Source organism: Pelmatolapia mariae, linkage group LG2, assembly GCF_036321145.2.
Source record: "Pelmatolapia mariae isolate MD_Pm_ZW linkage group LG2, Pm_UMD_F_2, whole genome shotgun sequence".
Taxonomy (NCBI): Eukaryota; Metazoa; Chordata; class Actinopteri; order Cichliformes; family Cichlidae; genus Pelmatolapia; species Pelmatolapia mariae.
In genome coordinates, this window is record NC_086228.1 from 17,731,992 (window position 1) to 17,875,727 (window position 143,736).

The 143,736-nt window shown below is 39.9% G+C and overlaps 9 protein-coding genes across 11 annotated transcripts; 4 read left to right on the forward strand and 5 right to left on the reverse strand.

The window, feature by feature from the left end:
* Positions 1–1,214: 1,214 nt before the first annotated feature.
* klhl3 (kelch-like family member 3) lies at positions 1,215–19,710 on the reverse strand. 2 transcript variants are annotated; one of them, XR_010095559.1, is made up of 16 exons: positions 19,625–19,710; positions 17,839–17,973; positions 16,862–16,968; positions 16,653–16,774; positions 13,381–13,543; positions 13,039–13,148; positions 8,909–9,025; positions 7,914–8,063; positions 7,702–7,819; positions 6,695–6,892; positions 6,135–6,236; positions 5,901–6,029; positions 5,360–5,500; positions 3,829–3,972; positions 3,121–3,705; positions 1,215–2,922 (listed from the first exon to the last, which is right to left on the reverse strand). XR_010095559.1 is itself a non-coding variant. In XM_063494197.1 (15 exons), the coding sequence occupies exons 1-15, from the start codon at positions 19,672–19,674 to the stop codon at positions 3,677–3,679; spliced, it is 1,815 nt and encodes a 604-aa protein (XP_063350267.1). In that variant the 5' UTR covers positions 19,675–19,710; the 3' UTR covers positions 1,215–3,676. The 2 variants fall into 2 exon arrangements, 1 of the variants encoding a protein (XP_063350267.1); XM_063494197.1 differs by having other exon boundaries at positions 1,215–3,705.
* A 3,210-nt stretch (positions 19,711–22,920) lies between these two features.
* LOC134641730 (heterogeneous nuclear ribonucleoprotein A0-like) lies at positions 22,921–24,678 on the reverse strand. Its single transcript, XM_063494256.1, has one exon. The coding sequence runs from the start codon at positions 24,527–24,529 to the stop codon at positions 23,576–23,578; it is 954 nt and encodes a 317-aa protein (XP_063350326.1). The 5' UTR covers positions 24,530–24,678; the 3' UTR covers positions 22,921–23,575.
* Positions 24,679–25,830: 1,152 nt separating this feature from the next.
* On the reverse strand, positions 25,831–30,020 carry LOC134641738 (heterogeneous nuclear ribonucleoprotein A0-like). Its single transcript, XM_063494268.1, has 3 exons — positions 27,793–30,020; positions 27,390–27,501; positions 25,831–25,935 (listed from the first exon to the last, which is right to left on the reverse strand). The coding sequence occupies exon 1, from the start codon at positions 29,949–29,951 to the stop codon at positions 29,052–29,054; it is 900 nt and encodes a 299-aa protein (XP_063350338.1). The 5' UTR covers positions 29,952–30,020; the 3' UTR covers positions 25,831–25,935; positions 27,390–27,501; positions 27,793–29,051.
* Positions 30,021–31,094: 1,074 nt separating this feature from the next.
* maea (macrophage erythroblast attacher, E3 ubiquitin ligase) lies at positions 31,095–45,804 on the reverse strand. Its single transcript, XM_063494210.1, has 9 exons — positions 45,712–45,804; positions 41,883–42,065; positions 40,104–40,307; positions 37,403–37,525; positions 36,665–36,741; positions 36,445–36,553; positions 33,433–33,566; positions 33,088–33,283; positions 31,095–32,951 (listed from the first exon to the last, which is right to left on the reverse strand). Exons 1-9 carry the CDS (start codon positions 45,778–45,780, stop codon positions 32,856–32,858), a joined length of 1,191 nt encoding a protein of 396 aa, XP_063350280.1. The 5' UTR covers positions 45,781–45,804; the 3' UTR covers positions 31,095–32,855.
* A 4,245-nt stretch (positions 45,805–50,049) lies between these two features.
* LOC134641702 (C-terminal-binding protein 1) lies at positions 50,050–78,213 on the forward strand. 2 transcript variants are annotated; one of them, XM_063494228.1, is made up of 11 exons: positions 50,050–50,108; positions 65,578–65,732; positions 67,443–67,587; positions 68,673–68,776; positions 69,151–69,253; positions 69,807–69,931; positions 71,372–71,461; positions 71,938–72,068; positions 74,062–74,189; positions 74,353–74,467; positions 75,557–78,213. In XM_063494228.1, the coding sequence occupies exons 1-11, from the start codon at positions 50,102–50,104 to the stop codon at positions 75,750–75,752; spliced, it is 1,299 nt and encodes a 432-aa protein (XP_063350298.1). In that variant the 5' UTR covers positions 50,050–50,101; the 3' UTR covers positions 75,753–78,213. The 2 variants fall into 2 exon arrangements, with proteins under 2 accessions (XP_063350298.1, XP_063350293.1); XM_063494223.1 differs by lacking the exon at positions 50,050–50,108 and adding an exon at positions 56,893–57,084.
* A 23,193-nt stretch (positions 78,214–101,406) lies between these two features.
* On the reverse strand, positions 101,407–102,844 carry LOC134633668 (E3 SUMO-protein ligase ZBED1-like). The gene is made up of 2 exons (XM_063482608.1): positions 101,889–102,844; positions 101,407–101,799 (listed from the first exon to the last, which is right to left on the reverse strand). Exons 1-2 carry the CDS (start codon positions 102,594–102,596, stop codon positions 101,407–101,409), a joined length of 1,101 nt encoding a protein of 366 aa, XP_063338678.1. The 5' UTR covers positions 102,597–102,844.
* A 15,923-nt stretch (positions 102,845–118,767) lies between these two features.
* Positions 118,768–126,509, forward strand: spon2b (spondin 2b, extracellular matrix protein). The gene is made up of 6 exons (XM_063485521.1): positions 118,768–118,874; positions 119,854–120,114; positions 120,474–120,697; positions 121,879–122,070; positions 123,032–123,218; positions 125,474–126,509. Exons 2-6 carry the CDS (start codon positions 119,880–119,882, stop codon positions 125,650–125,652), a joined length of 1,017 nt encoding a protein of 338 aa, XP_063341591.1. The 5' UTR covers positions 118,768–118,874; positions 119,854–119,879; the 3' UTR covers positions 125,653–126,509.
* Positions 126,510–128,035: 1,526 nt separating this feature from the next.
* On the forward strand, positions 128,036–129,991 carry si:ch211-255i20.3 (transmembrane emp24 domain-containing protein 11). The gene is made up of 5 exons (XM_063482620.1): positions 128,036–128,165; positions 128,942–129,033; positions 129,191–129,316; positions 129,441–129,587; positions 129,842–129,991. Exons 1-5 carry the CDS (start codon positions 128,036–128,038, stop codon positions 129,989–129,991), a joined length of 645 nt encoding a protein of 214 aa, XP_063338690.1.
* Positions 129,992–132,331: 2,340 nt separating this feature from the next.
* On the forward strand, positions 132,332–139,452 carry LOC134633681 (probable E3 SUMO-protein ligase RNF212). The gene is made up of 12 exons (XM_063482636.1): positions 132,332–132,462; positions 133,077–133,138; positions 133,271–133,345; positions 133,505–133,561; positions 133,747–133,805; positions 133,885–133,944; positions 134,527–134,591; positions 136,276–136,336; positions 137,391–137,433; positions 137,603–137,648; positions 138,339–138,408; positions 139,323–139,452. Exons 1-12 carry the CDS (start codon positions 132,354–132,356, stop codon positions 139,450–139,452), a joined length of 837 nt encoding a protein of 278 aa, XP_063338706.1. The 5' UTR covers positions 132,332–132,353.
* Positions 139,453–143,736: the final 4,284 nt, after the last annotated feature.

Genomic DNA, 143,736 nt, shown 5'->3' on the forward strand with positions numbered 1-143,736 from the left:
TCCCAGAAGACCCGGCATTAGCGCTAGCTTAGCAGGTTTGGCTTACAAACGTACTAAAACGAGTACTTAACAAGTCTGTTAATTTATTCCAGTATGCAACAATGCGGCCTCTCTCTGTATTCCACCTGGTGTGGTCATTTAAAGTTAAAAGCATGGTAGAGAGGGAAACAAATGACGGTAACGAAAATTAATCCAAACTCACCTCCCGCTAGGCTCCTCTTGCGGCACACACGTTTCCTGATAAATCCTTTTTCTTAATTATATTATTATTAAAATAGTTCAATGGCTAACTGTTAATAGCAACTGCTACATTCGGCACCGTAGCTAATTAGGCTAGTTGCACCTGTCAACAAAACCAAGACCACGCCCACATGGAGTATTTTTTAAGTATTTGGACCCTTTTCTTTTTCATCCGAACTCATTCAACTGCTTTTAAAACACACACCTTTAAAAGAAATTAAGGCATTAAGAATGTCTTTTCTTCCAAACATTCTCCTTAAAGGTTTGCTTCTTTATAAAAGGAAATAATTTCCCTTAAAATAGATCATGGTTTTGTTTTATATGCTGCTTTGTCAAGAGGAAGCAGCAGCATGGCATCATGCAAAGAGCACAAAGAGATGTAATGATGGAGACATATAGAGAAGGCCAGAAGGAGCTGCACAGTGTCTTTGTGGATCTAGACAAAAGCATATAATAGGTTGCAAATAGAGGATTGTAGAAAGCCCGGAGTGGCAGACAATATGAGAGCATGATGCAGGTGATTTAAGAAGACAATGAGATAGTGGTGAGTCGTGCGGGAGTAGTGACAGACGGGTTCAAGGTTGGGGTGGGATCATGGAGTCTCCCTGGCCTATGAGTTTTGTAGATGGCAACTGCAACCTGTTGTGAGTAGAGAGCCTGGAGAGGTGGGGGGAGCCAGCAGAAGAAGGTTGAGCGATTTGGAGACAAACTTAGTGATGCAAGGCTGGAATGTTTGGACACGTGCAGAGGAGGGAAAGTGGATATATTGGACTAAGGATGTTAAACATGGAGCTGCCAGGAAGGAGGAAGTTCCCAGAAAAGATTCATAGCTGTTAGTGAAGGAGGTGTGCAGAGGGTTGGTGTGACAGACAGGACATGATCTACTGTGGCAATAAATGTTATGTATTTGGGCTGATTAGAAACCACCACTGTGCACTTGCTCACTCAATACCAGCTGCTTACTACATTCCATAGAAGGCAAACTAAAACTGGACACAGGTGCCGTGAGTCAAACTCTCTGCTGAAGGAGATTTCCTGTTTTATGTTATTCACTCCTTTCAGCTCTGAAAAAAAGGAAGTCCACTTCATACAAAACATGCTTAAATTTCCACACAGTTTTAAGCTCCTCTTGCACATTAGCTCAGCTTCATTTCATGAACACATTGAACAGTTAACAAACTCACAACAGCAGCCGTTTCAGTCACAACATCCACAGTTTATATTAAAAAATATAACATCTGCTGTAAGAACATCATTATAACCTGAAGCTTCGATAAAATTCACCATAATCATGACCAAATGGGTTTAATTTGCCAACTGCATATTGTTATCATAGCTTTGTTTTTTTTTTTAGAAAAAAAAAAATCCCGCTAATAAACACTTAAATTTGCTCGGGACAGATGCAGGTAAGTGTGAGTAGGTTTTATTTTTTAGGTGAAGAAAAGATCTAAGAAAGCAAAAATACTTGGTGATGCGTTCAAGTGCTGATGGGAGGCTCTGAAATCACCTCTTATTGCTGCCAAGTGCTTCTCTCTAAAGTTTCAACCATTTTAGTTAAGTGTCTAAAACTCAGAGTGCGATCTGTGCTTTAAGTAGTGCGCTGAAAAAAAAATAATAAGAAATTTACACACATTTCACCTAATCAGCTTTGAGGATCTATAACATAGGAAGTGGTGAATGCTTTCAAACATGGCAGAGGACATGAAGGAATAAAGAGCCTCTAACCTCACTGAGGAGACATGGACTCCTAAATGCACCACGTGGCTCGAGCCACTTGCGATACTACACAGTGTAGAGGTTAAAGTGGGCTCTTGGGTGCTTTAGTTTCAGTATAAAGGCTGTCCTGATGCTGAACTCTAGCTCTTCAGATCACTAACCCAAACTGGAATATTCACAGTGATCCATTCATATATCTCGAGCAAATTCAAGTCACTCCAAGTCTGAAATTTTAAGAACTATGTAGTATTTATAGTTCTCTGTGAGACTGCTTTGAAAGGTTAACCATTATGTCATGATTTTAGGGAAATCAAAAACAGAAATTACAAAAGTCGACGTTACATAAAACTTTTTTTTTTTTTATATAAAACTCTCTTCAGATCAAAAGCCATGGCACCAGTCAGTCATCTACATCTAAAAGACACCCACCATCATCCAGATGGGGGCACAAAGTGACATTATGAGGCTAAGACTTGGATCCGGATAAATGCTGTCTGATAAAATTCAACCAAATAATAATAATAATAATAATTATAATAATAATAATAATAATAATAAATAAAATGTTAAATCTGCATGTTTTACACATTACAGCTGAATTACTACAGTGCATTTTTGACACGCTCGATTCTTAATTTACTTAAGCGGTAAAAACATCTCCAGCATTTTTTGATTATGATTCAAACTGGCAACGTTTTGAATCATTCCATATTTGTTGTTTTTTTACAATTATTGGCGTTTAAGAAGTGAATGTAAAAGCGCCTGTGAGTGCGATCAGAAACAGAAACAGCTGAGCGGCCATCTGTCTGACAGCAGGTCAGCGATCAAGTTCGTTGGTCAGTCAGAGAGAGGTCGGTCGGTGTGTCCGCTCCGCCGCTCTGCGTCAAGTCAGTGCAAGTGATCAGTGCTTCAGTAGTGTGTCGACAACAGCATCAAAGTCCCATCAACCGGCCTAGGTCAGAGCCCCTAAAAATATTAAATATCACTCTTAATTTGCATATTTTATACATTCTTTACACTATCTGTGCAGCTCTCCAGGTCCAGGATTCTTGGAGGCGAACCAGCTCAACTCCTCAGAATAAAGTTGAGCAGAGTTGCTGGGTGAGTCCTATAATTTAAAAACAAAAAAAAAAAAAAAGAAGAAGAAAGGTCTCAACTGCTCACCCAGATTACAATAATCTTGTGAATGATGTTCCTGCAGCAGCCAATCACAGGCCAGCATTGGAGTGTCGAGATTATTGCCTCAACGATGTTGTGAGCAGTCTGAAACCTTTGTGCAGTCCATCGAGTCAAGTTTTTTTTTTCCTTCCTCAGCTGATGTTTCAAAGCTTTAATTCTCCAGGAAATTCTCCAAAAAAGAAAACCGTACGTCTCCATTTGGTCCACTAGGCTCACTTCCTTCCTTTGAGTCTTATTACAGCTGATACAGCTGCTGGTTGTGTGCTTAGCATTTGAAAAAGCCCACTCTCCTGTGGCTGCTGCTTCTTATCCAGTGCAACACTGCCCTCAAACAGGATCTGACACAGCTTGAATTGAAATGACAAGAAAAAAAACAACAAAAAAAACCAGATGTACCCCCCTAAAAAGAAAAAAAGAAAAGAAAAAAAAAAGATTGAGATCATTTCCGATCGTGTTAGCTGAAGACTGAGGGCGTCTCGTGTTTGTTCCGCTTTCCCGATTGCTTGCTGAGCTTCAGTTCGCTGATGTGGAGCCGATGCCGTCATAACAGCTTGTCAATCACTGCGACTCCTGAAACAACGAGAACGGGACGACCAATCAGAGAAAGCAGATTTACAAACAGGTAATACGTGTTCAGCCTGTCATGTTCATTTCTCCCGGTACTGTAGAAACACTGCCTGCAAGGAGACCTACCAGCATAACTTCGTCCATTGCTCATGTTGGTGGGAATGAGGCTCCACTTGTCTGTGGCTGGGTTGTAAAACTCTACAGAGGACAGGTTGCAGGACCCGTCATCTCCACCGATCACATACAGCAGCCCGTTAATGGCACAAACACCTGGGGGGCGGCAATGTAACATGTTTATTTTAAAGATCAGCACAGGAATTTTGCCCCATTTATCATTAAATGACCCAATTTACAAAATAATCAGCATACACCACGTTTACGTATGTTTTATTAGCAATACAGGAGAATAAAGATTTTTAGTCATCTCTTACAGATCTAATATCTTTAAAGCATGGGCCAGTAGATTAAATTAACATCTCCTTAAAGCCAATCTGAACATCATGCAAGCAAATATTGTAAATATTTGTACATGTAAATCTAATAAATGGCTCTCTTACCCACTACAATAACCTCACCCTAAACACCAAGAAAACAAAGGAAGTGGTCATGGACTTCCGCAAAACAAGAACTGATCCCCCTCCCCTATCCCTAAAAGGTGACTATGTGGAGAGAGTGTCCTCCTTTAAGTTCCTCGGCACCCACATATCCGAGGACCTATCCTGGTCCACAAACACATCAGCCCTAGTAAAGAAAGCCCAGCAGCGCCTCCATTTCTTGAGGGTTCTGAGATGGAACAGGCTGCAGACTGAACTCCTAGTGTCCTTCTACTGTGCCACTATCGAGAGTGTGCTGGTGCACGCCATCCCTGTGTGGTACGCTGGTTGCACAACAGCTGACAAGAAGAGACTACAGAGGGTCATCAGAACTGCAGAGAAGGTGATCGGCTGTCCACTCCCCTCCCTGGACTTAATTCCCAGCTCAAGATGTCTCTTCAGAGCCAGGGCAATTATAAAGGACCACCTCCATCCTAACCACCACCTCTTCAACATCCTGCCCTCTGGAAAAAGGCTCAGATCCATCAGGTGCAAAACCAACAGACTAAAGAACAGCTTCTTCCCGTGGGCTGTCAGAACTCTTAATGCAAACTAAGAGTGTGTAAAGACTTCCCCAACACATCCACTCTGACACTGCTGTTGATCATCTATGTGCAATATCTCAGTCTTTCCATGTTCTGTGCAATATTTTTGGCTCATGTGCAATTATTTTGGTCCCAGTCTGTTTCAATGTTTCCTACACATACACCATGTATATAGTTCCACTCACATATGTATACATATACACTGCTTTTTATTTTATTCTATTTATTTATTTATTTTTTTCCAGCCTTATTCTATATTGGTTTCTCTTCTTCTTACTTTAGCACCTTTGTGGTCCAGCTACCCAATTTCGCTGTGCAAGAAACTGCACAATGACAATAAAAAGCTCTAAGTCTCTAAACGGCAGCTGAATAGTTATTTATTAGTAACAATTTAAATAACTCAAGGATCAAAAAGAAAGGCAGTCATCAGCTTTTCAGAGGGAGAAATAAAGCTTTAATCAGCCAGAGTGTACGATAAATAGATCGATAGATGCTGTGGATGTGTGACCGCAGTCTGACCTGCGTTTCGTCGACACATGTTCATGTCGCAGACCAGCCTCCAGGTGTTGGTCTGTGGCTCGTACACCTCCACACTCTTTCTCACCAGAGGACCATCATGGCCTCCTGCTGCATACAGCTGACCACCCAACACACCCACACCTGGACAAAAATAAATAAATAAAATAACATAAATAAATAAATATCAGGAGACTGTGACAGTGAAATCCTCCAAAACCCAAATATAGTGCAAATTCACCACAAATGAAGAGCTTTAACAAAAAAAGTTCTGATTTTGTTCAGATTGTTTTTACAAAGCAGTTAGAGTCCACCAGGGGGTGCTGTTTCTACCAGTTAAATGGTTAGAAAAAGGCCAATTCACCATCATAGATCGGGATGATTAGACGCTTCTAATACTGATATTACACAGCACATTATGATCAGAGTATGTGAGCATTCACTTGGATCCCACTGATGGAAATTTCTATTTTTCCATCAGTTGAGCTGTGGTGCTGCTCCCTGTGTGGATGTACAGTAGGCAGGATACAGTGTGTGGATGTACCTGCTCCACTTCGCCGTGTGCTCATCTCAGCTACATAGCACCACTGATTAGAGACTGGGTCATATTCTTCCACTGTACTGAGACACTGGCGTGATGCACCATCATAACCCCCTACTGCGTACAGTTTACCTACAGATAAACACAAACAGGTTAAAAACACCGCATATACATATTTAAAGCTTGGATTTTCATTCTGATGGCATGCAAGGTAGCTGACACACAAGTCATTCTTACCATCAACCACCCCTACACCCACGCTGCTGCGTCTGGTGTTCATGGAGGCGACGTACGTCCACTCGTTGGTTTTATAGTTGTAAACCTCGACTGTTGACAAACCTGAGACATAGATGCAAAGAAAGAAGGGAGAGATGTAGAAATGGGAACGACTGGAAGCGAAGGTTTGCGGTAAAGGGTTACCGAGTGTGTTATCACATCAGTCTGTGAGCGTTCTACACCCAGCTGGTAGATGTGTTGTGAGAAGAAAATGGATCTCCTGCCTCCCGTGTTTTAAAATGAAAATATTTTTCTTGACTTGCATAGAAATTTACCTTAATTTACCTTCAGTATAAACAGTTCATAATCAGTATTTTTATATTAATTGAAGGCAGTGCAATGAGATCCCTCTGTGAGCAGCAACTGGATGTATGATAGTTCTCAAACTGCAATAATGTGACAAATGTTAGTATCTATTCCGACTGAAATTAACTAAACTTAAAAATGTGTTTATTTGTGTTGCCAACAGGCACATTATGCATAAACCCACTGCTATTAATAGCTATATGCATCATGTGTACCTATGCTTCCATTAAAGCCTCCCACAGCATACAGTAAATCGCCCAGCACAGCGGCTCCCAGCGTGCTGCGTCTCTCCTGCATGCTCGACACCGCACTCCACTGGTCTCTTGTGCCATCATACACGTCCACCGTACGCTCCCGCAGCGAACTGTTGAAACCTCCAACCGCAAACACTCGGCCCGCCATGGAAACCACACCTGGGAAACAAGACAAAGAATTTGGGGATGAGATCATAGTTTGTTAAATTTAAACGCAGGTTTCCAAAAGTCATTGCTTCTATGAGGAAACCACGAGAATGTGCATTTCTGACATGTTGGTTTCTAAACAAAGTCTGTCTTGAATCCTTATATCTTTAACAGTCTTTGTTACACCCTTGCTGAACCTCGTTCATACCCTATACAGGACTCTACTAGACCATAGCTGGTCTGCTGCATTGTTCTACTGATTGTTGGAGGTTGTTCCTCCTTTTTTCAATGCTTTTGGAGTGCAGGAACCAAAACCATAATAAGTTTACAGAGCTTTTTGGGGCTCCTACTACAGAGTCAGTAGTTTTGGTCCATACATATATGTAGGCTTGAGTAATCTGGATAAAGCAAGACCAGTACAGGCATACATGTATATAGATTAGTCATTGAACATAAATGCAGCACAAGCCACCAGCACTGCAAAAATATACATGTAAACCTTAAAAAGTGGATAACTAAGGAAATATTAATGCACCGTAAATTCCTTATTGAGCCTATATAATATACATTTTAAACTTGTATATAAGACCATATATTCCTGTCAACATACTACAGGGCATCCAACACACCACAAAGAAATGTAGAAATAAGAGGTGAGAAATAAGGTTTGGACGGTTCCCTGGGAACAGTGCAGGCAGTCCCCAAAACTGATTCAAATGCAGCCATTATTTGTATTTTTCCATCATAAGTGCATTATGCAGCAGTATTATCCAACCCACTGTTTTTGAGATGTCACTAGACACACCAAGTAATGAACTAACCTGCCCGGCAGCGTCTAGAAGGCAGGTCGGCCACTTGGTACCAACGATCTTCCTGGAAGTCGTAACACTCCACGCTGCGGATGGCTTTGGGAGCCTGACCACCCACTACAATCATCACCTGCACGTCCACACAGACCCACAGTAAGAAAATACAAGCGCACACGTGTATTTTATGTTAAAAACCTTCAGCTTTGGCACATTTCTGCGTGTACCTTTGGGATGCTGATCGGAGTTCGTGGTCGCGTCCTATCAGTCTTTATGAGGTGACGCTGGTCAGCAGGCAACAGGTGATACTTCATTGCTTCTATGAGGAAATCTTTACAAGTGTTGTTGTTCTTTATCAAAGCTTCTTCCTCTACAATCTGAAACAGGGATCAGATTTCATTCAAGATGAAGATACAGTAGATTTTTGTTGAGTACTCAGGCCTTTCAGTCTCTGGAGGCATTTCTAAATGTAATAACTCCTTTCATCAATCCCCTCTGTTGTTGCAATACCTGTTTAAAATGTATTGCACAACAGTGGCAGAGACATCAACACTACAGGTAGGAGGAGAGGGAAAAAAATTACGTGGGAAACTGGTTTCTTGTGTGTGACTTAAGCAAAAAAATCAGTGCTGCTGAAATATTTGCATGTAGGCACACTAATTGTGGCAGCTTGCCCACAAACATGATGACTAATGTACTGCACAAAGATGAACAAACAGTGATTTATTTCAACATCAACTCTTCTTAACATACTGTGATGAAAAGCACTTGTAGGTGTGGGAGTGACTTTGTTATCCAACCTAAAGGCCAGAAACTAGTCAAATATCTTAGTAGAGCAGTGATTCCCAACTGGGACAAGCCATCAAGGAACGGCAAACAAAGCTATGAGCTGAATTTATTGTATATCACATCAACAGTGGGGCTCTCAAATCCCCAATGTAAAGCGGATTGAGAAACTAAACAAGCAAATCATTAAAAGTCAAATATAACAATATAACATAATGAAGGAAATGCTTGATAGACTAGTGTGATGGTCAAAGTTGTGGGTTGGCCAGAGGAGATTTTTAGATCACATAATGAGCGATAGCAGTCTTAGGTTTGAAAAAGCAGAGTTCTTTTGAATATTCAATTATATCTGATGGCACAGGTGACTGAAAGCCATGATTAACCCCTGTCACCTGTTGGTCAAAGGCCGATAATGTTTAAACAGAATTCGTTTTACCTGTACCAGGTAATCTCTGGAAAGCAGTGGAAGTCTCACATGCTCCATTAGTTTGGGCATGTATTCCAGACGAGCTGGTTTATCATGTTTGATCCACGATATCATTGCCTCGAACACCTAAGAACAAGGAAAAATATGAAGGATATGGTGAAACTGCTCCGAGGTAGAAGAGACCACAGCAGTTTATTACAGAGACTCTCAGTTACTTTGTTTGGCCCCACTTTGTCTTTACAAGTGCTTATCTACATCAGTACTCCACATTTTTTGGGGTGTGAAAGTTTGAAAACTTTTGGGATCAAAAACTTAAAAACTGGGAACAAAACCTGTTGACACAAGCCCAATTTTATCCCATCCCCTCGTTGAATGGCGTTAAGAGGGCGTGACGGATTTTTCTTGGAAGCTGCTGGATGTCAGAAATGTGCAGGCTGAGACTGAAACAGTGAGACTACCAGTGTATAAATACACGACACACCTCATAATCCCAACGACTTTCCTCTTTTGTAGACGCCATGAAGTTTCAAGACTGATCGCTCCCAGGAGCAATCAACAGAACAGAGGCTGCAGACACTAGTTTCATGCCACACCACATTCATATTCATTGTGCCACTTCAGTCCCATTTATCTCTTGATTGCCTGTAGGGCAGCTCCACAAGAGCAAAGGGGGGGCTGCGTGCCCCTCACATTTTGCACAAAGGACACCAGCGATGGTAGTTGAGATTAAGAGGACATTGTTCAAAACCTCTCCAGACTCCTATCTTCCAGGGTTAAAAAGATCTTGTTTCAGAAATGAAAGTGGCAACGTTTTACAAGGCAGATGCTAAAAGCACGTCGAATGTCCTCAGACAGGCACTGTGAGTAAAAATGCAGAGACTCCTGCTGCCATTTATTTAAACTAGAACACAACCAGTACCAGTACTGTACAAAAGTTTTTTAGCCGATCATTTTCATTGTTTTTAATTTAACAGTGCCTATGAATCATTCAAGCATAAAAAGGCTCACCCAACTCAAGGGATGCACCAGTTTTTGTCTAAACATACAGTGGCTTGCAAAAGTATTCCGCCCCCTTGAACTTTCCCACATTTTGTCACATTACAGCCACAAACATGAATCAATTTTATTGGAATTCCACGTGAAAGACCAATACAAAGTGGTGTACACGTGAGAAGTGGAACAAAAATCATACATGATTCCAAACATTTTTTACAAATAAATAACTGCAAAGTGGGGTGTGCGTAATTATTCAGCCCCTTTTGGTCTGAGTGCAGTCAGTTGCCCATAGACATTCCCTGATGAGTGCTAATGACTAAATAGAGTGCACCTGTGTGTAATCTAATGTCAGTACAAATACAGCAGCTCTGTGACGGCCTCAAAGGTTGTCTAAGAGAATATTGGGAGCAACAACACCATGAAGTCCAAAGAACACACCAGACAGGTCAGGGATAAAGTTATTGAGAAATTTAAAGCAGGCTTAGGCTACAAAAAGATTTCCCAAGCCTTGAACATCCCACGGAGCACTGTTCATGTGATCATTCAGTAATGGAAGGAGTATGGCACAACTGTAAACCTACCAAGACAAGGCCGTCTACCTAAACTCACAGGCCGAAAAGGAGAGCGCTGATCAGAAATGCAGCCAAGAGGCCCATGGTGACTCTGGACGAGCTGCAGAGATCTACAGCTCAGGTGGGGGAATCTGTCCATAGGACAACTATTAGTCGTGCACTGCACAACATTGGCCTTTATGGAAGAGTGGCAAGAAGAAAGCCATTATTAACAGAAAATCATAAGAAGTCCCGTTTGCAGTTTGCCACAAGCCATGTGGGGGACACAGCAAACATGTGGAAGAAGGTGCTCTGGTCAGATGAGACCAAAATGAAAGTTTTTGGCCAAAATGCAAAACGCTACGTGTGGTGGAAAACTAACACTGCACATCACTCTGAACACACCATCCCCACTGTCAAATATGGTGGTGGCAGCATCATGCTCTGGGGGTGCTTCTCTTCAGCAGGGACAGGGAAGCTGGTCAGAGTTGATGGGAAGATGGATGGAGCCAAATACAGGGCAATCTTGGAAGAAAACCTCTTGGAATCTGCAAAAGACTTGAGACTGGGGTGGAGGTTCACCTTCCAGCAGGACAACGACCCTAAACATAAAGCCAGGGTAACAATGGAATGGTTTAAAACAAAACATATCCATGTGTTAGACTGGCCCAGTCAAAGTCCACATCTAAATCCAATCGAGAATCTGTGGCAAGATCTGAAAACTACTGTTCACAAACGCTGTCCATCTAATCTGACTGAGCTGGAGCTGTTTTGCAAAGAAGAACGGGCAAGGATTTCAGTCTCTAGATGTGCAAAGCTGGTAGAGACATACCCTAAAAGACTGGCAGCTGTAATTGCAGCAAAAGGTGGTTCTACAAAGTATTGACTCAGGGGGCTGAATAATTACGCACACCCCACTTTTCAGTTATTTATTTGTAAAAAATGTTTGGAATCATGTATGATTTTCGTTCCACTTCTCACGTGTAGACCACTTTGTATTGGTCTTTCACGTGGAATTCCAATAAAACTGATTCATGTTTGTGGCTGTAATGTGACAAAATGTGGAAAAGTTCAAGGGGGCCGAATACTTTTGCAAGCCACTGTAACAGACAACCTAGCAAAAAAACAAAAAACTGTTTTAAATCGCATCTTTACACAATTCATTACTAGAAAGCCTGTCAGAAATGCAAACACAACTTTTTCCCATTTCTTTAGCTGAATCTATGAAAAAACACCAAAGATAACAGTTTGACGTGCATAGAAATTGTGTTTTTCCACCAGTAGGGCAAATACCAAAGTGCTATTAGGTGAAAACTTAACTTATTGTGGCAGTATGCACTTCCAAGATTAGAGGAAACTAGTCAAATAGCAGAAATGGGCAACTGGAAGCTAAAAACTACCAGCAAATAAATCACTATCTAAAAGTCACGTCCTTAAGAAATGGGACAAAATCCAGCAAAAACCCAACTGGCCCTTTTGTTGAGCCATTCGTTTGTTAAAGCCTCGTCAGAAATGGTGTGAGGGGAAGGGTGGCTGTTAAGAAGCCATTCTTAAGGAAGAGAAGTGGACTGAAGACCAGTGGCAACGGTTTTGATGAAGTGATGAATCCAAATTTGAATTTGGACTGGATTGGGTTTAACCAGAGCCCAAACCTCAACATTACTGAAGCAGTGTGGGATCATCTTGACAGAACAGAACAAAAGGCAGCCACCAACATCCAAAGCCTGGAGAACTATTCCTGAAGACTACTCAGACAAGCTTTCTAGTAATTTCTTTAAGAGTTCGGGCTGTGTTGAAGAATAAAGGTGATCATAGCAAATACAGACTGTCAAGCTCCTTTGTGTTTATACCAATTCTGTTTTTGCCTTATATACTGTATTTTTATATAGGGTTGCACATTTCAATCCATCACTGCACCCATTTCCAATTTTCCTTGCAAAATATAAAGAAATGAGGGGTGATGCTCGACTTTTGCACAATGGAGTATGTAAAGCAATAAAAACTATGTAATTTGGGTTCTCCTCCTGTCAACTAAGAGATTAATGGAGGGGGAATCCTGTTTCAATGATGCATGAACACTCACATGATGGAAGAACAAAGTCAAATTGAGACAATACACAAAAATGACCTCAAGAAGTTAATCCACTCACTTCATTTAATCCACTCACAAAACAGCTGTAGCAGGTAAATCAGAGCTAAATGACTGTGTCTGCTGATGCAGTTTGTTTGGCGCTTCATGGTTAGCGTGACAGCGTCCAACTCCCCGTGTTTATGTTTGAATCAACCTTTGCTGTCAGTGCTCTGACAGCAGCATGTCACACAGCTGCTACATCAAACTCTTGATGTTTGACAGGTTAACTGCAGACAGATGTGCCATCCCCAGGAATATACGTCCGCTGTCAGATTCAGCCCATCATACACAGCAAGTGTGGGATGACTCTTATTTTAATTGGCTTTACTGTCCCTTTTTCTGAAGTCTGCTTTACTTCAGAGATTTTGTGATCACTGAAGTGAAAATCTGTTATGTATTTCATTTTCACTCAAGCATCTTTAAAAAAATAAAAAATATCTATCTTTATGGTGACGCCTGACCTTTTCCTCTGTTGACACGGTGAGTTTGTCGCTGGAGATGAGGCTGCACACCTGCTGCAGAGAAAGGCTCAGAAACTCCTCGCCCTGCACCACATCAGTGAAATGCTGCTCTGAGAGACACAAACATCCACAGCACACATTAAACATTGTCCCAGCAAGCAAAGCTTAAATGAAAACATGTTTGTTTTCCCCCCAAAATAATCTCTCTGCTGTCCAAGACACCTAATATATTCCCTAGACTCGTATCAGATTTTAAACACCTCATAAATCAGCCAACTGACAAAGTGACAGATGATGTGAGATTTGTGGTGTGAATAGGGAAAGAAAAAACAAAAATCTTACCAGCGTAAGCATGGGCCTGGTTGAGAAGCTGTGTGCATGTATGCAGGTCAGCAAAGGCTCTGATGCCCAAGCAGTTGGTGGGATGAAGCTGAGATTGCAGGAATTCGCAACAAACCTGACGCACATCCATCAGCTGGAGGAGGCTGGCTGCAGGCAACAGCACCTAATATTTTTTTTTTAAAAAGTCACATAAAGTTGAGTTAGCAGTTTACCTGCACAGCCATTCCCTGTGTAAACAACTCAAGACTTCATCAGCACAGTAGGTCTGTTATTCAGTGAGCTAATCAAACAAACTCAATCAACTCATCATTCAGGTTAGGAAGCAAACTGATATCCAGTAAGTTTATCAGTAGGATTAACTTTAAGGATTGGACAGAACTGAAGAAGCTTCTCGGATGAGAGGTGAAACGTCTTCAAGCAACATAAAAAAAGTCCAGACGCTTTTCTTTCCAAGCTCCTTAAAGTAGAGAAACTCACATTTGGTTTTGATCTCTACTTTGAATGAGGAGCTACTAAACCATTTCCTGCAAGACTTTCAACTTGGCGCAAGAGCCTCTAAAACGAAAGGTACCAGCTCACAAACACGTCAGCTATGCTTGCCCCTTAAAGTTTGTAAACACAAACATCATGGATTTAACAATTTTCTGCAATTCTTCATACCTCTAATTTCTTTACCAGCAATGAAAAAAAAAAAAATTAAAAAAATCCAGTCCGGGACCATAATCAGCCAATAGCCATTGTCCTTGGTCCTGACCAGAGTCGACCTCATATATGATTACAAGCCAGTCCGATTCGTGCATGCACAACACATACACACTGACAGTCACGCGCTAACATGAAAGCTTCTCACTGGGCGTGAATACACAACACCGCATGGAGACGACCCCAAAAACACTTGAAACAACAAACCTAATCAGACACTTAAAATCACCTTCATCTTGCTGAACACGGACATTTAACTGAGGCTAACAAATGCTAAAAAAGCTAAAGCTATCCAGAGCTCAGAGCCAGGACTAAGACGGCAGCCTCGATATGAGCAAAGGCTCAAAGCAGTTACAACGAAAATTGCAGAGACAAGTGAAAAAGAGAAAGAGCTTGATGTTCTATTATCTGCTGAAGTTAGGAACACTGGAAAAATTATTCAAGTACCTGAAATTGATTTTGTTATATAAACCTGTTGAACCTGCTTCTGTTTGGTAGGTAAAAGTGGGTGTGCAGCAACTCATTTTCAGTTAGTTACGTGTACCTCTTTGCACTAAAGAAGATCCTGTAACTTACTGCAATTAGGGAGAAATAATAAAGCTTAGCCTTCATTTCCACTGTAAATCTGCCTCTCTTTTTTTTGTCGTGTTAAAAACAAAGCAAGTCCTTATCCTTTACAGCAGAGTGCTTTCACCCCTCCCTGGCACCCCAAACTGAGTCCCTGTTTATCGCAGCTCAAATAAAGGTAACTAGAAAAGAGCTTTTTATCAACAAGATATAAATAAAGTCCTAAATAAAGAGTTATCTGAAAAATCGGGCTCCAGTCCACCTTCTGCAGCTTTTGTTTGTATTGTGATTTTATTTCCCTCCCAACACACTGTTAGAACACTAGATATTATGCTAAACTCATCACTGTGACATAAATATAGCTGAAAAATATATACTAGCTCTCTCTAAAGTGTTACCACAAGCAGAAAAATGATTAATAAGCACACCAAATAAGAGTTTGCACACATTCGACTGGCAACTAACACTTACTGCTCGATCAGTACTGACCTTGGCCACTTGAAACTATTTTCTAGACCAGCCCTCATTTTTTTGGCTACGGCTATGTTTTTTTAAACGGGTGCCGCTTTTTGTCCATTTCAACATTTGTGACAAGCATCTAGCGTACTGCTGAGAAACTGATGCTAACAAAGCTACTCATTAGTTTAAGTAGGTCAGTGTCTGCCTGCCTCAACACCTCGCTGTTTCTTCAGACAAACACACACACTCATCCACTGAATGAGTATTGTCACTGTGTCCTCTGTTTCCTGTACACAGCTGCCCCGCAGCCTTGCATCTTCTAAAACACAGCATCAGGCCCAGTGAAACTCTGTTTACAGCAGCTGTGACACACCAACACACACACACACACACACACACACACGGCTGCGAGCAAAACAAAAACATTTTTAGTACAGAGAAACGCTGACCTTCAAGAAAAAAAAAAAAAAAAAAGGAGTCAAAATCCAACTTTTTACAGAATTTCTTTTGGTCAAAACACACACGCACACACAAACACAAAAATTGAGAGCCAATCAGCAAGGCACGCTGCTAACAGTTGGAGGATTTCCTGCCTCTCTCCATGCACACTTCCTGCACTAATAATCAGAGGAAGTATCTTGCCTGCAGCTGGATCAAGCTGAGCTGTGAGAGAAGTAATGCAGCTACCACAGGTTAATGCCACCGAGCTAACCAAAGCCTCAGTGCTGTGCTTTCACAGCAAAAAACACAGAAAGCTGTGTTTGTCCTCTGTAGTAAACATCTGCTCCTCAAACACAGCCAATCGGACCATCCTGATAAAAGGGAAAGACTTCAAATGATGACAATCTCCTTCAGGTATTATGCAGCTATGTGTCTGAAACACATTTATGATGATAAACAAAAACAATAATATCATTAAAATGCTTTTATAAGCAACGAACTTTCATTAAAATTAATTTAGGTCTCAAAACAGGTAAATGGAGGCACTTTCCCCAAGAAGAACATTTCAAAATATGTGTTTAGTTTATAGTTTAGCAACAGTGTTTAAAAAAAATTAAAAGCCTTTATCCACCCCAAACAGGATTAACGTGCAGTTATTCTTTCTTGTGCTTAAACTGGTGAACAAAAACAAAGGTCAGGATAAAGAAAAGGGCAGCAAGTTACAAGTTACAAATTTCCTTCTTAAAACAAAGGATGTTTTGTAAGAGCCAGACTTATGCTGTGATCGTTTTGCTTGGAGCAGCAGCAGCGCCACTTTGATATAATTATCTAACTTGTTAAACAAGTGTGAAAAACGAAAGTGTGACAACATGATGTTTTAATATGCAGCTCCCCAGGCAGCTCCATGTTTACTTCTCCACTGTTAACCATTAAACAGAGGAGACGACCAGCTTACAGGGCTAGGTGGATAGCCGTTATTAGCAAAGGTGATTATGTTATTGCTGCTGATATACAAGAGTCGTTTTAAAGCACAAGCAGTCTTCAAATGAAGACATAAGCCACCATAAGAGAGGAGAAATGGGAAGGAAATATAGTATTCTCACCTGGACGTTGTCCTCTGTGACCTCGATCTCTGCTGTGTAAATATAGTCGACCAGTTTTCTCAGAGTCTGACCGTCCACCTCTCTGATCTCCACCTGGTGAGCTTTACTCTCACTCATATCACCTGCGCACACACAGACACACACAGCTAAGCATACACACAACGGTGTGCAGCATCATACACAATGCACAAACAATAGTGCGCGTGTACCTGTGAACATGGCACAGAAGTAAGGGCTACAGGACGCCAAGACCACCCTGTGAGCTGGCACTTCAACGCTCCCGGCTACCAGCTGGACGTCGCACAGCATCTTTTTACTGGAGGAAGGACAAACAGACGGCGTTATGTACGAGAACCTTCAACTGACCATGTCCATAACTAGACATCTGATTTTATCATTTACAATTTTCAGATTCGTCATTATTTTTGTGCAGAAACACTCAATTTCCTAATGTTACACACCTACAAACAAGACGTTTATTAGAAAGTAAATCTAAACAGACATGTGGCAGTAACACTATGAGATTAAGGCATTGAAATAAAGAGAATTTAACTCATTTTTCGATAAAGACTAAAAAATTACTGACATTAGATCATAAATATGTCACAAACATATGATAAACACAAAATAGAGCAACAGATAAGCATTAATGCTTCTGGTCATTCCAGTTGCTTTGTCAATTGAGAATTCTGGAGGGATTATTTGAGTTGCGTCAAAAATATAGGACAGAATTATTAAAATGTTTTTGTACAAATGTGAAGTTATATCTGCACTCAAGAGCCAGGGAAGAGGGGCACCTTTGAAGTCAAAAAATCTGGTATTCATCACCAGTTGATGAAATATCACAGTAAAATACATGAATCTGGGCCAGTTGTGTGGAGGTTCACATTTCACAATTAACAAGCCCACAGTCGTTTTTGTCATGCATGTGCAGAATAAAACATCCCCACCCAACAGAAGAGGTTTACCAGTAGCTGTTTGACGGTGATTTGCAGTTGAAGTCTCTTCTTTAAAAATGCAACAGTTCAGTTCAGGCAGAAGTAATGTACTGCTGCACTGACATTTTCAGACAAGCCAGGTGAACAAGCGAAGACTTGCATGTCCTTTCTGGCTTACAAAACTCAATACGGCCTCTTCGTTCTCAAGTTAAAACGAAACGGTAGAAACCACAATTTGAGCAACGCACCTCCTCAGGTCGTTCATCAACTGAAACGCTTTCCTCATGTGCGTCTGGTTGAAGGTGTGCATCCCTCCATTCACCGTGTCCTCTTCTGAATCGGTGGTACAGGGTGGACGCGGTGAGGCCGGTGTGGCAACCAGACTGGTAAGACATAAGAGGCAGTGTCTGGATCAGCGGATATCGATGATGACAAAAGGCAACCACAAACCATAACAAAGCCTCCACCATGTTTTACAGATGCCTGTAGACACTCACTGTTGTACATACGGATGATCTGAACCAAAAATAATTTTATATGGCTTCATCACTCCATAAAATTTGTTGCTACAGTCCAGTTCTTATGTAATTTTGTATAGCTCAGCCTTGTCTCCTCATTTCCCTTCCTTAAGAACGGCTTTTGAACAGCCACCTATCCAATGAGCCCATTTCTGATGAGGCTTCAGCAAACAGTAGACAGATCAACTGAAGATTCATATGCATCTCTCAGATCCTGTGTCAGGTCTTTATGTAGATACAACACTGGCTCATCCTTGAGTTAGGTGCCTTTTTATCCTTGAATGGTTAACTGGTTAGTGTTAAGTAGAAAGTTTGGATTTCTCAAGACAATCAAAACAATAACAACAACAACAACAGAGTCTGGCTTCTTGGAAGCAAACTACAAAAAAATGAGTATGTGTATACTCAAAGCTGATCCATTAGACTGAAGGATGTCATCTTCATGTTCATCCAAAGGTACCAAATAACCATTCAAGCATGTCTATTTAACTGAGGATACCTGCTCTATTCAAGATGATTGGAGGAAAGGTGTTCTTTGACCCTATCCTTTATTAAGGATACATTTTATGGTCAGTGCATCCTTTGAAAAGACTAAAAACAGCCACAATATATAGGGTTTCATTTCTTTTAACGAGCTAAGCAATTAGTGCCTATTTGCTGTGGAAGATTAACAAACATCTGCCACACAGATGGCATGTGCATATTACTGGTAACTTCTTTTACACGGGGACTGCACAGAAAAAGAAGCCCTCACACATGTTTACAAAGAAATGGGGGGGAGAAAGAGCATACAGACCCGAAGCTTCAGCCCAAACCTTAGGGGTATTAATTTACAAGCAAATGTGACCTGCAGCTAGCTGAAAGCACATCTGATAGCGGTTTTTCTGTCCGACACTGTTTATTTAAACAGTGCTTGGCCGTCTCCACCGTGCATGTACTGTACGATGTGCTATCTTAACTCTCAAAACAAGCCGTCTCTTCACCCACAGATAATCAAGCATTTCGAAGAATTTATGATGCTGCACTGAAAAGTCACAGTAGCTGCCCGGTAACTCGTTTTTGTTTAACAGCTTACGGTAAGCTTGTCTTCATGCGTCCAGAAAAACCAAATCAACAGGAAGCTGTTCAATTCATTTTAAGTTTGCTGTGGGTTAAGTTAGCTAGCTCCTAGCATTGCTAACCAACATATAACCTGATGACAGCCATGAATATCAACTGAAATCGTATTCTGAGCTACTTTAAAAATAATTACAAACCAACCCACATTCAGTCAACTATCTACAGTCTGGTTTGGTTGGCTGCCATCAGCTGAGCAGCCAGTGATGCTAGCTGACTAACGGGCGCTAACTAGTCACACAGCTAGCCCCGAGTTCGCGTGCTGTGAGCGAGCTCTCGAGCTGTCCGTGTTGGATTTCTGGCCACTACATCGCGTAGGTTCAAATGTCATCCAACAGATGCAGAAGCAGCCTGAATCCCATCTTTAGAAAACATAATCCCCACCGATGAGCCAACTCACCCCAACGACACACCGTCCATCCTCCCGGAGTCAGAGAACACAGCGGGCATGAGCGCCGAGCGGCCGGCTGCACGCAGATCGTCTATTAAAAAGATGAGTCACTCCGCGAGAGTGGCATACACAGATGGTTTTATATGGTGACTCACTCCCTTCATTTTTATGCACATTTTTTTAAATAGTTATATTAAAACACAGTAAGCCAACCTTTGAAAAATAATAGGTAATGACAAAATTATCAACAAGACCACAATTTCATAAGAGTTATTATGAGTCGCTTTTGGTTCGTTTATTGTCATCGTTCTTTCTTTCTTTGTATCATTTGTTTTTTGTTTTCATTTCCAGTGAAAACAGGATCAGGGATCAACATTTCCCTGAAATTACTAAATCTTCCTCCCATTATAAACTTGAATTTCTCTTATCTTATAAACACAACTGATTTTAATTTAAATTAGCTGGACGATTATAATTCAGATATTCAGATTAACTAAAAAGAAAATGCGTTTAGATGCCTGTTGTGTCCATTTGCACTAGAAAGGCAGCACAGTCAATAAATGCTTTTGCATTTGCAGGACTGCATGAGTACAATTGATTTTCCATCATCTGGCTAATCAAATCACTGTTTCAGCTCTAACAAGAAATGTGAAATCCATCACCTGGTATAAAGGAGGGACGTTACCAGCTACTTAAGATAACAGGAAATGCAGCAACGTTGTAGACATAAAATAAAGCAATTTTTTTTGTTATTTTAGTTGTATTGCAAAAGCTGTTAGTCTTTAAATCTCTGCAATGGAAAGACTGCCAAAGTAAAAGAAATTAGATGACTTAAGATTGTACAATCCAAAATTGCTTACTGGAGGGTTGTTTACCAACTGGTGGTCTGCATTTCATCTATTAGCGTATCATAAAATGCTTACTAAGGAGTCAAATACAAATAGTCACATCTGGTCACCCTTCTGACCAGATGTACCACTGAAAGAGTCCCATTTTAAAATCTGTGGGAGCATTCAGTGATTGCAAATACCATGAAGCAAAATTCCTACCCATTATTGTGAGGTTTCAAACGTAAGTCAGCCACCTTTTAAATTCACTTTTATCTGAGCAAAAGGGGTATGCAGAACTATTTCTATAAGTTAATTGTTCCTATTTTAACAGCACAAACATGCATTTAGTTTACTTCAGCAATAACAAAAATTAACTTGAGGAACTTTCTTCTATCTGTTGAGGTTAAAATAAAATGCTTATAGGCTATGTATCAGCACTTTTATGCACTATTCACGAGGGATTCAGCAAATTATAAAAGTGGCTCAAAAAATAACTCTTTGGACTACAGTGAAAAAATTACATATCAAGTTCTGCATGTAGTGTAAATAATGGTCGTCTCTATAATAAATCTTTCTAGCTCCACCCACTGTTTGACTTAGTATTTTACATTCACAGCCAGTGGATCACATCTGTCCAGTGATCGGAGCTTTATTCTGGCTTCCTGTGAGTCAAAGATTTTACTGCTGTTGTAAAACACTGAACGGGTTGGTGTCAACAGCACTCCTCTCACAAACTCTATTTATGAGTTATACACCAGAACCTTCTCAGTTAGCCTCATTTAATATTGCTAATCTCACTCTATATGAATTGAAGTTGACTTAAAATCCTATATGTAACCTGTGAAAAACAAATAAAAACCCTGCAACCCTGTGCCTGAAGAACTGAACTCTGTGTGACCTTTGGGGAAGCTGTACCTAGATCCCTGTAGGGTGGCCTTGAAGGGAGGTTGTCATACAGTTTACAGGGAGTAAACACTGGGAAGCATGCTGAACATAGGCAGGCTGAAATACACTGGAAAAGCAAAGCTTGGCCTGGTATGTTTGGCATGTGAGAGGTGCTTCACATTAATATTCATTTAGAGTCTACACTTGTGCACAATACATGTGGTTAAATAACAAAGAGAGGTGTCAGCGGCACTTTGTCTTTCTCTGCTGCACGTTCTTAAGTCTCGACACCCCAGGGGATAATTTTTGCTCCTTTGTTTTTTATTTTACATTTTTTTTATTAGGATCTGTTAATCTGGTTTAAATAAAGCATTATATTTAGCAAGATTATGCTCAAAATACTTTGCAAAACAAGCATTACAAATTAATGCTCAAACCTTTTGTGAAGTGTAACTTTTCATTAAATATATTAAACAGGATACAAGGCAAGGCTGCACAGAAATGTGAAAATGATTTTTCCAGGTTTTCCAGGCCTGTTTTCTGCATTTATTTCTGATTTCCTCTTTCCTTCCTGGAAATGCACATTCTCATCTCCAGACCTCTTCGGTCAGATTTGTGATGAGTATGTGCATTTCCATGTACTAAACTGATAATAGAAGACCAGCATTCAGTTTTAAGTTCGCTCAAGGTCTCTTCCAACTCTCATTCCATTTAATCTAAAGCCAAAATAATTCAGTCAAACAATGAATGTATGCTACTAAACGTGCTTTATAAAAATCAGGCATGAAAGGAGTGATAAAATGCAGTGTACAGCTGTAACAACATCAGGTTATAACACTCAATGTTAAAAAGAAAAATACTTTCATATAAAAACACCCAGTATTTGGATATTTTCCAAACCAGAAACAGGTTCAGAGTGAGAGCTCTCACTTTATTCTTCCTTTGCCAGTGCACCTACTTTCCTCCATAAAATCTTGTAGGTCATGTAGGTGTAGCTGATGACATCCAGCCCTTACACAAGCGGATTTGGTACACATTTTAGCACCATGGCCGGTTACGTTCATTTATATCTGCCAATACCTAACACCTCTCCCCTTTGTTTAATGGACACCAAATACTGGTTGCTCCCAGGTGAAAATATTTATCAGCTGGCTGAATCTGTGAGGGTTTTAGGAGCCTGATATTGTGGAAAAACTTGTCATCGATGTGTTTCTGTAGATCAATATGGAGGAAAAATAAAAAGACACCCGGTAAGTCTTAAAAAAAAGAAAAAAAAAGAAGAAGAAGCAGCTAATCAAAATCAGGATGCTCGTTCTATATATATTTTTAAGTTGTATAGGAATAACAAATACTGCTTTGGTGATTCACCACCTCCAAACTGAGCCTCACAAGGATAAAATGGCCGATGTAGCAGAAATCCATGATTTCCAGGCAATACTACCTCCTAGTGGTCGCTTCCTGAATCCAATTTAAAGAAGAGAGTTTAAGTAATGATTTAAAAAGGAAATAAAAATCATTGTTCCCAAACTGACCAAAGTGGGGGGTTTAAAAGCACTTTCTGTTGATCTGAATTAAGACTGCGAGATTAGATAGATTTTTAAAACATTAAAAACTTTAATAAAAGCAGAATAAAACATAGGGGGTGAGCTGAACACATGAATTTCAAAAGATTTTAATCTAGGCAAAACAAAAAACAAAAATAGAAAACAAAAAGAAAACTGGGACGGGAAAGTGGGGCAAGAGTACAGTGAAAATAGTCCCTGACATTTCTCAAAACAATAAACAAAAGAGAGCAAAGAAAAATAAAGTTTTAGGGTCAAGAAGCTGAAGAAATCCAGTCCCATGCTGCCGGACACTGCCACAAACTTTACCTAAAACCCTGAGTTCATGATGTGAAAACAGGCAAAACTGACGGATCTGCAAACCAAACAATCGATTTTTTTCTCATTTGAAGCAGTGACTGACAAAAATTATACTTAAAGAATTCAACATAACAAAATACAGTTCAATAATTCACAATTCTTAGTATTAAAGTCCATAACGTGTGGAATAAGAGGACAAGAAGGGAGGTCCTGGTGGGGGGTGGATGGGATCCAGAAACAGGCTGTGTGGGTGATGGGCGCTGCTTCTTTTTAATTGAACTCGAAGGACCACCTCTCACCCCCTACCTGGACATGTGTAGCTCGTGTGTGTAAATCAAGTCCATTTCAATTAGAAATGAATCTCTCATCGTTTGAGGGCGCCATTAGTAGCCACCGCCAAATCCACCACCCCTGTTATAAGGAGCCCCGCTCCGGTAAGAAGAATAGTTGCCCCCCTTCATCGCTCCATAACTGGAGTGCTGCTGTCCATAGCCGTCCCCAAAGTCCCCATTGCTGTACCCACCACCCATCTGGCTGTCGTATTCGTCGTATCCCCCGTAGCCTCCGTAGCCATCCCCCCCGTTATAGCCCCCGCCGTAACCGTAGCCACCCCCGTAACTACCGCCGTAGCCTCCTCCGTAGCTGCCGCCGCCGCCTCCTCTTCCGCCGCCGTAACTCTGCATCCCTCTCCCTCGACCCCTTCCTCCCCGGCCGCTGGCGGACATTTCCTGCTTGGTTAGAGCCTTTTTCACCTCCACCTTGTTCCCGTTGATGGTGTGGTATTTGGTCAGGACGGCTTTGGTGGCGGAGTCGGTATCCTCGAAGAAGACAAAGCCGAAGCCTCTCTTCCTGCCGGTCTGCTTGTCGGAGATGATCTCGGCCTTCTCCACCGCGCCAAATTGCGAGAAGTACTCGGTCAGGTTCTCCTCAACGATGTGGTCTTTCACGCCGCCGACGAAGATTTTCTTGACATTGGCGAGTATGTCCGGGTTGTTGGCATCCTCTCGCGCTATGGCCCTTTTCACCTCCACGTTGTTGCCTTCGACGACATGTGGCTTAGCGGCCATTGCTGCGTCGGCCTCCTCCGGCGTGGAGTAGGTGATGAAACCGAAACAGCGGGAACGTCCGAGCTGCTGGTTCATGACCACCACGCAGTCGCTAAGGGTACCATACTGCTCGAAGTACTTGCGGAGGCCTTCATCGGTGGTCTCCACGTTCAATCCCCCAACAAAAAGCTTACAAAGTTTGGATGTCATGGTTCCTCCGGAGGATGGTGCGCAGCTCAGACCGTCCCTCTTCTTCAATGAACCGACGTAAGGGCGGGCCGTTTCACTCATGTCTTCGTAAGACGTTCCTCTCGCTGATTGGTCACCTTAAAACAAATCACCCCCTCACAATCGGCGCGCGATTGGCGTCACTGCCCTGTTCCCTTCAGGTCCCATCGGAAATCTTAATTTCCTGAAAAAGGACCGCGTGAATTTCGACCTTTGTTTTTCTTCGAATACAGTAATAAAGCTACACCCCCGATAAATTCATTTTACTTAAAACACATAAAACGTCAATCCGTGTTTTATTTTTGTGTCACACTTTAGACCCACTGGGACAAAATCTATTTTTTCCAAGTGTGTACGTGAACCACTTGAAACCCTAAAATAAACGAAACTCATAAGCCTGAATTTTATGTTTTATTTTTTTAAGTGTATATTAGCTCTGCACAACTGGCTGTTGCAGTCTTTTTCCAGCAATTACAGCTGTGAAATGCAGTCATTTCGCTGTTTAACTATTCTGATCAGAGAAAATCTGAAGTCGCCTACAGCCTTAATAATTTAGGTTAGCTGGAGGCAGGCGCTTCACAATAAATGCAACTTCTCTCAGCACCCCTCCCCCCTTGTTCCTGGAACATGATTTGAGCCCGACAGAAGCGAATAACTCCCATCAATCACATATTGTGACACACGAAAAGCATTTTTCCTGTGAAATTCAGCTTCTTAGTTTGATCCACCTAATTTCTGATTGAAAAAAAAAGACATTTTGATAGGGCACCTTGTGGAGATTGTTCTGCAAGCCATTTAAACTTCAGTGTTAGTGGTCATGCAGATCTGAAATGTAAATTATGTTAAATTCTATGTGAATTTTCACTAGTGGTAACTGAGATTGGATATAATTTATTCATTTAACACATACGTCTTTATCTTGTTTGGCAAACATGTTGCAAAACACCAACTGAAAATATATTTAGTTAAAAGGTACCACCAAGGTTTTATTATTATTGCCACTATTGAACTATTATTTCAGCCAGTTATTTAGCCAAAACATGCAGCAATGTGAAGGCAAAACCAAAGTGTAAGGAGACCAAATAGGAGTGGTGGTGATGGGCAGACCTCCACAAGGCACCTTCAAAACTGGCACAGTATGTGCTATGCATATGGAAAAACCATGAAATCCAAGCTGTATAATGGAACACATGGGATGGACAGTAAAGAACGGCACTCTGCATGTTTTATACAACTCCCCTAAAACAAAAAACACATACCAGCTTTACATCTCTGGGCTCCCACCTCTGCAAACCCTCCACCCAACAGATTGAAAACAAGCAATCAGACTGCCCCCAGTGTAAAAAAGCAACATAACAGACATCTTGATATACAAAAATATATTGATTTATTGTGAATTCATAAAAAGAAAAGCCAACATAAGTTTCCTTTTCCTACAGGGTGATCAGAATTCGCCAAGCACCATCATCCTATAAAAAAAAAGGTAAGAGAACAAAAGCATAATTTACACTCATGACCACATCAACCAGTTCCTTTTTAATCAGCAAAAAACCCTCAGATTGGTTTTCGTTTTTATTATTTAAACCCTAACAAAGACTTAAGATTACTGTGGGAGTTTTAGTCAACTCTTGTACTGATTTTCTAGTGCTCATTAAAGCCAAGACATCAAGTACTGTCTTGCATTTCATCATTGAAGCGCTCTGTTTAGAACGTTTTTAAATACGAACATCTTTCAATTAATCTGAGAAAACTGCTTCAAGAACCACAAAGACCAAGAGATTCACTTTTAGACAGTGGTCAGCAGACTTTAAGACTTAAAGCAGCGCTGGAAAAAACCAAATAGCTGAATAGAACAGTCCACTTTGTGTAGACGACTAGTTTGGTCTACAGTGTTTGTTTATGCAAATTCAGAGTGCATTATGGCTTTTACCTGATACAAAGTAGCATCATCTCCCCTCTGTTCAATTATATATGACTAATGTTCATTGTCAAATGTGGAGGCCGTTTTAACAGTTAGTCCACTTTGCAGCTGTTGAACACTTTAATAATTTAGGTAAGAAGCATCGAGCTGCAGTGGGGTCTGCCACCACCTCCCATATTTTTATTCCCCACCCCTCCCACTTACTGGCCTGTCATGTTTTAATTTTACAACCATCCATTACCACATTAAAAGCCGACAAGTGTGTTATTTTAATTACTTATTTGCAAGTTTAAAAAAATGAAATGTGAAGTCAAGTCTGTAGACAAATGTAGGGTCAACTGTGTTGTTTACCAAGATCAACTAGATTTGTACTGGTCTTGCAAAACAAGTAAAACCAGAACTACAAGAGCCATTTGAACAGTTTCCCTTTTGCCAAAACCCCACAAAGCATTTGACTGACTTGAAATGCATTTTAAAAAGCTTTACAATTATCAGCTTCAAGTGTTAAATACTTTCGAAACAGTGCAAAAACGCACGTTCCCTATGAACATGGTTTCCAACCAAGATGGGGAATCAAGTAGGAAAGTCTGACCTGACTTGACTTTTATTTGGGCACTGTTACTCAATGCCAAGTTCTCCTTTCATAGAAGGATTCATTCTGGTATTAAACACAAGTTAATAAGTTAACTAGATGAAAGTCAAAACTGTAAAAGCTCAAATACACCAAAAAGAACACACTAACGAGGACTAAGAAAACGCTTTATTTTAGAAGGTGTCCCAGACCAAAAAGGCTAGAAAACCCCAATTTGTGATTCAGTACTTTTCTTTTTTTACAAACACATCAAAAGTCTACACTGGTTAGTCAAGAGCACTGGGGTACCGTATAATCAAAATTCCCTGGAAACCCAGTAACAGTTCACATTTAAAATAAATAAATAAAAATAAATCACATTAACACTGCCTTTGACCACACCGGGGGAATCCTCTGAAAACTGACTTCACCTGTGGGGGAAGAAGGCACAACCACTCTTTGGTCCCCCCTGTCAGCATGGAGAGACACACACCCCCATCGTTTCGGGGGTTACCGTCCTCGTGCCCAGGTTACAGAAGCAACCTGGAGGAGATGAGAAAAAAAAAAAACAACAGGGTGAGATTCTGCACTGAGCAAAGCTTCTCTGGAGGAGACTCCAATTTACTTGTTCCATCATTTAATTATGGAACAATACTTGGACCCCCTTCCAACCCCCATCAAAAAATAAAAATTAACCCACCCACCCCTCCCTTTTTTATTTTAAGATTAGCTATATAAGACGCTGATAAATTAAATAATGGCACATGTGTGCACCATCTCAAAGATATGCCATACAATGACCAACACAGAGTGAAGACAGGTTGATTTACATACCTAGTTTGCTGGATGTGGATATCCTAAAGAGATATTTCAGACTCCTATCACAATCGACCCCAGGTAATCAACAGGGTCCTGATGTAGCCTACAAACAAACTGCTACGGCTATTTTGGCTGGGATAGCCTACTGGAATAAGAGTAAGAACACCTAAATGTAGGAATAATCAAAGATAAATATCAGAGCCCTCATGTCCACATAAATATATGTATTCAGAAGAAAAATAAAGAGTTATTAGCAATGTCTAAGAACCACATAATTTTAAAACAACGTCACACCCTACAAAGCCTACATGCATTGGCTGTGGGTAGACTACAACCATTAACCATTTCACCCACCTGAGTGTAAGGGAATAAACTGGGAATGATGCCATGTAACTAAAGAGCAACAAGGTGATGCCACTTATATACCTGTGGATGAACTTGAGGAAGCCTGGTTAAATAAGTAAAATAACTAAGCTAAGTGGTATAACGTTTTATTTAAAATGAACATACATGAGCATAGCAAATTGTTTTTTTTAACAGTAGGTTTTGTTCTCCAGACATGAAAGTATACAATATACATTAGATATTGCTACAGGTAAAGGAAACATGAACAATATTTAGACTGAGACTGGCTGAGAGGTTTGGTACAATAAGGGAGAAGGAAACAGTGGTCCTGCATCCCGTCCCGCCTTTGCTGAATGACCCAATAAGTAAATAATACATATGTCCGTTATCAATAATGACATAGCTATGAAAAACCATAAACATGCTTTCTCATCCTCATACATTGAAAAGTCACACTAAGTTTTCTGCAGAAAAAAACAAAATCGAAAACGAACTGCTTTAAAATGCAAATATTAAAAATAAATCAGAACTTGTCAGCAAAACAATCCTACATCGAAAAAAATCCAAAAACAACGAGTGAACGCAAATAAAAAATAAATTCAACTCTAGACGACAACTAGACGCCAGAGGCGTGAGTACATAATAAAAAGCGATGTTATTCTTCGTCTTAATATGTCCTAGTTGAACGGCAACAACCGCTTCTCGTTATAATCAGGTGTTCTGGGAAGTGACCTTCCTACCTGTTTGGGTTTGGAGGTCTTCGTAATGATTTTAGGGGGGGGGTCTTTGTGTCCGTATCTCTGCCATGGTTGGATTTCACGGCAGACGCCCCGTTACTGGCTTTGACTCTTGGCGTCCAATTCCGGGCTGAGGGGAGAGGGCAATTTGTGGGAAAATGGTGGGGGTTGCTTTCCATCGTGCAGTCTCATTTAATAGCCGCCGCCGTAGCCCCCCCTTGGGTAGCCGCCACCGCCGCCGCCTCTGGTGTAGGGAGCTGCGCTCCTCTGGCCGCCGAAAGGTGGTCCTTTCATGGGGCCATAGCCAGAAGGATGCTGGCCATAGCCGCTGCCAAACTCATTGTAGCCGTTGCCACCGCCATAGCCACTTCCCTGATCTCCATAGCCACCCCCATATGGCCCGCTGCCGTACCCTCCGTAGCCGCCACAGTTGTAGCCTCCGCCATTACCGTAGTTGTAGTTTCCGCCATAATCCCTGCTGCCGTAGCCATTTTGATTTCCTCTCATACCTCTACCGCCTCTACCTCTCGGTGTCATAGAGGTTCTGTTGGCTGCCTGCATCTCCTGTTTGGTCAGGGCTTTCTTTACCTCAACTTTGTGTCCTTTGACGGTGTGGAATTTCACGACAACCGCCTTATCGGCCGCGTCGTGATCGGTGAAGTACACAAAGCCGAAGCCCCTTTTCTTTCCGGTCTCCTTCTCTGAGATCACTTCGGACTTCTCGACCTGCCCGTACTGGGAGAAGTATTCGGTCAGATGCTGCTCTTCGATGTCGTCTTTCAGACCGCCAACGAAGATTTTCTTCACCTTAGCGAGGGCCTCGGGCTTGTTTGCGTCTTCTCTTGCCACGGCTCGCTTCACTTCGACCGCGTTGCCGTCGACGGTGTGCGGCCTAGCCGCCATTGCCGCGTCGGCCTCCTCCGGCGTGGAGTAGGTTACAAAGCCGAAGCAGCGAGATCGCTGGAGCTGCTTGTTCACGACGACAACGCAGTCGGTGAGCGTGCCGTACTGCTCAAAATGCTTGCGCAGGCCATCGTCGTCGGTGTCCACGTTGAGCCCACCGACGAAAAGTTTACAAAGCTGGTCGGTCATTTTTGAAAAATGGCGAATCGATTACACCCAAACACCCTCAACAATGCTCTGATCTCAAGATGGAGGTGGGGGAGAACGCAGCTGTATTTATATCATACGCGCTGTGACGACATTCTAGGCTGACTATTAGCACCGCCTTTTCCGGTCCACTACTGTTTCTTTTGTAGAAAAAGAGACACCAAAAAGACTGAAGATACATTAATAATCCATGATTTAAAAACACTTAACTACAGTGAATAGTTTTGGCCATGCTACCCTTTTCTCACGTATTACCAAACCACATCGATCTAAAAAACTCTGACCTTAAAACGTGGAGGTGGGGAACCTTGATATCCTCCTAAAAATAACGAATAACGTTATTCTCATTATTGTAAAGAGTGCGAGGCTATAACCCAATCTGATGAAAAAAAAAACTTATTCATTCAGACTTATTCTCTTTTCTATCTCTCCGAAATATGGCATTGGAAGATTTGATAATGAAATTTAAATTTTTATATTTGGTTTTATCTACGGAAGTGGATTAGGGCCACTGGGAAAAAAAAGTGGGCACGTCTTTTTTTCCTTCTTTTCCAGAATTCTGACTTCAATCTCAGAATTCTGGAAAAGAAGAAAAAAAAAGACGTGCCCACTTTTTTTCCAGTATCCCTAATCCTCTTCTGTATTTATCAAGGTAAGAAAGGCTGTAGAAACTGAAGAGGCTCTCAACTAGTGTGGGAAATTGTAGCAGACATTATTTTTCACTAATTTACAGATTAAACAGCAAATGAGAAAAATACTGGATTGCATCTCTATAAAAGGTCTGTTATTAATCTGGAGAAGAAAACCTCGTCAGTAGCTGATGTGTTTTCTGCAGAAGTTGCAGGTTTCAGTTGTTAGATACAGCAATAACAGATAAGCCAATTATCCTGCCTATTTTTTCCCGCCACGATCTCCATGTAAGTGGTCAAACACAAAGAAAAGGCCAATTCCCCTCCCTCGAATCCCGACGTCCTCGGGCTAAGGCGATGTAGTTTCAGGTGAAAGACACGGCACTTGATTTAATTACCATGTGCAGAGAATAACCACACCTACCAACAGCTTATGGTAATGCAGATTTCAGAGCAGACAAGAGCAAAGCAGACGGCAAACAAAGAAACACCAAAATCAAAGTTTACTGAAACCTTTATGAGGCATATTGCTCATGAAACAATCCCCATTTCTACTCTACCAACACAAACACACACAGGACAGTCTGTGTCTGCACAGATACAGCTCCAAACTATAGATGGACACAAACGAGGTGACTTTTGGTTTGCTGATAAAACAACAGATGGAAGAAAGGACTGACCACAAAATTGATTATGTTAACCTGCATTTTTTGATTACTCTGGGTGTTTAGGCTTGATTTTCAGTTTGACCTTTAGGTCCTTCTCCATATTATTTTATATCCCAGTCCTTCTATAGTACGTTTGAAAGCCATAAAGGTTGAATGTGACTCCTCTCCTCCTCCTGTCTTTGTAAGGAAAGACAGAAAGTCTTTACCTTCAGTAAAGGCATGTGAATGAATATTAAATGAAATGGTCTTTTAAAGCCTGTAATAATGGTGCTGCAAGCAGCTTCAACATAGAGTACAAGACTGGTAACGCATCGCCATTGTCCTTCTCTTTATTATCGAGGCTTCACTGGGAAAATAGTTATGAAATTCAGACTGTAGGCAACGTCCAGTTGACTAAAAATCACCCAGAATGTCTTTTTTTAAAGGCAAAATTTCAAACAAACTGAAATAAAGTGTCAACACCAAACCTGTCACACCAAAAATGGGAAGACTGTTTTTTTCATTTGGAAGCTAAAAACATCAGAGATGGTTTTCTTGTCTGAAAAGTTTGTACATTTCTTAACGGGAGCAAGTACCGCTTAATTTATATTACTGTCTGTGAAACTACGAGCTTCTCCAGATATGAGAAATTATAGGCAAAAACTGCTTAACTTGAGGATATTGAAGGCTACATCAGGTTTTAAACACCCGAGAAAACACTCAAATTTACACAGCAATCTGTGCAGATGGCAAATATTTTGTTTTTTAAAATGACATTTCTCTAAAACTCCTGAATTTATAAATGAAGATCAAGTCCTACCTAATATTTACATTAAAACTGAAGCCTTTTGTAGCCCAAAACATCCTCCAGTTTCAATCGTGAGGGAGATAAATGTAATTAATCCAGTTAGGTAGTTTAAAGGAAGCATTTAAAAATATTCCCTAACAACCAACAAAAACATGGCTATAAGACAAACGATGCAGACAGCATGCACCACAGGAGGAGATGTGACTAGGAAGCCATGTCTGTTCACAAAAAAGGCTCAAATCTTGTGTTAATGGTTAATGGTTAAAGCAGCGACTTAACACATTTCTGCCACATTATTTCAGTAACAAACAACATTTGTAAAAGGAAAAAAGTCAAAAGTAACCTCAACAGGATTTTATTTGTTGTAGTAAAATCAAACATCTATCTAGCAGTTTTTCCACCCTTCAGTCTTTTTCTCTACTCTCTAATCTTCAGTGTGAAGGCCTGTAAGATAATGACAATGCTGATAGTCCATGTGCTTGAATGGATCAGATTAAACAACTTCTAGCCACATCTAAAACAGAGTCTTAAAGGAGAGGAGCCCAGTTTGTCTATAAAATGGAGGGGGTGGGGGGGCACGGGGTCTGGATGGGCTAACTTGAGCTGATCATGTAGAGGAACTGGATGGGATGGGTTGGGGTGGTGGAGTCTCCACGGACAAACCCGTTGTGGGTTTTGTCTGTGGGAGGAAGAAGGGCACTGGATCACAGCTCCACAGGTGGCTCTGAGCAGGCCGGGTCACAGGTGATGGGCGACCGGCCGTATCTGATGTGGTTGATACTCAGAAGCGTCATCTGAGCAATCACATGATGTACACCTTCTCCGCCTGAGAGAAGTTGAAGACTTCTTTGGTTCTGGGACACACCACTTTGTCATCTTGGCGAATGGACAGAAGAGACTGGAAGAGATAATAATGAAATGTCAAGGAGTGTTTTATAAAACTTTATCATCCTTTAAGTCTGCATTTTAAATTGCTTCAACATGGATGGAAGCACCTTTATACAGTCCCAGCTGGCATCATGCAGTTTACTCACATTGTAGCCGTAAACATATCCATTAGGCAGCATCATGGGAGGGTTGTTTTCATTCATGACCTCTCCAGAGATTTTACAGACTAGTCTGGAATTGGCGCAGTGGGCCATGGGTAGAGGCTGAGCCAACTTGTTAAGAGATTTACTGCACACTGGGCAGTCTGGGTTTTTAGAGGTGCCATCCTCCTTGTAGCACTGACTGGTTTGGAAATGGGAGTTAAGGATTAATGCAGTTTAGGGAATAACTCACAGAATAGACCCTCCTTAGAACAAAAACACTATCCATCTTCATATAGCTTAAGAAGTTGAAATGACAGGATTAAGAGTAACCACACACTGGAAGGATACGGTGTCTTGATGGCTGACAGACCAGCCTGCAGGGTGATGGTGAAGACAGAGTTGTTTCCCAGCTGATGCAGTCTGTAATTGTCATATCGGAACTGCTGGATCAGCATCTTCCAGCGGGCTGGATCCAACAGATCCTGATAGATCAGAAAGAAAAAGAGAAAATAAAAGGAAGATTTTTTTTACAACTGCATTTCTCAAAAATTAATAAATAATCAAGCTTTTAAAATCCATTATCAGAAATTTTGCACAGGGGTTTTTATAATTTGTACAATGTAAAAAAAGTCTGTGAATTAAACAAAAGGTCTACTTTTGTGTATAAAAGGCATACATTTGTCTTTGGTCTGCGCATGGTGAAATCAGCTTAAAACACAACAGAAGCTACATTTGAATGATCATTGGGTATTCCACGTCAATGTGGGTTAAACAGGAGACAATGCTGAGTTTTGTTTACACAAACAGATCACAACTCATCATTGTTTGTATTTAGTTTCACAGTTCTGTTTATTTATGATATGCATCTATTTTACTCTCCTAGTTCAGTCTCTAACCAGTCCACATTTTCCAACATGTAGGTTAGCCAGGTTACTGCTGTGCCAACCCAGCAAGCCAACAGGTAGAGAAACATGAGGGAGAAGGATCACGAGATGGTCCAACCTTCATGTATCATGTGTAGAGTGACAACTTGTCCTTAACATGACAGTGAAGTTGCGGGAGATGGTTGTGTCATTCACCACTGTAACCTGTATAACCTGAATAACAAACTGAAAGCTCAACTCTTCAGTGTGACACTATAATCATTAGTTCATGTGCTGTTAATGGTTCGAAACGATTTTTCAGACCACAAGTCCTGCGAGTCAGAACAGCTCATTATACAATGAAGTACATTTAACTGCCTACTGATAAAGATCAAAACAACACTGCTAGTAGTTACACCATTCATTTTTAATTTTTTAAAATAGTACCCGCTTTAGATCGTCTGCTTTGATAGACATCGACTTGCTTTTTTTTTTATAGATTTTTTTTTCATAACTTTGTTGTTTGTTTGTTTTTGTTTAAAACATGAAGAGAAGAGAATTAACACTTAATAACTAAAAGCAAAAGCCTAAAACAAAACTGGAAGCCAGCTAAAAAGAAATAAACACACAAACCAAAAAAGGAACACTTTATTAAAAACAAAAGGCTATTCCACACCTTTGCCTGTTTAAAGCTTGAGTCAAATTCCCCTGGTTTGAATTCATCATCACTGGTGATCAATCTTGGAAGTCCAAGTTATTTTCCCAATTTTCAAAGTAAATATCATTATTGAATTTGAACCCTGCTTTTCTTTCAGATAGCCTCTGTCTCACCAATACATGTTTGGACTGGGTATTTGAATGCAGAGGGTTCAGTATCTTTCTACGGAGCAACATAATTAGCATCAGACCAATAGGCAAGTTGATGTTGTTGAGCTGCATGGAAATATACTGGACCCCCTGATGCTTGTCTTCACACAGCTCACACAGCACCAATCTTAACACATCCTCAGTCATCAAACAACCCTGCCCCCCCACGTCCTCCAGCTGGGGGGCACCCTGTCTGGTTAGTAATGTTGGGACACCACAGGGTGCACCTTAGACTTCACGTATAAAACGAAATTTATGGTCGAGCAGAGGTTTGTTGTCCTCTCCATTTCAGGAGAGCAAAGTTATAACATACAAAGAGCTGAAATTTCAATGTTTAAAATGATGAAACATGTCCACTGCAGCCACTGTCTGAGCTTTTTATGCTGTATTTTTGGTGGCAACATAGCTGGCTCAACAAATTGATTCACAAGGCTGGCTGGACCATCATTGATCACATTCTGGGGGGGGGGGGGGGGGGGGGGGGGGGCAGGCATAAGATTCCACACATATTCATCACATTTATCTTCTTGGAGCTGTTTCTAAGCTACTTTTATAGCAACAACAACAATAACAATAATAGCAACACTATTACACATTTTTACTTCCTCCAGAGTCTATTACAGTAATGCTCTCTTTTCTGGACCACCTAAAAAAAGACAAAACAGAAGCCCCACTGAAAGTCTTAGATTCTGACTTGGTCTTTAATCAGCGATGTTGATTTCAAGTGAATTGTGATTAACGGTTGTTCCAAGAACAGCTGAGACTGTAGGCTGTAATCCTATCAGTAATGTAACTGAGTTGTCTAAATTAATTACAGTTTAATCCTTTTTAATTACCCCTGGCAGTATTTTTATTGAGCATGATTATATTTATGATTACTTTTATTATGATCATAAATAATCATGACATTGAGGAAAAACACTATGATAATAAAGAAAGCTACTAAGCTCTCCCTTTAATAGCATACTGGCAGGGAAGAGAGGCTGTTTCTGTAACTCTGGCACAAGCAGCTGGCACAAACACTACAGTAGTCTGGCTTGCCTAAAAGCGAAAAAAAAAAAAAAGAAAAAGCCAAAGGCTTTTTGAGAAAAAACCCTGGTGACAGTGTGCCATAGTACAATTCAGAGGATGTTGGAGTGGAAAATTAAAAATAGCAGTGCCACTGAAAGCCTGCACAAAGAGGGAATTGAGTTTATTTTTGTAAAAGACAACGGAGGCCCTCTGGTGGCTGGTCTCCGTCTATAGCGCTTTCTCTTTACTTCAAACACACGAGAAGTCAGGGTGGTTTGTTCACAGCTCTGCCCAAAGTGGTACCAATATTTCCATGAGGACAGACCCATGGAGTTTAAAGTTATTCTCAAAATTTCCCCAAGTGTTTTTTTTTTTCTTCTTAACACAGAGCAAGCGATTTTCAACATAGCATTTCTAAACATATCAGTTTTCTTTAGAAAGCATAAATTATCTATATTTTCACACAGAAACAAAACAAAAATGACCAGGTCAGAATTATCAGCCTGACTGAAAATCTGACCTTTTTATTGAGCCAAAGCACAAACTATTGTAATGACTTCTGATCAAATAAAATGATATCCTTGTAGACATTCACACTGATAAAGACCACTAATGTTACCTTGTATGGAGAGATGTGTGTATCTGATGGAAAGGCCAGCATGCCCATCACCTGCCGAACCTCATCCAACTGTCCACCTTCTGCTTGGCTGAAGTGCTTTCTAGCATGTCTAATACACACAGAGAGACTCACAATCTCAGTAATGCAACTGCAAATGTGGAAATACATGAGTAAAAGGCTCCAGGTGAAAAAATTATTTGTGTGTGTGTGGTTTAAGTACCGCACTGCATCCATGCGCTTGTTTTGTCTGATGAGCTCAATGAACTCCTGGATTCTCAGACTGAACTCAAGACAACTCTGCCAGAGAAAGGAAAGATGGAAGAGGAGGCATCAAGTTTAAAAAAAAAAATGAGGCAACTCCCCCATGGTTAATTTATAATGTCCATGGAAATTGAGACAGAACAAACAGAAAATGATCTGTTAATATTTTACCATCTAAATGGACTGAGCACGGAAAAAATCCACATCTGTTACCAACTGGAACTATAATTTTTCTGATTTACATATTGCCCAACTGGCAAAAAGCTAAAGCTAAACTAAACCAAATTTTACTAATGTTCTCACGAGAAAGAAAAACAAAGCCACGTCCATATAAATAATTAACAGCCAACAAGTCAGATTATTGACTCTCGACTGAATTCTACTGAGGACTCAGACCCTGTCTAATAAAATAATCTTAGGATTAAAATGGGAACTTGCTGGGATTCTCAGCAGAGCGAAAGCTACAAGAAAAGCAATCAAGACTTAATTTTTCGCATCAAAAACCGGTTACACTGCTGACTGTTGTTTATTAGAGCCAAAACTACGCAATGTAAAAAACTGATAGCAGGGTTTTTTCAGGGTTCACAGATTTATAGATCTTATTGGTATCAAAGCTAGTATTAAAAGCCAGATCAGCTTTTAATACTTCCCTGCTATATATAATAACAATGCCTTGAAACATCATTAATTATTCTACCTTCATCTTGCGGAGGCGGGACTTGTTATCATGGCACCAGGCCAGGCAAGTGGCTGTCTCCTGCCTCTCCAGAGACTCCTCCACCTCCTTAGCTGTGAGGAACATCTCAATGTTCACCAGATCCTAAAAACACAACAGAGACAGTGTGGTAACAGAAAAATACAGGGTATTTCTGTATGTGAAAGGTATGTGTGAACGAGAAGATTTTTTTTTTTTTTTAAACTAACAAGCTGACAAACAGCTATGAGGGTATTAATTTAAAGAAGAACAGATCTATTAAAGTCTGATCTTTGCTACACATTTTTCATGAAGTCAATCATGGCTTAAAAGAAATCTCTGAGGACCTCAGAAACAAGGGCGTGATGCTCATTAGGCTGGCTATTGAGTACTCTTTAAAGAGGCTGACAGACACTGTAAAAAAAAAAGAAAAAAAAAGAAAGAGAGAAATTCAAGACCATTGTTACCCTCCCTGGGAATACTTGACTAACAAATATTCCTCAGAGAGCAAAATGTGTAATAGTACCTGAGGTGACAAAGTAACCCCGGGTAACGTGCTTCTCAGAAACTAAAGGCCTCTCACACTGGCTAACGTTCATGTTTTTGAGCCCACCATCAGCAGAACACTGAACAACAATGTTATCCATGTCACGGTTGAATGGAGAATGCCACTGCTCTTCCAAAAGAACACAGCTGCTCATCTGCTGTTTGTTAGAGAAAAGACACTGGAACTTTTTGGTGTAAATCATAAGCACTACATTTGAAGCAATAAAAAGACAGCATTCCAGCATCTGAATCTCATCCCATCTGAAACGCACTGTACTGTTAGAGTCATGGTTTGTAGGCCTTGTCTGCTGGTCCTTAGTGGGGCGACTAATTTGAATTATACCACAAAATTCTAAAATGTCAGGATGTGTCTGTAAAAAAAGAAAAAGAAAACTGGGTCGTGCAGCAAGACAGCAATGCTCAGCACATGTCATTCTACAAAAGAAGGATTAAAAAGAGTAAAGGTAATGTTTTGCAACATGTGCTGAGCAAATCCAATACAAATGCTCTGAAAGGACCTGAAGCAAGCAGTTCAAAACGATGAAGCCACTCAGAATTTCTGTATCCAGCTGGGGGCCATTCTAGTCCCAGCCAAAAATCACACAAATCTTAGATGATTAAAAAAAGAAATTATAAATATTTAAAAAAAATGTTCTGAAACAGTATCTCGAGGACAAAATACTGTAAAATAAGTGAGGGGAAAGGTTTTACAGACAGGCATGGATGGGGGACTTCCTGTCCTGTATAGTAATCACTAATTACAACTAGTTTGGTGATATGGTTTTTAAAATACTGTGTAGATTTCATGCATTGGGTCATGAAATCACACCATTCATAGCAAAGTGATGTCTGTGCTTCAGTATTCAAGTAGTTGTTCTTCCAGCAGAAACTGTGATTGTGTGGGCTGCATTCAACTGAATTTTGCAGAAAAAAAGAAGCACTGTAATGCTTTTGGTGCGTTTGGGCAGGAGATGTTTGTAAATAGACAGTTTTAACTGACAGCACAATTTATTTCCATGTTTTTCAGTAGTATTATCCACAGACAAATGAACTTCACAGTGTTTGTTTAAAACACTGTGCATTTAATCTTTTGGTGATTCCACATTACAGAAACAGTACTCTGATGCAGGCTCCCTTTTGGCCATTTGGCTTGTTCTCTCATTAAAACTACCCCCATTTTAGATTTCCTATCAACAAATAAATCAATATCGCTGCAGATACAATTAAATATGAGTTCCCATTATCACTGCTCTTCCAGTTGGATAAACAAAATAATGTTTATCCATTATTAATGTAAAACCACGTTCCTACTTAGGGGTGTCCTCTACATGTTGTAGCTGTTTATTATGAACAGAGGGCAGTGGGGAAAGTTGTCTTGTTCATGTACGTGCTGTTGTTGGTCTTTTTGGTTTAACTTCAACTGCAAGTCTAAATCATAACAAAGACCTTTTTATGGTGTAAAGAAACAGAGTGTTAAAAACAATGAAAGCTGTCTGGTGTAGCCACAGTCTGTACTTCAAGCTGCTGCTGAATTCCACTCTTGCTCCCTTTAACTCTACCTTTGCCTATCATCACCACCGTAGTGCCACATGCTGCTGTTGTTTTGAATGACCATATGCAAGGACATGTGCAAAGACAGAACATCCATAATCCTTCACTCTCAATAGCCAAAAGCCTATCCACAGAAACACAAGGACAGTACCATGAATTCTGCTTTAAGAGTCAGGGCTGTATTCACTAAATCTCCTAACAGCCAAGGAGCAGATGGAGATCCAGCAGGGATCTGCCACAGATCTGAACAGGGCCTGCCATTGACCAACCAGCTGGTCTGTATCAGGGAAATCCTTCTTGGAGTTAAACATTCTGTATATAAGGAACTGGTTAAAAGTCCTTTAAAGAACTTATTGTTCTGCACATCAGAAGTTAAGTTGCAATTATTCCTGCACTACATACTGAAAGTAAAGGTTAATACCTTTTCCCCTTGCAGACACATAATACTGGATCAAACCCTCAGTAAATAAATGTAAATCATAGAACAATTTCTTTAATTAGGTTCTCTTTTTAAAAAAATTATTTCAGGTCATATTTATGAAGAAATACAGAAAACCCAAAACCTTTGCCTCTTTCTGTACATGAACTGTAAGAGCCCTGTAATTACCTCTATACCGCTTTGTCTGGCCAGTTTCACAGCTGTGTTGTAGTAGCCACAGCGCAGCAGATGCTCCACCATCATGCGGTCCATCCGTTTCTTCTTCCACAGGTTAACTGAAGCTGGCTGGTCGCTGCTGTGCTCCTTTAAGTGCTCGATGCGACGCTTACACAGCTTGGCACTCTCGTCTTCTGCTTGAATGGACTCTGCAGCCTATGGGACACAAACACAATCAAGAGAGCTACAAAATGCTTCCTGTTAATTGTTTCTCTAAGAAGAATAATTAAAATGAATTATGTTTATGACATGTAACATGGTTGACTTTAGAACAGGAACAAACCCTGAACACTGAAACCAAGAAGTCAGAAACCTTGAACACTGCTCAAGTTTGGTTGGAACTAAACTGCTGCTTCCTGCTTCACAGACATGGCAGGATGTAAATTATGGATCACAACCACAAAGGAGTAATTTCTTTCCACTGTTACATGCAGTAAGGACTCAGTGATCGTTCAGCACATAATTACAATCCTAGGCTCGCTTTTTAGCACATCTTGTACTTTTAGAGTAAATTTAAAAAGAAACAAATATAAAATTGCATAACACCAATTTAGATAAGCATTGTTTTCCTGGTTGAAATGGAACAAAGCAAGTTTTATTTTTGACTTCTCAGATTTCAGATGCCAAATCAGTGCATAATCTGATACACCATGAAAGTACCCCCCCTTCCCCCACCCAAAATGAACCTTTTGTATCTGCTGAGAATGTTGACATAAACGTAAAATAATTTTAAAAAAAAGAAAGCAAAAGTGTGATTTGACAGCTCAACACACGAGCCACCCTTGGAGCAACAAACAAATGCAATCCACCTAATGAGGTGCTTTTGCTAAAACAGTGATTACTGTGGCTTTCCATGGTCGACTCTACATGAAGCAAGATTTTGTTTGTAAAGAAGATACTACATGTGATGTATAGATGTATAACAGCTTTTCTACTCCAGGTTAACAAGATGTAGGTGGTTGGTTCTGCTTTACCTCTTCACACTATTTTACATGTTAGGCAAAATGATGGTGTGCAGAGGGGTTCGAGTAACTTAGAAAGGCCCACAGAGCATGACCAAAATTTAGCTGCATGATTGAAGTACCTCTTTTAAGGCGTGCACTTTATCTCTTTACAAAAAACATCAAGTTATTTCTTCCCTCAATTGCGTTCAAACAGCTGCCAAGTAAAATTGAGATTTCTCTGGCCTTCTGGAAACCGTTTTCTCTCTTTCCAGAAGTGAGATTTTAAATAATGCCAGAAACATTTTAAAACACAGGCCTGTAAGTGTAGCAATGACAACATACACAGGGATGACTATTATGATAAAACTATATACAGCTGCACTTGAAAGCCATCTTCCTGTTGGGTCTGATTATCTCTGTAATTGCCTTTTTGTATAAAAGCAGTGCTTCAGACTGCTTCCAGAGAAAAGGCTAAAGTTGAAAATGATAGAACCTCTATTGTGTGGTCAGCTTCAGTGGAACAGAAAACAAGCAACCGCAGAGAGTCAGCGACATCAGAGATTTACTCTGTTAGGGATGAAAAGAACATGTGCAAAGCTATGCGTGTTCATAAAATCAAGTGTTATCATAAAAGGTGGCGGAAAATATCGACTTTTATGCCTTCAAAAACATCATGTTCAAGAGCTGCAAACTCCCTCACTAAAACTAAAAGGAAACTTGGCACTCTTACCAGTCTGGAAGGACTTGACTGTTACACTTGGAAAATGTGTATGCCTGTATCCCTTACCTTCCTCTTCAGGGCACTGAGTTTCTCCACCACTCCATCCAGCAGGGACACCACAGAGTCAACCACGGGGAAGCTGCTCAGCGTTTTCTCCAGCTCTGCAACTACCATTGTGACGTGACTCGTCTCCCTGTCGATGTTCTTCTGAGCCGCTCTAAAGCGTTTGTTCAGAGTCTCGTATGGCACCTGTAGACATCATAAATGTTCTATTTCAGACATTCATTCAAGGGGATTAATGCATCTTAGTGTAATTTTATAAGCTACAATTATAGCTCAATATGTGAATTACCTCAAGACAATATGGTAGAAATATGGTAGAAAACTGTTTAAATACTAAAGCTTTACTTTTTCTTATCCTTGATACAGAACATTTGGCCATCGTTATCCTTAATTTGAGATGTTCTGTTCTCTAATTTATGCCGTTTCATCTGGAATGAAGACCAAAAACATAATGCTAAACTCCTGCTTAAACATTTCCTAATACTTAAACTGAAAAACTGCAAGCAGATTTCTGTAAAAATGTTACTTTCTCCGTCAGTTCACTTTAAATACAACTTCCATATCAATTTGTGGTCATTCAATTTTAGAACAGCAAGTAAGCTGTCACAACAGATTCAAGAACTTCATCCAGACCACAAAGGGGGGAAAAAAACACCATTTCCCCTCACCAGTTGGCACACACTGGAGTGCAGCCAGAGTCTGTAAACTTCTTCTGAACACTCAGCTTGAAAAAGCTAAAAAGCATTTGAAACCACATCCTTTTCAGAGAAACCTGCTTTGTTAAATTATGTACTTATTTTCTTTGCACAACAATAAAAGTACTTAACTAGTTTCATGTGATTCTTGATATTCCCTCTGCTGACATGCTGGATCAACAAAAGAAGTGCTTTGACCGATTGAAGGAGCGTTTCTTTTAATACAGAGCCAAGTTTATGTCACAGATTACTAAGATGGCGAGGAAGAAATCGGGGGGGACAAACTGGAAAATGCAGCACCAAATGCAAAGCCCAAATGGGCCGCATTTCTCAGATAGCTTACTTTACCACATATTGGTATATACTCCAAAAAATTATTGGATGTCCTTTTTTCATATTACACTAACGGCTCCCATCAGAATATAACAGAGATTAAACATTACCTTTATGTCAGCCTCCACTCTCTAATATATTTCAGTGACGACTACATTAGAGTCAGGATTCGCCACAGACAAAGTTAATACTTACTTAAAGACCAGCAAATATTCTGGTTGCCCAGATCAACAAATAACTACCGGTACTCATAACTCAAGGTTTTCAACACAGATGATGATGATTTTAGCAAGATGTAAGGAAGAGCCGAGGTATATTTATAACGTAGGTAAAAGGTTTATCCTGGCTCAGAGAGGGTCATTAGAGAGTGACTACATATGTAAGCATTAATCAGTTTGCATTACATCAGAGTCATTTCAATATGTCTGTGTTACATTTTTAATATAAATCTATTAATTTTCCTGCTGTTATTGGCCAGCTGACAGACACAGATGTCTATTCTCCTCAGTTCACAACACTTATTGAACATGTCAATGTTTTTGATTTTCTTCTGGGGAAAAACACATGTAGCAGGCTTTGGTAACATAGTAATATAGTAGCTAAATGGTAGATTGATATGCTCTAATTAACTTTTACAAAACTCGGTGCTCATTTTTTTAAAAAGCTGCTTGAAAATGATTAGATAATTTTTCTGTGGCAGACTCATCCTCATGGCAATTTAAACAGACTCAGATAACTCTGATTTTTTATGTACTTTTATAAACAAATTTTTCTGTAGATGGGTCATGTCAATTGCATCCCTGCTGGCACAGACTGTGCTAACCCAGGGTTTTTCCTGGCTCAAAAAGAAGGCTTTGAGGGTGGTGACCACACATGGAAGCACACATTCTCCTTTATAATTTAGCCATAAAGTCTTTTACTTGTTAACAGCTTTTCAGATACATTTTTATAAAATAAATAAATAACACAGATTCTTAAATAATCCATAAGGCCCATGTCTGCATTTAAGAGATGTAGCATTTAAAAATTTGTTTAGCTGCATGTTGGGAAAACTGAAATATCCCCTTTCTGAATTTGACTGGCTACTAGATGTTATAACATTGCTAAGATTAGTAACCCCTTTATGATATGACCTTGATTTAGTCAAGAGTGAACATGTAATTCAGCCATGAACACAAAGCAGACTGTTATCACAGTAAAAGCCATACAGTATATGAGTATGGTGGTTATCATTCATAATTGTTTTAAGTGAATCCTTGGAAGAGACAACAGGAAGCCCATTTCAAACAGCAAACATTACATATTAATAACAATCACAGTAATAATCAATACAAGGCTCAAGTGATTTAATGGTCATTTTGACTGCATTTTGCTCTCAACATTTTAATACCTTTGTGTCTTAATTGTGAGATCTTTATATATGCTTAGTAATGTAGAAATACAGATCAGATTAGAACCTTCTTCAGTTTCTGGGACAGGCATTATTATAATGATAAAATTCTGCTCAATACAGCTCCAAATGTAATCAACACTGCTGTCCTGCAGCTGTAGACTCCCATTTGATGCCAATTACAACCATCACTCCTGTCTTAAAATGGTGCCCATCATCTCACTGCAGCATCCAACCATAGCAGCCAGAAACATCCCCAAACCAAAGCCATGCATGCTCAGCACAGAGGTATTTTAACATCAGCTGCAGCAGGAAATGCCTCTATCCATCATGCAACATTACACAATTAGTTACCACACAAAAGCAGTGAATGCGCCGGTACTCAGCCCTGCTGTCTTTATATGACGACGCTCTCCTGATCACAGGAAGCAGCCCGGACCTGTCTTTTAGCAGCGGTGTCGCAGCAGCAGCGTTATGTGGAATGGAGGAAAACCGTGCGTGTGTGCGGCGGCGGCAGGCTGTGATTTCTCTCACTGGCCATTTTGAAGTACAGAGAGGCAGCAGCAGCAATCTGATGACACTGCGCTAACTCACAGTGCTGCTTCTCCGCCTGACAGCACCGGGTTACGGGATCTTCCTCCTCCCCCGAAAGCTTTAAACCCACCTATCTCCGAACCAGCCCGGATTTCGCTTGCTTTGACGTTATGAATTGGGCAGGCTGCTCGTTAAACACGACAAATACTGGTTTTAAGTGCCGTAGCTGAGCTAACGGCCGAGTTAGCAGGCCAATCACGTTTGCATGTCACTTCTCAGACTGGGGGCGAGTAACCATGCTGCTTCCATGTAACCATATAAACTGTAACCCTTAAACCTCCCATCCCAGTGTCCTTTTTAAATGTCCAGGTCAGCGCAGGAGACAAGCTGTACACTCGCACACATACACTACACAAAAAAACATGCTTCCCACAAGCCAGCCATCTTTAAGGTGATGCACCGTTAGGTAGGTAGGTAGGTAGGTGGTAGGTACTTAGGTGAGCTCACGAGCCATGGTTAAAAGGATAATCAGGCCAAACCCAACAAAAAGTCAAGCTATCAGCTTTTGGGCCTCTGACGGACTCAGAGTCCATAATAAAAAGAATTAACCCAGCAGGAAGCTAACCAACTAACCCCCAGCTTATATCATTTAGGGAACCACTCATATTTTTACATCCGCTCATAAAAACAAGCACCTTCACGGACCCTAGGTGCCTGGCTAAGCTAATTCAGCTAGCGTTAGCCTCCCTGACGAGTTCACTCGCTATCTAATGAACGACTAATTCCGATTTTTTTCCAAGTGGCACAGCACGCATTGCGTATTTTTGCAACAGCAGACTCATTGGGCTATCAATATACACCATTTTGCGTTTGTGTTTACCTTCAGGGTGGGATATTCTTGGACTTTGAGAGCCATGGACAGTTGAGATGCTGTCTCCTGCACCGCCATCTTGGTTTTGTGGTTTTCTTGTGGTTGTTTGTGTTTTTTTTCTATCAGCTCAGAATGGGCTCAGCGCTCACTATCGCCATCTGGTGGGACGGTGTAAGTACTGACTGGATTCAGCACTTACTATGCAAACATAACGAAATGACAGTTATACTCCCTCCCTAATCTTGTGCACAACATTTACACACAACACAACACGCACGGACGTACATACACAAACAGTAGGAGGAAAATAACCTTTATGTTTCTGTAATGGTAAATCCAATATTAAAATATATCAATATTTTTAATTCTAAAATATGAATATTTATGTTATCTATGTAGTTTCAGATTTCGTGTTTTACAAATAAGTAGGATAATAGAAAAGTATTTATACCTTACAGTTATTTGCTTGCATTCCTAAACATAAACGTTTTTGTAGTTTGATTAATTCCTCACTTTTCAGAGAAGTCCAGTGTGTTGGCTCAAACTTGGGTATAAAACATTATTTTGGTGGGTATTTCTGTCTGTCTAAGTAAAAAAAAAAATACATGAACATACACATGCATACAAATATATGTGTGGTTTGTAGGATGTAAACAGTAAGGACATAAGACATTTAAACAGGTGCAAGTTCCACCAATACTTTCAGATTTGCAACTCTGAGAAATGAAATGGAAAAAAAAGACTAATACACCTCCAGGAAGAAGTACAGAAAGGTGGCGACATCCGGGATTAGCGCTGCACTGTTTTAACCCATTCCAGTTTGTCCTGTTAAGTAGTGAAAGGTGATTTTGTTTTTCCGTGTGTAAGGATGTGTGTGGGATGGAAGCAATAGTCAGTAAGCATAGCATGACAGATTTTTACATTAAGACTTTAATTGCTCAACATAACCTTCTTGGCAGAAGTAATTAAATATTAAAATTTACATAAATATACGTATATATATTTGAGGGGTGCAGACATATAGAATGTAGCAGAAGAATATTGCACAGTAGGGCTACACAATTACTGACAGCTCAAGTTTAGCAGTGTTACAGCTTTTGGGATGAAGCTGTGTTTCAGCCTATTTGCGTGTTTGTACACCTCTGAAGTGCCTGCCTGATGGGAGAAGCTTGAACAAATGGAGATCTGGAGAGTCTTTGTGGCCTTCTTCACACAGCAAGTGGTGTAAAGATGATCCAGATATGGTAGCTCTGTGCCCACAATCTTTCCACAATATGCTGGAGGGCCTTTTGTCAGCTTTGGTACAGCTACCACACCAAGCTGTGAGGATGCTCTCTACTGTGCTGTAAAAGCTGCAGTGTTGGTGGCAGTGTGGTGCGAAGTAGACTCTCTCTATGGATGTGTAGCGGTGTGTCTGTGGTTTTCTTATTGGTTCGGGACTCTATAATCATCTCTTTGGTGTGTGTGTTATTAAAACACACACATGACATCATATTGTTATGATGTCAAACTGAGTGCAATGGCTGTCGTATCATCTGCAAACTTAACAGTGGTATTCGTCTTGTGGATGCACTGATGGTCATGTCTGTCCAGAGCATACAGGAAGGGTCTCGGCACATAGCCTTGGGGAACTCCGTGGTCAGAGTGAGGATGGGGAGTGTTTGCCTGCCCAGGCTGACAGTCTGAGAGCAGTTGGTGTTAAAATCTCATACCCGGTGATCTACCTCCGCTGTGACGCATAGCTTTATGTGATTGAATAGCAGTCTTTCAAAGTATTTAGAAATGATCATGGTAAGAGGAATTGGCCAATAGTTGTTGACACAACTTACTGTAGATTTTTTGGTCACAGGTTCAATGATGGTTAAAAAATTACTGTGCATTATGTGTGTGAATACCTCTCCCAGTTAGCAGGGCCAGCTGCTATCCTTGTGTTGATGCTGCAGAGATGCTGCTGCACCTCATAAGTAAGTAGAACAGAGGTCCCTGGGTTGCCTATTGGCTTACAATTGTTGTGTTCCTCTGCTAGGCTGACAGAGTTATCAGTATGTGTGTAGTGTGTGTTATTTTTCTTTTTGTAATGCACAATGGACTTGATACCTTGCAACATCCACATTGAACTGGAATTATTGTTGAAATACTCTTTTATCCATAGCTGCTGGTCATTTTTGTGTGTATGAAGCGCTGTTTTCAGACGTTTTTAAAAAGTTTAAAGTTATTCAGCAGGAAGAAGGAAAGCATCAAGGGAAAGGGATAAATGACTGAATAACCCTTTAGTGTTGGAAAAATGTAAACAGTTTTTGCATGTCGGTAAGAAACATTCTTATTATTGTTATTTAATATCCCTTCTTTAGGGCTGGGAGGACACAGACCCAGTGTCAGTCAACTAACCCCCAGCTTATTTGTATTTAAGGAGTATTAGCGTACTCCCACTGCCAGTCCCAAGCTTGGATAAATAGGAGGGGAGCATTCAGAAGGCACTCGGGGTAAAAAATGTGCCAAATCAAACATGTAGTTCTATCCGCTGTAGAGCCCCTTGGGTAAACAAGGAAGCAGCCAAAAGGGCCCAGCCATCATCATTATTATTATTGTCCTCTAATTGTTGAGACTTGTGAGAATAATGTAAAAAAAAAAAAAAAGAGGCATATTTTGTCATTTCACAGCCTTGAATGTCATGAGCAATAATAGAGAAAAATAGCTTTAACAACCATAAGCACCCAACGTTACTATGAGATATTTCTGTAATAAAATCAGTAAATAAATAGTGGCTATACTTACATGGAGCTTAGTTTTTAATGGTTTAAAAGCCCAGATAAAGAAAAATGCTTCAAATAAAGAAACTCAAAAAAAATTAATGGAAAAATTAGTGGCACGTGGGAACACTAGCCAAAGTCATAACAAAGCTGTTGAGGAAGACAAACAGATGATGCATTTAACAGTTTTGATGTAAACACCGCGCAGTATTAAAACCATATTTCACATGAACACCTGGCACCAAATCTTCCATCCAAATAAAAATAATAATGCGTGATTTAATAACCTCTTATTGTGTTTATTGGTTTCTCTAGGCTTGTTTTATTGAATCATCCCTTTCAAGCAGAGCTTAGTTTGATCCTTTTTAGTCACTCATCACATTTATTTATATATACAGTGGAAATGCAGTTAAATGAAAACCAACAGGGATAAGAGAAAAAACAAGGTTTTGGGCTACCAAAAGCAGAACGAATGGATGACACTGGAGACACTTAAGCTGCTTTCAACATGCACTGCATCCCTGAACATTTCTAGACTTTACCCTTGTGTCTCTTTGGTAGAGGAGAAGCCATTTACATGCATCAACCAGGCAGGAGCAGTTCTCTTACTTACATGTTGCCCTCAAAAGGACGACTGTAAATATTCCTCAGGTGTGCAGGTGAGGCAGCTGCCTGGGTAGAGCGTGCAAGAAGGCAGACTCTTGATGCCCCATGGTTCACTGTGAATTTACTGCATAATTACATGAGTTGTCTCACACATGCAGACTTTGTAAAAGTCTAGAAAAGCTCAGAGCTGAAGCACAAAGCTGTGGACAAAAAGCTTGGCCCAGAGTTCTTGTATAACTGCATAATGCTTAAACAATTATTGAAGCTGGTGGAAGAACAGAAAATTTGCTACTCCCACGATAATCAGTCTGAAAACAACATTTTTATCTTTCCAAATGCCAGAATTTGGCTGCTTTCATTGTTTTAAATCAGCATTAAGGATATTTTTGAATTTTGCAGGACAAAATAACAAACTCAAGATGATGAGCTGGAGTCTGGAAAATTATCCACTACAGTAAAGGCTGGTGACAATGACAGTTACAACGAGGTATATGTGGTGCACAGGAGTGACTCATATTTAAACATTAATAACACGTTGCTACATTTACAGAAAAGGCAGAAAGAGATAAAAAAGGATAAGGATGAAAAATTGTTTGTGGCATAGTGTAAAAAAATGACACTGATGGAGAAAAAGCTATTAGTTATTCATTTTATTCACATTAGTCTGTTTGGAAACCAACTCTGGGTTTTGTTTAAGGACGTCCATCTAAAAATAAATTGTATGTAATCAATTTGAAAAAAAAAAATTAAACAAAATTGTAAAAACATATTTACACACATGCACTGAATTATAGGAGGTACTGTAAAAAGGCTTGGCCACTTTTCTTTTCCTGTGTGTGAGCGAGAGCGCCCTCCCCCAGCTGCGCTGAACATCTTGCCATTGGCCACAGTCCAGTACCAGGCTGTGCTGATTGGTTGGCTCCAACTCTAATCACTTACAATTGGCCCATTATCTACTGCATGCCACACCTCCCATACGCACACACACACCTCCACCCAGCTTTGGGACACAGTGGAAGAGTGGACACACTGAGAGGAAGGTGATGCAAGGTTTGTGATGTATTTTTGGCCCCATATCACAGACTTCCTGTGTGTAATTTTCTGTGTGTGTGTGTCTATGTATGTGTGTGCGGGTTTGTGTGATAACAGCGGCTGTTCTGTAGTGTGTTTAAGGTCTGAAGAGATAACTCTGTGCCAAGCTAATAAGGGTGAAACAACCCCCACCACCCCTTTCCTCTGTGTACTTAACAGTATGAAGGCTTGGTTGTGTGTGAATGTAAGAATTTGTTTATTTTTCTGTGAAAGGGTTGTTGTTTAGTAAGTAAGATGTTTGCAGAGACGTGGGGATTACTGCTTCGATGAAAATGAATTCTGCCCAGAAGGGTTTTTACATGTTGCTGCTGGTTATATAGAAAGAAGTCTGAGTATCAGCTCTCATCTTATGACAAATACAACATCTAAAACATCCTTATAAACCATAAATAGGGAGCCGATTAGAGAGCGAGTCTTTAAACTAAAGTGTTCAGAGGGCTGTGCACTCCTCAGCGCATATGAGCAGTGAAGGATGCAAGGTATTAAGAGCCAGAACCACTGTGAGCCCCAAAAATTAATATTAATAAGCTAAGATAGGACACTTCATGCCAAAGTTGAAAAACCCCTGTGTTACTGTAGCCAAAACATTAAACACAACCTATAACAAAATAACTTAAATAAAGTAGAAAATCTAAATTAAGTGAATACAATATAACAAATGACACAAAGGAAAGGAGCCTAATGGGTAAAAATCTAAACAAAATCCAATAGATCACCATTTATAACACGGTTAAAATACAATAATCTCGTGTAAAAAAAAAAAGGTATCCTTTTTTTACACGAGTGAAAAACTAAAAACTTAAGTACACTTTGGCTCAACAGCTTGCATAATTTAAAGTATTTATTTTCTGTATGGCTTTATCAGTCTCTCACACTGATGTGGAGGAATTTTGTCTCACTCTTCTTCACATTATTGCTTAAATAAATTCATTGAGGTTTGCAGGTATTTGTTAATGCACGGCTCTTTTGTGGTTCTGCCACAGCATTTCAATCGGGTTGCAACACCTTGATTATTTTCTTTTTTTAACCATTCTGTTGTAGATTTGCTGCTGTGTTTGGGATAACTGACCTGTTGCGTGATCCAATTTGGGCCGAGCTTTAGCTGACAACCTCACATTTGGCTCGAGAACACTTTGGTATTCAGAGGAGTTCACGGTTGACTCTCTGACTGCAAAGTGTCCTGGTCCTGTGGCTGCAAAACAAGCCCAAATCATCACCCGTCCACCACCGTGCTTGACAGCTCTTATAAGGTGTTTGTGCTAATATGCTCTGTTTGTTTTTTGCCAAACAAGGTGCTGTGAATTATAGTCAAATATAGCCTTAGTCTTGTCTGTCCAAAGGACATTGTTCAGTACACTTTGCAAACCCGAGGCATGCTGCCATGTTCTTTTTAGAGAACAGGCTTTCTTCTCCTATATCTTTTTTTGGCAGCTTACAGGGTTTTTTTAATGTCTTAAATCATCCAATGCCCAATTATTATTTCTACATCCACTTGAAAGCACTTGGGTCCGAGAGATGTAAACGGTGACAGCGAGGGTCTCTGCAGATGTCCGCAGAGGATTTACATAACAATGCACCAACTACCCATGCGCCCCAGGCGGCAGACTTCAAGAAGTATAACAGGAATGACTGCTCGGCCGTTGCGTCTCGAGCTGTCTGTGCTTGTATATGATCAAGGCATAACATGATCGGTGTCCCAGCCCCTAGAGCGTCAGAGTATCCAGTTTGTAACCACTCTCACACAGCCTTGTTTGAGCCCAGATGCATGGCTCTAATCTTTAAGTTTTGGTCTGCTGTTTAGCATAATGAAAACATCTAAAAGAGTCCATTTCCACTATTTCAAAGGTCATTAAACAGCTCAAGAAAGCAGCTCAACCAGTAAGAAATGATTTTTATTATGCTGACCAGATATTGGAACATTTCTCATTTTTAACCTCACACTTTCATACTGTTATTGAGTTTTTAAATAGGTTCTTCTGTACTCCTTGAATGAAACAGGAAGAGAACACAGCACAAGTTGCAGGCCAGAATCAAAGAGACTACTTGACTACTTCCTTTATTCTTTTCTTACTGTGCCCATCCTTTTGCACTCTTCAACTTCCTCTTCCCCCTTCCTTTTCCTTTCTAGCACTCTGATCCTTAATCTCTCCCGTTGGTCCCACCTAGTCTGCCTCTTTTCACTCATCTCGCCCCCCCCTCCTTCCCTCCTTGTCTTCCACATGTTGGCTGGATTCTTCACGCCTGCGGTACCCATCTCCGCCTACAGTAGATTAGATTGTTTCTGCAGTATCTACTCTCTACTGTAGTGGCATCCACATTGTTCTGCAGCTCACTGTCAGCATCCATAAATCCAATTTGTTGCCCATGCGTGTGTCTGTATGTGCCTGCGTCTGCATGTTTGCTTCAATGCGATGCAGCTGCCTTACGTTTAGTTGTCCGTGTGAGTGCATTTAAGTGTCGCAGGCCTCCTTTCGTTTGTGTGTGCTGCAGAAATATTATTTCCGTGTACCTGCCTTTCAGTGTCAGTACGTTTGTCTTGCATGAGTGTGCATTTATTATGCTTGTGTCTTTGTGGATGTGCAGGCGTGTATCTTTGCAATTGTTTGTGCGAGTGAGCATGTGTGTGCGTTAGCGATAGCTCTGGGTCTAGTTCGCTGTCAGTCTTGATAAGGCCAGTGGTTGGGAGGCGTCAGTCGGGGCGGCTGCTCGCCTGGCCTCTGCGTGGTGGATCTGCTGAGAAGGAGCCGAACCATTAGACACGCTGCAGTGACTATAGAGAGAAAAGGAGTGGGAGGGTGGAGATGTATGGTGAGAATGCCTGAGAGTGGGAAAAAGAGAGAGAGGGAGAAATGCAGGAATGAGGAACGGGGTAGGGGTGGAGTGTGTTGTGAGGGTTGATGGAGTGTGAATAAGATCAAGATAGAAACTGGGAGAGAAAGATGATAAAAAACATCACAGTCAGATAAGGAGGGCAGATGCAGGCGAGGTGAAGGCAGTTAGAGAGAGGATGAACAGGAAAAACCAAAGGAAGTCTATCCCCAGTCTGCTGTCAGTTCTTTCCCTCTTCTGTTTCACCTTTTCCCTCGTGAAAATCATTAAATATTCAATCTCTTTTAATCTCTTTTTTCTTTTTTCCCTTATATCTCTCTACTACCCTCCACCCCCTTTATTTTTTCCTCCTTGCTCCCTGTGGAGCTTGAACAGTTCAGATATCCCCGCAGTGTCGTCTTTCTCTGTCCTTATTTAGAAGCACCAAATATGCTTCATATTTCTTCCATCTCCTGGGGAATATTTGTCTCTCGTATGTTAGCTGAAGTCGCTGTCGGCCTCAGAAACAAGATAAACACGTCTGTTGCTTCTCTAGTCGACACCAGGTTGTCAGTTTGCATTTGGTCTGAGACCTCGAGCACCTAACACATTCCTTTTAATAGGCTACATGCAACTGGCATTGCGCGATGTGTATGTGCGATGTGTATGTGTGATGTGTCAGAGAGACATTTCTCAATTACTAATCAGTTTAGCTACTAAACTGGCATAAATTGTTGAGTTCAATATATCACGGTTATGATATTAAAATATGAGACAGCTCGAGTGCTTCTTCTTGAAACAGCAAGTGGCTGATACATTCTGCAGTGTGGAGCAAATCTCACAAACCTCCTAATCCCTCAGCAAATTTTTAAAGTAGCTGCTGCGATAATATATACGTTAGTTCGTGGGCTTTTTCTCGTCTCAAATTTGATCAGAAACAAATTTAGTTAGACATGTTTACAGTGCAGAGGTGGAAAACCTTGTTTTTTAAGTTAGAAAGCGTCTCAGGTCTGTTCCCGCCGGCTGCCGCTACTGGCTGCGATAGAAAAGATTACTTCAAGTCAAGCTTTACAAGACAAACATTCAGGGGTTTCATTCACTCCACTGTTGCTCAGAAACAAATTGGAAATGCCATACTTTGCCACTGTTCAGTGCTGCAGTGTGAAATAAGCATGAAAGTGCGCATCTAATGTTGTGGAAAAAGCCAGGAGGACCCAAAACAGCCAAAAATAATGTGTTTTAGTACATAAATTGTCACGGCTACTCATATAAACTACGTAAATTCTACATATTTGCAAATATGAGGCAATCTGCAGCTCGTTCCCTTTGACCTGTTTTTTATTTGACAGATGAATGAGTGTTGTCTTGTCTAAACTGTGTTTTTTTCCTTTTACTATGTTTACCCTTGGAAAATTTGGAGTGGACGTAATTTCCATCACAGTTCTTTGAAACAGGGCCAGAAAAAAGAGGTTGGGTTATTTTATTTAAAAAAAAAAGAGGCAGTGGCCCAGAGCCATGTACGGTCCACTTCACTGTGTAAATAAAGGGGGGAAAAGGTAAGGGAGGAGGGTACTTCTCTTTTTTAATTTTGTTTAAAACAATTCAACAGTGCATGAAAGGAATGATGGGAGGAAATGCTGGTGTTGAAAACAACAGTTTCCCTAACCCTCTGCCTCTTTTTGGATTTGAACAACTCGCCCACTGGCTGTCTGTGACATTTACCAATAGTGAGCGTGTGATGTAACCATCATTGCTGTTAAACTAGGTTAGGCGCCGGCAGTTAGAGGGGCGTCTGAGGCCGCTTATATCACAGCCGTTATCAAGTGGCTAATGTGTAGATGACAGAAGCTCTAAAGCCATCACTGCAGTCAGTCTGGACAGGTATTTACTGTCGGTGACCAGAACAAAGCGCTCAGATGGAAAGTTGGAGACTAATTTGATGACACACTAGCTGTTGCTTGCATTTTTGGACACACCTATGAGGTATTATTGGGTAACAATAGAGCATGAAGGAGACAACGCCCATATTGCATCACTGATAAGATTTCTCTTTTTGATAATGTTCTACTTTAAAGGCTTAGTTTTTATGCGCAAAAGGAATCAACAGAAAATAACATGATAAAAATGGCGAGGACATATATACTTGCTGCCCACTTTGTTAGGTACATCTGTTCAGCTGCTCATTAATACAAATATTTCACGCAACAGCAACTCAGTGCATTTAGGTATACATGCCTGAGTTCAAAGCGAGCATCAGAATGAGGAAGAAAGGTGATTTTTAAGTGGCTTTGAATGTGGCTTAGTTGTTAGCACCACAAAGATTGGTCTGACTATTTCATAAATTGCTGATATTCTGGGATTTCTCCACATAGCCATCTGTGGGGTTTACAGAGAATGGTCCAAAAAAGAAAAAAATATGGACTGAGTGGCAGTTCTCTGGCTGAAAATGCCTTGTTGATGACAGAAGTCAGAGAAAGTAGGTAACAAGAACTCAAATAATCACCTATTATAACCAAGGTATGCAGAAGAGCATCTTTGAACCTTAAAGCAGAAGGGCTACAGCAGCAGAAGACCATACCAGGCACTACTGCTGTCAGCAAAGATCAGAAAACTGAAGCTACACTTCACACAGGCTCACTAAAATTGGACAAATGAAGCTCTGATCTAGTGAGTCTGCTGTAAATAACATGAAAGCATGGATCCATCCTGCCTTATATCAACGGTTCAGGCTAGCAGAGTTGGTGTAATGGTGTGGGGGAGTATATTGGCAATTCAGTAGAGCAACTTTGCATTATGAATGTTCAACCAACAAATTAATATGGATTTAAGAATCTTTTTAATCTACGCCATAAAAAAGGCAGTTCTGCAGGCAGGAAGACCGTCAACTAGGGAGTAGGAAGGTGTACCTAATAAAGTAGCCAGTACAGCACATAAACAAGATAATTAGAAAGAACCACCAACATTTTTACTCATGAGTAATATTTTATTTTTAAATAGATGGATGATTTAATAAAAAAACACCATAATGCAGTAATAAGAACTTTTAACTTATAAAATTTAATGTTCTTTTTCTGGAGGAAATCATTGTCACAGATTAAATATTTAGCCAAGCACAACAAGCTAAACTTATATAACAAGGAACTATATCACAATCAGCACATTTCATACGCTTACTTAAGGCGGGGTAGACTAACAGCACTGACTTCCTCAAGTAACTTCCTTAAAATATAAAAACATGAACCTGTATTCATGCATGGCATAAGCACAGTGTATTTACCCATATAGAAAGCGTGCATTACTCATGGAAGTGGGTTAAGTCAAAAATATAACTAATCACTCGCAAAAATAAAAAGTTTGAATGTTCTCAAACAAACACAATGCAAGAGTAAACTTATAAACCAAAGATGGTGATTAAATGGGTGTTACTAAAGGCACAAATTGATTGCAGTGTTTCAACTTGTCTCTTCATTATTCTAATTAAGTTTTGTTGTAGTTTCGTCTTTATCACAGAGAACTAGTTTTTCCTCTCTTGCTTCAGCCTTGTAATTGCATAACTCTTCTTTCTTTCGTCTTTCCTCCTCCCTGTCGTCTTTCAGGAAACAAAAGATGAATTTTGGCCCGTGTTAGCTCCTCCCCATTCCTGCTCTCCCTGTCTCTCTCTCTTTTTTTTCTATGCTATGTACCCCCCCCCCCCCCCCCCCCTCGCACTCTCCCGCTCTCATAAACGCAGTAGCTCTTGCAAACTGTGTGTGCTTCTTTTTTTGGTGACAGAGAGCTGGAAAGACAGAGAGATTTTGTGTATTAGAAAGTGAGAAAGGAAGGGGAGGGAGGTACCTAAAGACAGCGGGGAGGGAGGGGTAAGAGATAGAGAGACCAGGCGAGCGAAGGGGACGGAAGGGAGGGGAGAGAGAGAGAGCGAAAAGAGGGGGAGCACATGTGTATGCTTGTCACTAAGGGGCTGGGAGAAGGACTAAGGGAAGCGAGGTAGCTGGCCACAGCCGCCATATGCTGACTGGATTCCTGTTCATGTCTGCTGTGTGAAGACTGTAGGTTTCTGTTGTGTGCTGGCCGGCTGGGGAACACACCATGGGAAGCTCACATCTCCTCAACAAAGGCATGCCTTTAGGTAAACAACCAGCACTCTGCTTTTATGTGGGAACTGCATATCACTGTGTGTGTGTATGAGTGTGTGTGTGTGTGTGCCAATATTTGTGAACTCAGTGTAGATTATTCTGCCTCCTTCTCCCCTCCCCCTTCTCTCTCTTCCTCTCCCTTTTTCCGTCTCCTCCTCCTCCTCCTTCTCTTCTTAATTCACTCACACTGTTATCTTTTGTTTTTCCTTAATCGCTCAGCCGCTCTCATCACACAAGAATGGTTAGTCTTTTCTCTAAAGATCTGTGTGTGTGTGTGTGTTTGTGTGTGAGTGAGTGTATGTGCACGAAGAGGCAAATCTCTGCTATTGAAAGCTGCTTGAACACCTCTGTTTGCGGTGACAGAAATAGATCTCCCTCTCCTTCGAGGGCTAGCAAGGACATGACACATATTTGCCTTTCATTGTGCTTCTTTTAATGGAAAGTGGTTGCCTTCACTGAAGTGTGCGCACAATCTACGTGCAAGCACACTTACACACTCACGCACATAAAGGGGAACTAAAGTGACACACATATTCAAGTATAAACATGCATGCCCCCAGCCGGATTCACAGGTAATAGATGCACCTTATGATAGGGGCTGCAAAAGACTGTTCTAGAAAATGGGATCAAGGTAGGGCTGCTAGGAATAAGAAAGGGGTGGGAGGGGAGGAAGAGGGGGGTCGGGTGTCGAGCAGGAGGATGAGGGTGTGAAGATAAACGACCATTCCCAGCGTTATCGAGTTATTATATCAGCTAAATCTGCATTTGTGAATCTATTTCTTCTCCAAAGAAAGCAGACATTATGTGATGTCATCAAGAGGCTGCAGGCTCTTTTTCCTGATGACATCAAAGATTAAAGTTGCAGCTATTATCTTACTACCCCCCACCCTTTTTTTTTATTGCCCCTCGCTTTGGGCAGATATCTTCTCCACATCCACGCCGGCAGCTTGAGAATCCAAGGTCACAGGACTAAATGACTGTGAATTCCGGCTCGGCAAGGTTTGTCCTTTTCAAGACGCTCATGCACAAATCTCCACCAGTCAATAATCGTGACACTGATTGGGTCGTAGGGTCTGTTTCAGTGCATGGTGACGAGCACTGAACCTTTAAAGGGTGCTGTAAAATCAGCTTGCAGTTTCAGGTGATTCAGAGATTTAGTGATTCATCTTTCTGAAGGCAGGGGAGCCTCTGATCTCTGTGTTGTATCGTGTCTGATCTGATTATGAAGGCCTAGATGAGTGACACCACTCTAAAACCCTGTTAAACCAGATCTGCTGGTAAAACACAAAAAATCTAATTTTGGTAAACGCATACTATGAGGCCGTTACACTGTAAACACAACTGTTATAGTTCCAGGCAGTTTCCCACTGAGAGACGCCTAATGTCAAAGGCAAAAATCGAGGGAAACCGCTCATGTGGTGGCATGTTGTTAGTTTAGAGAAATCCAGAGTAATCTGAAACGGCTATTAGATTACAAGTCACTACACATCTATGTTGGAATGTGAAATAAGGGCTCCAATACCATTTCACACACTTACAAAAACAAATACTGATTTTTTTTATACTGCACTTCTGCCATATAAAAGGCAGGAATCTCCTCAGGTGTAATTTACAGCACTTAGAAATCTATAAAGTGCTCAGCAAAGAGACTGTGGCACTAAGAGCCATTAAGAGGTTTGGTCTATTATGTCAAATGCTTACAGAAAAATGACTGAACTAAAATGGGAAGCAATAGTGAAAGATGTGCCAGCCAGTACTAAAAGATCTCACTCTTTTATTCAGTGAAGGTTAGCCTTATGTCATACTTGCTAGCTGCATTTGACAACTTCGTTTTTTATTGAGAAGGGCTGTTCAAAGAGGGAAATGTGACTGAGACAAAATAGCAAGATCAAAAGACGAGTACAGAAAAAACAAAACACAACAAAAAACCAACAGACCTACAATTTACCACCCCAAAACAACAGTTAGCAGGTAGGCTATAATTCAGCTATGATAGGTAATTAGCAGCTTTGCATTATGATGAGTCCGTGCATACTTGTTATTAATTTATATGTCAACACTGTCAAGTGAGTCTGTTTGGGGTAAAACCTGCAGATTAAATAACTTTTAAGATGATACCTGTAAAATGGCTTAAGCAGCCTTTTAAAACTACCAAACAGCACTTTAAGCAGTCATTTTAGCTCAGCTCAAATAAACGGTGCAATGTGTGAAACTAAACCCTTTTTTCCTTTTGCTGGGAATACCCTTGAAACCACTCAAAGGCCCCCCTGCGGGTCCCCGCACTTCAACTTGGAAACCCGTAATCTAAATGCAGTAAATGCTTCATAGCCTTAATAATCCATTACGGGGAGGCGTTTACACCAGAGTATCCAAACTGACCCAATCCAATTGAAACTTCAAAGTGATTGTGATTTAAAAAAATGTATATTAACAATTAATCCAATGTAACAGGCCAGCAGCCATACAATAATCCAGTTACAGCCTTATAAATGTATTTTTTTTTCCTCTAGTGCAAATACTGTTTAAGCCAGTACTTATAAACAGTTTATGAATTCCTGCAAACAAACAGTGGGTACTTGTGACTTTCGTGGCAATCTGGAAATTGAACACTGAGTCATTTCAAATTGAAAATGACTTACTTCACAATTGTAAAATAAATATTTTCCAGCAGAAATAGCTTACAATAATAAATTATTTTTAATAATTAGAGTTTATTGATCTATTAAGCTAGTCTCTGTAGTATTTAAAGTATAGGGCTATGCTTTAAATCATAACCTCTGCCTTTTCCTCATACTTCTCCTGAATTCATAGCACAACTGGAACTATAGCCTGCCTCATCAAACTTTGAACTGGTTGCCATTACTGAGTTGCTGTCAAATGTTATTGTGTGTCCTTGTCTGTTTTGCTGTTGGTGTCTTTCATTACGAGAACAAAGAGCTGACAAACCTGAACTGCTTTGCTGACACCATACCTGCAAATGAGAGCCCTGCATGGTGATCGTTTCTATGTGTAAGCACCTGTGTGTATCATACATCACTGTATATTAGTCGTGTCCAAAAGCACTGATTGACGAGGCAAGAGTGTAATACCTGTGTTACTGTGTAGGTATGTGAGTCCATGAAAGAAGGAGGACCAGTGGTGATGGATATGTCTGTCTTCTCATTTTTCCTTCCTGGGAATTGAAGTGGGGGTAGGGAGAGAAAGACGAAAGACAGAAACATCAAGCCACCCCTGAACACTTTGTTCCTGGATATTCACCCGCTTTTTAGCAATATAAATACAACTATTATACAAAGCACGCCTTTACGAATTGCTAGGGAGCTGTGCAGAGCGGGAGAAAAAAAGAAAAACGGCAAGGGAGATGAAGAAAGCCTGGGGAAGTGAGACTGAAATGAGAGATGGAGATCTGAAAATGAGGCAACAACAGATGAAGGGATGTTGAGACGAACACTGAAGGGGTGAGAAGGAGGATACGGGGGCTCTTGTGGTTGCTACACGCCACAAGAGCCAGTAGCATTATAAATCAGCCATGCTGTGGCTCAATGATTGGTTTCTACGGCTGCAGGCGACTTGAGCGATCACAGGTGCTGGCAGCAATGTCGTCCCCGCTTTTCTTCCTTTCCTTTTTCTCGCTCGCACAGTGAAAAATAAAAACACTTGATCTGCTGGAGCTGACTGTAGTCAAATGAGGAAAAGGAATGTGAAGATTTGTTTTTAAATATTGAAATGAAGAAGACGGGAACTACCAAATTCTTAGCTTATAGCTTAATAAATAAACTGTAACAATAGTTATGACCTTTTTTCAGCTGACTAATAGTTCAACACAGAGGAAGGCCTATAGATGCTTTGGAGCTGTTTACCCTTGTTACTAGAGTGCATGTTCTTGTGGGAAAAATCAGGTCCGCTGCAGCTTGTTTTGGCAGATCATTCTGCATCGAGTGCTGGCCGACGTCCCGTTGACCTGTACGTTTAAAACGCATGAAATTAGCTGATCCTTTTAATTGTCTTTGTTGACTGACAGTGTGAAAACATGGTCTCACCCCTCGGGGACAAAAATCCAGCTGTTCTTGAGAGCTGGTCAATGGCAGCTGGATGCAGGCAGGCCGCAGGGCTTTCCCATTGGCTCTCGTGCTGCAGTCCCAGCAGTCACTGGCAGATGCTTTTTCAATTTTTAAATGTCAATCAAATGGCATTACCATCATTTTGCTACTTTGGGATGGAGCCTATTTTCATATCTATGATGTCATTTGATCTTGCCCCCCCTCCCCAGGCTCAACTGTTACTGTACAGATGGTTATTGTATTATAGTGAACAATGAACAAAACCTTCTTTGTTTTCATTTTTCCTAAGTTGCAAATCACTACCACTGCTTTGCTGCGTTTACTCAAAATGTCTACTGTTCATGCTTGTGCATCTGAGTTAAAGAGTACTTGTTCAGAAATGCTGGATGGAAAAGCACAAGCAGAGCTGAAGCTCTGGCCCCGTTGGCTGTCAAGAGGCCTGTTTGCACTGTGAAAGCTCCCAGCAGTCACCAAGCCCCGGGGCTATGGGAGAGGTAAAGAAAGACAGAGTAAGAGATTACTGGAGTATTTAATATAATGAGAGAGGGAAAGGAGATGGATAAGGGTTTACAGTTAGGGAACTGAGCGGCGCGAGAGGAAAGTCTGGCCAATTATTTAATATAATGAAGGATTTAATGAGTGTTTAAAGTGACGGGAGAGCGAGAAAAATACCAGTAATAAAAAAAAGACCAAGAAATAATGACCATTTGAGTTGGAGGATTAATATTTACAGGGCACTGCTGTGGTTGGTGAGTGTGGGGGAAGAGACAGAGGGAGTGAATAAAGCAGTGTTTTATTACCTAGTACTACTCAGCAGGCTGAAGTGCTGGTACTCCCAAGGTCATTCATGGTGCTGGAATGAGAGCTATTTCCTCCCTCAGTCTGACCAAGTGTGTGCTGGAGAAATGTCTGGAATCTCTGTAACCCCACCACCATAAAAATAATACCAGAATGACAAGATTTTATGAAAATCCTGTCTGCTCAGTTACTACTACTTTTTCCATGTCAGTGCCAAAAACTGAGCAGCGCGGTGCTGTATTTCTTTTCGCTGCCGCTGTATTCCATTTTCTAAGCTATGCACCATAGATTTTATATTGATGTGTAAGTGCAACGGCCTCCAGGCAAATCCTATTAGGGATAGCTGATGTTTTAGCAGGCCACATAAGGCACCATGTGCAAGATTTGAGTTTCACCTCACTGGACTGCTTCATCAGATCAGGTTTCATGCTGTAATCTGACAATGCAGATTTAAGAGACAATGCAGAAGTCGAGTGATGGGTCGCGCGATGTTGGGAGCTATTCTTTGTCTCCGTGCAGCTTCTGAGTGCACTTGCTTTTCTTTTTTTATCAGTGAAAGTATGAAGGAAATGCCCATATTAAACCAGGACAACATGCTGTGGGCAAAACTGAGGTGGAAACCAAGTTTTAGCTCACGTACAAGTAGCTGAGCTTCTGTTGTGGCTGCACTACAGCTTTATACCACATGAAACCAAAACTGAAACGTGTTTGAACACAACTGTTGGTGCTCAACTGTTGGTGTTAAATTCCCGACAGCAAAACGGCTCTCTATGTATTTTGTCATGCGCTTATAGCGTGCTAGTTTAAAAATAACCACGCGACTATGCTGCTTTAAACAAAGGGAAAGTTGCTCAGTTAACGGAACAAACGAGACACAAACTGAACGCAGACCCCTTGTATCGGTTTTCTTAATATAGACTGTGAAAGCTTATTTTGTGTCACAGCAGAACTCTAATGGCTGCAGCCTAATGAGACGTACAAGCTGAAATGCAATGTAACGCTGCATACATTACTTCCTCATGCATGCACACCAGTGAAAACTGCTGCAAGTATGTGGGGGAGAAAGTCACAGAGTTTCAACCGTAATAACCTATTTACTTCCCACGATGGGCCTTTCACATGAGAAAAAAAAATCATCATCCATCATCATACATACTTTTATAAATAGAAGTTAATTGGATGTTTTCCCCCAGTCTGCCCCTTTTCTCTTAATTATACAGTTACACTTATTTACTCCTAGTGGTTACAAATACAACACAGTCCTCATCTTGTAGTGAAGCAAATAGAAAAAAAAAGATCAAAGCAGCAACCAGTTCCTGGCCAAATGTAATTAATGTTAAATGCAAATTTCCAGTGTTGACAGAAACCCAACAAAGATTAAATAATCAAAACATCAGTGCTAAAGGTCAGGTTCAGACATCACTCCAAATCAAAGAGCAGAGGTGTCTCTCTGAACTGTTTTGCAGCGACATAAAACAGTCACACAGGAAGAAATCAATCCACTGCAGGAAAGGTTGGGACACCGACTTCTCCAACAACAGGATGCAACCTCAAAAAACATGTTGCATTACTCAAAAGGTTTAATAAATTGGAAAGTCCCTTTACGTTTCAGTCATTCTGAAAGTTGCATTCATTCTGCTTCTTTTTCCCCCCCATGCTTCTGTCTTCAATAATCTCAAAAGCATGAACTCACTGTTTGAAGTAGAGAAACGCAGCCTTTAAGTACAAGAAAACAGGTAAACAGCAGCAAAATCCAAAATTACAATGAACTTAAACTGGGCTCTCGTTGAAGCTGTAGCTGCCAGGGGAAGAGTGTTATTTCTTTCAGATTTCTCAAACTAATTCATAAGTTTGGAGCTGCCAAACTTCTGTCCACAAGTATGATTCTCAGGCATTCTTGGCATGCAAACTATTGCGTAGACCCTAGAATCTTGATTTCGTTTAATTTAAATGACTGGTTTAATAACTTGGCTTCTTTTGCACGATGTTGGGCAATGCAAATGGAAAACACGCTAAAACTCGGGGAAGGTCAATTGTGTAGCCTTTGAGTTTTGGGTGGAATATTTTGAGTGAACTGACAGAGGAGGCTGCTTATTCGAGATGTCAGACTGCACATCTCAGATGGGGGAAAAGTCAGCGATGAATGATGGGTTTGTCAGCATCAGCAAAAACAGGCATAACTCTGCACTTATTTCATCTGCAGTGTTTCAGAGGGCTGTCAAAACTTTACATGTCAAAAAATCCCAATTACACACACACACACTGCCAGGACTTTCTTCAGAATCCGCATCTCTATGTCCCTCAGATGTCTTCTGTCTCAGTCTGTAAGGCCTGCAGTCATCTGGAATAATTATTCCATCAGTTATGTGGAAAGAGAAAGGGAGGGAAATGATGCAGGAAAATGCAGCAGGAGGGAATATTCAAGGAAAACTAATAAATCCACCTCCCATCGACCCCTGTTCTTGTTATAACTTCAACAAAGGTCCACTAGTGGGGTCATTTGGCATATCTTCATTGTTAAATACCATTTTTCCTCCTGTACAGCCCAGCAGCACTCTCAGGGTAATGGTTTAATCTTTAGATATGATTTAATAAAGCACCCTGTGGCAGGGGTGCAGGAGGAGCTCGCTGTAATTCGGTTTTGACAGATTTCAGTCGGATTTCAGAGACTAGCTGTCTCGCGTGACAAACATCTCTATCCCTTGCGAACTATTGCACTTCCTTACGCACCTGCACGTTTACCCCTTTCAGCGATGTTTCGATGTTTTTCTATTTGGATTTTTCTTGTATATTTATAAAGAGACACTTTGGTTTCATCCAAAATATGCTGCACAATAAACAACTGAGATATAATCTAGTGCTTCAGGCTGCATGCCTAGTTATTTTCGTGTCAACACCGCCCCATTTTTTCCAAGTAAGCAGCTCCCAAGATGCACTCTGAGTCCATGGGGATGAGCATTTACGTTCAGTATATAAAGACTTGTGAACAGGCTGGAATAAAAAGAGTATTCTTCATTATCACAGGCTGTTGTTTTCCTCATTATTAATAACACTAAATTCATATAGCAAGATTTGCCTTTTCAATGCTATTTTCTACTAGAATAGCTACAACACCCACCTCATCCATCTTCTAAATTACCGCCTGTTTCATAAAGTCAGCAAATTTAATCATAAAGTCAGCAGTAATTAAGCAAAAACAGTGAAATATTTCAAAGTTATGAGGAGAAAAACAGCTGTGAAACATGACCTCACACAAGAGGAATTAGCTCCGCAACAGGCAGACAGCTGCTCCGAGAAACAGGTTTTTTTCCTCCGCGCCTATTGTCACTGTTGGCATGGCAACCACCACCTCAGAACAGAAACATTATGGGATGCAGATACAGCAGCGGCCTCGTGTGTGCCTGGGACCTTATCCTTATTTTCACTTTAACATTTCCTACACAAAAGTGAACGCTGGAAGTTTTAATGAAGTACAGAACAAGTATCCCCATTCCTTTTGTAGGAGATTTACACTGGTGAAGGTGTTTCAGCACCACAGCCTACTTTTCCACCCATGTCTTCCCTGTCTTCTTTTCTTCTTTTGTTCTGCCAATCTGACTCTTTGTCCCTCACTCCTTGTGTTTTTAGGCATCAGGCCCCCCATTATGAACGGGCCCATGCATCCGCGCCCCCTGGTGGCGCTGCTGGACGGGCGAGACTGCACCGTGGAGATGCCCATCCTAAAAGACGTAGCAACCGTAGCGTTCTGTGACGCTCAGTCCACACAGGAGATCCACGAGAAGGTAACATGCTTGAAGTAACACGTACACATAAAATGCAATAATAATTCTATAATTCTATCTGGATGTTTTTGTGTTTCAGCTAAACAGGAAAAAAAAATAACCAGGCAAAGTAAAGCGTTTGCTTTTACTAATTTTGCATATATGGATTAAACAGAAAGATAACCAAGTAGCTGACATGAAACTTGTCACCATGGGGTAAAGGAATAATGAAAGCAACGTCAACCAATTCAGAAACCAGTGATTTAAAACTCTCTTTTCCTGCTTTCCTGACTTAATGATGCTGCCATATCTAATAGGCTTAGAATGCTTAAAGAGATATGAATCAGTAAAGGAATGGCACCAAAAAGAAGATTTAATTTAAAGCTTTAAAATATAATACTGCCTAGCCCAAAAAAGTCACCATCTGGATTTAGCTAAGCAAACAGGTAAGAATACACACACAATGTCAAAAGAACTCAAGGGATTACGACTAAACAGCTACACAGTCTTTAAAAAGTGAGGGTAATCGGAAAAAAGGCTTCTTTTTGTCCCGAAGGATACAGATTGTAGTGATGGAAAAAGTTCACGAGACTTGAGAGGCCCAGATTTACCCTGTTTCAGGGTGATGGGAATGAAGAGATGTGGATGAAGTGATTTACCCATCATGCCCAGTGCTTACCATACAAGCCTGCTGGGGCAGTGTTAGGTCTGGGCTTCCTTCAGTTGGTCAGGTCTACATTCAGAAATGCTATGTGCTCAAAAAAAATCAACTGAATATACCGAATGACGAGGTTTTTCCATCAGGATGACAAAGGCAGGATTCGCCAGACTCAGACTGAGAAGAGTGATTCAGGAAGCATGAGACATTATTTTCACACATGGACTGGCCACCACAGAGTAGAGACCCTAACCTCAATGAGAAACGTTTAACCTGAGAAGAGTCTAAAGTTAAATAGATGATGTTAAAACAAAAGGGATGCACAAAAATCAAGAGTACAAACTTGAATGTGGGTCAGATTCTGCCACAGTCACTACGGATTGTAAATGGGTTTGTATGTCTGGCAGGGTTATGTCTTGTACTGGGTGTCTGCCAGGCGCACCCTCTCTGTGAGCGCGCTCAGTAGGCTACAGTGTGGGAGAAACAGATGGCACTCCCTCCCTCGCGATCCTGCTCTTGCTCTCTGTCTCTGGTTCTCTAATAAGCAGCCACCTCATTGTGTAATTAAAAGGGCTTCTTTACTGTAATTGAACCGCATGTCATTTTCATCCTCTCGCACATATGAACCAGGGGGCTGGCAACATTACAGAAAGATCACACGATTCCTTGAGAACCAATTAAAAGGTGTCGGCTCTGTAATGTATTCAATTCTATATGATAATCTTATCTGCTTCTGAGCCATTAAGGTTATTGTCAGACAATAAGCTAGAAATGATTAAAAATCACTGAGAATTCAGTGTGAATCATATTAATTCTAATATTAGACAGCTCAGTTAGACGCAGTCACCTTATCTTAATTTATCTTAATCTTACTTCAAAAGGCAAAATATCAATGAAATGTAATTCTTAGGGAAAAATAGGGTATGTGGACAACATCAGAAGAAATGATTTCACTACAATTCTGAGAAAAATTGACTACTAATGACTTACAAGCAGATTAATACAAGGCTATAAAAAATAATTTCTTCCTACATGTTAACTTGCTCTATGTGTTGTGTTGTGTGTGCTTCCAGGTCCTAAATGAAGCTGTAGGAGCGCTGATGTACCACACCATCACTCTAATGAGAGAAGACCTGGAGAAGTTTAAAGCGCTGCGTATCATCGTCCGAATCGGCAGCGGTTATGACAACATTGATATTAAATCTGCTGGAGAACTTGGTAGGAACATGCACACATACATGCACATATTTGCATAATAGCAAAATTGTGCTTCCCAGCTGTTTCAGTGCTCTGTCTTAAAGACACAGGCAGAACTGGCACAGATTTTAATTTTCCTGTTAGTAATCTAACAAGAAAGAAGCGTCTCTGACAATTTGGTCTACTGTATTGTTGCAACAGCCAAGTTCGACTTTGTTGTTGCCAAACCTGTTTTACTTGTTCAGCTTCTTATTATATTTTATGTTTTAAAATACTTAAGATGAGCATTGGCGTATGAATTTATTATTCAGTAAAAACCGATCCAGTCTTTGGTATGACCGACTGTCCTTCCTATGCAAGGGGGGGGGAGTGGCTTCATTTAGTAAAGAGATGCTTTTTCCAAAATTAGGCACAAATTTCATCACACTTATGCTGTTCCTTACTTTCTATTGTAAATTTACTCTTGCAACGATGGATGTTAACTTTTGATGTGTTCAAAATTTAAAATAAAAAAGACAAACAAAGCATTTAAAGCAGTTTTTTTGCATGCTTTGGGAACAGAGCTGGCTAAAAACACAGATGTAACACCTACCTGCTGTTTAAACCTTCTGCCAATCACAAGAATCCTGGCTTAAAGAGCATGAGAAGTGAGCCAAATCTGTAAAGAAAGATTTGGAAATTGGAATAATAGGGCCCCTTTAAATAAAAAACAAATAGTTTAATATATGAAACACAAAAAAGTCGACTGCAAGCTGTGTAACTGCATATGACTTAAACATTAAGTCAAATTTTAAACTTCCTAGCTACCAGTTCCTGTTGCCATGTTTGCAAAAAATCTGTAATAGAAAAAAGGAGAACTTTTTTAAAACTCAGTTTGCTCCTGCAACAGCCTGAACTTTACTAACTTCCCTTATCTTCTTCTACCGAGAGCCTCTGCCATTTTAAAGTGTCGAGTAGTTTTGTATTTTGTACAGGGAAAAAAAAAAAACTGCTGACACCTACAGCTCGTACTTCCCCACAAAAATAGCTTTCACCAAACTTCATTTCTCTCTCAAAATGATTTTTAAAAGCTATTACCAATCCTTATCTGCTTTCTGGTCCAACAGGCATAGCTGTTTGTAATATGCCAGCCGCCTCCGTGGAGGAAACGGCAGACTCCACGCTGTGTCACATCCTCACCTTGTACCGACGCACCACCTGGCTGCATCAGGTTTGTAGCTCCGTGTGGCTGATAAAAGAGTCTCAAATTAAATGGATTTAAGCGACTTATTTTAAATGTCTTGGTTAGTGGTGTGCATTCGGTTATCACAATTTTAGTTTCGACAGTTACTAATCAGAAAAATTGAAACGTTCATTCATTTTCTTTAGAATGTGGCTGTATTTGAAAGACGTTGATGTAAGATGTAGAAGGTACAGTAAAATGATTTGTTCCTCAAATCATTATTTAGACTTATCACCTGAAACGACTTAGACTTTGGTCATTGAGTCCAGATATTATGATGTATGGCTGGATCATGTTCAACTGTAACGTTTGTGTGCTCTGCCTTGTATATGCGTGTAATAACTAATTGGTATTCGTGCCAGGCTCTGCGGGAGGGGACCCGTGTTCAGAGTGTGGAACAGATCCGCGAGGTGGCATCGGGAGCGGCGAGGATCAGAGGAGAGACCCTGGGACTCATCGGGCTCGGTGAGTAACAACACAAAGACGAACGTATGCGCAGAAGAGCTCAGCAATACACACCAAGGTCAGCATGCTGAGGTGCTCACAGTGACAATACTAACACGCAGGTACAATGTTTGGTCAGCTGGTCAGAATGCTGTGCTGTCTGTTTGTTTTTACATTTCCAGTGATAGAACATTTGTTCTGTCGTTTCTAGTTTGATTTTGGGAAGTTTTGTCCTTAGCTCAGCTAAATTGGCTTCCCAAGGGGTTACTGCCAATAAAATATAAGCGGATTAACCAGAAGCAATGCAAATCTCTTCCATGTACCTTCTAAAAGGTTTTTCCAGTAATAATGAGCAAACGTGGGTAGCAGTCAGAGAATCGCAGTATGTAATTTGTGTTAGCAAAAGACAAAAAGCGGAATATTAGATGCACGTGGATATATTCTATTGTGGCTTCTTTTTAATAGCACATTCAAATGGTTTTATATATCTATATGTTTGCAGTTTTTCTAGTGCCCCTGCATGAGTATTGATGTTAATGTAATTCCACGCCCGCGGGTATTCCTGTGTTTCTAGGTCGAGTGGGCCAGGCTGTAGCCCTGCGAGCCAAGGCCTTTGGCTTCAGTGTGATTTTCTATGACCCTTATTTGGCTGACGGTGTAGAAAGATCCCTGGGATTACAAAGGGTCACCACACTACAGGTAAAACACACACTTGTGAAACCATTTTATATTTTAAACATCAGCCTCTTTTCACCTTTGTCAGCTCTTCTGTATAATACAAAAAATCCCCCAAAACATCTTTTAACAGTTTATTTACCATGGAGTCATTATTTTCAAATGGTAACTCCATCACTGTTTATGCTGTGGAAGCACACGCCATTCACAGGGTACTCCAGACTCAACACAGATAGAAAAAATAAGCTCCGCCCAGATTTTACCACGTGCACGTCACATCACCTTACTCCTCAACCATTTGGAAGAAAATCGAAATGGTTAATGAAAGATTAGAATGATTATTCTGATTGATTATTATCTGATTGATATTGAATGATTATTTTTACAAATTTTGGAGCCAAATTTACAATAAAAGTCCATTAGTCCTGTGTGAATCTTGGTCAATAGAAAGTTAAACTCATAGGCAGCCTTTTCATACTTCTGCATCCAAAAAGTCCTTGACATCTACAGGCATCGGTCGTATACACTATGTGACACTGAGACCATAAAAGAAGTGAAAGCTAATTAAATTCCACAGCTAATTTGATTTTGAGTGGATTTAAGGGCTACGTTTAATGAAAAATTGCAATGGCTTGTGAGTTACTACTGAGAATCGGATTTTAAGGGGAACGTGCTATGCTCATTTCCATGTGCATATTTGGTTGTTTTCACTGATTTTCACAAGAAAGAATCCTTATTTATACATATACACTAATACTAATATATACATATATTTACTTATACTTACCTATACTTATATTGGGCTTTGGTGTATCTCCTCAGTTCATGCTTTGTATGATACAGGCAGTTTTAGCTCTTTTTCCTTTAACTTTATTCTGACTGCCTGCCCGTAAGTAATATGTGAGCACGACCCCTGAGCCCAGCTCTGACCGTATTAAGGCTATTGTTGACAACATAGAGACCCAACAGTGCCACAAATTGGTAGAAAGCCAGTGTTTAGATTAATGTGAAGCTATAGCTGTCACAGTATACGCATGACAGAAAATGAGGAGAAGCAGAGCAAAATGCACCTGTGTCAAGAATGATACTTATTGCTTTGCACAAATATCAGCAAAGCACCTGTCACACAACAATGCTCACCTGCGTGTGTGCCAAAAACAATTTCCACTCAGCTCGTATTTAACCAATAAGAGCTCATCACTAGCACAGCATTTAAATGGATTCAGACTAAATCCTCTTTTTACAGGGAAACAAATCCTTTGTCTCCAATTCTCTTTGCTGACAAAAATGCTTTCTCCACAATCCGCCGTGACAAATAGGCATTTATTGCAATGGTGCTGTGACCACTGTGTGTGGAAAAGGAGAGACGCCACCTCGCGCTAAGTAACAGTAACTGTCGTCTGGACCTGGTTCAACATTTCTGTTGGGATTGGGATTAAGTGGCTCCTTTTTTCATCTCCTCAGGATCTGCTCTTCCACTCTGACTGTGTGTCTCTGCACTGCAGCCTCAACGAACACAACCACCACCTGATCAATGACTTCACCATCAAACAGGTAAAGAGGGGCATTCGCACTCATCACCCAACACACGCAACACTGAGCAGGTACACGGAAGCATAAATGATTTCTTTATCCTCACATCAACTACTGAGTCCCATAGCCATAAATATTAAAGCGGCCTACACCCAGGGAAGCCCACCATTTTACAGATTAATGAGGTTCTGTACCACGTCTGAAGGACTATCAGATATCGGCTTTTCCCCTTAAAGGATTTTAGCTTTAAACACTTCTACCCTAACTGGGAGAGGATAAGTGAAAAGACAATTGCTCAGTGTGGGCCCATAAAATATTACTGGAAATTCTGCACTGTGAGGAGAAAATGTGATTTCTTTTTTTATTAGCTTTACTGAAAGGGATTTGTTTCATATTTAATATCACAGAGTCTTTATGTACAGGGGCACCAATCTTAAAATGTAAATGTGGTGTAAAGCTCAACTGAACATATATCACTGACTGTGTGTGTGTTAAAGATGCGTCAGGGGGCGTTTCTGGTGAACACAGCAAGGGGGGGTCTGGTGGATGAGAAGGCTCTGGCTCAGGCCTTGAAGGAGGGAAGGATACGTGGAGCTGCCCTGGATGTTCATGAGTCAGAGCCTTTCAGGTAACCTCCTGTTTTAGAGCTAACTGCTAGCTATATTTGACTTTATCGTTAATGAATTCATGAATTATTCCATCAATGCTACTGGCCACTTTATTAGGTATGTATTCAACTGTTGATTAATGCAAATATCTAATCGGCTAATCGTATGGCAGCAAGTCAGTCAAGGCAACCATCAGAATGTTAAAGAAAGATGATTTAACTAATTTTGAACATGGCATGGTTTTGGTGCTGGTATTTCAGAAACTGCTGATCTGCTGGGATTTCACACAACCATCTGTAAGTTCTTGATGCATTCTCAATCATCCAGGAAAGTGAATCTCCAAAAGTTGAATCTGTTCATCTGGACGTAGCGTTTTGTGGGAGAAACGTTTCGTCACTCATCCAAGTGACTTCTTCAGTCTCAGCTGACTGCAGGTTTCCCCAATCTTATAAACAGTACATTTGCATAATGACTGAAACCAGCCCACTGAAGGAACCTCTAGCGAAGCGGATGGCACAACACAGAAGAGCTACCTCGTCAGGCCAGGACTCTGCAGCCTATTTACACCTACAGGCCAGTGGACACTCTTTCAATGATGAGGATGTACACACCCTGGACAGGGAAGAACGCTGGTTTGAGCGCGGAGTCAAGGAGGCCATTTACATGAAAAGGGAAAGACCATCTCTGAATTGAGGAGGGGGCCTAAGGGTACATCTGTCACCATCTTACAATGCTGTGATTGCAGCCATTCCCCAACTCTCTGTGAATGGTACTCATGGCCATTGATCAGTGGTCTTTGATCAGTGGGTTTTGGTCAGTGGTTGTTGATCAACGGTCATGAGAATTTGCATAATTATGATTAAGGAACTGACCTCCCAGCCCATTGTTCCTTCAGTGGGCTGGTTTCAGTCATTATGCAAATGTACTGTTTATAAGATTGGGGAAACCTGCAGTCAGCTGAGACTGAAGAAGTCACTTGGATGAGTGACGAAACGTTTCTCCCACAAAATGCTACGTCCAGATGAACAGATTCAACTTTTGGAGAACCATCTGTAAGGTTTACAGAAAAAGAGAAAAAAATCTATTAAGTGGTAGTTCTCTGCGAATAAATGCTTTGTTGATACCAGAGGTCAGAGGTCAATGGCCAGACTGCTTTGAGCTGATAGGAAGATAACAGTAATCTCAACTAACGACTCAGTGCAACCAAGGTATGGAGAAGAACATCTCTGAATGCACAACCCATTGAAACTTCAATCAGATGGCCTACAGTAGCAGAAGAGGAACAGGACACTGAGGCTAAAACTCACAACAGTTCACCAAATTTGGATAATAGAAGATAATAGAAGGTCTGATGAGTCTCAATTTCTGCTGCAGTCTTTAGATGGTAGGGTCAGGCTCTGAAAGCATGGATCCGCCCTACCCTGTATTGGCGTGGGGAATATTTACTTGGCACACTTTAGGCCCTTGCTGTCAAGCGAGCATCATTTAAAAGCCATAACCTAGCTGAGCATTGTTGCCTACCCTCTCTATCCTATCATGACCAGTGTACCCATCTTCTGATGACTGCTTCCAGCAGCATAACATACCATGTCACGAAACTCAAATAATGTCAAACTGTTTTTTTGAACATAGCGATCAGTTCATGTCCTCAAATAACCTCCATAGTCAGCAGATGTTCATCCAATATTACTCCTTAGAGATGTGATAGAATGGGAGATTTGCATCATGGATTGGCAGCTGACAAATCTGCACGATGGTATCATATCTTATGAACCAAAATCATTGTTGAATATTTGCAGCATCTTACTTAATCACGGCCATGAATAATTAGGGGCAGTTTACAAAAATGTTTACTAATTTTATGTTTAATATCATGGTATTCAATGACATTTGTGCCACAGCATAAGTCATCAATCAAAACAAAACAAAAGCCTTTTTATGAGTATCACTAAGTGGTGCACAAAATCATTTTGCTGCAGCTCAGAGTGATTGTGCTGCTTGTGTATTTGTCAGTTTCAGTCAGGGTCCGCTCAAAGATGCCCCCAATCTGATTTGCACACCACACGCTGCCTGGTACAGTGAACAGGCATCACTGGAAATGCGAGAGGAAGCAGCCAGGGAGATCCGAAGGGCTGTGACAGGTAGTGCACACACACGGTCACAGAAACACAAACCTTAGCAGACAGCATGACTTCTGATGAAAAAAGTCCAAAAAGTGGTGTTTTAAGGAATTCCATGCTTCCTGTCGAGGAATTTTAAGGGCCTTCTTTCCTTTTCTTCTATCCTATTTTTCTTTTTTTTTAGGTCGCATCCCAGACAGTCTAAAGAACTGCGTCAATAAAGAGTTCCTCACCCAGAACAACCACTGGGCAGGTGTTGACCCAGCTACCGTCCACCCTGAGCTCAATGGGGCATACAGGTAACAACCAGCAATTACTTGACTGGGTTTTTAGTTGTTCCTTCTTTTGGTATTATTGCTACATATTTTCCAACTATATGGAAACCTTAACCCTTAAGCTTTCAGGTTAAAAGAGCTACAATCATCAGTTGATGTTTGTGTTGGTCTTTCAAATGTACTCGAGCTTTAAAGGAGCATGTTGCTGCCCTGTTGACTTCCAGACTGTTAGTACTCGCAGATGTGATGACAGCTCTGACTACACACGATAAGAGAGGTCGCACGGCAGTCTATAATTATACTGATGGGTAGACAGCGTCGCTGCCTGCCATGAGGAATTCAGCCAGGCAATGTCAGCACAACAAAACACTGGCTGCTGGGGTATTGAAAAGTGCTTGCAGGGTGTATCACATCCTGAAATAGCAACACAGTTCAGCTTACCAAACACTGCACTACATCTACTACGCAAAGCACTGTTTGGTGATGTGAAGAAGGTAATAAATATCCCACTTATAATTATTAGTTTATATTCAAATTAGATTTCTGCAAACCACAAAAAATGGAGGCCAAATTTCTGTACGTACAGCAAATCTAAATATTCAACAGCGACACATAGTAATCAAACATGCTGTCATAATCGGAAGTAGTGTCAGTGTTATTGTTTTGCTAGTTTTCTGGATTTCTGTTGCCTGTGGGGTTTTTAAGTGGTCTTTAATGTTTAACATGTGACATGGTTATGTCACTCTTTTATCATTTATGCGATTCCTGTTTTTATCCATTCTAAGATGTTTAGTGTTTAGCTTTGTTTTTGTTGAGTGCTTGAAATGAACGACCCCCTTGGTGGGGGTGTCCTCTTGGAGCTGGACCTTAGATTTATTGACCCACCCTGTAATCATGTGAGTCATCGAAGGTCATATGACCCTAGGTGTGGGTTATTACTGTCTTGGGGTCAAGGTGTGAATCCTTTCTAAGACACTACCCTGTGAGTTATTAAGGTTGCATAAGTTAATTTACAAAAATGGCTTTAATCATATTAGTTTAACTGTATTTAAGATGACTCAGTTCTTTTTATTCCCTCAGATTTTATTCTCTCCCCATGTCTGTTACCTCCAGGTATCCCCCAGGAGTAGTGAACTTGCCATCTGGCGGCCTCCCTCCCCCTGTTGAAGGCATTGTACCGAGCGCCGTGCCAATCGCGCACACCCTTCCGCCCGCCGTCACACACCCTCCTCACGCCCCGTCTCCTGGACAGAACACAGTGAAGCCACCAGAGGGCGACAGAGAGCAGCATCCAAATGACCAGCTGTAGCCCCTCCACAAACACAAAACACACGCGTTCCCGTGTTGTCTAGTGACTGGTGGTGGTTGGCACAGCAACCGGTGTCATTGCGATAAGTTCTCTAGTGACAAGTTGTTATCAGGTTTGGTGTCAGATTGACTGGTTGACGTCCCAATTACAATCAATTCAAGAACTCTCTAGCAACTGGTTTCCAACAGCCGGTTCACACTCCAAAGAGGAAGACAAGGAAGGTGGTAATGAATTAAAGAGCAAGGCAGCTGTCTGCTGCCCCAACCAGAAGTTGGTCTTCCGATCACTGGATGAGCTTCAGATTCTGTGCCAGAAGTAAATAAAAAAACAACAACATAACAATAACTATCTGTTGATTTGGGAAAAAAGACTAGGATCAAATTCCTCTGTCATAGACTGTAGTGTGTCCAAATTTAGAGGGGCGGGGTTTATGTCTTTCTCTCTTTTCTGTGTCTTTTCCTTAGTTTGATGTACAAGCAAAGTTAGTAGGTTATAAAATGAATGTAACCTGTCTGTGTACAGTTTTAGACTTAAAGCAAGAAGATACTGATATCTGTATTCGAGTCTTAACAAAAGCAAAGGTGATCTCTCTATGTAGCTGAACCAGTTGGAGAATACAATATCCGTTTTTTTATTTTAATATCCCCAAATTAGCAAGCCCCCCCAAAAAGAGGCAGCTTTTTGCACACCATCTCAGGAAAGTAAGTTTCCGCAGTTGGTATATTAATTATTTTTTGTTTCTTTTTGTTCTTTTTTTTTTTTTTAGTTTTTTTTTTAAAAATTCTTTTTTTATGCCACTTAGTGCTTTTGTTTTTCTACCTGCTTGCCTTTTCGTGTCCCGCTACATTAGAAAAAGAACTTTAACAAGAGCTAAAGTTGAACTAATGTTTGCTTTTGTTAGTTATGTTTAAGGGGCATGTGACTTTGCTCTTGGGACTTGTCTAAATGCTTGACCCAAATCAAGAGGGTTGTGGGAGGAAAGGCTGCAAGAAAGCGGTAAAATGGTATGCCAAGGCTGGGAACTTATCTCCTTGTCTCTATTAATATATATGTCGACAAAATGATGCACTGAGAGCTTGTAGCAGACCGCACTTTGAGAAACAAGGATGTTTATCTTGTCCTGTCTAATGATACAACAGTACCCCTATCACACACAGTAAATGTGCAGGTCATGGAGCATGAACAGTTTGATGAATCACTGAGTCATGGTTTATCATGCTGCAAAGTCAGTATATTACTGAAGTTTCCCTTGCAGATATAGATCTCTCCAATCAGCCCGTAGAGTTGCAAAACACTCAACTTTCCATTTGAAGTTCTAAACTCACTCCCAGATGTCACATCTAGTTAAGCAAAGTTATCGTTTACTGACAGATGAGAAACAGTCATGCGCATGAACTTGAATAAAATGAAATCTTCATACTGTTTAGGACATTTTAAAATACAAAGCAAAGTCAGTAAATAAAAATAAAAATCTCATTTATCCAGACTACTATCCCTTTAACATTTCAAGATGGGTCCTTCCTTGAGTATACCGTTTAGCCACTCTCTGTGGCCTCTGTGTCTATGTGTACATATGGTGTTCTGCCTGCCTGTGTCAATGTGAGTTGGTTGTATCTGTGTCTAAAAAAGCAGCACTGGGAGGAGGGGTGGTGGCTTGTGCTCTCCACAAAGCATCGTTACAAAGACTGCCATTAACAAAATACTTAATACGAACTATAAACACCTGAAATTGAAACTGATTTCAAACTTAGCCTAGCAAACTCTCAGAAATTAAATCTCTTACAGGTTACATTCCCACAAAACAAGAAGAGTACAGTGTCATGCAAGCGTAAAAATCTGCCAAACCCTTTTCTCGCGTGCTGATGTTAACCAGCCATCTGAGTGAAGGTGCTTTCTGATCCCCTCCTACCAGCAGCTGAGTAGTAAAAAAACAGTTTACTGTTGCCTACCTGGTCTTCTTCATGGTTAGGTAGTAAGCGTAGCAATCAGGGATGGAAATTTTGCCAGCGATATCCGAAAGGGGCGCCTCATACTGAAGGTACTGCCAGGCTAGAGCCCCAAAATCCTCAACATCATGCTGAACTGTTTTGAACTTGAATCTTAAACTTTCCTCAACAGATGCCATTCTTTTTCTGTGGACGAAAGTCTTCTGCTTGTTTTTTTCTAAAACAAACTGCAAGCATTCCTTTATTAAAATGATGGGCGCCACATCAGATTAGCTTTTTAAGTGTCGAGGTGCTCCTTGAATTTCCATCCCTGGTAGTAACACACAGTCCACTGTTGCCTACCTTGGTCCCCTTTATGGTAAAGTAGTAGGCGTAGCAATATACAGTATACATAATCTATATTCTACAGTAAATATCATTATTTTTGGTCAAAACTGACAACCTGACAAAGATACGTTTGTGACTGTATGCATTTGTATGAATTATTTTAAAAGAAATAAACTGTGGAAAGGTGATGGTTGTTTCCTTAATGCCAATTTGTTTGGTTTTAAGGGGAAGTTATGGGTATGTACAAGAGTATGAGAGAATTTCTGATTTAAAGTAAGCATGAATTTTGGTAAATTTACCAAGGAAAAAAACTTACTGAATGTTTCTGGAACACACACCACTATTTGATGTTTGAAGCTCATTCTTTAAATTATTAAGTTCAAACAAAGAATTGAGTGGTCAATACAACACGATAAGTAACTGTTTTATTAGTTTAATAATTGTAAGGTAGGGTAGTTAGTCCAGCAATGGGCAGCATAGTGGATAAATTTGTTATCTCCCTGTTAAGTTTCAAATCTATACACCACGAGGTGACCAACTCTCCTAGTCGAAGTTCTCAACTGGGATTTCCAACTTGTAAAATTGAAGCTATCCAACCAACTGCATCTTAAGAATCTAAGACGGTGGCAGTGAATGCAAATGTAAATGCCACTGTAAAGCATAAGCAATCTGTACTGGCAAGTGTAATTGTGAGTTTCTAAAAAAAATACATGGAGAGGAAGGACTGAGCTTTATCCCCCCAAAAAACAAGCATCACAGTGTACTGCTAGACATGCACGAATGGCTAAAGAGCAAAACAATCCCTATTTTTTCTTCCTTTTCCAACTTTACTCCTTCAACGCGCTCAACTGGGAAGTGAAGTGACTCCCAACTCTAAAATCAGATGTCCAAGGTAAATGGGACACAGCATTGAAAACCAGGTTTGTATCAAACATCTATATATTAAATACTCAAGCCATTTAAAGACTTGAGTGAATACAATTCTATAGCTTAATAGAAGCAAATGCAGATAGGTGACAATCAAACGATATGATCGCTCTTCCTAGTTTTTTTGAAATTCCAGCAGCAGCATTTTGAAGTAACTGTAATGGTCTGATGGTCTTTTTAAGGAGGCAAAAAAACATTGCAATAGTCAACCGAGAATAAGAATTAAAGGGATAAACAAGCTTAATTATTATTACATAATATTATCCAGAACAGGAAAGCACAAAAAAGTCCTCCTTTATGCTCTTCTACTAAACATGACAAGTACTTAAAACTGGTGTCACATTTACTACTACACTGCTCAAAGGTGGCACATTAGATAGGTTTCTCTTTTTATAATTAAGCACAACACACTCTGATCTTTTTACTTAATCAATATGATTCATTTGGAGTTATTCAACCTTGAATATATATCCTACTTTATTCCACTAGATGTCACCAGCACAACTGCAACAGCCACTGTAACATCCAAGCCAGATGTAACATCTGAATCTGCTCTGCTACCTGCATGTGTTAAATGTATTCACACCAAATTTATGTTCATCTTTGTGTCTTATTCCAGACTTATACCACACACCTGTGTCACATTATATGTGTGGGTGTCAATATTTCTTGCTGGACTGCTCAGCCAAGCACAGCAGTTATTGGCTGCTCAAGCAAAAAGCCTGGTGCGGAATATTAGGTAATAGCGTGCAATCATTAGAGAATTGTTTATGAATTATATTTTACACTGTTCAAGAGTGAACAGCAGATAGAAGAACAGGGCATCAAAATAATTACTTAAAACTCTCAAAATCAATAAAATGTCATCCATATCACTGGACTTTTGAGTGAGCAAACAGGGAGTCAGATGTCTTTGCAAATCTTGTACAAGCTACGGATCCTCAATAAATAATGAATTTCATTTCATTTCAATTCAAAAAGAATAGAAATCTATCACCTATGAGGCAGATAGACGTAAAGTTAGGACCATATACTTTTCTGAACACTGGCATAATTTTTGTAATCTCACCTCTGTACACCAACACAGTGCAGTCCAAATCTGACACTCAGTATGTGAGTGGTGTGCAAACTTTATAAACGCACAGTATTGGCTATACGTGAGTTCCAGCCAAATTTATACATAGTCTATTTAGAGGCTTAAATTAATTGGACAAATTAACATAATGTGAAATATAATGACTACTTTTAGTACCTGCGATCAATGATCACCTGAAGTTTAGAAATCAAGGACATCACCAGCTCTGCTGGGTGTTTACTGCAGCTACGTTCAGTTGCTGCTTTTTTGTGGGTATCTCCTTCAGTTTTGTATTTAGTAGCTGAAAAGCATGCTATATTCTGAAGAGGTAGGTGACTGCCTTTGCCGTTGTAGAATATCCTTTTTCTTCACCTTCAGAAACTCTTGGGTAGCTTTTGCAGTATGTATTGAAAACACTGATGGAATACAGAAAGGTGAAAATTTAAACCGTAACATTTAATAATAAATAGAACTTGAAAGTTCAAAAACACAAACAATGTCCACTTTCACAGAGTCTACGGTTATTTTCAATAATGCACCAGAATAGCTGCAAAATAGAGCCCTGGTGACATTTTATGTTGGGTGCTGAAGAACAGGACTTCGACAGAGTTTAATGCTAGCTAATATTAAATATATATGATTAGAAAAAAACTTTAAAGACATCTTAAAGATATTAAAAAAAAGAATAATCTGCCATTAGGTAAATATTTTAGCTTTGTCATGATCAGCTATTGTGGAGCAGCTGTTAAGTTCTAAGCTTTGAGGGTGACTTTTAAGTAAACCTAGCACACCGGCACACTCTCTTGTGTAGGGAGGACACAAATGCACAAATCCCATACATTAATAAGAAATATAAAGGATAATAATTAAGGGTAAAAAACAAAGAAAGCTTAAAATACAGTAATTAACAAATACAACCCTGATAGTAGATATTGAGACACCTTTTTTGGGCTTGACACTGAAATGAAAACACGAAGAAGTTACTAATGGGAACTTAAATTTGTTTTGGTTACTGATATGTGATAACTGTTAGTACAGAAAATGAGCTTGTGCAGATGTTTGGTTTGGAGCTAGGTTTGACTGCTTTGATAAGATGTGTAACTAGTAATATGAAGCAGGAGTATGCCTCAGTGACTTTCATTTTGTCAAATTAGCTCTCTAAGGAAATAATTTTGGGAACTCCACTTTACTCTAGATTGTTACTTTAGATAAATAAAGCCCCCAAATGGAAGAAACAAATGGACGAAACCACAGGAAGAATAAGAGAGGAGGTTTCCCTCTCCAAGGCAGACAGATATGCATCAGAGGCTGCAGTGATGATGTTACACAGAAAGGAAAAATACAATACAGATGGTCAAGTTATAACATTTTTATTAGGTATTATTATAAATGTATTATCAATTTTAAAGCGTTGGGGGTTTTGTGTGGGTTTCTTTTAGGTTTTGTTCTCTTTGCGTGATAAAGCAAGAGATTTAACCAGGAAACAACTGAATATAATGGTGTAACACGGATTCCTTGTTATCTTAAGAGTATCTTAATATTAGGTCATGATAGTCCAAGGAGCTTAGAAAGAAAACGACTGGACTTCTTCAGTTCTCAGAGCATTTTAACGAAACCTAAAGAACTGAAGAAGTCTCTTAGATGAGAGGAGAAACATGTTCATGAAACTTAACCTCTTAAGCCCCAACGCCCCCTGATACGGGGGCAAAAGGCAGGAGATCAGTTAGGCTTGGGGCTTAAGAGGTTAAGGAAGTCTAGTCGCTTTCTTTCCAAGCTCCTTAGAGAGGGTTAGTCACTGACCAATCTTTTTCCAAACTTTTCCATTACTTAAAACAAGCCACCATCTCTTAAATCTACAAGCTTCACAATGGAAGATGTGACTGCTTTGAGCTTACTGATGGTTTTGTACAATGTCTCCAACTATTGAATTACAGCCTGTTGATGGTCTTGAGGTTTATGCACCCTATTTCTTTTTCCTGACAAAAAGTTTTTGCAGTCTCATGAAAACTCCTCTTCCCCTTTGCACAGTGCCCTTTGGAGATCCCCATGCTAGCCGAGTTAAACGTGCCCTATGTTTGTTTTCTTTCTTTCTTTTTTTTTTTCCTTTATTGCATCTGGTTCCCATCCTGCTTCCTGAGGTTTAGATTAAACCATCTTGAGTTTCCAGCTGCTGAGGAGCCTGTTCCAGTGGTTGTAACCCCGAATGGATGAACCAGAGAAGGAGGAAGAAATAAAGAAGAAAAAAGAGAGCATGATGGAGAGACTGAGGGTAAGCTAAGGGCAAAACAGGGATTGGTGCAGAGAAAAGCAAAGAGAAGCTAAAGCTCACGTCTGTTTCTGCACCAGAAGAACCTTTGGTCTCGCTCAAAATTTGAACTTTAAACAGTTTTAATAGTTTATTTATTTCTAATTTTATTAAAGACTTCAACAAGACTGAACAGTAATATAACTTGAGTAGTGCTTTCATCAGTAACTACAATTATTTTTTGGTCAACAACACTTTTACATTTTGTTCTTTTTGTTATTTTGTAAACCACCAAATAGTCTTTTAAATCCATTAAGATCTGATCAAAATGCAAACTTTCAGCTGCCTTCTATCAGCTTTTGATAGATCGGATCACATGGACCAACCAAAGACAGCTTAGATCCAGTTTAGTGAATCAAATTAGTTGGGATCTAGCATAAAAAATCAGTCGAAAGGAGAAACTCTTTCCTGTAAAACTTACTTTTTATTGCAATAAAGTTAAGAATTTTAACACAGGAGTATTTTGGGATCTTTGGGGGATACACTGGCTTTGTTTTTAGCCTCAGAGGCTTCATTCTTCCTTTTTACCTGAATATTTTTTCTCTATCAATTTTGCTGCTACTGGATTCTCCCTTAATTTCAAGTTCTTTGAGTGTCTCTGTCTTAAAATGTCACTGGTTCTATTTAATTTCCCGTTTTGTGCGCCGAATATAACTGACCTTAATAATGACGCATTAAGGAAAATTACATTGGAGGATATTTTAGAGCATCCACAGCCTACTATATGCATCTGGTATCAATTTAGTCAGCTGCAGTCAGTACAAGGAAAACCAGCTTTGATTATAGACTACACAGTCTGACTACTTGATGAAATGTTAATTCATTGTTGTGTCAGATTTAAACGCTCACTGCAGAAAGAATTTGTGAATTTAACAAAGCTTGTGCCAGGCTTTAACAGATGAACTGGTTGATGATGGAAAAGGAATAAATCGGGTGGTTTTCACACTTCCTCTTTGCATCTCCTATTCCTGTCTCTCTGCTCTTCTCACCTTTCCTCTTACATCTCCTCTCACCTCTCTGTGGTTTCTCCTCCTGACAATATTCTCCCTTCTGTTTTCTACTCTGCCCTCCTCTCCCCTCGACTGGTCACAATCCAAATAAAGCCTGACAGAGGATTATTATGTGCAGAAGTATAGTGGAATACAGTGGCAGCCCTAACACTGAGAAGGTGAGGCATCATGCTGAGATGAGTTCCCCACAAAGTGTAAGATTTCCATTAGAATTTGTTTCAGTGGTGGGTTTCAGTGTCCACTGGGTACACACAGTGTTTCATAGGGTCCTTCAACCCTGCCAAGAAAAATGTCTGGTGGTTAATAAACACCAGCCACGTGCTTGTAAATGCTAGCTGGTGCCTGAAAGATGCCAACTCCATCGGCTGCTTTGGCAGGTCATCATTTCGTAGGTGGCCAGTAGAAAAGGATTTAATTCCAATAAGTCTGCAATTTGTAGCATTTTATACATTTTTACAACAATCACTCCCCTTAACACCAAGCATGCAGGCCTTTGTTGATTTTTACTTTTTTGCCTCAGATGTGCCTCAGTGAAAATCTGATGTTTTAATGAGGCACAAAGACTGGCTCTAATTCCTCAAGTGTGTCTGTTAAAGTAGATTATATTGTTATCTCTGGTCTATTGGGTTTTGTTAGGCCCATACAATGTTGGAAGACCCTGTGCAGTATAAAAAATAAACAGACTGTTGGATAGAGCATGCACTGCTGGAGAAACCACAGGAATTAAATGAGTGGATGAAGATTATGAGAAGGGCAGCTCTAGATACAAATAGAATAAACATGGAGATGACCGTGAATAACTTTTCTGATTTAATATTTTAGGAGAACAATAAAGCTTTTTTTCAACCATCCAGTTTACATTTTTCACAGGGACTCTAAGTCACGTTTTAACATTTTCCCTCAACGTGAAAGAAACCTGTGAAGGTGGTGACCCACTTTCTACTGCCAAGTTTCTGGGGTTTGGGGGTTTTATTTCTTCCCACTCGTGTCTGAGGTGGGAGGAGCTGACACTTGACAGTTGCCATGTGGTCCATATAAACATATACATAGAGAAAAACACACACTGGTAGGACTACATATGTGCTCGATGAAGTTCTTTATATGCTTCAGAGTCTGTCGACTAGTTTCACTGCTGGTAATTTTCTCAAAAAGTACATCTTGAAACCCTAACACATTTATTCTGTTGTTATGTCCTTTCAAACTTCAGTATTAGATCACAATCACACTAAAAAGTGTTACAGCAAAACTGATTTGTGTGTTTTTAGTAATGTAATGCCACTACTACTTGCAAAGTAGATGAACCGCTGTAATTGGCAAACTACATGTGCTAGCTGGCAGATTTAGTGCAAGTTTCTATTCGTTCCAAAACACGTTTGCGAGCTAAGAAAAGGTAAATGGAAACAATTCAAGCAGGCTTAATGTAAGGGCCATTCAAATTTCCACTCACTAAACATGTCTGGTCTGACAATCCTCATTTTAAACTGTGAAGATCATTTATAATCCACAAAAACATAATAAAAGACAAATAATCTCCATTCATAAATTGGTTACCACATACAAGATGCTATTTGCTTAAGCCACAAAAACAGAATATTGTTTTTTATAGACCTCGACCCTGTCATTTTTCCAGAGAAAAACCCACAAAAGGCACGCTGTTAATCCAAAAGCAGGATATTTCCAAGAAACATTTAACCAACAGCAGGAGTGCCCAAAATTTAAACAAATCTTGAGTCTTCTTGTACTTCTAGTCAGTGAAGAGCAACAGATACACTGAAGCACTGCCAATAATGGGGCAGTGCTTCATTCCTTCAAAAATGAACAACATCATGTTTTCCAAATGTTGATCCAGGAAGATGTTTAATGTCCTAGAGGCCAAGGCAGATTGTTGTAAATATTATAAACAGGAATATTAAGAACAAATAAACAGGAATACAAAATAAATAAATATTAGCATGTGATTATTTGCACAGATCCAAGCCTGAGTAGTGATGTCTGCACCTATCCATGCAGGCAGCAGAATATAATCCTCACCTTAGTGACTGTGGATTCAACAAGGTCATGAAATAACTTTGGTCCATACTGACATGACAACAACACTTTGTTGATGCCATTTTTATCTCTTTGCTGTTTGGCTGGTGCAACTAAACTCGATTCTCAAAATTCACCTTAAAGAGCAATTTAGCAGTTAAGACCAATGTTAGTAAAGACCAGTCGGAGCAACCACCTGCTGGATTTTCACATGAACTGCAATGACTGTGATCAAACTCAGTGGGGGCAATTAAACCAACTTTAAAAAGCAATCATAAAATCAAATCAATGCTGTCTTGGCCAATAATGTCCCTTTATTCAGAGATGGGACAATTCAGATCAAAATATTCCCATAGGAGAACAAATGAGTAGATTGTTATCCTTCTGGTTTGGATTTGTACTTTGAATTCAGGTTGAGCAGGTCCACACAAGACATTATTGAGATCACCACTGAGTACTACTTTAATAAATTCAAAGAATAAGATCACATCCATGATTGGGAACTTTTTCCATGTTAAAGCAAGGCATGACCTTTCTAAAAAGCACCTTTTAGTTTCATTGCTACAGGTCAAATAGACAAGGCACAGTTTTAAAGTTTTTAAATTAATTGACAGATGAAAAAAGCAAAAATGAGAAAATCTGAGTTGATACTTTTATATCATTCATGTTCATTCATGACAAAAAAGCTCTTGTTCTCATTTGAATAATTCACAAAGCTGAAATAAGCAGCTTTAGGTTTTATCATCAAGCAGTACAATTGCTGCATGTAGTAGAGTGTTTTAACTACAGAGAAGAAAGAGTTGAATTTGAGCACAGCTGATAAACAGACTTGTTGCATGGTAATGTTTCAAACTTCATGGCTGCTCTGCGTGCCAGATGGGTATTTTTTTCCAGCTTTTTACGTGTGTTAGACCTCTGGCTTTAATGGACGAAGGCTACAATTGTTTGTAACGTTACTGCAAAATAGCTTTTGTACTCTCAGTCTCGAAGGAAGTCTGTTCTTGTATTCTATCCATAGGAAGGGATTTTTACATCTAAATACAGACAGGATTTCACTCCAGTCCTGAAATAGGCTCAGTTAGGTTTATGAATCAAAAACTCAAAGTACCCCACAGACATGTAAACATCTCCAACCTGAAGTTTGTATCTATTTGTCAGCTTAAAAACAGCTCAGTTTTAGTCAGACTCAGAGCCACAATTGTCTTTTACAAGGGCATCTGTTCATACTTAGGTACTCTCAAATGCCTCCAACTATACAGATAACAAGCCCTCCAGTGAACAGATAAACAAGTTATTTTAATCACTCTTCAGATTCAAACTACATCCCTACAGCAAAGTTGAAACTAAGCACACAGTAATTATTTATACACCTAAATTTGAGCAGTTTGTTTCTGTCTTCATTAACCTCCCAGCATGGCCCACACAGACAGGAGTGAAAGAGAGACAAAAGCCCACAAACATAGGTGGGCAGGCTTTCTCACAATCACCCCCCTCAGCTGTCAGAGTTCTGGTGAGCACTTCTCTCATCTGCCATCATTATTTCATTAGAATAGAAACCTGAGAGACACCTTCTGGCAAGGCTATTAACACTGAATATTGTGCAGTAACTGCTCACACCTATGAAAACAAAGTGGAGACTCTATGACTCTGTCAAGATGTCAGAGGTAGGAAGAAAGAGATTAAGGTGTTACATTAATCTCACTTAAAGCACATACCATCTTATCTCACTGTAACATTTGACAGATATATGAGAGAGGTAATTTCCAATTACATAACGCGCATATAATTCAGGCATCTGTTTGCATTTTGGTAAGTGTGGATAAGTGTCAAAGTCACAAACAGCCTCAGAATTAAAAACTTTACTGATGAAGAAACCAGTAAGTTATGGGATACAAAATAATAAATATACTATAAAGTGATTATTTTGTCTTATATTTTGTAGTTTGAAGGCAAAAAGTGTGCACATTAAAATTATCCTATTAGCACTGAAGACATGTATAAAGTTGACAGCTTTTTACTTTTTCCACTAATGTCAGTACAAATTAAGACTCTTGGTTTTTTGCCACAAGGTTGTCTGAGAAATACGTGGTCATGGAAGAAATAGGTCAGAACTAACCGCGGTAATGTTGTACCCATTACAGCAGAGATTGTTAGCTCACTTAGTGGCATACTGAATTTAAGATGGGGAACTCAAGACTGGACAAGCATGTGCTCAGAGCTGTGATTATCCACAATCTGGACTAGTTTTGGGTCTTACTTTGTAATTCACAGTTATCCTGTTAATCTACTGTAATTTTTTATACTACATACTTGACATCAGAAATACAAAGGACAACACCATTACTGTACAACTCTGCAAAGAGTTTCGATTCAAATCTGTGCAAACTTTATTAATTTGGGGTTTTAGTGCAACCATCTGGACCGAAACATAGTCTAATGGTTTAAAATCATTAACCATTACATCAACAAGGTACAGATTAGGCAAAGGAGAAGGACGCATACGCAGGACAAATGAGACGCAGTTTAAGTCCAAGTTCATCAAAATCTTTAATCCTAGTTTCCAGGTTGGGTCTCCATGTGGAAGTAGTTTGATAGGTGAACAAAGCAAATGAGGCGCAGGCAAAGGGAAAAGTACAGACAACCTACCACAGCGTCACAAGCACAGCTATAGACAGTAAGGAACTGACAAAATACAGAAATACACAGAAGAAAAAATAATCTTGACTATGAGAACAGTGCTATCTAGCAAAAGAAACAAAGGGAAACAGGGGTTGATTGGGAACAACTGTTGAAACTGAACAAATGTTAGAAGTAGAACTGCCAAAAGTACATGATAAACAGATTCTAACCCTTTAAGACCTACCATAGAACCAAGTCTGCCAGAGCTTATATTATATTTTTACATGCTGTAGTGCCATTTTTGGGAGCATTTCAAGTTGATATACATCAATACAACCATTATAGCCCAAATTTTATTAATATATATGCATTAAGTGCATAGTAATTACATAAATTGCAAAAAAGTGCAATAAACCACGAAAAAATTGAAAATCGTTTTTGTTTTTTTAACATATATTTCTAGTTAGAGAAATTTAACAGGCTTATCCCTCAAAACTGTAAATACAAAAAAGTTGCACAAAATAGTTTCCAACCACAGGAAATTCATTTTAAGTGTCTTCATAGTTTTATTTTTGAAATACACCAATTTTCATATACTGCAGGAAAAACGAAAATAAGTATTATAATGCAAATTTGCAAAATAACAGCATGTGCATCAAAATAAACTATTTCCAGCAGTGCAATATGAGTCCTAAGCATCCCAGAAATGACACAGAAAGTCATAAAGTCAAACATAATTTTTAAAAACACCAGTATAGGCTCATAAGGCCGGGATGGTAAAAAAACTACATTCCCGCATAATGACGTCACTTCCGGTTTCGGGCAGGTCATGGCGGACATGAGATAGTTCACGCTGATGGACGTAGGAAGTGTTATGAACAGCTGATCGGATCGGCAAAGCGTGTCTCTGGAATATCATGTTTTTGTCGCTGCAAGCGCTTTTTATGCAGTTTTTGCAAAGCTATATGTGGAAGGAAACTGTGACCTAGGACAAGCTGATGGCATAAGATGTAAGTACAAGTCCTCCGGTTTCATATGCAAAAAAAATTATATCGCTAGCTTACGTGGTTGCAGTGCTACCGGGATTTAAAAATAGTTACGCAAAATGGAGCGCGTCCGCTCCCACCGGCTTTAAAGGGCTAAACTAAAACAGAAACACTAAAACCTGCCAGTTTAATGTTTTTTGTAAACTGACGGTATACAAAACTGTCAGTTTACAAATGTAGAAATGGAGGCTGCAGCCTGGCTGCCCTTCAGTTTGTTACCTGCTGAAATTCTTTTTTTTTTTTTGCCTGTCCCATTTGGTTCTTTAGCCGTCAGAATTGTTGTCTGAAGACCAACAAGGATACCCAATGGATTTATTTTGCCAAATGGATCATCATGGCATTGCCGTATTGGTCCATTTGATCAACCTTTGTTGTTATTGTTTATTTTATTTTCAGTTGTTACAGATGGGACAGACATGACTGGGGGATAGGAAAGGGAGAAAGAAAGAGAGGAAGGAAAAGAAAAACAGAAGGGAAGAGGGACAGTGAGAAAGGGCACTTACAAAGACAAAGAGAAAAAATCTCCTGGATCACCTGTTGAGAGAAAAAGAATAGAAAACAAGCAAAAAAAAACAAAGCAACATACTAAACACAACACCATCACGTTAATCTAGCTAAGTGTGAACAGCAGTAAATACTAAATATTGAATGTTATTGTGCAGCACGCAGGACAGACAGCGCACAATGTGCTTTGAAGTAGCAGCTAAGAAAGGTGTAGTTTATGTCTACGAACAGTGAACACCCGTGTGCACACCTGTGTGGATCAGCGCGCTTGTATTCAAAAGGTTTCCCCATGTAACGGTCTGCTAGAGGGTGTGGAGGGCCATAGCCCCGTCCCCCAGGGGATGAAGCAGGCATGGAGGAGATCCAGGCTCCAGACATCTAGAGGCCCCAGAGTGCGAGAGCCCAAGGAGGACCACCGGAGGGGCATCCGTGCCACCCTCCTGGGAAGGGCTGAGGAGATCCCCAGACGAGGGGCCACCCAGTAGCCACAGAGCAGAAGCCAGAGGGGGCTGCACTGGCGTGCCCGCCGGCTCTGCCGGCAGCCAGCTGTGCCAGAGTGAACCGAGCCGCAGTCCCCGAGGCCGGAGGCCCGAGGGCCCCCTTTGCCCCGGAAGAGGCCTGACCGAGCAACAGGCACCAGGCCCCGTCAAGTAGCCACCGGAAGTGAGCTGGTGCATACCTGAGCGCCCAGCCCCGGACACCAAGAACCACCAATGCACCGACCCCTGAGGGCATCAGTCGCCGGCAGGGAGTGTGGTGAGGGGAGATAGGCCTCCACACTTTGGAGGGCCTGGGAGTTCCCAGAGAGGTGGAGTCTAAGACCCGACCTGACATATAGACACAGACAAACAGGCACACACAGACACAAACATGCATTCCCACCCTCATGCACACATATACAAACACTCAGCACTCACCCAACGTAAGGATAGACATAAATGGACATGTACACACAATCACACTCCCCAAACATACTCTATACCCCGGGTCCAGGTACCCTCGCCCCCAGAGGGGCACCCAGACCCAAGAGATGTTACCCTTTCCCACGGGGTGGAGGCAAGCAGACCGCCCCAGGCTCCGCAGCAGCAGGGAGGCCAATCGGACAGCCAACACCTCCTCCCAGCCCCCCCGCCTCGATGGCTAGTAGAGAACGGGGGTGTGTAAAGACCCCATACCTCCCTCCTCCCGCTCATGTGTAGTGTTGCTGCGTGTTGTTCTAAAGTGCATTTAAAACAAGGGAGGGCATGGTGCTGCTGCCAGAGAGCAGCAGGTGTTAGCATGGCCCCTCCCGAGAACCCTCAATGTCTACATGGATTTAAAATTGAGAGGTGGGCAATTTTATTCTCCACCTCTCCTATGTCTCTCCCCCACCTGCAGAGTGGACTCCTGCAAGGATGGAACAACCTCCCTGCCAGTTGAAGAGCCCCCCAGTTAGGCCGATGCACCAGAGGTCCCCTGCGCCAGGGCTGAGCCCCTGTGCACCCACACCGCCCACAACCTCGGCGACACACCGACGAGGACCGAAGCCCCCAAGGCCCAGATAGAGCCCCAGCACAGAGGCGAAGCACCCCCGAACCCCAAGCCCCCACGCCTGCCCCGGATCCACTCAGGGGCAGCCAGGCCACCAGGCCAGTAACCTACGTCCGCCAGCACAGACCATCCCCCAGCCCTGCTGCACACAGCCACGAGGAGAACACCCTCTAAGAGCGACCAGAGCCACTAACCAGGTTATGACCACAACCCCCCGGGTTAAGCCCTCCAGGTATAACGTCTCTAGGGGTTCTCCAGGCGCCCTAACCCTGTCCCAACCTCCACATCAACCACAATAGCTAAGGCGGGACCAAACCACGACCCCCCACCCCCGCTAGGTGATGGAGCCAATCAAAGGAGCCCAGAGGGATTGATCTAATGTGGTGGCAGAGGCTGTATCGAGACTAATGTGATCTATTAGATGGTTTCTATATTGGCTAGAATTAAGATTATTTTTATTTTTCCAGTTCATGAGGACCGTTTTCTTGGCGATGCATAGGGCAGTAAAAACCATGTGGACTGTATTAGTTTCTGTAGTGACATCATCCAATTTTCCCAACAAGCATACTAAAGGTGAGGTTGGAATTTTACATTTCAGACACTTTGATAAGTCTTTACATATCTTGCGCCAAAACTTCTGCACTGGTGGACAGAACCAAAGAGCGTGGATGTAATTGTCTCGTGTATTGCCTTGACAGTGTGAGCAGTTGTTGGAAGATGTAAAGCCCATCTTGAACATCCGATGACCTGTATAGTGCACTCTATGTAGTATTTTGTATTGTATTAATTGCAGACTGGGATTTTTAATCAATTTAAAGGTTTTTAAGCATATCTGAGACCAGAAGTTTTGGTCTAAGCTTACTGATAAATCTGCTTCCCACTTTGCAATAGGAAGGGATATTGATTCATCTATTTTAGAAAGTGTTCTGTATATTTTAGATAATAATTTGGGGGATTTAAGAGTAAGAAAATGTACCGCACTTGGTGGTGTTTGTAATTCAACTTGACTGAGGTTAAATTTCTTTTTTACTATGGATTTAATTTGTTGATATTCTAAAAATCTTTTCTTGTTGATCCCATATTGTGTAACTAGTCTGTCAAATGGAATAAATTCTGTTCCCTCTAATATATGTTCTAAGTATTTAATTCCTTTACAACTCCATTCTGGAAAATTAATCATATTATTGTTTTGTAATATGTCAGGGTTGTTCCAGATAGGTGTACGTTTGCATGGGATTAATGAGGACTCCGTTATTTTTAGAAACTCCCACCATGCTGTCAGAGAAGAGCTGATGTTGACACTTTTGAAGCATTCATGTCTTTTGATGTTTGAGCTGATAAATGGTAGGTCTGAAATCTCTAGATCATTGCATAGTGCCTGTTCAACATCTAGCCAGGGCTCATCTAAGAAGGTATGTTTTAACCATTCTGAAATGACTTGAAGCCTGTTGGCTAAGAAGTATTGTTGAAAATTAGGCAGATCTAATCCTCCTTTATCCTTGGTTCTTTGTAGCGTTTTTAAGCTGATACGCGGGGGTTTATCTTTCCAAAGGAATTTAGAAATATATGAATCCAGAGATCTGAACCAATCTTGTGATGGTTTGTTAGGGATCATTAAAAATAAGTAATTTATTTTTGGCAAGATCATCATTTTTATAGTGGCGACCCTTCCCATGAGTGATATGGGTAGAGATTTCCATCTAGTCAGATCACCTTCTACTTTCTTTAGAAGTGGGATGTGGTTTAATTTAGTTAAGTCTGAAAGCTTAGGAGAAACATTAATACCTAAATATTTAATATTTCCAGATTGTAGTGGGGCAGAAGAAGAATTATGGAAGGAGCAGTTAATGGGAAGAACTGTAGATTTTGGCCAGTTAATTGAATAATCTGAAACTCTTGAAAACCAGTTTATTAGAGTAATTACCTCAGAAAGGTTGGTTTGTGAGTTTTGCAGAAAAAGCAACACATCATCCGCATAGAGACTGATTTTATGTTCTACGTTCTTACATTTTATGCCCTTAATTGTTGTAGCCTGTCTAAATGCTGCTGCTAGTGGTTCGATAAAAATTGCAAAAAGTGAAGGGGAGAGTGGGCATCCCTGTCTGGTGCCCCTCAGGAGACAGAAGCTGGAGGATGTCTGGTCATTTGTTCTGATACGAGCTGTTGGGGAATTGTATAATATTCTTATCCAGTTTATGAAAGAGTTTCCAAAACCAAATTTGTGTAAAGTTGCAAATAAAAATTTCCAGTTAACTCTGTCAAACGCTTTTTCTGCATCAAGAGATAATATTATGGTTTCAATGTTTTTACTGCATGAGTAGTCTATTAAATTAAGTAATCTACGAGTGTTTGTTGAGGAGTGTCTACCTTTTATGAAACCAGTTTGGTCAGGATGAATTAAAAGGGGGGTTATTTTCTCTAATCTCTTTGAGAGAGCTTTGCAGATTATTTTGAGGTCTACATTTATAAGAGATATTGGACGATAGCTTGAGGGAAATAAAGGGTCCTTGCCTGGTTTTAGCAGGAGACTAATGTTGGCAGAATTCATATTTGGTGGTAGTCTGCCATTTTCCTTGATTTCCTGCAACATTACTACATTAATACAATACTGGTGCCAAAATTGTCCAGAATTCTTTGTAGAATTCTGCAGGAAAGCCGTCTGGACCTAGAGCCTTATTATTGGGCATACGTATCAGCGCTTCCTGGAGTTCACCTGGCGTCAGTGGCGAATCCAGTGCCATTGCTTGACTGTCTAGTAATTTTGGAAGAGTTACGTTGTCAAGAAACTGATCAATTTCATTTTTAGATGGGTTTATTTGTGGTGAATATAAAGTTTCATAGAAATCCCTAAAAATGTTGTTTATTCTTCCAGGGTCATATATTGTGTTCCCCGATAAATCTTTAACAGCACATATAGTTGTTTTTTCTTTATTTATTTTTAACTGGTTAGCTAGAAATCGACCGGATTTGTTAGTGTGTTCAAAATTCTGCAAGCGAAGTCTTTGTACTAGGAATTCTGTTTTTTAATTAATAATTTCATTTAATTCTAGTTTTGTTTTGCATATTTTGTTCATTATTTCTTGATCTTGGTTGGACACGTAGGCTTCTTCTAAGGATTTGATGGTTTTTTCTAATTCCTGAATATTTTTGTTTTCTTTTTTCTTTTTATGTGACAGCTTTCCCTGCTTCCCATAGAACAGAAGCAGATGTTCCGGGAGTGTCATTAAAGTCTAAATATGAAGTCCACTCTTTTTTAAAATATTTAATAAAGTCTTCATCTTTGAGCAGTGATGTATTAAATCTCCAGTTTTTACTTGGCGTAGTATTATTCTTGTGCATTAGTGTTAAAGATACAGGAGCATGATCGCTGGCAGCTATAGGGTAAATCTCAGTGTCTGAAATGTCACTCAGAAGTGAGCTGCTGACCAAAAAATAATCCAGATGAGAGTAGGAGTGATGAACATGTGAGAAGAAAGAATATTCCTTACTGTTGGGGTGAAGGGAGCACCATGCATCGCAAAGGCCATAGTCACTCATATACTGTTTGATTATATTTGTGGACTGTCAATTACGCTGAGTTCCTGCTGTGTTGAGCCTATCCATTTCTTCATTTAGTCCAAGGTTGAGGTCGCCTCCAAGAATAAGTGTGCCGCCTCTAAGAATAAGTGTGTCGCCTCCAAGAATGAGTGTGTGCCGCCTCCAAGAATAAGTGTGTCGCCTGCTGAAATTCTGGGTCTGGCCTCTAGGCTGGGGTCGACATTCAGTGTTAACATGCCTTCTGTGCAGGTGCTTGCAAAGAGCCGAAGTTGTGTTAACAGCATAATGCAGCCATTTCTGTCCTGGATGCAGTTTGGACTTCCTTTTGTGGAATAAAAATAAAAATAGTGTCCATATCCACGGTGAAAACTACAACTATACTATTTTCATCCGGCATACAAAATGAAATCAACTGATTGTAGCACAACTTCAAGTGGAACGGATAAGCGGGATAGGGATTGATAGGCAAGCAGACTAACAATTCCAAGGAACTGAACTACTTCGGTTCTTATCTCTAGTTGGTACTTCATTATTCCAATAAGGTTCTTCCCTCAAATTTGAATCTCCATTCCATAAAACAGTTAAAAGCATAAAGTTTTCTACCTCTAAGTCTTCAGAAACCAAAAAAAGTCACAGAAAATAAATAAAGAAATGCAATCTTTGCTTTGACTTAAAACTTGCTGATGACAAATGACAATAATGACAAATGTTACAAAAAAGTACAGTGAAAGTATGGCCCATTGTCTCAAATGACTGTCCATTTGCACCCTTTGCAACATCCTATTGAATGTCTTGAGAAATGTCACCAACACAATCCCTTTTTATGAACTGCACTCTGCAGTTTTGGTGACTGTGATATTGAATTGCAATAATCCATGTATGAACCAAAATCCTCCCTCACCTGTCAAAAGCAACCATGGCAAAGGGGAATTTATGAGGTGATTAGGTGAGTGAGGGATCATAGGTTTTACTTAGGTTCATTTTGGTTAGCACGGTTCATGGAAACAGCAGGTGCTCCCGATAGGTTTTCTTGAGAATCACAGGAGTTCTGGGCAGTGAAGCAGCATTACTTAACGATTCCTCAGAGAGGGACAGTAAATCCCTGAACAGAGAGGAAGACCAGAGGTACTAGATGATCCCCCTGGCTGACTTACTGAAAGGGAATAAGGTGAGTGAGTGTGTGTGAGAGCTTCTACTATGTCACTTTTGCTGTGTGCATTTATATGTCGTGTGCATTAAAATCTCTTGTGTGCTGTTCTTCAATAATACCACGAAGAAATGTCTGTATTTTTACAAGACTGCACAAGTGTGAGTCAGTAGTTCTGCACTTTTTCTGCAGAGAAATTCTCCTTTTGCATAATAACAAAAGCAGAAGGTCTACTCTTCTTTCTGCAGACATCTGGTCTAACATCAAACCACATCTTCACCAAAAGGTTTCTGAATGTGTTCTTGCATTTTTATTCATCCTGTTCAATATTCATAAGTGCAGTCCTGTCACTATGTTTGCAATAAAAATCAGCGATGTGCACTGTTTTGCAGACATTGGACTTATTATTATTACAGCCTGTCAATCAGGGTTTGATTTACAGCAAGAACTAGCCAAAGTTTCAACTGACACCAAGGGATTGGGAACAAAGAATCACTGTCCAAATGCAGTTACACAACAGTACGGTTGTGTGGAAATCTCCTATATTCACATTTGGCTTTTGCTTCATTTTCACCTTGACTTTAAAGCTGACATCATCCTCCAACATGCTGAGGGAGTGATATGACCTTTGTGTCTGCAGAACCCATTCCATTACCCAAAAAAAGGCCTCACCATGAAATAAGAATTGCTTTTTTCTTTCTGCTGTGCTGCAAAATCAATCTTTTATAACAAGTCCTTCAGTGCAGAATGGAGGCTTTAAACCTTATTGTGCAGAAAGCTACTGAAGCAAAACCTGGCAGGGGACAGTGAAGTATGCTGAAGCAAGCTGGTTTGTTTAAGCAATTTTCAAGTAATGTCAGCTTGATAATCCTGAGATGATATTATCCGTATTTCACAATGTCATCGCTTGTTTTTAAAACCGCTTTGGTAACCAGTGAAATTATTTCACACATTTTCACCTCCTTAAAAGAAAAACAACATCTTAAGATTTTTTTCTGCATGATGATATGTCTTCTGGGATTTAAGGTTTTGTTTTTACTTCAGTGATACTTTAATATCCTTCCTTGTCTCTTTATTTCCCAACTATTAGTAACTCATCTGTAAAGCCTGACAGTTGGATAGACTTCTGCCCAATAGGTTTCTCCTCTTCATTGTCAGTGAAAGAGCTTCCAACAATCACAAGTCAAAGTACATAATACAGGATCTTACTTGGACTGATTTCTCAGTTTTTGTAGGTGTCTTCAATATCATATTTTGTTGGGTCAGCTTAGACACCAGTGTTCACAGCATATCTCTGGCTATTTGTTATCAAGTCTATTTAAAACAGAGGAACAAATACAAACCTAATTACAAACAAAAAAATCAACAGTTAGCTCACCCGTTACTTTAATTTAACATAAGCTGACTGACGCAAATATTACATTATTACATATTTACATCTGTCTCCTTCGCTGTGGCTTTTAGAGTGATTATCCTGCCTTCAAAGCTGTTTTCAGAGCAATGTTGTTAAATGTCATGTGTATAAATAGACACAAAGATATAAATTAAGTGGGTACCACCTATAAACTCTTCAGTCAGTCAGTCAGTCAAAACTTGACTGTCTGAATGATTTATATTCTTTTATCAGTTTATAAAATCCAGACACCCATTTTCCCATCTTGACATTTCTGTAGCAAAAGGATTTTTTTTTTACAGGACAGAGGTGCTAACTCTAAACCAACCTGTAAACTGGAGGACTAGGGGTCATTCTGGGTCTATCCTCTACTCTTTAACTCTTTCCAGCATGGGTGAACCTACCTGGGAAAACTCTAGGGTTCACTAAAACATGCAAGCTCCCTGATCAAAATAATGTGGCAATCCAACAGTTTTAATTAGCTACAGGACAGAGGACTATGATGGTCCCCTATAGATGGCCTACTCCCCACAGTGTGAAAGGCTAAAGGCTGACATAGTAAATATACTTATTTTTTCATGCAGAGAAATGTCATCTGCATTCATTCACAGAGCTGGAAATTTGTTTTTTTCCATGCAATACTTTTTTCATTTACTTTGAATATGGTGGCTTCGTGGCCTGCCAAAATGAATTGGGAATGCTTTGCTTCACTTTGTTTGTGGTGCTTGCAGTGAAGAGTTCAATACTACAATCACCAGTACAGATGCCAACAAATCAAATCACATTTATTTAAATTGCATTATGAAAATATCCCATACAGAGTCTATGAGAAAGGGATTTGGTTGCTGGTATATTTTGTCATTTGACATCAAAATTGACTGTTGCAGTGAGAAAGCTGTATTTGATTTTATATCATTGTTATTTCTATGCCCATTGGGCATGCCCACAGTCAAGCATCAACAGAAAGCCAGCATGTGAAAGCAGCAGAGTAGGGGTTCATTTAATACCTGCTGCAAATGTGAAAAAAACAACAGAAACTAGTCCGTTATGTCACTATGTTAATGGTGTTATATAACAGATGACCATGACTCCTTCACGCATACATTAATCAAAAAAGCTCTGTTTGATTATTGATGTGGACGATAAACTTAAAGCCTCTGTCTTCCCCCTGTTGTTCTGCAAAAGCTTTCACCTGTAACCACTAATGGTTTTACAATACAGTTACATGAGAACATGACAGCATAAGACAGCATCCATCTGTAGAGCAAGAGGAAAAATAGAGTGATCCACCATCACTGTATGTGTGTGTGTGTGTGTGTCCTACAGAGCAGTGAGTCTTTCCAGGAGCTAGTCAAAGGTTATATTTACATATATCTAATGTAATTTGTGATGTGGGTAGTAATTTACATTTATGTTTTTAACATTAGTCTGCAAAGAGTGATGCCGTTATATGGTAAGTCCGAAGTAAACTATGGAGGTGCATCTTGGTTTGGTATGATTTCACTTTGATTGGTTCATTTGTCATTTAGGTACATCTGGTCATCTCACTAACCATTAAGTGGTTAGCGAGGTGACACAGTGGTAAGCACCTCACCGAAAAAAGGTTCAGTGCCCGAATCTTTAAAAAAGTACAGCTTAAAGGTGATGGCACAGTATTAGTGTAATCATAATGGGTCATATTTGCTTTACTGTTTCATTTAATAATTTGTCTCACAACACAGACTGCAAAATATGTAAATGTGAACAGCTTTGTAATTTGACTGTCCAGCTATAAACAACTTACCAGTTTGTCCAATTAAGTGCAGGGCTGGAGGCGGCTGATTAACAATAAATTAGAATCGCACATAATATAGATCGATCAGGCATAGCATTATGACCACTGACAAGTGAAAGGAATAACACGGATCATCTTTTCATCATGGTACCTGTTAGTAGGTAGGCTATATTAGGAAGCAAGGGAACATTTTTCCTCAAAGTTTAAAGAAGCAGTAATAATAAATGGAAAGCATAAGGATTTGAAGGCGTTTGGCAAGGCAAAATTGTGATGGCTGTGACAGAGTGACACCAAAACATTTGGTCACATGTGTAACTCATGTTCTCTGACAACCTCACTCGGTATCTCACTATTGGAAGTGCCCTCTGATTGGTCATAAATAGATTGGTTACTCTTGGATTGGTCATGCCAGAGTGCGCTTCCCATACTGAGTGAGGTTTGAAAGAGAACTGAAGCTCTTGCTATCATTTAGTTTTTGATTATTGTTTTTTGAGGATCACTTCTGTCCTAGTTTGTCTCTTTTCTAATATTAGTAAGAATGCTTGTGGCAGGGTGTGGTTTGTGGTTGTAGGAGGAGGGGTGGAGCAGTGGGTTGAGGGGGTAGTGCCAGGGGAGGCTGGCTGGCACAGCTGTCAGCCATCACACCAATTACGCCTTCCCTATTTCAGTAGCCCCCTAACCCCGGAGGAGAAAGCTGTGTGGTATGTGTGAGTTGGAGAGGGCAGCTGAAAAGCTTTGTGTACATGAATCGCTGTAAATAAAAACACAGTTTCCTGCCAAGTGCCAGGTCCTTCCTACCACAATGCTATTTTCTTTTATGTCATTACTATATCCTCCAGCGCTCAGTTTGTATTCTAGTCCATCTAATTATGTATCTTCTAGTTGAGTCCATGTGTCTTAGCTATGTAGTATTTTTCTCAGTTTCTGTTTTTCCATTCCTGTCCCCATGTCTGTCTAGTCTCTCTGTGTTCTGTCCCCATGGTTGTCTGGTTTCCTCATTTCATTGTCTCAAGTTATTCTTGTCTTCCCATTCAGTTATGTCTCTTTTGCATTTCACTGTGCATTTAGTCCTCTGCCTGCTTTGTTGATTATACCTTTGTTAGTTCCCTTTTGTATTCCCATCCGGTTCCCTTGTCTCTGTGTTTGTTTTTTGTCTCTATGTCAGGTGTGTGGGTCTGTCATCTATTACCTCCTGTTTTACTTTGGTGGTCATTTGTCTCTTGTATTTTGCATCTAGTTGTGTCTACTTCCCTTCTCTCATCTCCTGAGATCAGACCATGTACACTTTCAAAAGGATAATGCACCATGCCACAAAGCAATCATTGTACAAATATGTTTAAAGTAGCACAGCAACTAGTTTTAGATGTTGACTTGGCATTTTAATTCCCCAGAGAAACAAGTCAAATCCCTAGAGGCCTCATCTCACATTTTACACGACTCAAAGAATTTGTTGCTAACATCTTGGTGCCAAATACCATAACATACGTTCAAGTGTCTAGTGCAGTCCATGCATTGACGGGTCAGGGCTGTTCCCTTTCAGTCGATTCACTCTGTGCAACACATAAGTATGGTATATCACACCCTCGTGTGTCCTGGCAGAAGAAACCTTTATTCACGTCTTTAAGGCGGATGACCTGTGATAACATGCACACAGCCCTGCCTGCGCATACACCCCCTCATCATCACAGTCATCCCTCAGTTCTTACGTTCTTCCCCTTGCTGAGAACACCTCTGCTGAGTTGAGTTAATTAGCTTAACTGCCCTTGTTGGTGTTAGCCTCCACTAGGGCTGAACGATTATGGAAAATAATCTAATTGCGATTTTTTGCCCCAATATTGCGAGTGCGATGCGATATGCGATTATTTTTTAAGGTCTTTGTCTTCTGTATTATTAAACAAAGACAAGCAATACATCATATAGTATGGCCAATACTATATTACATTAATTTTAAACTGTTCTTTCCTGGAAGACAGACCTCTGTTATGATGACATGAGGTGATGCATGAATTGATGACTGACATTTTTATTTAACTTCTTCAATCACAACAGTATATTTGAACATACACAATAGTTTATTTTTAGCTTACAAACATCTGAGCATAAAGTGCTGACAAGGAACCCTGGTGTAAACATTAAAATGAAAGTCAGTACAATGTGCAGATTGCAGAAATATACATAAAAAAATCAGTGGCTTTACCACACTCAGTTTTTCGACATCTGTGAACTACTAGACAGTCATTAAATTAAAAAATAATATTAAATAAATAAAACTAATAAATAAAAAATACACACATCTTACTGATCTCTGCAGTCAGTAACATTACACATAAAGTGCAAACATAATAGCAATTGTATAAACACACACACAAACACGCCTTTAAATTAAAACTGGCTGAACATCTTGATTATCTGCAGTAAGTAACAGCAACACAGCACAAACTAAAGTGCACAATGAGTATGGCTCAGCTAGCCATAATCATCCTAGCTCACAGGTTTTTTGCTAGGAAGACCAGCATATCTACTTTTTCTGGCTTTAAGGATGAGCGAGTGCAGGTCACTATATTCCCTCCAGTGCTGAACAGACGCTCTGAGGGGGCACTTGTGGCTGGCACACACAGATATTTGCGGGCCATCTTCCACAGTCGTGGAAAGTGAATGTTGTGCACCTTCCACCAGGCTAAGGGATCATCCTCTCCGTCAATGACAGGGGTCAACAGGTAACTATTCAACTCTGCCTCCACGACATCTTCAAGTGGCAGAGGCAAAGCTGAAGAGGCCGCACTGGTTTTAAAAAGACTACCAAGAGTCTTCTTTGCCTTTCCCCCAGAGGCCTGTGCACTTGGGGAATTTTGAGCAGTTTCAGTGCGAGACCTCTTCTCCTGCCAGATGGGAAGAGAGACATTAGTTTTGCAGTTAGCTTATATATAAATATTATGTGTTTGTGGAAATATAATTTTCAAGGATTTACCTGATTATGTGTACGTCTAGCCGATTCCACCATTTCTGTCTTCAGTCGGGCCTTAATGGCAGGAAGGTTGTCTGCGCTGATGTATTGCGTTTTGAACCTAGGGTCCATGAACGACGCAACATCCAAAAGCTCCTGGGTGTTGAGGTCACTATACTTGTCGTTGAGGTATGCCAGGACCTTGGTTTTAATTGATCTAGTCAGATCAGTGTCCTCAGCATCTTCAGCCAAGACTGATGTTGCCAGAAGATGGAGAACTGGCTTGAGGTAGGAGATGCTCACATACTCTTCTCCAGAAAGAGCATCAGTAAATTCGGAGAGAGGATGCAGTGCCTTATGAATGGACTCCAACACTTCAGCATCCTGCCAGGTTGGGATGAGGGAGCGTGCATGTCGGTCACCTGTCAATACCTGCGATATGGCTTTCATCTGTTCCAGCACTCTGGCAATCATTTTCTCTTTGGACCCCCATCTTGTAGGGCACTCAGTAATGAGAGAGTGCTCAGGAAGCTTAAGCTCCTTCTGTGCCTCAGTGAGTGCTGCCTTTTTCTTCCAACTGTGCGAGAAGTGCCCCACCAACTTCTTGCACAGCCCAATTGCTCTTGATACTCTACCATCTTTGATTGCATTTTCTGGAGGGAAAAAAAATAAAGTAAAAAGTAAAATTAGTGTTAGACATACAATTGCAGTTATGATGCAAGGTTTCACCATTTCTCTCTCTCTCTCAAATTCAAAGTTGCTTTATTAGCATGACTATGGGAACAGTGTTGCCAAAGCTATTGTTACATACATCATGACATACAAGAACATAAGACCATAAGACAAAAACAAAAAAGAAAATACATAAGAAGAGGTGGGTACATCAGTGTGGGGTTGACATAACATATCTAGAATTAACAGCAGTAAAGAACAAGATAAATAATAGTGTGGTGTGTTTGTGGGAGAGAGTGATACACAGGCTCGCGCATACATGCATGCACACGCACGCACACACACTCTCTCTCTCTCTCTCTCTCACGGCAGTAACTTACCAATAGCAAGATGTAATCTGTGTCCGAAACACTGGAGCCTGGTCCATTCGTTCAGCTGTGCTGCTTTCACCATATTTGACGCGTTGTCCGTCGTTATGCAGACAAGGTTGTCTTCAGGGAGATCCCAACACGCAAGCCCCTCTCTCAGGCCAGCAGCAATGTTTTCCCCTGTGTGGTCTTCGGGGAAGTAGGCCGTTTGTAGGCTGCGAGCTTCGAGGTGGAGGTCTTCGGTAATGTAATGCACCGTCAGACTTTGATAGGGCTCTGCTGTACGGCTTGACCACATGTCTGTTGTCGCCGCAAAAAACTCAACAGCCTTTAACTCCGCTGCAACCCTACGCCTACATTGCATATGTAGCTCGGGTATTGCAGTCTGACTGAAATACGTGCGGGAGGGCATTCTGTACCTCTTATCCAGTGTAGTTACCAAATTATTGAACCCAGGCTTGGTCACCGTATTGACGGGCATCATGTCTTTCGCGATGCAGTGGGTTACTGCTTTGGTGATTTCCACGTGCCGTTTTGAAGTGCGTTCATATGGCGTAACACCTTCAAACAGTTCGGTCAGTGATCCTTGCCGAGTAACGTTACTAGGTTTATTCTGCACACTACTAGATTTTTTAGCCATACATCTATCATACTCTGTTTTGTGCTGAGTCTTAAGGTGCTGGTACAAATTCGTAGTGTTTCCCCGAGATGTAGAAACTCTACCAAGACAGGTTTTACACAGTACCTGACTCTGTGCGACATCATCTCTTTTAAACCCAAAATATTCCCACTGCTGATGTGCAGTTCCTCTTTGGTACTAGCATCCCCGCAGGCTCTGGTTCTGTTGAACCTGAGGCCATTGTGTAGGCTACAGCTTTGCTTGCTAGTTCACTCTCGGTAGACTGTTTCAAAACTTTGCTCCCCGTGTCACGTGACCAGAGTGCAGCCTCTGTGGTTAGACAATCTCGTTTGATCATATCACATGTTTTACTCGCCCATGTCACGTAAACAGAGTATAATCGCAACCTTTGCGGTTAGAAAATTGCACTTGATCATGTCACGATATTATCGCAAATGCGATATGTCGTTCAGCCCTAGCCTCCACCGCACAGTTGGTGCGTAGGCTGTCCACAGAGCAAGTTTTCCTGTGTAGCATTTTGCTTTGCATTTTGAAATGGACTCCAAACTGAAGCAAGCAAAGCAGAAATCTTCTGTTCGCCCCTGTCCTCAGGGGTGCGGTTTGCCTTTGCCCAACAGTGACCAGCACGATGCCTGCCCTGTCTGCTGGGGATTGTCCATGCTAGGAGAGCGTTGACAGAGCCCAAAGCCTGTGCATTCTGTCACCAGCACCAGCGCTTAACCCTGGAAAGACGGATGATGTTTGTGGAGAAAGTGCTGGGACGGACTGCTGTTGCATGGCATGACCCTCTCCTCTCCTCTCGAGTCTGGCATCTCTTCTTAACGAGGTCAGAGTCGCCACAGATTACACCCTCTGTGCGTCCCACTGTACAGCACTCTCCCAAGGCAGAGGGATGGCTTCAACAGTAGTGATCCAGAGGCACCTGTGGCTGAGCCTCTCTGATGTCCCAGACAGGGACAGGGCTGTGTATCTGGACAAACCAGTGCAACAATCGATCTAACAGATGCTTATTTTCATGTGGTTATACACCCAAACCGAAGGTAGTTTCACTGCATTCGAGGGGTGAGGGGTGCTAGCGCCAAGGCAGCGCTAGCACCCCTCAGAGCACGAGGGGAAGGAGGTTTCACCCTTTGATAGTGTCCCAGATTTGGATCTATTTGGCTAGGCGCAAGTAGATCTTTTTGCCTGCAGGGTAAACGCTCACTGCCCCCTGTTCTTCTCCGTAATTGACCACGATGCACCCTTGGGCATGGACGCAACAATGTACCAATGGCTAGACGTGCTCCTGTGTGCATTTCCTCCAGCGGAAATGATATCTCCAGTTCTAGAGAGAGTGTGTCGGCAGTATCTCTCTCAGATTCTAGTGGCCCCTTGGTGGCCTCCAAGGCCGTTGTATGCAGAGATAATCGGTCTGCTAGCAGTGAGTCCTTGGCAGCTTCCTCTCCGTAGGGACCTTTTCTCTCAGGCGGGAGTAGAGGTGTTTCATCCGCGCCTGGATCTGTGGCACCTTCATGCTTCAATTTGATTGCTAAGGGTCTCCCACCTAGTGTGTTAGTGACAATTCAGAGTGCTAGGGCGTCATCCACTAGAGGCTTGTACGCTTACAAATGGCAAGCTTTTGAGCTATCACACTGAGGGATGACTGTGATGACAGTGGGTATATGTGCAGGCGGGGCTCTGCGCATGTCAACACAGCTCATCTGCTTTAGAGGCATGAATAAAAGTTTCTTCAGCCAGGACGTGAGAGGACGTGATATCCCATACTTATGTGTTGTACCTCATTCCTCTCCTTCAGGGAACAGAAGTTATAGATACAACTGTTTGCTTTGGCTGCAAAAGTGGGACCAACACATTCGGTGTTCGGTGTACATTATATTAAAGAACAGAACTACAGTATGATAAGCTGACATAATTCAGGCTTGTTGAAACATGTAAATATAGACAACTTCCTGTTCCTTGAATGAACTTCTGGATTGCATTGTTTTATCAGGTATTTACATAAATAATTAGTCTAAATTCTCAAACTGGTAATTAATCATCAAGTAGAGACAGACTCTAGCCAAGGTCTCTCTGCACAGTACATACAAAGCTTGATTGTTTTACCACATCATGTTCAGAGAAAGCACTGCCATCATTTTGCTTCAACTGTAACCCTTCAATTACATAACCAGAATTTATGACCTAGAATATGTTTTAAAGCTATGAAAAAGGCAGTTTTAAAATGCGTTTTTTTACCTACTGAATTGTGCAGTCATTTACTCTGTTCAACGTTAACTGTAACCCTTTTTATTTGACATGGAAGTTTAATAAACTACATTTTATTTTACCTCTTTAGTTTTGCTATTGCCAGCAAATAAATGTCAACAATCTGACTTTGGGAAGCACAATAACTGTTAATAGCACTCCAGTGGCACCATGATGTTGACATTGATTCTCTTTAATGGATTACCAGGTACTATGAATCAAATTCTTGTTTTCATGCAAGATGAATGTTACAAACCTGAACCATTAGTTTTCCAAACAGCACACTCATCAGTTCAAAATTCTATTTTCTTTCGTGATTTCAATTATACCAGCAGGATTGGATCACAGACAGGATCCAATCTCGTCTCCAGTCTTATTTGGGGGACGAGGGGCAGGATTTCAAGGTATAGACTGTCGAGGAAGGTGTCCGTTTTGTGAACCTAAGAACAGCATTCCTTCTTTTCACAGATGATTCTGTTGGATTCATCGAATCGTGACCCAACTGTGGAACAGCTATAATGGAAGTGAGCAAGGCAAAGTCTGAGGCTAGAGTTCTATGTTGGATGTAAGCTCCCTTTGGGTCAGGAGAGAGAGACCACCCCCAAGTAACGGAGTTCAAGTATTGGGATATTCTTAACCCATAATGGGAGAGCAAAGCTGGAGTTGGACTGACAGATTAGTGCACTATCAGCAACAATGTTGGTGTTGTATCGAACTATCAAGGTGAAGGAATAGCTGAAATTAGTTACCATCGCTGGCCTTTGCATGGTTGGGCTCAACCTTACAGATAGGACGAGAAGCTTGGACACATCAAAAACCTCACAGTTGAGCCACTGCTTCTTCGTGTCAACAGGAGCCAGTTGAGGTGGCTCAGCAGTCTGGTTAGGATGCCCTCTGGGTACCTCCTTTTGCATGTTTTTTGGGCACAACCACCAGGGAGGAGACCTTGGGGCATACCCAGAACTCATCATAGAAACTATATATCTAATCTGTCTTAGCCTGCTGCCACCAAAATCTTTGAAAGATGAAAATAATGGTTGGATGAATGGACTATATATTATGTTATCCTCACTCTGCTGCTGGCTGTAGACTTTTAGTGTAGCATATATTTATAATGTAAACACATTTAGGACAGTTAAACATCTCCATATCTAATCATGTCCACCTATAATTATTTATTAGTTTGTCATTGCTTTAGATTATTTTCTGTTTGACATGCTAGAATTTCCTGTTACCTGGCACTGTGTTTTGTTATTGTACTTCTGTAAGTTTAATCAAAGGTCACCTTTGTTTGCTTTACCTGCCTGCCTTTATATTAGTGCTGTCACTCAGGTTTATTTATCATTTATTTTATTTTAGTTTAGTTTAATTGCATATTTTCAGCTTCTCATAACATTTGTTACATCTGTAATTACTTTGTTCCTTGTTGTGTTTCCATATGTAAAAGCCTTTATGGGTGTTTGGGGTTTGTTTTGACACTGGAGCACAGATATACTGGTTTGTTTCCAGCAGTAAAATTTATAGGCTCAGCCTGTCACAACTTCACAGTGGTTTTATTCATGAGGAATGTCTATCTGTCTGGGTGTTGTTGTTTTTCAAATGACAAGAGAGATGAGATGTTGAGCAGCACGCAGTGCGTGTCTGATTACGTAGGAGCATGGTAACCTCCCTAATCTTCCCAACATATGTCTGTGAATTAGTGCTTAATAGCATAATACTTGAATTTCACTCACTAAAACCTGAAGCACAACTTTGCAGAGAGTCTGTATCACACAGCAAACCACATTATTTGCCAGTAATTCCATTTAAAATGCTCCAAATGGCAAAACACCACAAACATCATTCAGTTGAGTGACTCGAATCGCAGACGTAAGGACTAGCACAAACCAATCAGCTTACAGCTCTCTGTGTCAGCTTACCTGTCAATCAAAGCAGCTGAATTTCCTATACTGAAGCCTTACTGGTATCCAAGTAGTTGAAGTATAAAACAAAAATCAGCCAGTACTCTTTCGTATAGCTGCTATCGAGGGCTAAACTATTAATAAAGGACAAAAGTGTTTTTTTAGTACCAGATTGTACAGATTTTTACAATTGTTTTAATTCTGTTGTACATTTTAGCATGGTAGTCGGTCAAGATTTGCTCACTTTTGGAGTCAATCATTATATCTTCAATTTTGTATTCATGAACTGTAAAGAAGGGTCATTTGAGTTGAGATCAGGTGGCTAACTTGGCCAATGTTGACTATCCTATTTCTTTGCCTTGAGAAACTTGAGTTACCTTTGCAGTACACTTTGGGTCATTATCCATTCTAACCTCAAAAGGGCCCTCTGTTGCAGCATTTGGCAGAAAAACTGAGTGCGGTCCTGTGCGCTTCAGAATTTATCCTGCTATCTTTGTCAGCAGTCACATAATCAATAACCACTGGTGATCCGGTTCCACTGCAGCCATACATGCCCATGCCACATCATAGCCTCTATCATGTTTGACAGATGATGTGGTATGCTTTGGATCAAGTTGTTTCTTTCATATTACAAACCTTTCTCATCATTCTGGTACAAGTTAATCTTGGTTTCATTTCATTTCAGATTTTTTTCTACAGAACTGGGCAGTCATAAAATCCACTGTGGTATACAGAGGCAAGACTTAAAAGTAATTATCATTGTCCAAAAAGTTATGGACCTAAATGTTATTGTCTGTATTACGCATGCCGAGACTGTTCCTAATTTATCATTTGATCAGCGTCTATACCAAACACAGATACATTTTCAATTTGAAGTCAACACAAATTTTTGGCAGTCCCTCTACCCTTAAGTGTCAACATACAGTATTGCTTTGGGGGGGGGCAGCAGAGGGCGTCTCATCTGGTTGTTGGTAAACAACCCTATTGCTCACTTAATCTGTCACCTTGGTAAAAACTTTACTGATGGACTTTAGGATTACTTTTAATAAATGAAACATGATGTGCAATTTGTGAATTATGGTCCCCATTAGATTAAGAAAACAATGACAAAGAAGAATTTGATTTAAAGTGGGTCTGTCTTGTAGATAAGAAAAATGTTCTCAATCAATGGCACCCCTGGTTGTTGCGTCCAGTTAAAAAAACACAAACATGACTAAAGTTCTCAGCTCATTAAACTTCACTAAACCAAAGGTGAGGTGCAAATCAAAAAGCGATTCAAATAACCCTGGGCACGGTACACTGGACCCATGAGTTTTTATTCAACATGGAGTAAAAGCTCATGGGTCCAGTGTACCCTGCTTGGGATAGGATTACTGAGGTCCTACCCTTGAAGTAGGCCTTGGGCAGTAGTTCTAGGGTAAGCGTCCGTTGGCTGGGACTTAGCCCATGGGACCTAGTCGGGCTAAGCCCACAGAAGCTACATGGGTCCATCCTCCTGTGGGTGGTGGTCCCTTTTACCAATTCTGCTTACGGTTTTTAAGGATAAAACATCTAGGGATAGTCAGGTTATAGAGAGTCTCCACTTTGGTGGCCTTTTATTTGCAAACTGTAGCTCAGCAGTGGTTCAGTTTGCACTGATGCGGTTTACAGCTGAGTGTGAAGTGGCAAGAATGAGAATGAGCATTTCCAAATCCAAGACCATGGTTCTCAGTCAGAAAAGAGTGGATCACGAGATTGACATACAGTTCGCATTGCCAGAAGAATACAATAGGAGCAATCTGTAGCATTTCAGGTTTATAATAATGGACTGGATTTATATAGCGCTTTTCAAGGCACCCAAAGCGCTTTACAGTGCCACTATTCATTCACTCTCACATTCACACACTAGTGGAGGCAAGCTACAGTTGTAGCCACAGCTGCCCTGGGGCAGACTGACAGAAGCGAGGCTGCCATATCGTACCATCGGCCCCTCTGGCCAACACCAGTAGGCGGCAGGGTACAGTGTCTTGCCCAAGGACACAACGACCAGGACAGAGAGCCCGGGGATCGAACCAGCGACCTTCCAGTTACAGATGCGCTTCCCAACCCCCTGAGCCATGGTCGCCTTGAACTGAAATAACATTGAAGAGCTTGGTCACAATAACAACATCCATAAGGAAAGCCACATGAATCATTTCTGATCTCACCTGAATCACATAATGCGAGAAAAACAGTGTTGAGGTTAACAGCTCCAACTGCAGCTGCTGTCCACACATGACAGGTTTTGATGTTATGTAAATATGATATGAGGCGTTTGTAAATACCGCAATGATGTGAGGCTATGATTTTGTGGCATGTGGTGAAATATCAGAACCTAATTTTTGCATTTAGTGCAAGAGTCTCATCCCAGTCGAACTAAACAAGCACTTTAATAATTAGATATTTATACCACATAAAAGTCTGGAGAGAAAACTTCAGGCTTTTTACCTCTACAAATTTATACCTTTCAGCTTTCCAGTGCAAACAGTCTTCTGCTATGGACCATGGACCTACTCCAGCTGACCAGCTGGGGTTAAAATGTCTTTGTTGCTTAGGGATTAGAAACCTTTGTTGATTTTTTCTTCTTAAGTCTGTCCAGAATGTAAATTCATGACTTTCTAGCCACAGATCTCCTGCTCCAACTTCCAGGCTAGATTTTTGTACTATTAAACAGAATCAGTGATTGGCTTCAAACTCATAACTGATTATAATGTATAACTACATCAAAATCAGAAGATAGCATTTATTCTGGAAGACTTTGCAGTGTTACCTCTATTTGTTAAAAACATCGTGATATGCTTCCAAGGTTCTAAAAAATAAAAAACATTCCAGGGTTAACTGATATCTTGGATTAGTAATTCAAAATATTATTAACTAAAACAGCCACTGTGTGATGTTTTTCAGAAAGAATTTTCCTCTATTCCAGACTACCAAACATCCAGTACTTACTTCTGAGAAATATTGACTGCAACGGCGGTATTGTCTGATCAAAACAGAATTCCACTGGCAGTGATGTAAGTCCACATTTTATTTTGATTTTGTCATCTCAGAGTAAAAGCAACCCAGCTCCACTGCTAATTCACATTAATGATATCCTTGCAGACAGCTTTCCAGGACACTATCTATTTAAAAATTAAAAATCAGGTCATTCACCTTTTATCTCTTGTTCAACGTGTAGAAGGCTGCACAGTTCAGCTTCACACTGTATATATTTATGTATGTATAAGTTTTTGCTACACAAGATAAAAAAGCCAGACTTCATTTAACTGGGACTTCACATCCCATGGTTTCTTTTAAACCACAGCATTACTGAGTGTCAATAGCACAGCCCTGGGCCTTAATGTTTAACTGTTGTTCCCACTTCCTCCCTCATTTGGTTCTCTATGCCGCCCATCCAGACATGTCAACAGAACCCATATGGAGAAAACCAAAACCAGCTTTAACATTGTTTTCTTCTCCTGTGGAAATGCATTTTGGCACTTTTGCAGGATGACAAAATTGGACCACACCATGTCATTGTTGAACTGACATATATCAAGTAAAAAAACCAAAAAGACCCCAAAAACATTGACAAGTGAAACCTGCATTGAAGCACAGGGCTACTGTGCTGGAAAACTGATCTCTCTTTTTATGTCTTTTTTTCTTTTTTCTTTTGCTGCAAAGGGGCCCTGTAAATCATGTCCTTTATACCTCCGGCTGGGGGTTCACTGCCTCACCACAGGGTGGGAGGAGAGCATGATGGGAAAAACATGACGGGATCTTACTTTAGTGGGTCAGAGGAGACAGCGGGAGAGAAAAGAGGGAAACGAGAATGAGAAGCTCCAAACGGGTAGAGAGACAAAACCAGCAGGAGGGTAAAATATTGAAATACAGTCAGAGAAAGACAAATAAAGACACAAGACTATGAAGACATAAAACTGCAGTAACAGTAATAAAAATTAGACTTACTCTTTCAAAACATTTTAAATGGCCAGCTCTGTAACTCTGTAATGGCAACAGGGCACAAAACAAACCAAAATGTAATGATATATTAAAACATCAGCCAAGACCTACTCAAAAACAAAAAACAAAAACGAAGAAAAAGGGAAACAGATACATAAATCTTCCTAACTCCTTATTGGTTCAACCATTATTTTTTCAACAATAGCACAATTTTTGTAGCTGTATTGTATTTGTAGATTTAAATAAATAAATTAAGATACAAATGAAGTGCAGACTTTCAGTTTTGGTTCAAGGGTTTTAAGAAAAGTAATAATTGTTTCTGAAGTAACAGTCATTCTTATATACAAACCCCCGTAAAGGATCAAAATTAATTGGACATCCATTTTCATGGCAAGATGACATCTGTTTTTTATTCCATGAAAAATTAAGTACATAAAAGTTCTTGAGTTGATTTCAAGTGAATAAATGAATGTATTAACGGAATGCAGTGGCTAGCTCGGCAACACCAACAGGCCTGAAAAACCACAGAAGGAAACTGAAATGCATGATGACTGTTATTTTCTATGGTTAAGAAAAACAACTTGACATCTAACAAAGAACACTGTCAAAGAGGTAGGTATATCATTGTCTAGGTCACAACTAAAAGATGCTTTCAAGACTATAATGGAAATGGAATGTGTCAAACATAGAGTTTCTCAAGGTAAGGGTATTCTTTAATGGTCAAGTCAAGTCAATCACCTGATTTGAACCCATTGGAGCCCACCTTTCAGTTATTAAATGCAAAAATACCAACAAACAAGCAACAACTGTAGGTGGCTGGAGTAAATGCCTATCAGAGGGTCTCAAGAGACCAAAAACGGCATTCGGTAATGGCCACGGGTTCTGCAAAGGATTTTGATCTAAGTACCAACATGTAGCATGAAAATGATTATAGAGCTTATAGTGGTTGCTAATTTTCCACCCTTGTCCCTTGTTTGTAGATATTTTTACCAGTAAATAACCTTCCGTATTAAAAAAAGATTTAAGTACTCAAACTAATGATAAATGTTGCCTTTTAACCTGTGAGCAAGCCTCATTAAAATCAAATGAGACCTCATTTTTGAATGTCCCCACAAGAAAAAGTACTGTGACCTTTTCATGGGCCCTAGCGTTTTTTCAAGTTTAAAAGTGTCTCCTACAACTATGTCAGATATGGTTGAACAAAAGACAAAGAATGAGAGAAGACAATACATGTATTTATTTATGAGGGATTTATTTATTGATGAGGGATACTGTACTTCATGAAATGAGGGCTTGCCAACCAACAATTTCAGGATCTGGCACTCAGGTCATGGAGGCATTTCAGAATTTTAAAGTACACCTAGTGGCCATCTGATGCACTTTTTTGCAATTTTTCAAATATAATTTCTCTTTAGGGTTTTATAGCCACCATTAGCAACAGTTACTCGCACAACGCAAGCTCTCTAAGAAGGCAAAGAAAGGCTTGCCAAAAAATAGAAATAGCAAATGTTATTGCAACTAAGAAGTAAATGACATGAGTCACTAACCACAGCGCTTCTCTCCTCTACATGAACCCTTATGTCCATTTGAAGTTACCCTTGTGCAAATGTTCTCTGTGAAGCTTTTAAAAGCCTTCCAACAAAACCTAGACAACGCAATCCAGGTGCCAACTGCTCCGAAAACTGCCACAAAATCGAGTAAGAGGAAGCAAGAACAGCAAGCTCAGCAGCTGTGCTTTCCTTGTGGTAAATTTATATGTGTTGTGTTTTAATACTCTTCTGTCACCTAATACTCTAAACAGAGCTGTTCATCCATAATTCTCAGATATAAATCGCTTTGGTCTCGACATCTAATATTGGCTTGTCTGAATGTGGTGGGTTCTGATGATTGATTGCACAAACATTCAACAAAGTCAGTTATAATATTCTGTTCCTGTGGAGGCAAACGGTAGGAATCATGAATGATTCATTACAGAGTTAAGGTAGGTCAGAGGGTTTATGCCATTAAACTTTTTTTTAGAATTATATTTATTTATTTATTTATTATAAGAATCCAAATTTAAGATCTCAGTGATTTAAAACAAGTAGTAATTTCAGACAGACATACAAATGGGTTATATGTTTGTGTCATCATGTAAATAAATTTGGGACTCTGATAGTACTGCAGCCATATGTCAGCAAGCCATGTGCTACATAGATACAAAATACCACGATCAAACTTGTTGTCTCTTCTTTCTGTACTGACCTGTTGCATCCATTAGACGGGGCACGCGCGTGCGCACACACACACACACATGTGCAATTTATCCAATAATGTGCAAATTAATGCACAGGCACAGATTGCTCCCACACAGCTGAGGAAATTATTCCTGGAAATCAACAGCAATTATTGCAATAACAAGGACCAGGGGACATGCTGAGTGAAGGCTTGTTAAGAGAACAGTGTGAAAAAGGTTATATGGTGAGGAAAGGTTTCAGCTCGAAAAGGAACTGGTCAAATATATATATAAATATATATAATGAAACACTGACGCGACTTTTGTTTTATTTATTGCAAGCTTTCATGTGAAGCACTGCACGCATCTCTGTGTGTTCATGTCCTGACACACGAGACTCTAGATTTGTTTGTGTCCACGTGTGCATGTCTGATTGCGGATATTTCTTAGATGAAGCCAGGAAGACAAAACAATGACCTCACATCGTGTCACTACAGCAACCCTGGCGACAGACCAAACAATAACATCTCTGTTATTTTGTTTACAGGCTGTCCATTGGGTTGCCTCATGGTTTGCCCCAGGGGGTCTTCAATATCTTCACCCAGTCGCTGAAATCAATGTGTTCAACCCTGTTTCTTACTTTCTGCTAGAAAGTTCAGTGATGTTACTTGGCAGCAAAACCAATTCCAGCTTGTAAACCAAGTTTGGCTAATATTTCTTAGCCGTCAAAGTTTGTGTCATAAAAAGACTGAATCTGTTTCACAACCTGATATGAGCACTAGGTAGGCCACTGGGTGCAGCCAGGGGTGAATAGTGTACTGGATGATTTGACTTTTGGCGTGCAAGATAAAGAAAAAAATCATCCAGTTTTCCCTCTGTTGTGCTATAAATTCCCAGAGCAAAACATTCACACTCCATTTGTCAACCCTAGTAAGTGTAGTGCAATCATTGTGTCTGTCCTTCCAAGAATAATTGGGACAGTGCCTGACAGGTTCACAATTAATCACAAATGATTTAATTATTAAAATAGTGCTTAAATTTAAGCAAATTTAAGATGCTAAATGGTTTAATAGGGTTATTAAACCATTTAGCAGCAATAACTTGAAGTAACTTTTGGGCTCTCACATTATTATGGAGGAATTTTGGCCCACTCTTCTTTACAGCATTGCTTCAGTTTATTCAAGTTTCCAGTTATTCATTTATGCACAGCTCTCTTAAAGTCCTGCCACAGCATTTCATCCAAGTTGACATCTGGACTTTGACTGGACCAGCAACTTGATTCTTTTTTTTTTTTCATTGTATTCTGTATACAATGGAGTTCGTGGTTGACTCAGTGACTGCAATGGTCCAGTCACTGAGTCACTGAGTCACTGACTTTTTGTCATTGTCTTTTTGCAATGTCTCTGAAGACTGCACGGTCTGATTACACATAATTCTAGTCTTTCTTTTTTACAAGACTGCATATTCATAGTTGCTGAAGAACATTATAGTGTTTCATATAGATTGCTTTTTTTTAAGATCCTGGCAACATTAATTGAAAAATATATTAATGAATATTCCCTAAAATTACATTTGACAAAATGAAAGTATCAACAACTATTCTAACATAGTAAATAGTCCTTTTTCATAAGTTGACTGTAAATAAACTCACAACTTAAGCTCTTTACAGCTTCGGACATGACATTGTTTTAGTTTTTGTTTGTCTTACATTGCCAGATGCCAATTTCCACAATCTGTTAATTACACTGAATTACACTGTCTATTTTATTAATTCTTCAATTCATTTAAGAAGAACTTGGTCTTCAAAATTGCCATATTACTCTTAACTTCAGAGTCCTGGAGTCTTAGAAATGTATAGAATACACCCACCTCCATACCACAATATGTGCCTTTACTATCCTTTACTTAACATGCGACCGACTATGGCTGGAGGCCCTTGTGGTCTTTTCTGAATGTTTTTTCCCCGATTCTTGATTTTTTTTTCTACAGCAGACTTACACGTCAGACCTATGTGTTTCTAAATCAAGGCCAGCTAGTCAGGGTCGACTTATATGATGAAAAAGTAGAGCTGAAATGGGTGTGTCCACAGCGTGCCACAGTAACAGAAGAGACAACATTATAAAAACAACTTGAACTTGGACAATGTTTGCATTTCTCTTTAATGCAAAAATATCAAGATCCCTTGCCCACCATTTTCTGAAAAGCCCTTTATTTATACTTTCATTATAAAAATGGTTTAAGAGAGATCTGAGCACTCTAAGTGCTTTCTATCTAACATTCACATGCATTCATACAAGCAACTTGGGGGTAGTATCTTGCCTAAGGGCTTTTGGCATGCAGACTGGAGCAGACAGGGAGTGAACCAACAACCTTAGTAGATGACCTGTTTTACCACCTGAGCGACAGCTCTACATTTCTGCAGCACCTTCTTGTTTTTAATCTCAGTAATGTCTGTAACAATAACCTCTTTATTGTTTTAGTTTATATTTCTCTGACAGCTGCCACAAAACACAAATGGAATTTCAAAAAGGACAATAAACAATATAATAATCCAATATAACTAATCCATCTGTAAATCTCATCTTCCACTCGCTTGTGAATAAAACCCTGAGATACTCAAACTGGAGGCCATCACCTGATGAAGCCAGGTGATGCCACCAAAACCACATCAACAGATTAACAGAACCACAAAAAACAAAGACAATATCTTGAGACCATCAAAGCACAGACCCTGTACCACTTGGCTACAGCAGAGTATTATAATTATAAGAATTATAAACAGAATTGGTGACAAAGCGCAGCCCTGGAGAAATCCAACATGCATTGGCTTTTGCTGTAGTTTGCAACTAGCCATACTCCTGTAGTTCCCCTCATACGATATCTTGAGGGACTTGGTCAAATGCCTTCTTCAAATTCCCAAAACACCTGAGGTCTGGTTGGGTAACCTCACACACACTCTTGAATATTATCCAATCCAGGATATCCAGGATAAAAGAACTGGTCCACTGTTCTGCGACTACGACCTTTTAAATGGAACCATCCCCCCCAGTCTGCCAATCCAGCGCCGCCACCCCACGCAACACTGCAGAGATGTGCCAACCAGGACTTCCCAACAAACTCCAGAGCTTTTCAGAATTCAGGGTGAACCTCATCCTCCCCTGTGGTTCTACCATTAAAGAACTGTGTGACTATGCCAGTCATCCCCCTTGTCTCCACACACTGCTTTCATTATAGAAAGCGTGTCAGTGGGATTGAGGAGATCTCCAAGGGGTTACTTCCACTACCTGACTATATCCTCAGCTAAGTCAGCAGCACTTCTTCCCCATCCTGAGTCACTTGATGCTTTGCCAGAATTACTTTAATAAAACTGAGCACACTCCACCACTGTCAGCTTGGGTTATGAGGGTGGTAATGAGTTAACTTTTCCTTTTCAAATGTTACTGGGTCAAAACAGACTGAATTCTACAGGCCAAAAATTAAATAGTGGAAATTGAGGTTGAGTGAAGGCAACTGGTCTGTGTGTGTGTGTCTGTATGTGTGTAGGTGTTTTGGTTGAGTTTTTTTGTTTTAAAGAAACGTGACCATATGGAAATCATTACATGTGGGCTGATTCAGCATGCCAACATATTTTTGTGTTTGCACGTGAGTGTGTGGGTCTGTCACCTCCAAGTTCAGCAAGTCAAGTACCACACCCCCAACCTCCACCCACACACATACAAACACAGAGACATAACAAAATGTCCTCAGAAATCTGGCTTAGACTAAATATTTGACCAAACAAAAGTAAAAAGTCTCTTGCATACAAATACTAAAGTATGCTCTATAAGCTGACTGGGAGACTAACACAATGGGAGAAAACTACAACTGTTATTTTGGTTTCCTATAGGCGTGGAACTAAAGCATTTTTAACAATAGTTATTTATAGCCAGTCTAAGCCAAAGTTTGATCAAAAACACTCAATGCTTATCATATTTTTTGTAGAAAACATGCGAGGTGTTCTAAAAGTGTTCAGAAAATAATAACAAGGAATCATGACACTGTTACAATTAATGTAAAATCTTCCAGAAATACTCCCATTAGCTCGGAAGAGTATCTCTCTGAACAAAGGTAATCAACAAAAGGAATCATGGTAATAATTGCAACAGCCCAATACAATTTATACAGTTTAATACAAAACATAGCTCATTACTTTTCAAGTACAACTTGAGCACAACTTGTTAAACCACTGACTATACTGTATCAGTAAGTTCTTTGCCAATCACTTACCAAGAGCCACCAAAAACACAATCTTGTTGTGTCTGAAACCCTGTAATTCCTCTGCATTTTGTAAGATAATGCTGACTGACTTTATAAGCCCCTGAAAAACACATCAAAGAAAGTATGCAAATTGACATGACAGAGGCAATAAAACTTCCTACATGAGTTAAAAAGCAGCACTGGGACTGGATCTAGTAGCTCAACTGAAATTCAAAAACGTGACCAAGAAACCATTAGAAAATTTAAGAAGTACACCATTAACCTCATTAGTCATATATGTAGGTTTAGAGAGCTACAGTATCAAACTGTGAACTGACACTCTAACCACGGACTGCATCGGACCCCTGGCAGTGCACGCAGAACTGCTGAACGCATTATTCATTTAATGGGATACTTATAAAGAGTACGGGAGAGAGGAGGAGGCGGGTGAAGGAGGGAGAGCCAAAGTCAAAGGGCATGAAGGGGGCAAGGAAGTCATTTGCATGAAGATAGAGACTGAGTGAAAGCGTGGAGCAAGCTGAAGAGGGGAGTGGAGCCCAAGGGGGAAGAGGGGGGGAAATAGGGGAAAGGAGGGGAGGAAAGCGAGGGGTGAAACTCCTAAAACACATAAATAGGCGGAAAAGGACTTGGAACTTTGCAGTCACTCGTCCCGACAGCCACATCCACAGCTCTCCTCTCCCCTTCTCCTCACCTTCAGCCCTCTACTCCACTCAGCTGCAGTCCTTCATTCAACTGGAACCCTGAGCAAACCCAGTGAGTAGTTTCTACAGCACACATTTACCCTGTTTCTGCATGGCCTTCCAGCTAAAAGACTGCTTAGACTACTAATCTACACAAATTGATGGATGTAAGAGTTGAACCATAGGTACCTGCAGAGCTTACAAGAAAAGCTACTATCAGTTTTTAAGACACAGGACTTTTAAACAATTACAAAGTATTTAAGTGATAACATATTCAGAGTAAGCAAAGGTGATAAAAAATGTAAACGTAGCCATTTTTAATTTAATTGTAAATATTTAAATTAAGAACAAAATTTTAAAAGAATGGAAAAGCTGCTAATTCTGAAAGACCTGGCAGTGTCAAGATAAAGTGTCTTACTAAAAATGGGTTGCAATCTATGCAAATGCTGTTCATTTATATACCCTCTGAGAAGCAGGGATGCAGCACTTGAACTCTTCATTAAACAGTGACACATATGAGCATGAAAGTGATACTGCTAACTGAAAGACTAAATCAGAAGACCCACACTGGAGCTTTAATGACAGAGTTCAGGGAAGATGCAGTAATAATGGCAATAATGAGATATCCAATGGAGAAGAAGAATAGCTTACTTCTATTTAATACCTTTAATGTAGATAATACAGAGATGGATGGTTTAGCAGACTGCAAGTGCGATTACACCTTCGCTGTATGTATAAAAAGTGGAAAAACGGTCTAGAAACAAATTTCCCTTATATAAAGAGGTTGTTAAACCCAATGTTAATGGTGTCTCATCACAGTTTTCTTGGTGCTGATCTGGCTTAAATATATAAGATTATAAGAATCAAAAAGAATGAGAAGGCTTTTAAAAACCAATATTTATGGTTAGGCCACTGTTATAAGACCTTTATAAAAGAAAAAAGTACAAAATAGTGTTTACTGTGTAGTAATTGACCAGGTACTTCTTTGCAGCTCTATATTATTACTGACTAGTCTTCCTTCTTTACCATTTTCTTTTATGCACCTCATTCAGGTCTTCTCCCCCGATCTACTCTTATCATGGACACCACAAAAATGACTATCTCCTTCTCTGAGGCACTCTGTCACCTGATTGTCTTGATGCTAAGTCTGGGCCAAGGAATTCATTCAATGCCTGTCCCTACTGACATCCCCATGTGCACAGCTTCAGAAACTGCCCAGTATAGTCTAACATTTACTGGCAAGTGGACCCAGGCAGCTTTTCCTAAGCAGTATCCTCGCTACCGTCCTCCTGCACAGTGGTCAAATCTTATTGGTAAGTGCACCTAACCTAAGGCAAGTTATTGGTCACATTATTTTCAGGTCAATGTGGCAAGATCTATTGGGTGGTTGAAAAACAGAAAGCTACTACATAAAATGTCTTTTGAATAAATCAGAAGAGGAATGCACCAACTGTTTACTATAGAGTTATTAAAAAACAGTCCTATTTTTTATTCGTATCACATTTTACCCACTAGTAGGATGTTATACATCTGCTCAATTCAGTTCAGAAACACTAGAAAACAGTCACAGAACTCCATTAATTTCCCTTTGCCGAGATGTACTGTATATGATCTCACTATTCAGACTAACACCTGCTGAAACAACAATTTTTCATCCTTTCTTTTCCATTAGGGGTGACCCACAGCTCTGACTACCACATGTGGCAACGTAATGAGTTTGCCAGCAATGGAGTGAGGGAGTTCACGGAGAAAGGTGAGGCTTGGACGCTTGTGAAGGAAGTTGAGACGGCCGGTGAACGCATCCAGAGCGTTTATGGGATCCTCTCCGCTCCCGCTGTCGTGGGCGGCACAGGCCAGATGAACACTGAGTTTGAGGTCTTTGCCAGGCACTCCTTTGTAAGTTTCTCAACAGGGCATTAAGTACATGCAAGGCTTGTCACTGACAGGTCAGCATAAATAAGGTGGTGTGAAGAATTCCCAAATAAGCACTTAAAATCATAGCTCTGTTTAGCCCAATAATAAAGCCTTACAGATAGGTACAGGCCAAACAGGTTTAAAATTTGACCATAATATAAATAGACTGTTTTAAAGTGGAAATTATCATTCTAGGAATCAGTACCACAGATTATACAATAACTTCCACTGTAGTTTGCAAAGGTTACAAATATTTCAGTGTCAGTGAAATTTTCAATGTTTCACTGTTATTTAAATTGCATGTAAGTGCAAATAAGACATTTGGTTTAAGCTTGGACATTATTTCTACTGAAGATGTTTTGTTGCTATGTTGCTCCATTGCAACTGTGTCTGTTATTATAACCAGTGGTAATAAAAGCCAAAACCTTAAATATATAATGTGAATATATATATCAAAATTGCAACCATTCTAAAATTTGCATCCAGTGTCTTTGTAGTCAAGTAATAACCTGCCACACTACTGATAATTGTTCATAACATGAAGTTATACTGTGAGAAAAACTGCATAATGCCTCTTTAATTAGGCTGATGCAGCAACAAAATGTTCCTATAAAACAAGCTCCTGACAGTTTTTTTTCCTGTAAGCTACACCAAAAAGCGAGCTTCTGTAACTGTAACAAGTCTAATTAATGTCTCTTCGAATTATGTGAAACTCTGCAGAAGTTTGCAGTTAAACTTCCCACTGATGAGTCTCTGGGTAGCTAATAAAACCTCTGGCACATCTGACGAAAATTTGTTAAGCTTGGAAAAAGCCAATTGGAAACATAAGATGGTCACCAAAATAAAAGTAAGCCATGCTGGAACAAAAGTGCACTTGTAGAGTGGTGGATCCGGTACAAGACTACGAATCTCTATTATGTCATGCTTAAAAGAGAACATATTAATGCACAATAAAATAAATCATTGTAAAACACAGATATCATATATGATTTAGAAGTATTTAGTGGTCCTTGAAGGAGGTTTGAGAACGAAGATGTTGGAAAGATGTTTGGAAAGGATTTTATTATGTTTTCCGCACATATTTTTCTTTCCTTTTCTATTCTCATCTCTGTCTGTGGCTACAATTTAACTCACTTATTATGTTTTACTTTCTCCATTCACAGCTGTCATTTATTGTACGTATCGTCCCAAGCCCGGACTGGTTTGTGGGTGTGGACAGTATAGACCTGTGTGATGGCGACCACTGGAAAGAAAATGTGTCAGTGGATCTTTTTCCATATGATGCAGGAACTGACAGTGGGTTCACCTTCTCGTCTCCCAACTTTGAGACCATCCCACAGGATAAAATCACACAGGTGGGCAGCACAGGTGCATAAATCCATAGTAAACCCAGGTATTTAGAAATCCTGATTGTCAACAGCTAGTAATGAAAACATTAGTGTTTCTATTAGAATCATACAGAGATGCTGTATTGAAGTGATGTACAGCGACACTCTACGGCTGTTGAATTTGACCAAAAATTACAACACTGCTTTAACAAAATAAACTACACTCATTAGAATATTTATTTCTGCACATTTTAACCAGAAAAAGCAAAAAGAATAGAGACATAACTATAAGGCTATATTTAAGGTAAATTTAAACATAATTATAAGTTTTAAAATGCAACCCTCAACCAATAACATGCAAGTCTTATCGATCAGTACACTGCAAGCACAATGGTCCAGGGATAATTTAGGTCTGGTCAATACCAGCATCTTTTTTTTTTCATATTTAAGAATTTAAGATGGCTTTTGGCATAAGCTACAAATGTTAAGTTAGCTGGTTAGACAGTAATGTAAAAATAGTACAAAAAACTGAAAAAGACTATGAATAAACAGGGAAACAAAACATAAACTTTCTGACTTTTCACAATTTGGTCATATTGTTGAATTTATATTATAATGCACTATATGGAAATCATCACCAGGCTGAGTTCAATGAGACACAACAGAAAATCAATTAAAGTGTAACTAGTAAATGAGAGTATTTGGGGTTTAGTAACGTTGATAAAGGTAATTAAGCCACCACCGACACAGCTGTGTGCACTATCTGCCTTCAGGAAGCACCTAAAGACATTTATACTTCCCTAAATCCTCCAGCAAAAATCAAAAGAATATGGCAGCTGTTGCCGTGATACCAGCTTTCTTTTCTATTAAACTGTAATTTAAACTTTTAGTATCAATTGTAAGCCCATGCAGCAGCAAAATTAGTCTGAAGAGGCTTGTTACAACACATATCTTGATAGATATTCCTTGTCCATTTTCCTCTCCACAGATCACTTCCTCTTTTCCTAGTCACCCAGCCAATTCCTTCTTCTACCCCCGCCTAAAGCACCTACCACCCATGGCGAAGGTCACACTGACCAAAATAAAGAAGACCAATCAGATCATCAGCCTGCCCATGGAGCCCACTCAATCCAACCAGCTGCCAACAGGAAATGAGATTGAAGATAAGCTCATAAGTAAGTCTGAACAACAAGTAAATTAAGAATTTCTGTTTTTATATGATTCATCTACTTTCTTTGAAGCATGCATGTTGAAGCATGGTACAGAGCACAATAACAAAAGATAGAACTCAAGGATGTGGCAGTTAACATCTCAGTTTGGTCTCAGTTTCGCAATCATTAGAGTCCTATGTTTTGAGAAATTTTTATGGGAAAATTAGGAGGAGTCGTTTAAATGGCATCATGTCCTCCTTTATGTCTTAACACAGATCCATGCGTGAACCATTACTCGCGTAACCCCGGTTCTCTGAAAACTGAGTAATCTACTGAGTGACAATTGAAAGAGAACTTTACACTGATCCCAATCCTCAATGGTTCTCAATCTGACCTGGTTAACACACCAATAGGGATATTTTTATCCCCATATATTTATCTATGTTTTATTCAGCATTCAAGATAGTGTCTTGGCAGCTACAAGTCATTCTGGTGACAAACCCTGAATGCATACATAACTGAATTAGGCAAACATATGAGACAAAGACAGACTTCAGAAGAACACTAACTCTATAGTGTCTTTCTTATTCTACTGGTACTATATATGTTATATTTGTTGTTAAAGGCTAAACTAAAAGTATATACAGAACAAAATGAATACAGCATTCTACATGCTTTGTCAAACTCAGATGTAAGGTTTTAACATAAGGCAGGGACTTGCTCATTTTGGAGGAATTTGGGAAACATTACAGGCCACACACAAACTAAATTGTTTCCAAACAAAGACCAGAAAATACCAGAAACACATCTGGCATCAAGTATAAGAGCCAAAATATGTGTGATAAAAGATGTCAAAGAGTACTTTATGAAAACTATGTAGAAATTATATACAGTAGATTTTTAGTCATGATGCCAAGTGGGACATAAACACTGGACTTTATTTCATGGGTGAAGCTGGATATGTGGGTTCCGAGACTATTTAAGACTCTTCTGTACAGAAAGGAAGAATAAAAAGACATCTTGGAAAATGTACATTAAGAAACTGTATCAAACTAAAAGTTAGCAATGCAGCAGACAGGTAACTTTGTGTGAATGATGTATGTGATAGGGAGGGCAAAACAGCCTTTTATAAAAGCACAATTCACCACGGAAAGTCTAAATAGATGACTTGACCAGGAAAAGTTTTTTTAAGGGGGAAAAAGTAATAGATAGCATGTTGGCCTGGCAAAAGAGCTGACAGAGCATTAATCAGAAGCAGGGTTGAGGGTAACTGCAAGGGTCTGAGTCAGCATCACAGACTATAAGACCGTTCCCCCGACAACCCATCAACAAACAACAGAGAATGGCCAACAATCTGTTGAGGTTTCCTCCCCCTGTTCCCAATGCTCCATCTTACCCTTGTGTCTGTTTATCCTACCCCTATCATTATCCCTCCATCATATTTGTGTATTCTCCCCAGAGCTTGAACAAAACTTTTCTTTAATGACCAGTAAGCACCTGTTCTAGATCTGTGAGACACTGATGGAAAATCAGGTTAAATCATCTTTGCGTTTCTGCAACCTTTTGTCACATTAACCTTCGCTTTGTCATTCTTGAACATAAATTTTAAAGGGAGTTATCAGCCTTTCACTTGATATCCAAATGTCCATCTATGCAGCTTCCATGCAACCTCCCATCCTTCTGCTTTTCTACTCTTTAACTGACAACTGCGATTCATATCAGCTGCATAGAAGCCCACCAAGAGCTTGACTGAGGTACATCAGCAAGTAGTCTGAAAGCACCAAAAAACATGATGTGATGATAAGACTTTAAAAGGATTACATTTTTATTAGGTTAGCTGAAAAAGCAGAAAGTCAGAGTATGCTTCCTTACCCTCTATTATAGTTGAGGTGTCTCCCAATAAGGGGCTAAATCACGATCTGTTGTAAAGGAGTCATTAAGTAGCAGCACTGTTTACTCTGAGGCAAAAATAAAAAAGTAAGCACAATGAGCAAAAACCCACTCTACAAACGAAAGTAAAACAAAATGAAAATTAACTCCAGCAGTGCAACCACTGCAAAGAGTCTATAATGAGAAAATGTGGGTTCATAAGGCCTACACACAAAGCCCGGCAACACCCTTTAATAATTTTGTGTTATAAAAAGAAACGATTTTCCTGATTATGACATATTACTCATCTTTAAAATTAAAGTCACGTGCAAAGACTTAAGAGCAACGAATTAGCAGAATGGAAACCTGATTGTTAATATGATTGCTATGCTACCCGCCCTTCTCTGCAGATACCCCTCTGGACTGCGAAGTGTCAGTGTGGTCTCCCTGGGGCTTGTGCAAGGGCAAATGTGGAGAGTCAGGCATTCAGCACCGCACACGCTACATCATAATGCACCCAGCCAACAATGGAGCAGCCTGTCCCCTGCTGGAGGAAGAGCGGAAGTGTTTCCCAGACAACTGTTTATGACTAGGCCAGGAAAGGAGGGAAAAGAAAGAGAGGAAGGAGAGGAGAAAGAAGAAGGAGAGGAAAGCCAGAAAAGGGAGGAAAGGACGAAGACGCAACAGCAACAGTAAAAGGTCCGCGATTTAATCACATGAAGTTTAACCATCACAAACCAGCTTCCATCGGTTCTCCCTGGCCAAACTGTGTCTGTGGAAATCACTAATATACATACTGATTATGTGACTGTTCAACTGGGAAAGTGTGCCTTAAAAAAATCCTTAATCTTCCATTCATATTGATAGATCTGACAGCACTAAAGAGGTGTAGTTTGGCAAAATAGCCATTAGACACCAATTCAGTTTTGGCAGATTATCAAAATTGTCTGGGGAGAGATCAATGCTGTTTTGTAATTAGAAAATGAGCTGAAAACACATGTTGGCACTGTAATTGGATTTGCTTTGACACTTCTGAAGATCACAAATATTTATTTGCCCAAAGTGGATTATAACTCCCAGTAGCTTTTATTTAGAGGATTTAGAAATAAATCCTGGTATAAGATACAAAATTATACAAATTATATCAAACTAAGAAAAGGTGGAAATACGGTGCTTCAATAGCCCCATTAGCAGAAGTACTATGATCACAAAAGTGACATATACACTTTCCTAAATTCAAAACATAATGTTTAAAGAAACATTGCGCTTGTTTTCCTAAAGAAAATGGATATATTTATTGACAGGATTTTAACCTGTAGTGTACAGCATATGAAATCTGAAATAATTTGTATTCCTTTACGTTACTGAGTTAAAACAGAAAAACTTGCTTTGTAAAATGCTAAAACACTAAAAATATGTGTATTTTTTTTGTAAAGGTCAATAAAATGTAAATACAACTTACAGTACTGTTTACTCTTTGATTCCTGTTTTCTCAAGAAACAAATGGTGGCGTAGTTTAATTAAAACTGTCATGGCCTGTCGATTATCACCTTTAAATATTAGGCATGCATTAAGGTAATATTACTGATGTTGGGTTTGCAGGATCCAATGGAGTGTAGAGGACAAGCTGACCTCAGTTCACACAGTTTTGGACTGAATTCACCCTAATGAAGTGTTGGTCATAAAGTGAACACAAGTGATCTTCAGTGATTAAAGAGTTCATGAAATGTTTAGAACTCAAAGCTTAAAATCTTAAAGCAATAAATTAATTTCACATAAAGGCTATAAAGCATAAATCCTACTGCACAAAAATATATATGTACATAGAAAAGTGACCTTTTCTTTCAGGGCACGATGAAGACGACATAATTTTAAGTAAACAATATTAGCGTAAATATGTAAAACAGATATTCCCACCAAGCCAGCACTGAAACTACAGACGGCAGACTGAATAGCAATAAGAACTAAACATCTGGGACATGAGGGATGTCCTTCCGTTCGGAATGACGAGGGAGAGGAAAATTACTGAGCTAAAGATGTGTGTTTTAGCTTTTCTATTGTAGGTTCAGTAAATATGTGTTAGAAGTAAGAGTAACGTAAACATCCAGTTTGGTGCAATGTCATGACAAATATCCCTGCTTTGTTTGTGAAATTTCATTTTTAACAGACACAGTATAAAACCTGTGGTTATTTTATTGGTATGATAAAAGTACTGATTTACTATTCAAGCTTCCTGTAAAGCTACCAGAGTGTGGGATGAGAAGGAAATCTGATTCTTTGCTTACTTTAGAAATGACAACTTTTGCAGATGCTAAATATGAGATGGGTTCATTCAGTGTGTGTGGGAGTTTTCTCTGCATGTGACCTCATCTAAGGTAAACATATGGCATTTTGCGCAATGGACTGGATTACATTTCCTACACTGATTACACAATGGGACACTGTCAAACAATCAACTTACTATATTACAATGTGCTAATATTTTGCATATAATTGTCCTTTGGTACTCTAAAGTACAGAAAAAAGCTGGAAAGCACCTTCTTGAATTTTACTGAGGTAAATGTAAAGTACATCCTTGATAAACACACAACATTTTTTATAAGTGACACTACAGATTGTTATATGTGTCCGAAAGTTAATGATGCTTATTCCTACCTCGTGTTAGTGTCAGAATATAAATATAATCTTCAGTGAAACGAAGAAACTGGTAGATATCCTATATCAGGTGCATGCTTGCCATTGCAGCTTTTCTATTGGTTGCCAGGTTAACCAGTTACAAAATTACCAGAATAACTTGTCACACAAAGTAGCACCTGTGAGTTTCTCACACTCTCACATATGGACATCATTAGATGGAAAATACCTCAAACTTGAGCTAGAATTTGCAGATCTACATAAAGGCTCTACTGGAACTGCAGGCAAAGCATTAGGTCACTGTTAAGTGTAATCTAATAGTTTGCTGTTAACATAAAATGGGTTTGCAAGGCACTGGCTTTCTCCTACAGTGTTACCTGATGCTGGCTGCAGCCATGTTTTTTCATCTTGGAGAGCAGGAGGAGAAATGCATCATTGAGGAGATTCCTGAAGACACACTAGTGACCGGTGAGTGTTTTAGATGGGGAAAAGTCCTCCTGAGTATCATTTATGATACCCAATCATAGCAATAAAAGTGGAATCAGTGATTGAGGGTGAATGTAATTATTTGCAAATGTTAAAAACCATGTGATTTTTGAATCACACAGTAGCTTTACATGCACAATATTATGTTTCTAATTTGAGCAAGTGCAAAAACCATAAAAAGCTATTCAAGCCTTGTTTTAAATGAAACACTTCCAGTGTATCCAGTAGTTAAATGAATACAATAAAGAAAGAAATATAAAGAGCATTCCACCAACTGCAAGGTTCATGGAGTTGGAAATCAAAATTAGTGCTTTTTAAGATCTCCTCACGAAAGAACCTCATGAAAAAGCAATGTATTTAAGGATGTATAACCAAGTAATAACACCTGGGTAGACAGCTACCTGAGAGTCGCTAAAACAAACTGTATTTGGTTCTTATTTACCACACGGTAGTTCGGTGATTCTCTCTGCAGTTTTCCATATTTACTGAGCTGGATGTGTGCCAGTGTTTTGCGATACTTTACATTACTTAATATTTCTCAGATCTTTTTTCCTTGATGTTAATCGCAGACTATTTAAGACTTTTTAATGATTACGGTGATTTTTGATAACCACAGAATAAGCAAACTAGAAATTATCAATCTTATCAAAAGCATATGTCACGAATCTTGCAAGCTTGCTATGGGTCTTTGCAGTTACTATGTGTGTAACTTTGTTTGTGTATATGTCTGCACTTATGTGTGTGTCTCTTACCTTTAGGGTTTTTTCTTTTGGAGCCTTGGGATGTGAAGGCGTTATCAAAATTACCTCAACTTGGCCTCACTGTAACAGTAAAAGATTCAAACAGTGAGGTACTGGACTCAAACGATACGGGGTATAAGAAAGCCAGGATGTCTTCACGTGATGTTACATTAAAAATATGTATCTTTGGAAATTAAAAAGAAACAAATAAACAAAAACAAGTGCTTATTACAGCCTAATAATAATAGTAACTTTCCTACTTTTCAGATTGTGTTGTCCAAGCGCTATGGGAAATTTGGTAAATTCACCTTCACAGCTCACACCTCTGGTCAGCATCTTCTTTGCTTTAAAACAAACTCGACAAGTTTTTCTGTCTTTGCCCGTGAACGTCTGGTGAGAAATGTGGACACACAGAACAAATGTTATTCAAAACAAAGCAAAATACAGAAATGGACTCCACGTTTAAACACTGACTAATAGTTAACATTAACTTCTGTTTATCAATTTTGCTACACAGAAGCTACATTTGGATGTACAAATGGGAGAGTTCACAGTTGGCCACAATACTGACAGGACCAAGGACAGCATGGAGGCCCTGGAGAACAGTCTTAGTCACCTGACGGAGCAGATGATTCACATTACCAGGCAGCAGGAGTTCCAGAGGGTAAATAAATATTTTACTGCACTGTCTTAACAGTTGTTTAAACCTGAAATACAGTAAGGAGACCAGAGAAAAGGTGCATCCCTGTATATTAGATATAAGCTTCACTTTACGTCAAGAATCTTGAAGTACTTTTTTACACTGCTACCAATGAAGGAGAATATATTCATTGTAAAATGGTAAAATTACATCATATAACAGGTTATCTACTCTATTCTTCTCTCTTTCTTTTTATTTTGTTGCCTGTTGTCATTCAGGAGAAGGAGGAGGTATTTCGTCAGATCAGTGAGAACACCAACAGCAAAGTGTTGTGGTGGGCTGCAGTGCAGACCTCCATTCTGCTGGTGGTTGGTTTCTGGCAGATGAAAAGACTCAAAGACTTCTTCATCGAGAAGAAACTGGTCTGACGAACAACTTTGACCAGCCTCATTGTTTTTACTTTTATTTCACATACCTGTACCAGTGAAGTTTGAGTGCTCTCGGGCTGTAATGCTTAATAAAAAGGCCAGTTTTCACCAAACAGCTGGTGCGATGCTCTAGAGTATGGTGTTTAAGACTATTGTATATACAGTTGTGGTGAGAAGTACATACATTGTGGTGATCTGGGGTTTTAGTGATTTCTGTGAACTGTGGAATGACTGTACAGCACACATTTTTAATGATTATAATCAAAATTTAGGTGCTCAAGTTTCAATCTATTTTGGATTTTCTTTAATCCATTCAGGGTTACAATTATACATGTTGGATCAAATATATACATATACCCCCAATAATATTTGATTAGCAAGACCCTTCTCAAATTGCATCCACCACTTTTTGTAGCCATGAGGGTATAATTTTGGCTGGCTATTTCACCACCCTTCTTGGCAGAATTGGTAGACGTCTTGTAAATCGCTTGCTTTCTTGGCAAAGATTCAGCTTTTAGGCATAGTTCACAAATTTTCAATAACGTTGAGGTCAGCGCTTTGGGAAGGCCATTCCAGAGACCTAATATTAGCCTGCTTTATCAATTCCAAAACCAGTTTTGGTGTGTTTGGGATCACTGTCCTGTTCTAACACCCAATTGCATTCAACCATCTATTTGCTGATTTGAGGTGAAGTTGAAGAATTTGGAGGTAGGCCTTCTTCTTCATTATTTTACCCACTTTGTGCAATGTACCAGTACCACTGACAGCAAAACAGACCCAGAACATGAGGCTACCACCTCGTGCTTGTTAGCTGGTAGTGTTCTTAGTTCTTAATTTAAGTCAAAATTAAAGTTCATATTAGACTCAGGGCTTCTTTCTTGGCTGGCATTGTCTCAGTGCATGGCGATATAAAACTCGCTTCACTGTTGACAGTGACACTAGTCTTCCAGCAGTTTCCAGTTCGTGGCAGGCTTGATCCTCATTCCCCCGGTTGTTCCTGAACATCCTAACCAATTTTCTTTCATGACAGTTTGTGTCTTCTTTCAGAGTGAAAAAGTGGTGAAACATCCAAATAACATGTGTACAATTGTTTGAACTGATGATCTTGGAAACTACAGTTGTTTAGAAATCATTTCCAAAGGTCTTCCCAACTTGCGTAAATCTACAATTCTCATGTTTAAATCTGAGTTCCTTGGACTTTCTCATTGGTCAATCTAATCAGTGGTGTCAATCAAATCTTTTTTATGCTAAGAGAAACTAGCAGTTGTAGTTAATCATGATCACAAAAGTTAACTGGCCTTGGTCTTGTCAAGTTAAAATACAGCATAAAACATTTAGCTTATTAAAGTACTTAAATGAATGTGGACATATATTTGAGCCTGCATGTTTTCTCTTGATGCCGTGGATTACAGAAAATCCTAAATAAATAAATAAAACCAAAATTTGGGTGCATAGAGCTTGAAAGTATTTAAAGATGTATGCTTTTCACTCTGGAAAAAGAACAGTTCAAAGAAATTATTAAAAGTCCAAAGTTACCATGACATTCAATGCATGTAAACTTCTGAGCACAACTATATCCTTTGCAAATTAAAATATGAAAAAATTGCATAAAAACTTGGAATGGTTCTTGCAAAAATTGTTTTTTTTGCAATGTTTTTTGTTGAATAAAATATTGTTTGAGGCATTAGGTCATTGTAATCTTTGATTTGTGTGACATTAACTCAATGTAATAGTTTATATTACTGCAATTTTGCCCTAAATAAGGTGAAAATCATAGCCAGCAACTAGGAAAATGTACACAATGTTTACAAAGGTTGAATGTGTTATAATTACATACTATGGTTTTAGAAAATATAAGCTAATAGCATATCATGTGATTATGATGCATTTCACTCATAGCTTACCTGGTGTTCAAATGTCCAACAGGCATAATCTTAAATAGGTATTTACAGGTTTCCAGCAATTTAAGTTAGAAGTTGGACAGACAGCTTCAACAACAACTGACCATCAGCGAAAAGGTAAAGTTACTTTTATTATAAGCAGTGAGGACATATATTAACCATTAATGACTCTAGGAGTAGGACAGAGCTAATATAAGCTAAATTAGCCTTTAGCTTTACTAGCAGTCACAAGGTTTTCAAAATAATAAATATAGTTATCTAATAAACCTTAATGAAATATGGCTGTATAAACGAACTATATATAGAAGATATGCAGCAACAATTTTAATACACATGTGTAAATAAGAGTTAGAAGACCGTTTAGCTAAATCTGCTAATTCATAAACGTAATTTAGCAAAGAAAGTTAGCTAAATTAGCTCATTAACTCCTCACCTAATCTTGTTTTCCTGCAGGTTTTGAAATGGCTTCCTGGGTTTGCTGCAATTCCTGCTTTCTTCCTCGAAGTGCTGACCGCAAACTGGCGGTCACAAGCTGTGGCCATGTCATCTGTAGTGACTGTTATCAGAGAGGTTATCAGAGAGGTACATAAACAGTTTTGTTGCAAACACAGTCAAAACAATCACTGTTTGGAATACCTGCATATGTTTAAGCACCAAGTCTACAGCCTTCCTACTCCCCAGCAAATGAAAGTATGATTAGACAGGGACATCTGTTGGGCTCTAAGTGATATTGCAGAGCTGATTATTTAGCTTTTCACTGAGTGTTGCATGTTTCTAAGTTGTCTCTAAAGAAAGGATCTCCCTAGGGATCTATGTTTAAGATAGATTAAATAGCAGTGTTATAGATTGTTATATTATAAAGAAAAACAGTCATGCTCTGTGATTATATGTTTCATTCAAAAATTCAGAGCGAAATTACACCATTCACCAATGGATGGTACTCCTGGAGATCCTTTAATCACTATTCATTAGCCCTGGAGTTGTTCATGATTGGTCTCACCTTAATCAGACTTTCTTTGACTTTGTCTGTCTCCCATGGTTAGACAAAGCCATTTAACTGATTTTGTTTCACAGACAGAAACCCTCGAAGTCAATTTTCAGTCCTTCCATGTCTTCCGATCCTTGCGAGCCAGCATTATATTCTTGACTTTGTCATTTTGGTTTAAACATAATCTTTCTTTCAGGCCAACCAGGCAGCTGTTTAATCTGTAATGCTAAATGCCAACTGTCACCACTGTCTGACAAAGTAAGCACTCTTTTCTCATGAAATCCCCAGGTAACTGTGGGTGTTGGGGTGGGATAGTCACATTAATAATCAGACTATTAAAAGTTTAATATTCTGCTGTCGTTAGAGTTATGTTTAATGTGCTTGTTTCAGAGCAGCCCTGGTGTGAAGGCCCTTTTCTCAAACATCAAGGTGGTGGCAGCCAAGCACTTAACGGAAATCAGCCAAGTTCAGTCACTTTCTTGCTTCATATAAACACCTATAATCCGATTGTATATCACCAGTGACCTGTAAACATGTAAATATGTCCAAAAAATGTATGGAGATTTAAATGCAATAGTGTAATGCAGAACTTGCACAAACAGCACTTATTCTGCGTTTTCCCAGGTTATAAAGTACCAGGAAAAACATCAAAAGAGGCTCTTCACTCACTACGAGCAAAGGGTGATTTATTTTTTTTTTAATTTCTTTGCCTTAAAATTGTATTTTTCTATCTAAAAGAACCCAGCAGTCTGCAACATTTAACTCATCTACCACACTGGCTGTCTAGCTCTGAAGACAACAGTAACTGAAACAGATACATGCTTATGCCACCTAGTGTACCAAACTTATCAATTAATCACTTGCAGAATGAAAAGCTAGAGGAGGCAGTAGTGAGGATGAAGCAAGAAATGCAGCAGATGACAAAGTAAGTTAAATTAGATTTGAAATAAGCTGCAGTTTGTGAAAAGATGGAAGGGTTTCTTATTTATTTTTCCAATTAACAGGAAGCTGAATGAACAGAGTGCCTACATTGCTAAGCTGGAAAATGCACTAAAGCTTCAGAGGTACAACACTTAATAGATAGTTAACCCAATGTGTAATTGTCAGTTTCTGCCTACTAAAGCCAGTTATTGCTCCCCTAATTCTTATTTTATGTTTTATTTTGATTAACAAATGTCTGGCTAAATTCCCTGTGCTGTAGATTTGAATACCATTTTTTAGGGCTTTGCATCAATAATAATGATATTAAGGTAAAATAAAATTTAAAAAATAGTAAATAATGATTAGTGGAGGCAGTTAAAAGCCAGTTTAGTTTTCTATCAGTGATTAAAGACTTTTACAACCAACTGGTTGTTCTACCTCACCGTTCACTAGGTGTCACTCCTGGCACATCTATGATTCAACTATAGTAATGCTTTAGTGTTTCAATGGGCATGTTGAAATGAATTCAGCAATAAAAATACCCACTTATAAGTCTGTGTAGAATAATCTATAAAAATACTACATTTATATTCATTTCTTATGTCTTAATCCACTCGACTGATTTCATGCAGAAACACCATCACCAGCTATTTTAGTGTAGGTTTCAGTCCAGCAGGTGCGCTTTGTGTAAGTGATTAACATTATTTATTACTCCTGTTACTCAGTACCAAAGCTTCATCTGGGCACCATATGAGCCATAGTTCCCAAACCCCACATGGACATAAACCAGGTAAACTATCTTTTATTGTATTGGCAACTGTAATGATCTGTTTTTCGATGGCGCCTGACAAAATATCCAGACATACTGTGTACCATTAACAATTTTTATTACTAATGCTGTCCTATGCAAGAACTGTATATATGTACACTCACTGTCCACTTCACAGATACACCTGTTCAACTGCTTGTTAACATTCATATCTACTCAGCTAGTCATGTGGCGGCAATTCAGTGCATTTAGCCATGTACACATGTACGGGACAACCTGATGTTCAAATTGAGCATCAGAATGTAGAAGAAAATTGATTTAAATGACTTTGAACATGGCGTGGTTGTTGGTGTCAGATGGGTAAAGAAAATATCCAGTGAGTGGGAGTTCTCTATTGCTGATATCTGAGGTCAGAGGATAATGCCAGACTGCTGTGAGCTGATAGGAAGGCAGCAAAAGAACATCTCTGAATGAATAACACATTTGACCTTAAACACCACACTCCACTCCTGTCAGTTAAGAATAGGAAAGTGAGTTTACAGTTCCCATGGGCTCACCAAAACTGGACAATAATAGTGGTAGGGGTCAGAATTTCTCATAAATAAGCAGGGATCTACCCTTTCATGTGTCAACAGTTCAGGCTGGCGGTGGTGTAATGGTCCGGGGGGGATTTTTTGGGACAATTTGAATAGAACACAATGCCTTTTATTGTCACTATACACATGTACAGTGAGATACAGAGTGTCTTCTATTCAGTGCAGACACGTGGGAAAAGAAAGGGGGATGAGGTACACAGTTCTGTAGCACTATGTACATATGAACAGTATCCACAAGTAAGAACTGTACAAATATACAAATTGGGGGAAAAAATAGTGTTATATATTTACAGTGTGGGTTATAGCCCGTAAATTAAGTATTGCACAGAGGTGATGGTAGTTGTGTAGTCTGTGTATAGAGGGAAGTCTTTGGATTGGGGAGTGGAACTGTGTTGTCAGTGCATGAGTGAGTTCAGGGTGGCCCCTTAATGCCAATTGTTTAAACACCACAGCCTACCTGAGTATTGTTGATATTATTGATGTCCAGCACAATAATGTGCCATGCACAAAACTCAAACCGATTTCTTTAACATGAGTTCACTGGAAATTGGCTCCACAATCACCAGATCTCAATCCAGCAGTGTGCCTCTTGAATGTAATGGAATAAGAGAGTTTTACGGATCTGCAGCTAACAAATCTACAACAACTGTGTGATGTCGTCATATTCATTATGAATCAAAATCTCTTAGGAATGTTTCCAGCACCCTGTTGAATGTGTGTTATGAAGAATTAAGGCAGTTCTGAAGGCAAAAGAGGGTCCAATCATTAACAGCATGGTGTACCTAACAAAGTGACTTTTTTAGTTATTATACTACACATGGTTTGTTTATTTTATACACTTTGTTATTGCTACAATCAATGAAGCAGATAAAACATCTTTTATTATAATTAATTATAATAAAAGATTATATTTGTTTAGATCTATGAGTTACTAGTTGCAAAAAGATCCTGCACAAAGACCAGAAACTTTTGTAACCTTATTACTTTTAGACTGTAAAACAACTATCTAAGTGGTTCATTTTTATGAATAACTAAATAACTGTCTGTCACTAATAGCATACAGCTTGTTTTAAGTTGCTTTAAATTTTGCTCCTTCTTTTTCGTCTAAGTCCTACAGATACCATATAACTCCTCTGTGTCCCTCTCACGACACTCTTCAGCTACTAATGTGTGAGTATAGTCTCTGTCTACAATTTCACAATTTTCCTTAATAGCGCTGACCTTCTCCTTCTGTTCATTTTTGATTAATACTCTCTTCATTCTATCTCATGCTGCTTATTTTTCTTCTTTGGCCTATATTATTCTCTTACTATACCTCAGGCTTCAGAGAGAGAAAAAGTAGGAGGTAGTTCACAGCGCAAACAAGTTATATCCTGGCTTCACTACTGATGTCTTATGTTAGCTTTCGTTGCCGTGAGCTTTGCCCTGCCCTGCGGCTATCCACACACCTGAATAAGCTGATCTTTGCTTAGGTTTAATCAGGAAAATGTACTGGGTTTCCTACGCAGTACTGACACAGGATTGATTGAGTGTCAGAATTTAATAGTATTATTGTTATTTTATCCACTGAGACATTGGGTTTAGAAGATGGAGAGCGGATATAAATGTCATTTCCTGCAGGGTCAATTCAGCCGCTGGCACTTTAGTCACTGATAGATGTCTTTCTGCTTTGCTGGGTGGCAACGCGGGTGAAGTGGTGCCATTATAATATCAATTTGGTCTCAAATTATTTTGATCTTGCTTAAAGTATCACAGAGTGAATGATTTATATTTTGAAAATCCCCCCAACTCAAATAATCTGTTTTCTATCACAAGTACAGTAAACTACACACAAGATTCATGATTTTGGTAAAAATAAAATGTGAATAATCTAATTTTTGAAGTTCATTTACAGTTTTTCTTCTACAGTTTAGTGTAGAATTAATAAAGGATTTAATAAATTATCTAAAACTGTTTATAATATGGATAGAACATAGAAGGTCAGATTTATTTCACTACATTATACCATGCTTTCTCGTATTCATTAGTGCTCCATTTGTACATAAATCTTTGCAAAATTTCTGTTCATTAAGTATGTGTTAGTTTTTTACTATTGAAAAAATAAATACTAATGTAACTTTAAATGTTGTCCTATTAAAGAAAAATCGAAAGCATTCAGGTATCGTGCACTGTTAAAAACACTGAAGCCAACAGAACTAATGAAGTGTGCCTTCCTGTCTGGCAGCACTGAAAACATGGAGGTGGATCAAAGGAGTCTGTTCTGGAAAGTAAGTGCCAGTTACTTCGCTTGCTGTCTATCATTGTTATGAATGAGATTCTGTCGAGATTGCACAGCATCCTGACATTGACTTTAAGGCTTTGGTATATTATGATGGAAAGTATTAAGCAAATAAAACATCATGATTTGTGCTGTTTCTCTGTGAATCTGTCTTTCAGCCTAACTCCGGCTCATTTATCAGAGCTTCACAAGATGGATGGACTGGTATGCGCTTTCTACTGCCTGTTATGCAGCTACTGGTTTTGGTTTTAACTAATGGAAGAGGTGTCATCTGTGTCAGATATTTCCATTTGCTGGAAATGCTGTCATTGTACACTTATGTTTATTGCTATTTTGAGACTTAGAAACTGATGATTTGACCACCTATAGTAAATAAATCAATAGAGATAAATAAGATGACAGTCCTTTAGTTGGTCTTCCTTTATCACTTTAGACATTGTAGATACCTACTATACCTAAATAGCAGTTTAGTTCAGGAAATATGCTAATATACAAGAGGATCATTTTGTAACCATCAGTGGATTGATTATGCTATTAAAAATACTTTTTACAGAAGATTTGATTGATGGTTACTGCAAGATAAGGATGAGCTGTGTCATTAATTATAGACCTAACTGCTGCAGAGGCGTGTGTACAAGCTTTAGGTGTTTTGCCTGGTTTGTTGGTAGCAACATCTGTGCAAGTTTGATGCAAATTACTCTGGAAGATGACTCACCTGTTTATCTTGCCATCTCTGATGGTTTTCCAAATGAAACATGCAGTAAGCTCGTGAGGTGGAACAAGAGACACATAAGCCTATAATGACCCAGGAATTTTTTTAATCATTGTGAGCCATTTTTATCTGTGCGACTTGTGTTAAGGATTAACCATGGTTTTATCTTGTGTAATGTGCAGGCACCATGCCTCACAGATCGTCCAACCCAAACATGTCAGCAAGTCACGCCGCATGCTCAGCCACAGTGAGGTAACAAGTTTAATTCATTAAATACATCAAAACAATATCATAGGCAGCATGGTGATGCAGTGATTAGTATTGTTATGTCACAGCAAGAAGGCTCGTGGTTCGAATCTCCTTTGTGGCTGGGGCCACTGTTCTGTGTAGATTTTATATCATGTGAGCCTTTCTGATGTTTTTTTCATTGATTAGTTTTGTTTTTTGTGTATTAGTTTGGGAAAGAAAAGTCTGATAATCTTCTGCTAGTTTAAAAAACACTTCAAAACGTCTCAGGTTTTCCTAAGTTTATTGCTGGTACTGATCATCTGTGTGCTTGTATGATTTTTTTCATTTTGTAGAACAGTTCATTTGTTTCAAGAAAAACATGCAGTGGCATGACTGTGTGAGCTATTTATTTGTGGACACAATTTCAGAACACACAAAACGGCAGGAGTAAACTCAAAATGAGCATTTAATTCTCATAGTCTAAAAATACACAGGAACAAACAGATAAGCAAGCGAATGAACAACTCTAAGGATTACTAGGAGATACTGTCACTGTCAAACTCAGAGTGCTGAGGTACTGTGGAGAGCTACACACAGCTATGAGGGATAATGAATAAACAGAGGGAGACAGAGACAATATATATATAGACACACCAGATAACGAGGGGAGCGGTAACAGGTGAGTATACAGCTGAAACCAACTCAAACATGGGTCATCCAGAAGAAACATTAACTCAAAACGCAGAGAACATGACATGTAGAAATCTCACTACTGTGAAATTTGTGTTGATTCTGCCCCACATAAAACACAACAAGAAAACTGCATCAATGAGAGCGTAAAAAAAGAGAAGGTTACATTTAATAACTTGTAGTGTATCTAATTATGCCTCGTTGTTGTTACAGTAGATTAACAGTTTGCCTCTCTTATCATCTCCCAGCCGTTTTCACGGAGGACCCCTTACCCCAGACGCGTCATTCGGCCAGAGTTCTGGATGGAAGTCTCCAATCTTTAGACCACCGTCCTCCTCCAGGCACTCTATGTCCTCACTGGTCTACCCACCTCCTTAATAAACACACACACGAAAACTGTCATGAGGTCTCTAGATTAAGTATGCCTAGCTAAAATGAGTCACCACCCGGTTTATATGTTGGTTTTACCCACACACCTGTGAATTGACAGACACAATTAAATGTATTTAGCTTAAAACCAAGATTTGTTCTTATGTACATTGATTACCAAACCCAAAATTTAAGTTTGGTAAATTGTGTTCAATCTATAAATTCAATAAACAGATGATAAGATAACACTGCGGCTTGTTGCTGATTGAAATGGTTTCAATGTTTTCTATTTTTGACAGAGTTTCAGCTCACACCAAACTTTGGCGTTCTGGTGAAATCTGGTACACTTTTATATTAATGACTGGTTTGTAGTCAAAGGTCAGAATATTCATGACAATTACTTTGAGTAACCCAGTGGAGAAAGGCCTCAGCCCACAAAGTCTTACAAGCTTTTAGCTAAAGGCACAATCTGACATGACGTTTTCTTTGCCCGCTGGATTTAACATTGGAAACACAAACCTCATATCTGTTACAAAGCAAATGCAAGTGAAGGCGAAGAAAAGTGTAGCCGTATAGAAACACGATATCACCTGAAGTCATCTCAGCACGGAAAAGCTTACGCAGTGAAGCGGGTGGCGAGGATGCTTGATGTGTTCAGACAGGTCAATTCTGTCTTTGAAAAGCTGTGTTTTCACCTCTATTGTTCCCGACTGTCAGGGTGGAGAATGGTGTCTATTCAGGAGGGCTCAGGTGGGACTGTGTGTGTGTGTGTGTTCTGGGTCTGTGCACGCTATGTTCAGGCACTTGCAGTTGGGTGTGTGCTCGTTTGTAAAGTAAGAGAATTGTATAGAGTCAGTAGGCCTGATCCTCTTCTTCGCTTCAGTGGGATTTGAACACGTTTCCTGTTTTTTAAGGTCCACTTAGAGGGAAATGGCTCCCCAGGGCATGCTCAGCTGTCTTGGTGTCACACATTGACAGCTAGAAGACTAAATCAAAATAATCACTACCTTATGGGCGCACACAAATAAACACACACAAAAACCAGGTGAACTCTTGTGCTATTAAGCTCAAGAAACTTCAATAAGTGTTATACTGTTTAGTGTGTGTCAGTTTATTATAAGTTTTGTATAATTTTTCTCTCTCTCTCTCTTGCTCTCTCTTTGACTTTCTCTGTTGCACTCACACACACCTCTACATGGCTCCAGGCTGTACAAATGAGCTGTGCCACTTCAGAGAGCTAAAGAAAACTATTCTGATGTCAGTGGTAATTATTCAGCAGCATGTTCCCACAGCTTGTCCACCCCTCCCTCTCTCAGTCTCTCTATCTTCACTCTCCTGTATGTGTGTGTGTGAGAGAAAGAGAGAAGGAAAAAGAGAAGCTTCTCACTTAATCTGATCCAGACTTCACACTTTGTCACTCAGTATTTCAGTCTTATAACTTTGGTGTGGTAAGTGTAATCCCCTGTAGGCAAGACAAGACATGAACTAAATGATTTCACATTTGAATTATTTGTCTTAGTGAGGTGCAGAGAACTTGCTTCTATATAAAGTCTAATCACCTTTAGTGTTGAAGATGTAATTTGAAAAGCAAAGAAATGTAATGAAAGTGTTTGAGTGAACAAGTATTGACAAAGTTTTATCATTCAAATTTTGCATTTACTTTTATAGATCATAAATGGTTTACCTCATATACTGTTTACTGTTTTAGAGCAGTGCAACCCCTGCGGTGGTTTCATCTGTGCTTGTCATGTTACACCTCAGTGCAGTGCTTTCCATACTGTTGATCGCAATATTTGACTACAGAGATGAGAACACACTTTTGGTTTTAAAGACGATATGCTACACCGGTTGAAACTGTATTTATTTGTTAGCTTGTCATTTTTTCATGCATACTCAATCATCCAGGTAAGAAAATCCCAAAAAGTGAACAGAATCAACTTTTTGAAATGTAAACAAAGTGGGGTTTTGTGGGTTTTTCTGCACTTTCCTTGCCCAGTCACGGAGTTCCACAGGGTTTGGTGCTGGGACCAATATGTTTCATGTTTTTATACTTCCTTTATGCAGTATTAGTAGAAAACCCTGCATACATTTTCATTGTTATGCAAATGACACTCAGTTCTACAAAACTTATGTGAAGTCAGATGACACAAGTTAATCAATACTACAGGCATGTTACAAAGGTATTAAGCCTGGATGATCTGTAACTTGCTACTTCTAGATTCAGAAAAAAACATATTGTACTCGGCCCCTAAAGCTTTCTCTTGGCCTCCAGTAACACTATGAGGAATATTGGAGTCATTTTCAAGCAAGCTATGTCATTGAATGAACACATTAAACAAATATGTAGTACTGCTTTCCTTTATCTGCACACTATGTCTAAAATTGGAAAAAGTATCATATCTCAGAGTGATGCAGAAAAATTAGTTCATGCAACTCATTCTAGGCTCAACTATTATATTTCCTTATTATGGAGCTGCTCTAAAAGCTCCCTAAAAGGCATTCAGCTAATCCAAACTGCCGAAGTAAAACTCCTAACAGAAACTAGAACTGAAGATCAAATATCTTACTTATTCATTTCTCTTTATTGGCTCTGTCTTAAATACAGAATTTAATTTAAACTCCTCTTCCTCACATACAAAGTCCTGAATGATTATGCCTTATCATATCTTAGACCTTTTAGTAGGATATCAAACCAAGAGAGCATTTCACTTTCAGACTGGAGAGGCTTCAGCTTTCTGGCCGCTCTCCTGTGGAACCAACCAGTTTGCATTTAGGAGACAGATAGCCTCCCTATTATTGAAGTTACACATAAACTCCCCTTTCTCCCCCCCTTTTTAAAGCATATAGTTTAAAGTATTTAGTTTATAGTTGGATCAAGTGACCCTGAACCACCCCTAAAGGCTCAGGATGCTGGGGGTCTCCCCATGATATACTGAACGTTTCTTCACTTAGAGCTGGGCGATAAAACGATAACGATATGTATTGCGAAATAACTTTTTCTCGATAGAAAAATTAAACTATTGCGATAGGCCTCATCTCTCTTGTCCTCTTAAAAAAAAAAAAGAAGACCAGCCAATCCAAATTAAGTAGCGCAGAGCCGAACCAATCACAGCCGCAGCGTCACGTCACGTGACTTGTTACGTACAGCACAAGTGCCAAGGCGCACATGTGTATTTGTTTGGGAAGGAAATGGAGGGAATGAGTGTGCCGACTAGAGAAAAATCAACCGAGAGCGTGAGCGAAGGTTACCGAAGAAAAAACAGATGATGGTTCCAATGCCGGAGAGCTTGTTGAAAGGCCATAGAAGTTCCGTAGTGTGAAGGTATTTCGGCTATTTCAAGTCTGACAAAAAACAGAGTAGCGCACTGTAAATTGTGCCGAAAGTCTTGAAATACAATAAACCGGTGCATGCTCAATCTCTGACTGAAAGCGCTAATTCATCATTCGGCTTTTGTCAGACTAAAGTAATTGTTAAAACTGTTTGAAAAGCTAAGCTATACAACAAGGAGAGATTGAGAATTTCCTTTTAGTTCTCAGTTTATTTGATATTGACAAAAGTTAGTCAATTTTGTCTGTTCTTCTGTAAAATGAACTAAGATTTATTTTTAGAATTAATATTTTGTTTCTAAGTGGAATTGACAATTTAGTAGTCCGTTTTGTTTGTTCTATTTTGAAACTTAAACGCTTTAGCGGCTGCGTTTTGTGTAGTTTGCAATATTTGCCTTTATTTATCTGAAAAAGTCTCATGTTCCTTAAGTACATCTACCCCGTTGAACTTATTATGGGAAATAAATATTTAAATCAAAACAAGCTGCTGATTATTTCACATTTTACTTGTGAGCAACGGCACATTTTATTTCTTACAAATATAGTTATTTGGCTTATCGTGATATATATCGTTATCGCCTGAAATGAAAAAAACATATCGTGATATGAAGAAATCTTATATCGCCCAGCTCTACCTTCACTTCCTTGCGTTTACATGCTTTTGCTGCTTATCATTAGCTTTTGTCTATGGCTGTATTTGTCCCCCTGCATCCTCCAGCCAGTCATACAGTCATACAGATGGCTGCTCCTCCCTCTGCCCTGAACCACCCTGAAGGTTTCTTCCAATTAAAAAGGCAGTTCTTCCTTCCACTGTTTCGTCATGTGATAAAGATGAGACATGCTTTTAAATGTAACATAATGTTTAATAGGTAAATTGCAAGTGACCACCCTGATGGGTATACTGTTTGACATATTGAGCCAAAGCTTCTTCTTCAGACTTCTGATAATTACAGAGCGCCATCCTTA

Coding starts and splice junctions, on each gene's coding strand:
- klhl3 (XM_063494197.1), bottom strand. CDS start 19,674: ATGCCCGCTGTGTTCTCTGACTCCGGGAGGATGGACGGTGTGTCGTTG. Junction 16,969..17,838: donor TTGATGAACGACCTGAGGAG/GTGCGTTGCTCA, acceptor TCCTTCCTCCAG/TAAAAAGATGCTGTGCGACG. Junction 3,706..3,828: donor CAATGGACGAAGTTATGCTG/GTAGGTCTCCTT, acceptor TCGTTGTTTCAG/GAGTCGCAGTGATTGACAAG.
- LOC134641730 (XM_063494256.1), bottom strand. CDS start 24,529: ATGAGTGAAACGGCCCGCCCTTACGTCGGTTCATTGAAGAAGAGGGAC.
- LOC134641738 (XM_063494268.1), bottom strand. CDS start 29,951: ATGACCGACCAGCTTTGTAAACTTTTCGTCGGTGGGCTCAACGTGGAC.
- maea (XM_063494210.1), bottom strand. CDS start 45,780: ATGGCGGTGCAGGAGACAGCATCTCAACTGTCCATGGCTCTCAAAGTC. Junction 37,526..40,103: donor CCAGACAAAGCGGTATAGAG/GTAATTACAGGG, acceptor TTGTGTTTTTAG/GATCTGGTGAACATTGAGAT. Junction 36,554..36,664: donor AAGCGCATGGATGCAGTGCG/GTACTTAAACCA, acceptor TGTGTGTATTAG/ACATGCTAGAAAGCACTTCA.
- LOC134641702 (XM_063494223.1), top strand. CDS start 57,045: ATGGGAAGCTCACATCTCCTCAACAAAGGCATGCCTTTAG. Junction 68,777..69,150: donor GCACCACCTGGCTGCATCAG/GTTTGTAGCTCC, acceptor TATTCGTGCCAG/GCTCTGCGGGAGGGGACCCG. Junction 74,468..75,556: donor GAGCTCAATGGGGCATACAG/GTAACAACCAGC, acceptor TGTTACCTCCAG/GTATCCCCCAGGAGTAGTGA.
- LOC134633668 (XM_063482608.1), bottom strand. CDS start 102,596: ATGGTGAAACCTTGCATCATAACTGCAATTGTATGTCTAACACTAATT. Junction 101,800..101,888: donor CTAGACGTACACATAATCAG/GTAAATCCTTGA, acceptor CCCATCTGGCAG/GAGAAGAGGTCTCGCACTGA.
- spon2b (XM_063485521.1), top strand. CDS start 119,880: ATGGACACCACAAAAATGACTATCTCCTTCTCTGAGGCACTCTGTCAC. Junction 120,115..120,473: donor ACAGTGGTCAAATCTTATTG/GTAAGTGCACCT, acceptor CTTTTCCATTAG/GGGTGACCCACAGCTCTGAC. Junction 120,698..121,878: donor TCTTTGCCAGGCACTCCTTT/GTAAGTTTCTCA, acceptor CTCCATTCACAG/CTGTCATTTATTGTACGTAT.
- si:ch211-255i20.3 (XM_063482620.1), top strand. CDS start 128,036: ATGGGTTTGCAAGGCACTGGCTTTCTCCTACAGTGTTACCTGATGCTG. Junction 129,034..129,190: donor TAAAAGATTCAAACAGTGAG/GTACTGGACTCA, acceptor CCTACTTTTCAG/ATTGTGTTGTCCAAGCGCTA. Junction 129,588..129,841: donor GGCAGCAGGAGTTCCAGAGG/GTAAATAAATAT, acceptor GTTGTCATTCAG/GAGAAGGAGGAGGTATTTCG.
- LOC134633681 (XM_063482636.1), top strand. CDS start 132,354: ATGGCTTCCTGGGTTTGCTGCAATTCCTGCTTTCTTCCTCGAAGTGCT. Junction 133,139..133,270: donor TGTCACCACTGTCTGACAAA/GTAAGCACTCTT, acceptor TGCTTGTTTCAG/AGCAGCCCTGGTGTGAAGGC. Junction 133,945..134,526: donor AATGCACTAAAGCTTCAGAG/GTACAACACTTA, acceptor CCTGTTACTCAG/TACCAAAGCTTCATCTGGGC.